This window comes from Vespa mandarinia, chromosome 11 (genome assembly GCF_050613455.1).
Source record: "Vespa mandarinia isolate Hongniang chromosome 11, ASM5061345v1, whole genome shotgun sequence".
Classification (NCBI taxonomy): Eukaryota; Metazoa; Arthropoda; class Insecta; order Hymenoptera; family Vespidae; genus Vespa; species Vespa mandarinia.
Genome location: NC_140820.1, coordinates 2,135,656 through 2,273,754, shown reverse-complemented (window position 1 = coordinate 2,273,754; position 138,099 = coordinate 2,135,656). Strand labels below are relative to the sequence as shown.

The window sequence follows — 138,099 nt, the reverse complement described above, 5'->3', positions numbered from 1 at the left end:
TATTGTCGTGTCAGTTTTCTTTTGCACTCCGAACAGAACACATCGAGAATCTTATTTTCTTAACGCAAAAGTTATAAATTAATATTTTCGGGAATTTGTCAATTATTTAAACATTCTCTAATATACACGGCGTATAATAAACTATTATTTAAACAATAGTACATTCGCTTAATAATTAGAAATAAAGAAACGGGCGCGTGACTAAAAATAATTTTATTATTCAATTCCGTTTCTTTAAAATTTTAATCTCGGGATAGTTGGTCTTGTGCAATATAAACATAAACACGTTCTCTCTTAATTTTGACTATTGTCGTGTCAGTTTTCTTTTGCACTCCGATCAGAACACATCGAGAATCTTACTTTCTTAACGCAAAAGTTATAAATTAATATTTTCGGAAATTTGTCAATTATTTAAACATTCTCTAATATACACGGCGTATAATAAACTATTATTTAAACAATAGTACATTCGCTTAATAATTAGAAATAAAGAAACGGGCGCGTGACTAAAAATAATTTTAATATTCAATTCCGTTTCTTTAAAATTTTAATCTCGGGATAGTTGGCCTTGTGCAATATAAACATAAACGCGTTCTCTCTTAATTTTGACTATTGTCGTGTCAGTTTTCTTTTGCACTCCGAACAGAACACATCGAGACTCTTACATTCTTAACGCAAAAGTTATAAATTAATATTTTCGGAAATTTGTCAATTATTTAAACATTCTCTAATGTACACGGCGTATAATAAACTATTATTTAAACAATAGTACATTCGTTTAATAATTAAAAATAAAATAAGGAGCGCGCAAATCAAAATATTTTTAATATTCAATTTCGTTAAATTAATATTTTTATCTCGGGGTAGTTGGCCTTGTACAATATAAACATAAACGCGTCCTCTCTTAACTTTGACTATTGTCGTGTCAGTTTTCTTTTGCACTCCGAACAGAACACATCGAGAATCTTATTTTCTTAACGCAAAAGTTATAAATTAATATTTTCGGGAATTTGTCAATTATTTAAACATTCTCTAATATACACGGCGTATAATAAACTATTATTTAAACAATAGTACATTCGCTTAATAATTAGAAATAAAGAAACGGGCGCGTGACTAAAAATAATTTTATTATTCAATTCCGTTTCTTTAAAATTTTAATCTCGGGATAGTTGGTCTTGTGCAATATAAACATAAACACGTTCTCTCTTAATTTTGACTATTGTCGTGTCAGTTTTCTTTTGCACTCCGATCAGAACACATCGAGAATCTTACTTTCTTAACGCAAAAGTTATAAATTAATATTTTCGGAAATTTGTCAATTATTTAAACATTCTCTAATATACACGGCGTATAATAAACTATTATTTAAACAATAGTACATTCGCTTAATAATTAGAAATAAAGAAACGGGCGCGTGACTAAAAATAATTTTAATATTCAATTCCGTTTCTTTAAAATTTTAATCTCGGGATAGTTGGCCTTGTGCAATATAAACATAAACGCGTTCTCTCTTAATTTTGACTATTGTCGTGTCAGTTTTCTTTTGCACTCCGAACAGAACACATCGAGACTCTTACATTCTTAACGCAAAAGTTATAAATTAATATTTTCGGAAATTTGTCAATTATTTAAACATTCTCTAATGTACACGGCGTATAATAAACTATTATTTAAACAATAGTACATTCGTTTAATAATTAAAAATAAAATAAGGAGCGCGCAAATCAAAATATTTTTAATATTCAATTTCGTTAAATTAATATTTTTATCTCGGGGTAGTTGGCCTTGTACAATATAAACATAAACGCGTCCTCTCTTAACTTTGACTATTGTCGTGTCAGTTTTCTTTTGCACTCCGAACAGAACACATCGAGAATCTTATTTTCTTAACGCAAAAGTTATAAATTAATATTTTCGGGAATTTGTCAATTATTTAAACATTCTCTAATATACACGGCGTATAATAAACTATTATTTAAACAATAGTACATTCGCTTAATAATTAGAAATAAAGAAACGGGCGCGTGACTAAAAATAATTTTATTATTCAATTCCGTTTCTTTAAAATTTTAATCTCGGGATAGTTGGTCTTGTGCAATATAAACATAAACACGTTCTCTCTTAATTTTGACTATTGTCGTGTCAGTTTTCTTTTGCACTCCGATCAGAACACATCGAGAATCTTACTTTCTTAACGCAAAAGTTATAAATTAATATTTTCGGGAATTTGTCAATTATTTAAACATTCTCTAATATACACGGCGTATAATAAACTATTATTTAAACAATAGTACATTCGCTTAATAATTAGAAATAAAGAAACGGGCGCGTGACTAAAAATAATTTTAATATTCAATTCCGTTTCTTTAAAATTTTAATCTCGGGATAGTTGGCCTTGTGCAATATAAACATAAACGCGTTCTCTCTTAATTTTGACTATTGTCGTGTCAGTTTTCTTTTGCACTCCGATCAGAACACATCGAGAATCTTACTTTCTTAACGCAAAAGTTATAAATTAATATTTTCGGGAATTTGTCAATTATTTAAACATTCTCTAATATACACGGCGTATAATAAACTATTATTTAAACAATAGTACATTCGCTTAATAATTAGAAATAAAGAAACGGGCGCGCGACTAAAAATATTTTTAATATACAATTCCGTTCCTTTAAAATTTTAATCTCGGGATAGTTGGTCTTGTGCAATATAAACATAAACGCGTTCTCTCTTAACTTTGACTATTGTCGTGTCAGTTTTCTTTTGCACTCCGAACAGAACACATCGAGACTCTAACATTTTTAACGCAAAAGTTATAAATTAATATTTTCGGAAATTTGTCAATTATTTAAACATTCTCTAATATACACGGCGTATAATAAACTATTATTTAAACAATAGTACATTCGCTTAATAATTAGAAATAAAGAAACGGGCGCGTGACTAAAAATAATTTTAATATTCAATTCCGTTTCTTTAAAATTTTAATCTCGGGATAGTTGGCCTTGTGCAATATAAACATAAACGCGTTCTCTCTTAATTTTGACTATTGTCGTGTCAGTTTTCTTTTGCACTCCGATCAGAACACATCGAGAATCTTACTTTCTTAACGCAAAAGTTATAAATTAATATTTTCGGGAATTTGTCAATTATTTAAACATTCTCTAATATACACGGCGTATAATAAACTATTATTTAAACAATAGTACATTCGCTTAATAATTAGAAATAAAGAAACGGGCGCGCGACTAAAAATATTTTTAATATACAATTCCGTTCCTTTAAAATTTTAATCTCGGGATAGTTGGTCTTGTGCAATATAAACATAAACGCGTTCTCTCTTAACTTTGACTATTGTCGTGTCAGTTTTCTTTTGCACTCCGAACAGAACACATCGAGACTCTAACATTTTTAACGCAAAAGTTATAAATTAATATTTTCGGAAATTTGTCAATTATTTAAACATTCTCTAATATACACGGCGTATAATAAACTATTATTTAAACAATAGTACATTCGCTTAATAATTAGAAATAAAGAAACGGGCGCGTGACTAAAAATAATTTTAATATTCAATTCCGTTTCTTTAAAATTTTAATCTCGGGATAGTTGGCCTTGTGCAATATAAACATAAACGCGTTCTCTCTTAATTTTGACTATTGTCGTGTCAGTTTTCTTTTGCACTCCGATCAGAACACATCGAGAATCTTACTTTCTTAACGCAAAAGTTATAAATTAATATTTTCGGGAATTTGTCAATTATTTAAACATTCTCTAATATACACGGCGTATAATAAACTATTATTTAAACAATAGTACATTCGCTTAATAATTAGAAATAAAGAAACGGGCGCGCGACTAAAAATATTTTTAATATTCAATTTCGTTAAATTAATATTTTTATCTCGGGGTAGTTGGTCTTGTACAATATAAACATAAACGCGTCCTCTCTTAACTTTGACTATTGTCGTGTCAGTTTTCTTTTGCACTCCGAACAGAACACATCGAGAATCTTACTTTCTTAACGCAAAAGTTATAAATTAATATTTTCGGAAATTTATCAATTATTTAAACAATCTCCAATATACACGGTGTATAATAAACTATTATTTAAACAATAGTACATTCGATTAATAATTAGAAATAAAGAAACGGGCGCGCGACTTAAAATAATTTTAATATTCAATTCCGTTTCTTTAAAATTTTAATCTCGGGATAGTTGGCCTTGTGCAATATAAACATAAACGCGTTCTCTCTTAACTTTGACTATTGTCGTGTCAGTTTTCTTTTGCACTCCGAACAGAACACATCGAGACTCTAACATTCTTAACGCAAAAGTTATAAATTAATATTTTCGGAAATTTGTCAATTATTTAAACATTCTCTAATATACACGGCGTATAATAAACTATTATTTAAATAATAGCACTTCGCTTAATAATTATAAATATATTAACCGCCGTATAACTTAAAATAATTTTAATTTTATAAATCTATACTTAAGAATTTTTATATTTTTTAGTTGGGTACTTGTGTTATCAACAATATCAAACCTCTGATGGACTTTGACTGTTACTGGATCAATCTTCCTTTGGATTTCGACGAGTAATCATTGAAGCTCTCTCAGGATGTCTTTCCTGCAAATAGTTATGAAGACTTAAAGTAAATAAATTTTTATATCATACATTTCTTGAATTATTTATACAGTTTCTTGTTATAATTCTGAAATTAATAATTTTGTTTGTATTTTTCTGTTTCAGAACTTCATTGCAATGAAGTAATCAAGTGTTTGCACCGTTAAAATAAAAATGTCGCGAAATAAATGCAGTGTTTGTTCGTTCGCGTTTCGCGTTTTAAATAACAATTATTTTTGCATCGACTGTGTGCAATGCAGTTGTTAGAGTCAGTGTTTGTTCACAAAGTTTATTGGTTTTTAACAGTCGCACGGACTGTATTTATAAAAGACACTAGAGTTTCGCGAAGTAAATTCAGTGACCGTTCGTTATAAAATAACTATCGGGTATTAGAGTCAGTGCATCATTGAAGAGGTTCTTGATCAACTTCAATGTCGATCTACCTAATTTTCAACCACATACGAATCATCCTCTCTCAATTTCGTTCTGAACGAGTGTTTTGGAGCCATCGCAGAACATCTTAAGTAGTGAGTGAATTTTTAAGTCCCTCCAATCACTCAATCATGTCGAGGACGAAATGTCCGAATCGGCACGGGTGATTGGTTGTAATTAATTAGTAGAAGAGCATTGAGTGACCACGAGTAAATTTCTTCGCAGATTTACTCGTGAATGGTTTCTTATTTTTTCATTTATTTATTAGATCAGGATAGGGTCTACTTGCTCAAACGCGTTTATAATGATTTGAGATTTTTAATATTTTAATACATTTTTAAATATTTTACTCACGCGGAAATAAGTAAAGAATCGATATTCATAAGTTCTAATAAAGAATGAGCAAGAAGACACCCGCGATGGATAGTCTCTGGATTACAAACGAAACTGTGGATGATTTTATTACAATATTTAAAATATTCGTTTGTAAGAAGGAACGTCCAAGGTATTTGCTTTATATTTTCAAATAATTATTAATTAAATATTTAATCAATTTAAATTGATACAAGAAAAGTCTCGATAAAGTCATTGGTTTTGAAAGAGAAAAATCGAGTAGAATAATTGCTAAAAAACAAAGAGACGTAATCCGTAAGCCTAGATGATAAATTAATTAATTTTTAGCTCAGGATTTTCAGCAATTAATATACTATTATCTAATTTCTAATTTTTTTTGTAATTAATACCTAATTTCTCCCACGCAGCGAAATAGTATCTTTCGAAAGAATAATAATAAGTTTTCAGATTCGTTAGGGTTGTATTAGGGTTTTCTTTCATATCTTAGAATTTGGAATCAAATTTTGTCGTTACAGTTTTAGAGTGATAATCGATTAGGTTGATGCACGAAGCAAAGAAGAGGCTATATGCCGAAGACAACATGTGACTAAAGAGGACAACTATTAGGCTATTGAGTTATTTTCGAAAGTTCATTAGGAACTTTCGAGAATGGCTCTTAGTTTTATCATGTTAGTATTTTAATTTTACCATGTTGTCACTCAAAATGCTCTTATGGTGATGGGTGTAGGGGTGTAAATTTAAAAAACTGAGACGAAGTAACTTTCCGTAAATAATATTTCCACATTGCCACGCATACGCGAATAGGATTATTTCATATTTTATGCCTTTTTAATATTAAACTTTTTTTTTAAACTTAATTGAATTTATGATTCTAGTTTAATAAAATCAAATTTTACGTTAAAGTCGATTGATGAATTTTGCACATTTTTTCTTTTCTAAAGTTCAATTCAATTCATAATTTTATTTTAATAAAATCAAGTTCAATATTAAAATCACATATCTATGAAATGTAAAAGTAATATAATATTTCTTTAGATCAGTATTCAGAATTTTTCATTCTTTTTTAATTAATATTTTTTTTTTCTTAGCTTTTAAGTTTAATCAAATTAAATTTAGCATTTTATCCTTCGTATAATTAATATACATATATACTAATTCTTTTTTCTTTCCTTATTTCTTTTCAGCTAGGTCCGGGTCGTGGGATCGCGAACACGTGAAGGAATAATTAATTAATATTTAAACAATAGGATATTCTTAGCAACGTTATAGAGAACATGTACATATATTATCATATATTATCGATTAATAAATATAATATTTCTTTCAGAGAGAATAATATTTATTTATATCTGTATTCAGAATATTTCATATCTTTATAATTAATCTTCTATTTTTCTTAAGTTTAATCAAATTAAATTCAGCATTTTATCGTTCATATAATTACTGTCATTTCTATTTTTTTTTATTTACTGTCATTAATTATCCTCTATATATATCTCAGGTGGAACCCATGGGAGGGACCCATGGGTGTGTGCCTCTGTGTGGGTTGCTGTCTCAGCATCTTATAGAGCTGCTTCTCTTTTCTTCTCTTTCTGGGACTCTCTTTTCTATTTCATATTTTTCGTATTGATTTACTCTTATTAATTATGATTTATTAGTCTCGGGTGGGACCCATGGGATGGGGACATGGGTGTGGGCCTCTGTGCGGGTTGCTGTCTCAACATCATGTAGAGCTGCTTCTATTCACTTATATTTCTGCGGCTCTATTTCTTAAGTCATACTTTTCTTGTTTTTATTTTCTATGTCATTAATATACTCTTATGAATTATGATTGATAGTCTCGGGTGGGACCCATGGGATGGGCCATGGGTGAGGGCCTCTGTGCGGGTTGCTGTCTCATCATCATGTAGAGCTGCTTCTATTTTCTTATCTTTCTGCAGCTATCTTTTCTATCTAATATTTTTCTTCTTTAATTATATTTTTAATTATGTTTTTAATATGTTATTTCTTTTCATTATGTCTTTTCAGATTTTTATTATGTTATTTCTTTTTAATTATGTCTTTTCAGAATATAATCATGATATTTCTTTTTAATTATGTTTTTATGGTTTTAATTATGTTTTTAATATATTCTTATTAATTATGATTTACAGGTTTTAGGTAGGAACTATTAGATGAAGCGGACTATTGTTTCAGCAGCATGCAGAGTTACTTCTATTTTTTATCTTTCAGCAGCTCTCTTTTATTATTCATATATTTCGTCTTTAATTATGTCCTTAATTATGATTTTAATTATGTTATTAATATGTTATTTCTTTTTATTATGTCTTTTCAGGATTTTATTATGTTATTTCCTTTTAATTATGTTTTTTTAATATTTATTTATGTTATTTGTTTTTAATTATGTTTTTATGTTTTTAGGTTTGTTATTAATATATTCTAATTAATTTTAATTTTTAAGCATTAGGTAGGACCCATGAGATGAAGCGGACTGATGTTACAGAAGCGTGCAGAGCTACCTTTATTTTCTTATCTTTCTGTTATTCATCTTCTTTTTTTCTTTTTCAGGGATAATCGGGCAATCATGCAGCAATATTCAATATGTCTTTTCCTTTCTTTTCCTTATTTTTTCCTTAGCTTCTTTATTTTCAGGATAGACCATCAAGGCATAGGTCCACCTCTGGTCGAATGCGTCATCGCCTGGCAGGATTCATCATCGGTTTTTACGCGAGAATACGGGCAGGATAGGAGAACACTGGCGCGTGTGTCGGCGTGCACAAGCGTGGGTGTTCACGGGCGCGATTAAACTTCGTTTGATTGTTCGTATCGAAAACGCGAATTTAGAGTAGAATCACCGTTTTTTAATACTCACGTGAATGAACGCGGGCGCGACTTAAAAGTCCTACCGGGGACTTCGTTTATATTTGCTCGAATATTCGATTAGATTATCTCGCGAACGCGTATTTTTAAAATAGAGTCACCGTTTTCCGAACACTTGCGTGGGTGTCCGGGCGCGATTAAAAGTCCTATCATGGACTTCGTTTAGTGTTGAAATTCGGGGTGCGCGAACGGTTTACCTTGTAGTGCTGTACATAGCTGGCTGATATTATGACAATCCTCATATTTGGTAGCGGGGCGGAAATCCCGACAAATATCATGGAAAGTCTAAATACCGGTTAGCATATGTCACTTTGGATTTCAACTTAGAGTCACCGTTATTCTAACACTCACGTGAGTGTTCGCGTGCGCGATTAAAAGTCCTACCGGGGACTTCGTTTTGTTTGCTCGAATATTCGATTAGTTTATTTAGAGTAGAGTCACCGTTTTTCGAACACTTGCGTGGGTGTCCGGGCGCGATTAAAAGTCCTATCATGGACTTCGTTTTAGTGTTGAAATTCGGGGTTCGCTTCGGATTTCAACTTAGAGTCACCGTTATTCTAACACTTACGTAAGTGTTCGCGTGCGCGATTGAAAGTCCTACCGGGGACTTCGTTTGATTTCTTCGATATATCGATTAAATTACTTCGCGAATTTGGATAGTACAGTAGAATCTACGTAATTATAACACACGTGAGTGTCGCGAACGCGATTAATACGCTTTGATTGTTCGAAATTCGGATGCACGAATTCAGATGTGCTTAATAATTCGTTATGCCTGAGGCGGAGGGTGTTGAACGGTTAAGCTTTCTGTAAGCGGAGTCCCTGTAGCTAAGGCTAGATACTTCCTGTTAGCTTTGTACCATGCCCAAGATGTCCGAAGCGGAAGGCATGAGGGATCGGTTTCGCGTAACGCGGATTTTAGAGTAAAGTAGAGTCACCGTTAGCCCGTGGGTCTCCACATGCAGCAACCTCCACGTGGTGAGACCTGGGTCGTTAATACTTGCAAAGTTCAATTGTAAATTTTTAAATGCAAGTATTACCGAGCGAATGGCTGCATATTGTATTACTTTTCCAATATCTTTTCAAACTAATTCCAACTAATCATTAACATATGTTCATTTTATATAGCTAATAATACTTCAAAAGAAGAAATTTATCAGAAATATATCGTATAATATTTTCTCAGAGAAACGAGAAGAAAATTTCTCTATCTCTCTGTTATGTTAGCTGTCATTTCTATTTATTCTTATTTTCTTTCATTAATTATTCTTTATATATCTCGGGTGGGACCTATGGGAGGGGCCCATGGGTGAGGGCCTCTGTGCGGGTTGCTGTCTCAGCATCATATAGAACTGTTTCTCTTGTCTTATCTTTTTGGGGCTCTCTATTCTTCTCTTTCTGGGGCTCTCTTTTCTTTCTTCGGCTCTCGTTTCTATCTCATATTATTCATTTTTAATTATGTTTTCAATTATTTTATTATTGTGTAATTTCCTCTTAATTATGTATTCTTAATATTTATTTATGTTCTCTCTTTCTAATTATCTATTTAATTATGTGTTTAATTATATGTTTATGTTTATAATTATGTTTTTAATTATATTTATTTCCTGTTTATATTATATATATATTATGTTTTATTTTATATATTTGTTTTCCTTCTCTTATTTTTTCCTTAGTTTCTTCTGTTCCAGGATAGGTCAACGAGGGATAGGTTTATCTGCGACCGGATTGTACATCACATGGAAGGATTCATCATCGATTTCTAAACGCGAATACGGGAAGGATAGGAAGAACACTGGCGCGCGTGTCGGCGGGCACAGGCGTGGGTGTTCTCGGGCGCGATTATATTACGTTTGATTGTTCGAATCGAAAACGCGAATTGTAGAGTAGAATCATCGTTTTTCTAACACTCGCGTGGGTGTTCGGGCGCGATTAAAGGTCCTACCGTGGACTTCGTTTGATTTCTTCAAAATTTCGATGGGGGTACTTCGCGAATTTCGGCTTAACAGTAGAATCTACGTAATTATAACACACACGTGAGTGTCGCGACGCGATTAGTATTTCTAAGGAGTGCGCTTTGATTGTTCGACATTCGGAAAGCACGAATTCAGATGTGCTTAATAATCCGTTATGTCTGAAGCGGACGGTGCAAATGGTGGAGCTATCTGTAAGAGGTATGCAGTAGCCAAAGCTACGCATACCCTGTTAGTTAAGAAGCCAGTGCATTGAAGCGGAAAGGTATCGCGGATCGGTATCGCGGAACGCGGATTTTAGAGTAGAGTCAACGTTAGCCCGTGGGTCTCCACATGCAGCAACCTCCTCGTGGTGAGACCTGGGTCGTTAATACTTGCAAAGTTTAATTGCAAATTTTTAACTGCAACTATTAACGAGCGAATGGCTGCATATTGTATTACTTTTCCAATATCTTTTCAAGCTAATTCCAACTAATCATTAATATTTCTCCATTTTATATCGCTAATAATACTACGAAAGAAGAAATTTAACAGAAATATATTGTACAATAATTTCTTAGACAAACGAAAAGGAAATTTTTCTATCTCTCTATGTCCACTGTCACTTCTTTTTATTCTTATTTATTCTCATTAATTAGTCTTTATATATCTAGGGTGGGACCTATGGGAGGGGCCCATGGGTGAGGGCCTCTGTGCGGGTCGCTCTCTCAGCATCATGTAGAGCTGCTTCTATACTCTTATCTATCTTCGGCTCTCTTTTTTAAGTCATATTTTTCTTGGTTTTAATTTCTATGTCATTAATACACTCTTATTAATGATGATTTATAATCTCGGGTGGGACCCATGGGATGGGCCATGGGGGTGTGCCTCTGTGCGGGTTTCTGTTTCAGCATCGTATAGAACTGCATCTCCTTTTTTCTCTTTTCTATTTCATATTTTCTTTTTTTAATTATGTTTTTAATTATATGTTAAATTATGTGTTAAACCATGTGTTTAATTATGTGTTTAATTATGTGTTTATTTGTGTTTATTTGTGTTTATTTATGTGTTCTATTATGTGTTTAATTATGTGTTTAATCATGTTCCTAATAATATTATTAATATATTCTTATTAATTATGATTTATAAATTTTAGGTAGGACACATGAGAAGGTTGTTGCTGCGGTCTCAGCGTCGTATAGAATGCATTTCATTTTTCTCTTTTCTATCTCATATTTTTCTTTTTTAATTATGTTTTCAGTTATGTTATTAATAAGTTATTTCTTTTCAGTTATGTTTTCTTTATATTTATTTATGTTGTTTATTTTTAATTATGTTTTCTGAATATTTATTTATCTTATTTCTTTCTAATTATGTTTTTAATTATGTTTTCAGTTATGCTATTAATATATTCTTATTAATTATGATTTATATATTTTAGGTAGGATCCATGCGAAGGTGCGGCTTGCTGTTTCGTCATCGTATAGAACTGCATCTCTTTATTTCTCTTTTCTATCTGATATCTTTCTATTTAATTATGTTTTCAGTTATGTTATTAATAAGTTATTTCTTTTCAGTTATGTTTTCTTAATATTTATTTATGTTGTTTATTTCTAATTATGCTTTCTTTATATTAATTTATTTTTTTTCTTTCTAATTATGATTTTAATTATGTGTCAGATATGTTATTAATATATTGCTATTAATTATGATTTCTAAGTTTTAGGTAGAATCCATGAGATAGTGCGGACAGCTATTTCAGCATCGTGCAGAGCTCCATCATTCTCCAGCAATCTTATCTATTTATACGTATTTATTTCCTATGTTATATATTCTTTCTCTTTCTCTAATTCATCTTCTTTTTTTCTTTTTCAGGGATAATCGGGCAATCATGCAGCAATATTCAATATGTCTTTTCCTTTCTTTTCCTTATTTTTTCCTTAGCTTCTTTTTTTTCAGGATAGACCATCAAGGCATAGGTCCACCTCTGGTCGAATGCGTCATCGCCTGGCAGGATTCATCATCGGTTTTTACGCGAGAATACGGGCAGGATAGGAGAACACTGGCGCGTGTGTCGGCGTGCACAAGCGTGGGTGTTCACGGGCGCGATTAAACTTCGTTTGATTGTTCGTATCGAAAACGCGAATTTAGAGTAGAATCACCGTTTTTTAATACTCACGTGAATGAACGCGGGCGCGACTTAAAAGTCCTACCGGGGACTTCGTTTATATTTGCTCGAATATTCGATTAGATTACCTCGCGAACGCGTTTTTTTAAAATAGAGTCACCGTTTTCCGAACACTTGCGTGGGTGTCCGGGCGCGATTAAAAGTCCTATCATGGACTTCGTTTAGTGTTGAAATTCGGGGTGCGCGAACGGTTTACCTTGTAGTGCTGTACATAGCTGGCTGATATTATGACAATCCTCATATTTGGTAGCGGGGCGGAAATCCCGACAAATATCATGGAAAGTCTAAATACCGGTTAGCATATGTCACTTTGGATTTCAACTTAGAGTCACAGTTATTCTAACACTCACGTGAGTGTTCGCGTGCGCGATTAAAAGTCCTACCGGGGACTTCGTTTTGTTTGCTCGAATATTCGATTAGTTTATTTAGAGTAGAGTCACCGTTTTTCGAACACTTGCGTGGGTGTCCGGGCGCGATTAAAAGTCCTATCATGGACTTCGTTTTAGTGTTGAAATTCGGGGTTCGCTTCGGATTTCAACTTAGAGTCACCGTTATTCTAACACTTACGTAAGTGTTCGCGTGCGCGATTGAAAGTCCTACTGGGGACTTCGTTTGATTTCTTCGATATATCGATTAGATTACTTCGCGAATTTGGATAGTACAGTAGAATCTACGTAATTATAACACACGTGAGTGTCGCGAACGCGATTAATACGCTTTGATTGTTCGAAATTCGGATGCACGAATTCAGATGTGCTTAATAATTCGTTATGCCTGAGGCGGAGGGTGTTGAACGGTTAAGCTTTCTGTAAGCGGAGTCCCTGTAGCTAAGGCTAGATACTTCCTGTTAGCTTTGTACCATGCCCAAGATGTCCGAAGCGGAAGGCATGAGGGATCGGTTTCGCGTAACGCGGATTTTAGAGTAAAGTAGAGTCACCGTTAGCCCGTGGGTGTCCACATGCAGCAACCTCCACGTGGTGAGACCTGGGTCGTTAATACTTGCAAAGTTTAATTGTAAATTTTTAAATGCAAGTATTACCGAGCGAATGGCTGCATATTGTATTACTTTTCCAATATCTTTTCTAACTAATTCCAACTAATCATTAACATATGTTCATTTTATATAGCTAATAATACTTCAAAAGAAGAAATTTAACAGAAATATATTGTACAATATTTTCTCAGAGAAACGAAAAGGAAATTTCTCTATCTCTCTTTTATGTTAGCTGTCATTTCTATTTATTCTTATTTTCTTTCATTATTCTTTGTGTATTTCGGGTGGGACCCATGGGAGGGGCCTGTGGGCGAGGGCCTCTGTGCGGGTTGCTGTCTCAGCATCATATAGAACTGTTTCTCTTGTCTTATCTTTTTGGGGCTCTCTATTCTTCTCTTTCTGGGGCTCTCTTTTCTTTCTTCGGCTCTCGTTTCTATCTCATATTATTCATTTTTAATTATGTTTTCAATTATTTTATTATTGTGTAATTTCCTTTTAATTATGTATTCTTAATATTTATTTATGTTGTTTCTTTCTAATTATGTATTTAATTATGTGTTTATGTATTTAATCTATTTTTATTAATTATAATTTATAATCTTTAGTTAGGTTCCATGGGATGATGCATTCTGCTTCTCTTTTCGTTTCTTTTTCTAAGTCTCTTATCTATTTATGCATATTTTCTATTTGTATTTTGTATATGTGTATATATATTATTTTCTGTTTTATATATTTTTTGTTTTTTTATTAACCCTTTAGCTTTTTCTTTTACAGTATAGACCATCGAGGGATAGGATCATCTGCGACCGGATTGTACATCGCATGGCAGGATTCATCATCGATTTCTAAACGCGAATACGGGAAGGATAGGAAGAACACTGGCGCGCGTGTCGGCGGGCACAGGCGTGGGTGTTCTCGGGCGCGATTATATTACGTTTGATTGTTCGAATCGAAAACGCGAATTGTAGAGTAGAATCATCGTTTTTCTAACACTCGCGTGGGTGTTCGGGCGCGATTAAAGGTCCTACCGTGGACTTCGTTTGATTTCTTCAAAATTTCGTTGGGGGTACTTCGCGAATTTCGGCTTAACAGTAGAATCTACGTAATTATAACACACACGTGAGTGTCGCGACGCGATTAGTATTTCTAAGGAGTGCGCTTTGATTGTTCGACATTCGGAAAGCACGAATTCAGATGTGCTTAATAATCCGTTATGTCTGAAGCGGACGGTGCAAATGGTGGAGCTATCTGTAAGAGGTGTGCAGTAGCCAAAGCTACGCATACCCTGTTAGTTAAGAAGCCAGTGCATTGAAGCGGAAAGGTATCGCGGATCGGTATCGCGGAACGCGGAATTTAGAGTAGAGTCAACGTTAGCCCGTGGGTCTCCACATGCAGCAACCTCCTCGTGGTGAGACCTGGGTCGTTAATACTTGCAAAGTTTAATTGCAAATTTTTAACTGCAACTATTAACGAGCGAATGGCTGCATATTGTATTACTTTTCCAATATCTTTTCAAGCTAATTCCAACTAATCATTAACATATTTCCATCTTATATAGCTAATAATGCTTCGAAAGAAGAAATTTAACAGAAATATATTGTACAATAATATCTTAGACAAACGAAAAGGAAATTTTTCTATCTCTCTATGTCCACTGTCACTTCTTTTTATTCTTATTTATTCTCATTAATTAGTCTTTATATATCTCGGGTGGGACCTATGGGAGGGGCCCATGGGTGAGGGCCTCTGTGCGGGTTGCTGTCTCAGCATCGTGTGGAGTTGTTTTTCTTTTCTTCCCTTTCTGGGGCTCTTTTTTCGTTCTCTGGCTCTCTTTACATTCTCCAGCTCACTTTACATTCTCCAGCTCTCTTTACATTCTCCGGCACTCTTTTCATTCTCCGGCTCTCTTTTCTATCTCATTTTTATATTTTTCAATTATGTTTTCAATTATGTTATCAATATGTTCTTTCCTTTTAATTGTATTTTCTTAATATGTATTTATGTTGTTTCTTATTATTTTTAATATGTGTTCAATTATGTTTTTAATATATTCTTATTAATTATGACTTTTAGGTCTTAGGTAGGATCCATGGAATAGTGCTGTCTGCAGTTTCAGCATCGTGCATAGCTGCTCTTTTTTTGTTTCTTTCTCTAGCTTTCTAATTAATTTATATATGTTTACTTTCTATTTTATTTATTTTATATAATGTTTTATTTAATGTTTTTTTTTCTTTCTCTTATTTTCTGCTTACTTTCTTCTTTTTCAGGATAGATCATCGAGGGATAGGTTCATCTGCGACCGGATTGTACATCACATGGCAGGATTCATCATCGATTTCTAAACGCGAATACGGGAAGGATAGGAAGAACACTGGCGCGCGTGTCGGCGGGCACAGGCGTGGGTGTTCTCGGGCGCGATTATATTACGTTTGATTGTTCGAATCGAAAACGCGAATTGTAGAGTAGAATCATCGTTTTTCTAACACTCGCGTGGGTGTTCGGGCGCGATTAAAGGTCCTACCGTGGACTTCGTTTGATTTCTTCAAAATTTCGATGGGGGTACTTCGCGAATTTCGGCTTAACAGTAGAATCTACGTAATTATAACACACACGTGAGTGTCGCGACGCGATTAGTATTTCTAAGGAGTGCGCTTTGATTGTTCGACATTCGGAAAGCACGAATTCAGATGTGCTTAATAATCCGTTATGTCTGAAGCGGACGGTGCAAATGGTGGAGCTATCTGTAAGAGGTATGCAGTAGCCAAAGCTACGCATACCCTGTTAGTTAAGAAGCCAGTGCATTGAAGCGGAAAGGTATCGCGGATCGGTATCGCGGAACGCGGATTTTAGAGTAGAGTCACCGTCAGTCCGTGGGTCTCCAAATGCAGCAACTTCCACGTAGTGAGACCTGGGTCGGTATTACTTGCATACTCTAATTATAAATTCTTTAACGCAAGTACTACTGAGCGAATGGCTGCATATTGTATTACTTTTGCAATATCTTTTTAATCTAATTCCAACTGAACATTAATATTTCTCCATTTTATATCGCTAATAATACTACGAAAGAAGAAATTTAACAGAAATATATTGTACAATAATTTCTTAGACAAACGAAAAGGAAATTTTTCTATCTCTCTATGTCCACTGTCACTTCTTTTTATTCTTATTTATTCTCATTAATTAGTCTTTATATATCTAGGGTGGGACCTATGGGAGGGGCCCATGGGTGAGGGCCTCTGTGCGGGTCGCTCTCTCAGCATCATGTAGAGCTGCTTCTATACTCTTATCTATCTTCGGCTCTCTTTTTTAAGTCATATTTTTCTTGGTTTTAATTTCTATGTCATTAATACACTCTTATTAATGATGATTTATAATCTCGGGTGGGACCCATGGGATGGGCCATGGGGGTGTGCCTCTGTGCGGGTTTCTGTTTCAGCATCGTATAGAACTGCATCTCCTTTTTTCTCTTTTCTATTTCATATTTTCTTTTTTTAATTATGTTTTTAATTATATGTTAAATTATGTGTTAAACCATGTGTTTAATTATGTGTTTAATTATGTGTTTATTTGTGTTTATTTGTGTTTATTTATGTGTTCTATTATGTGTTTAATTATGTGTTTAATCATGTTCCTAATAATATTATTAATATATTCTTATTAATTATGATTTATAAATTTTAGGTAGGACACATGAGAAGGTTGTTGCTGCGGTCTCAGCGTCGTATAGAATGCATTTCATTTTTCTCTTTTCTATCTCATATTTTTCTTTTTTAATTATGTTTTCAGTTATGTTATTAATAAGTTATTTCTTTTCAGTTATGTTTTCTTTATATTTATTTATGTTGTTTATTTTTAATTATGTTTTCTGAATATTTATTTATCTTATTTCTTTCTAATTATGTTTTTAATTATGTTTTCAGTTATGCTATTAATATATTCTTATTAATTATGATTTATATATTTTAGGTAGGATCCATGCGAAGGTGCGGCTTGCTGTTTCGTCATCGTATAGAACTGCATCTCTTTATTTCTCTTTTCTATCTGATATCTTTCTATTTAATTATGTTTTCAGTTATGTTATTAATAAGTTATTTCTTTTCAGTTATGTTTTCTTAATATTTATTTATGTTGTTTATTTCTAATTATGCTTTCTTTATATTAATTTATTTTTTTTCTTTCTAATTATGATTTTAATTATGTGTCAGATATGTTATTAATATAATGCTATTAATTATGATTTCTAAGTTTTAGGTAGAATCCATGAGATAGTGCGGGCAGCTATTTCAGCATCGTGCAGAGCTCCATCATTCTCCAGCAATCTTATCTATTTATACGTATTTATTTCCTATGTTATATATTCTTTCTCTTTCTCTAATTCATCTTCTTTTTTTCTTTTTCAGGGATAATCGGGCAATCATGCAGCAATATTCAATATGTCTTTTCCTTTCTTTTCCATATTTTTTCCTTAGCTTCTTTTCTTTCAGGATAGACCATCAAGGCATAGGTCCACCTCTGGTCGAATGCGTCATCGCCTGGCAGGATTCATCATCGGTTTTTACGCGAGAATACGGGCAGGATAGGAGAACCCTGGCGCGTGTGTCGGCGTGCACAAGCGTGGGTGTTCACGGGCGCGATTAAACTTCGTTTGATTGTTCGTATCGAAAACGCGAATTTAGAGTAGAATCACCGTTTTTTAATACTCACGTGAATGAACGCGGGCGCGACTTAAAAGTCCTACCGGGGACTTCGTTTATATTTGCTCGAATATTCGATTAGATTACCTCGCGAACGCGTTTTTTTAAAATAGAGTCACCGTTTTCCGAACACTTGCGTGGGTGTCCGGGCGCGATTAAAAGTCCTATCATGGACTTCGTTTAGTGTTGAAATTCGGGGTGCGCGAACGGTTTACCTTGTAGTGCTGTACATAGCTGGCTGATATTATGACAATCCTCATATTTGGTAGCGGGGCGGAAATCCCGACAAATATCATGGAAAGTCTAAATACCGGTTAGCATATGTCACTTTGGATTTCAACTTAGAGTCACCGTTATTCTAACACTCACGTGAGTGTTCGCGTGCGCGATTAAAAGTCCTACCGGGGACTTCGTTTTGTTTGCTCGAATATTCGATTAGTTTATTTAGAGTAGAGTCACCGTTTTTCGAACACTTGCGTGGGTGTCCGGGCGCGATTAAAAGTCCTATCATGGACTTCGTTTTAGTGTTGAAATTCGGGGTCCGCTTCGGATTTCAACTTAGAGTCACCGTTATTCTAACACTTACGTAAGTGTTCGCGTGCGCGATTGAAAGTCCTACCGGGGACTTCGTTTGATTTCTTCGATATATCGATTAGATTACTTCGCGAATTTGGATAGAACAGTAGAATCTACGTAATTATAACACACGTGAGTGTCGCGAACGCGATTAATACGCTTTGATTGTTCGAAATTCGGATGCACGAATTCAGATGTGCTTAATAATTCGTTATGCCTGAGGCGGAGGGTGTTGAACGGTTAAGCTTTCTGTAAGCGGAGTCCCTGTAGCTAAGGCTAGATACTTCCTGTTAGCTTTGTACCATGCCCAAGATGTCCGAAGCGGAAGGCATGAGGGATCGGTTTCGCGTAACGCGGATTTTAGAGTAAAGTAGAGTCACCGTTAGCCCGTGGGTCTCCACATGCAGCAACCTCCACGTGGTGAGACCTGGGTCGTTAATACTTGCAAAGTTCAATTGTAAATTTTTAAATGCAAGTATTACCGAGCGAATGGCTGCATATTGTATTACTTTTCCAATATCTTTTCAAACTAATTCCAACTAATCATTAACATATGTTCATTTTATATAGCTAATAATACTTCAAAAGAAGAAATTTATCAGAAATATATCGTACAATATTTTCTCAGAGAAACGAGAAGAAAATTTCTCTATCTCTCTGTTATGTTAGCTGTCATTTCTATTTATTCTTATTTTCTTTCATTAATTATTCTTTATATATCTCGGGTGGGACCTATGGGAGGGGCCCATGGGTGAGGGCCTCTGTGCGGGTTGCTGTCTCAGCATCATATAGAACTGTTTCTCTTGTCTTATCTTTTTGGGGCTCTCTATTCTTCTCTTTCTGGGACTCTCTTTGCTTTCTTCGGCTCTCGTTTCTATCTCATATTATTCATTTTTAATTATGTTTTCAATTATTTTATTATTGTGTAATTTCCTTTTAATTATGTATTCTTAATATTTATTTATGTTCTCTCTTTCTAATTATCTATTTAATTATGTGTTTAATTATATGTTTATGTTTATAATTATATTTTTAATTATATTTATTTCCTGTTTATATTATATATATATTATGTTTTATTTTATATATTTGTTTTCCTTCTCTTATTTTTTCCTTAGTTTCTTCTGTTCCAGGATAGGTCATCGAGGGATAGGTTTATCTGCGACCGGATTGTACATCGCATGGCAGGATTCATCATCGATTTCTAAACGCGAATACGGGAAGGATAGGAAGAACACTGGCGCGCGTGTCGGCGGGCACAGGCGTGGGTGTTCTCGGGCGCGATTATATTACGTTTGATTGCTCGAATCGAAAACGCGAATTGTAGAGTAGAATCATCGTTTTTCTAACACTCGCGTGGGTGTTCGGGCGCGATTAAAGGTCCTACCGTGGACTTCGTTTGATTTCTTCAAAATTTCGATGGGGGTACTTCGCGAATTTCGGCTTAACAGTAGAATCTACGTAATTATAACACACACGTGAGTGTCGCGACGCGATTAGTATTTCTAAGGAGTGCGCTTTGATTGTTCGACATTCGGAAAGCACGAATTCAGATGTGCTTAATAATCCGTTATGTCTGAAGCGGACGGTGCAAATGGTGGAGCTATCTGTAAGAGGTATGCAGTAGCCAAAGCTACGCATACCCTGTTAGTTAAGAAGCCAGTGCATTGAAGCGGAAAGGTATCGCGGATCGGTATCGCGGAACGCGGATTTTAGAGTAGAGTCACCGTCAGTCCGTGGGTCTCCAAATGCAGCAACTTCCACGTAGTGAGACCTGGGTCGGTATTACTTGCATACTCTAATTATAAATTCTTTAACGCAAGTACTACTGAGCGAATGGCTGCATATTGTATTACTTTTGCAATATCTTTTTAATCTAATTCCAACTGAACATTAATATTTCTCCATTTTATATCGCTAATAATACTACGAAAGAAGAAATTTAACAGAAATATATTGTACAATAATTTCTTAGACAAACGAAAAGGAAATTTTTCTATCTCTCTATGTCCACTGTCACTTCTTTTTATTCTTATTTATTCTCATTAATTAGTCTTTATATATCTAGGGTGGGACCTATGGGAGGGGCCCATGGGTGAGGGCCTCTGTGCGGGTCGCTCTCTCAGCATCATGTAGAGCTGCTTCTATACTCTTATCTATCTTCGGCTCTCTTTTTTAAGTCATATTTTTCTTGGTTTTAATTTCTATGTCATTAATACACTCTTATTAATGATGATTTATAATCTCGGGTGGGACCCATGGGATGGGCCATGGGGGTGTGCCTCTGTGCGGGTTTCTGTTTCAGCATCGTATAGAACTGCATCTCCTTTTTTCTCTTTTCTATTTCATATTTTCTTTTTTTAATTATGTTTTTAATTATATGTTAAATTATGTGTTTAATTATGTGTTTAATTATGTGTTTATTTGTGTTTATTTATGTGTTCTATTATGTGTTTAATTATGTGTTTAATCATGTTCCTAATAATATTATTAATATATTCTTATTAATTATGATTTATAAATTTTAGGTAGGACACATGAGAAGATTGTTGCTGCGGTCTCAGCGTCGTATAGAATGCATTTCATTTTTCTCTTTTCTATCTCATATTTTTCTTTTTTAATTATGTTTTCAGTTATGTTATTAATAAGTTATTTCTTTTCAGTTATGTTTTCTTTATATTTATTTATGTTGTTTATTTTTAATTATGTTTTCTGAATATTTATTTATCTTATTTCTTTCTAATTATGTTTTTAATTATGTTTTCAGTTATGATATTAATATATTCTCATTAATTATGATTTATATATTTTAGGTAGGACCCATGCGAAGGTGCGGCTTGCTGTTTCGTCATCGTATAGAACTGCATCTCTTTATTTCTCTTTTCTATCTGATATCTTTCTATTTAATTATGTTTTCAGTTATGTTATTAATAAGTTATTTCTTTTCAGTTATGTTTTCTTAATATTTATTTATGTTGTTTATTTCTAATTATGCTTTCTTTATATTAATTTATTTTTTTTCTTTCTAATTATGATTTTAATTATGTGTCAGATATGTTATTAATATAATGCTATTAATTATGATTTCTAAGTTTTAGGTAGAATCCATGAGATAGTGCGGGCAGCTATTTCAGCATCGTGCAGAGCTCCATCATTCTCCAGCAATCTTATCTATTTATACGTATTTATTTCCTATGTTATATATTCTTTCTCTTTCTCTAATTCATCTTCTTTTTTTCTTTTTCAGGGATAATCGGGCAATCATGCAGCAATATTCAATATGTCTTTTCCTTTCTTTTCCATATTTTTTCCTTAGCTTCTTTTCTTTCAGGATAGACCATCAAGGCATAGGTCCACCTCTGGTCGAATGCGTCATCGCCTGGCAGGATTCATCATCGGTTTTTACGCGAGAATACGGGCAGGATAGGAGAACCCTGGCGCGTGTGTCGGCGTGCACAAGCGTGGGTGTTCACGGGCGCGATTAAACTTCGTTTGATTGTTCGTATCGAAAACGCGAATTTAGAGTAGAATCACCGTTTTTTAATACTCACGTGAATGAACGCGGGCGCGACTTAAAAGTCCTACCGGGGACTTCGTTTATATTTGCTCGAATATTCGATTAGATTACCTCGCGAACGCGTTTTTTTAAAATAGAGTCACCGTTTTCCGAACACTTGCGTGGGTGTCCGGGCGCGATTAAAAGTCCTATCATGGACTTCGTTTAGTGTTGAAATTCGGGGTGCGCGAACGGTTTACCTTGTAGTGCTGTACATAGCTGGCTGATATTATGACAATCCTCATATTTGGTAGCGGGGCGGAAATCCCGACAAATATCATGGAAAGTCTAAATACCGGTTAGCATATGTCACTTTGGATTTCAACTTAGAGTCACCGTTATTCTAACACTCACGTGAGTGTTCGCGTGCGCGATTAAAAGTCCTACCGGGGACTTCGTTTTGTTTGCTCGAATATTCGATTAGTTTATTTAGAGTAGAGTCACCGTTTTTCGAACACTTGCGTGGGTGTCCGGGCGCGATTAAAAGTCCTATCATGGACTTCGTTTTAGTGTTGAAATTCGGGGTTCGCTTCGGATTTCAACTTAGAGTCACCGTTATTCTAACACTTACGTAAGTGTTCGCGTGCGCGATTGAAAGTCCTACCGGGGACTTCGTTTGATTTCTTCGATATATCGATTAAATTACTTCGCGAATTTGGATAGTACAGTAGAATCTACGTAATTATAACACACGTGAGTGTCGCGAACGCGATTAATACGCTTTGATTGTTCGAAATTCGGATGCACGAATTCAGATGTGCTTAATAATTCGTTATGCCTGAGGCGGAGGGTGTTGAACGGTTAAGCTTTCTGTAAGCGGAGTCCCTCTAGCTAAGGCTAGATACTTCCTGTTAGCTTTGTACCATGCCCAAGATGTCCGAAGCGGAAGGCATGAGGGATCGGTTTCGCGTAACGCGGATTTTAGAGTAAAGTAGAGTCACCGTTAGTCCGTGGGTCTCCACATGCAGCAACCTCCACGTGGTGAGACCTGGGTCGTTAATACTTGCAAAGTTTAATTGTAAATTTTTAAATGCAAGTATTACCGAGCGAATGGCTGCATATTGTATTACTTTTCCAATATCTTTTCTAACTAATTCCAACTAATCATTAACATATGTTCATTTTATATAGCTAATAATACTTCAAAAGAAGAAATTTAACAGAAATATATTGTACAATATTTTCTCAGAGAAACGAAAAGGAAATTTCTCTATCTCTCTTTTATGTTAGCTGTCATTTCTATTTATTCTTATTTTCTTTCATTATTCTTTGTGTATTTCGGGTGGGACCCATGGGAGGGGCCTGTGGGCGAGGGCTTCTGTGCGGGTTGCTGTCTCAGCATCATATAGAACTGTTTCTCTTGTCTTATCTTTTTGGGGCTCTCTATTCTTCTCTTTCTGGGACTCTCTTTTCTTTCTTCGGCTCTCGTTTCTATCTCATATTATTCATTTTTAATTATGTTTTCAATTATTTTATTATTGTGTAATTTCCTTTTAATTATGTATTCTTAATATTTATTTATGTTCTCTCTTTCTAATTATCTATTTAATTATGTGTTTAATTATATGTTTATGTTTATAATTATATTTTTAATTATATTTATTTCCTGGTTATATTATATATATATTATGTTTTATTTTATATATTTGCTTTCCTTCTCTTATTTTTTCCTTAGTTTCTTCTGTTCCAGGATAGGTCATCGAGGGATAGGTTTATCTGCGACCGGATTGTACATCGCATGGCAGGATTCATCATCGATTTCTAAACGCGAATACGGGAAGGATAGGAAGAACACTGGCGCGCGTGTCGGCGGGCACAGGCGTGGGTGTTCTCGGGCGCGATTATATTACGTTTGATTGTTCGAATCGAAAACGCGAATTGTAGAGTAGAATCATCGTTTTTCTAACACTCGCGTGGGTGTTCGGGCGCGATTAAAGGTCCTACCGTGGACTTCGTTTGATTTCTTCAAAATTTCGATGGGGGTACTTCGCGAATTTCGGCTTAACAGTAGAATCTACGTAATTATAACACACACGTGAGTGTCGCGACGCGATTAGTATTTCTAAGGAGTGCGCTTTGATTGTTCGACATTCGGAAAGCACGAATTCGAATGTGCTCAATAACCCGTTATGTCTGAAGCGGACGGTGCAAATGGTGGAGCTATCTGTAAGAGGTATGTAGTAGCTAAAGCTACGCATACCCTGTTAGTTAAGAAGCCAGTGCATTGAAGCGGAAAGGTATCGCGGATCGGTATCGCGGAACGCGGATTTTAGAGTAGAGTCTCCGTTAGCCCGAGGGTCTCCACATGCAGCAACCTCCTCGTGGTGAGACCTGGGTCGTTAATACTTGCAAATGATTGAAATCTGATTGTAAATCATGCAATGCAAGTACTACCGGGCGAATGGCTGCATATTATAATGTATTTTCAAAATTATTTTCAATCTAATTCTGATTAAACATTAACATACTAACATTTTTCATTACCAATAATTCTTCTTCAGGAAATTAGATAACACATAGTTAAATTCAAGGATAATTTCTTTAAATTCGTATATTTGTATTCTAATTATCATATATATTAATTATATTTATTATTCTTTATGATTTTATCGTGAAACAAATATCTGTCATGTATCTGTGAGAGACGCATGGTACTATCAAAGGAAAATATACATATAAGGGACTGAAAAATGTGAGTTTGTGAACCCAATTGTTATATTCGTATGAGAGGGGAATAATCAAACGAGCTTATACAACAATGCGATGGACGCATCGTGAGGACAGCGTTCTCCGGTTGTATTCGTAGTTCATATTTTGTCCACACCTGGCTCTGAAGTCGCACACGCTTCGAACAAAAATAGGGAACAGCCTTAACGTAACAAGGAGACACGATCTCTAACAGCACACACGAATTCAAAAGAGCGTTGATTGGTTGCCGCGAAGCAAGCGAGTACTTTGGACACATATGAACGATGCATCACTTCGTATATCACGCGATTGTACATATAAATTAATTTATTAATTTTTAATGTCTAAAAAGCAAAAAGCCATTAAAAATGTAATTAATTTGTAACATGAAATAAAATAAATATTTTCTTAGTTGCTAATTTAAATAGATCTTTCCTATACTTTTTTGTTCCCATACACTTGTTATCATACGTACGTAACTTCTCTTTTTACAACGTAAGTCAAGAATAAAAAATAAATAAAAAATAACTATATAAAAGTAATTTCAAAATGAAATAATAAATAAATAATATTACAATTTTAATATATATAAAAAGTTATTAAATTTATTTAAAAGTTATTAATATTTATCTATTATTTCTGTTAATGTATTTCATAAATAGTTGTCACAAAATATTTTTGTTAAACATTTGTAACAATAAAAAATTGTGGATTTTAAAATTTAATTATTATTTACTAATATGGTAAATTATTCTTTCACTGAATTCTCTGGTATTGAATTCATTCGTCTTATAATTATAATTCTCTGAGAAAGAATGCAAGAAACGTGCCCAGACGATAAAACTTGGAATTAAAAAGAAAATTTTTTCTTGTACCTTACAATATAAATAAACGTTTATAATAAGGAGAAATCTTGGCATCTTTCAAAATTGGTTGAGGAGATAAATATATTTAACATATAAGAATAGAATGAGAAAAAATTAAGACATATTGTTGCAATTAAAAAAAATACAATTATTATAAACTAATCGATGAATATAATTTCAAAATGTATATCAATTTAAGATTAAAACATTAATGCAATGAAATAATTAAATAAATAAAAAATCAAAATAAAAAAATTATACAAAAAGATTATATCGTTTAAGCAACAAAAAAAGAAAAAATTAATTAAAACTGTATTAAAAGAACTTCTTGTCTCTTCTTTCGGATTCAACGTATGCTTGCATATACGTTGTATCTCTGACGCTGTCAACGCACATAAATTAAAAAACTGTGCTGACAATGAGACATCAGGCAATCTATAGGATCGTTAATTTTTTGCAGAATAGACGCGATACGAAGTCAATATGTATTCCGTAAGAGAAATAAAACGTTGATGGCATAGCAAAAATATAACCATGAGAATTCATCGCGTAAACCCTTGCAAAGGAAGAGAATCCCCTTACGTAGTATACATATGTATATCTCTTTATGCTAAATCAGAAAAGCTATGAGAATCAAGCCAACTTCTTTTCTTTCTTTTTTTTCCCTTTTTTTCCTTTTTTTTTTGTCGAGAAGCTCATATAAAGCAACTCGATATTCAATATCCGAATATCCGTATATTGGTTGATAATATGGTCAAGAGGAAAGGGGGAGGACGAAGCTTCGACTGTTTTGACACGAACGCGAAGTAGCGCTACTGTCATAAATCCAAAGAAAAATGTCTAAAAACAAAGATTTACGTTATGAATTCACATGTTTGCAATTTTTTGTCCGATTTCGAGTATCAAAGGATCATTCGAAAAAGATTTTTTTCCAAATGAAATTGACATTTTTTTTTAAATTTGACAAGATAATCTTCTATAAGGAAAAACGTTAGAATACGTTAGAAATACGATAGAAAACGATATTTATCTTTCGAACTGATTCCAAAATTCTTGATCACCAAAATCGGACAAAATTTGCAACTATCAATATTTCTGATGCAAATACTTGCAAACGCATAAGAAGAAATTTTAAAGAAACAACAAACCTGATGGTACTCTTCCACCAAGCCATTTTCAAGTCATTAGCTTTTATCAATGTCTTTTTAATCGTTTGTCTCCATAACCTTAAAATCCCAAGCGCGCTTAATTTGATTGAAACTTCTATAACATGTACTTATAAATTATTATGATGCATCTTCGTTTGCTTTCTTCTTTTCACAAAATTAAATGTCAGAATCTTAGGAAAAATTATTGACAGGCCAATATCATTATATTTTGATTATAGAAACTAAATGTAAAAAGAAGAATAAACTTGGATGATTCTTTGGTGAAACTTGTTTTAAATTTTATTTTTTCTCGATTACTGCTTTTCAATACAATTTGTAAAAATAGCATACTATACCAAAATTGCTATACCGTTACTTTTTATACATTTGTCTATTTATATATTTATATCAATATTCCACTTAGTGGCAGTAAGTATTCTTTATAATCTAGTTTTGAAGGATTCATTGCATTTCTCAAATCCATAAGAAAAAGACATAAATAATTGCAAAAAAGAAAGCACAAATCTAAGTGAATGAATTTCTTACAAACGATGTGCACAACAAAAGTATGATATGAATGGCAATGTATGTGCGTGTTGTGGAAAAATTATATCATTACTGAAAAATAAAGTATTTACACGATATATACTTTATATTGTTTGTTCTGCATCGACGGGCCTTTTATATATTCAAATCAAAATAGTTATTTAATTATTCTCAACTTATAATGAATGATAACAGCAATGCAGAGAGAGAGAGAGAAAGAGAGAGAGAGAGAGAGAGAGAGAGAAAGAGAGAGAGAGAGAGAGATAGAAAGAGACATCAATGAAATAATTAATGTGTATATATGCATGTTAGTGTCAAAGATAATTCAAATTTATGAGATCAAATGTATCTTTTTATATATCATTCTTCATTTTATCTTGTATAAATTGTATATTTTACAGTTTAGTTAGTTTGAAAAATGCCATAACATTTTTTTAACATGTTTTAATTTTTCAATCTCTAAAATGAGAATCAAATGAAATATTCAATTGGAATCAAAGAGATCATTGTAATATAGCTCTATCAAAGTGAAAAATAATATTCCATGATTTTCTCTACATCATAGCATTAATTGTTCACATAAGAATAGAATACTGTATTTATGGCCCGTCGAGACAATAATTTTTCCATTTGAGCCATATGGTATACTACGTAAGGTTGCATTAAAACTTTTTACATTATTTATATAGAATTTTAGAGATGCTTATATGCATCGGTATATCCTATCATTTTTATAAACTTTTTGATCCTGTTTTCTTCAACAAATAGATTTTCAATAAGAAATAAATTGTATATCATATACTTATCAATCGATAAGGACATCACCAAATTATGGCAGTCTTTTTCAATGGGATAACTTATCAATTATATTTTGGGAAAAGAATTCTATTATTTAATGCAGTATCTCCTCGTTCAATGGAAATACGTATGTAACTGTGACTGATGTTATATATATATATATATACATATATGTATATTATATATATATAAAACATATATATAACATACACATAATAATATATATACATAACATCTATATGTAACATATATATAATATATATATATATATAATATATATGTAACATATATATATAATATATATATTATACATGAGTATCATCTGCATATAAGATTGAAGAAAAACTTTGTTATAAACTCATTTTGTAAAAAGAAAAACTATCACCGCAAAAACATATTGCTCTTGACAATTGACTACATATTAGTACGTGTACCCAAAATAATAAACGCACCTAATAAATTCCTTCGCAGAGGATTCATGTATACAACTAATAATTGTACTATAATCGCGCAAAATAAAATTAACTTGGGCATATCTACGAAATGCAAAGCGCCTGTGCAGTGAGCTCTTTCATGAGCACCTTCAGAGAAATGTACACTTTTATTCTTCTTCTTTTTCTTCTTCTTTCTCTTCTTCTTCTTCTTTTTCTTCTTTTTCTTCTTCCTCTTCCTCTTCTTCTTCTTCTGTCAACTGCACTGTGATATTATCTACAATAATATAGGCACCCGTGTACATCCATTGAAATTTGTTTTTTCTCTTTTTGTTTACATACAAATCAGGTACACACTCTGAATTTTTTCAATCGATTATGATGCAAAGCACAATTCTCTCTCTCTCTCTCTCTCTCTCTCTCTCTCTCTCTCTCTCTCTCTCTCTCTCTCTCTCTCTCTCTTTTTCTTTTCTTTTCTTTTTTAAATAGAACCTGCACTAATCCCAAACAGGAAACATAAATAATTAAATTAACATCGATCGAAAGAATATTCATCATTATTCTTACTTTTGTAAATGTTTCTTTAATAAAAAACGTAACAGCTAGTTTTTTTTTTTTTTTTTTTTTTTATAAACACTGAAAATGTAGATTACAACATAATATACTGATAACAATTCCATCTTATTGTGGAGCGTAGCTATATTTTGTTGTACCAACATTGAAATTATCTCTATATGATATTTACGTGTAAGATATTGTACAAATTTTCCATACATTTTGGACAATGTGCTTGTGTCATATTATGTTGTATCATTTGCAAAAATACGATTTACTATTTTAACAAAACCTGCACGCATGTATATCTTACATTAGCGCTACAATGTCCAAAAGTATAGGTCAAGTATTACAATGCAGCAGGTATATATATAGCATGACAATGTACACACATTCATTCGTTCTCATGTGACCACTCGATGATAACATACACACACCATATAACAATATTCATATATGGCTAATCACATTTACTCCATGCCATAAAGGCTATTCAAGACTAACGACGAGAGATGTGCTCATACACATTGCTCTTTCTCATTGATGTGATCTCGTGTTGAAAAATAAAGAACGATCTATTATATTACATTTAAAAAATTTTTTCTCAGTCATTTACAGTAGGGAAGCATGGTAGAAGTAACGTTATTTTGAATGTATGCGATATCACAAGGCTGATCCGCAGCGGATTTCATCGTACGAAAAACTATGAAACGCTGTACGATACAACATACAGTGTAATGTCGCACTGTTCATTCAGGTCCATTGAGACCAGCTCACACAAGACCGTGTAGTTAGGACGCCATATGTCGGGCGGATCATTTGAGTTCCTGCCCTTCATAGAACATCACTTCAAGTAAGACTTGTATAGCGTTGTGCTTCTACACGTTTCTTTCTCTTGTTCAAGAAGAAACAATAAGTCACGAAAGTTTACCCTCTTCAAACGTGGTCTCATTGGCATTTGTCTGTTCAATCCAGTAACCGATGTGTTCAAATTAGAATTACTTCCTGGACTATTAGTAGGTCCTCCTGCATCAAGTTTAGGTTTTTTGCGAGGGCCAATTGCCTGCAGAGCAGTCAAATTGGCTTCCCTTTGCCTTAATTCTTCCATTTCTGCGCGTTGCATCTGAAAAATAATCAACCATCGACCACTGAGACTCGTCAAATTTTTTTCTTATGTTTATGTTGATCTTTTGTTGGTATATAATTTAAAAAAGAAAAAAAAAAAGAAAAAAAAGAGGAAAAGAAAATGAAAGAATGGCATTGCATAGATACCTCTTTGGCTTTTGCCTTAAGTTTAGCTTGTTCTGGATCTTCCGTCTTAGCACGACTTTTAGCAGCACGCAGAAGTAATTCTCTTTCTTGTTCTTCATGTCTTCTGCGTTCGACCCTATCTAAATCTTCCAGAAACTTTAACTGCGCTCTTACGTCTTGCGTCACTTCGTATCTTGGATCCACCTAATCAGTATACATATAACGACACTTTATAAATCAAATATCTATATAATCTTATTAACTACTAATATTAATTATAAATATCAATAACTTGGTTTACCTTTATAAGATCTATCCTGTGTTCAGCAATTACTGCCAATTTTTCAACCAAATTTTTTAACCTTTCTTGTGCAGCATGTGAAATCAATGCAGCAACTTCCTGATTAGGTTCTTCTAAGCCATAATTAGAAACTGAAGGAAAAAAAAATGTATGTTTCCTTTGAAAACATCAGTACAATGGATTATATAAAATAAAAATAATAATATATTAATTATATATATTTTATATAACCATTGAGTTGTACCTATTTGCTTAATTCTTTGTTGTAATGGGGTCATGTGTAAGAATATTTCGTCTTTACATGAACGTATCTGTGTCCCTACAAACTCTGTCGAGCCAAGAATTCTTTGAGATTCTTCTGCAAGATTAACGCCACCCATAGCTGCTACATCATTGATGTCATCATCACCACTATGTAAAATAAAAATACATTCTATATTCGTCTTTTTATCATTTCAAAATATTTATTTCAATGACATATCATTATCATTATAAATATGTATACATATGATACAGTAGAAATACTTACGTATATCCAGCCGAAGAAAAAGTCTTCTTTTCTTTTTCTTTGGCAGTGGGTTTTGGCACCAAAGAAGGCACTATGGTCCTGTTAATAATAGAGGGTGTATTGACTGTTTTAGCTTGTGTAGCAGTTGTTACTGTTTTTACAACAGTTGTCGTAGTTGGTGCCTTTTGAACAACAGGCGCAGTAGGACGTATATTGGTAACAGCTACTGTTGATTTTACAGCATAAGCAGTTGGACTGCGTACAACAGTCGTCACTGGGCGAATCTAAAAACAATTGACATTTATACAAATTACAAGATAAGAGTTGTAAGATACATCAAATAAATACTTACCAGCCTTTGTTGTACGGGTTGGGCAGGTCGCGGCACTGTTGTTGTGGCCGTAGGTATTGGTGTCATTACTCTTACTTGCGTAGTTTGTGTAGATGCAACAGGAATTGTAGGAGCGATGGCGGCTGTTGGTCTAATTTGATTTTGCTGCTAGACATTATAAAACAAAGAGTTAAAATGTTTACAAAAAAAAAAAAAAAATATTTGAACATTAAAAGCTCATATTATGCAAAACAAACTTTACCTGTGTCACCGTTGATGTCACAGATGCAATACAAAAAACAACATTGGCTGGAGGAGGTTTTATTCCTTCAATGATTAATTCATTCATCACAAGAGATTGACGTAGAAGTGGTAGACTTTTCTTGAGAAAGCCAATTAGGCATGGCTGTGGAGACGCATTCAATAATCTTTCAAGTCTATCACAAAATTCTTCAGGTTCAACTTTAGTGTCAATTAATTCTTGTATCAAAGTTCGAACATTTCGTTCCACTGCTTTAGGCTCACGACTAGACAATTCTAATAAATTCGCTAAAAATTTACGGCACTTTTCTTTGGTATTATCTGTAGTTTGACGCTAAAAAAGAAAGAAAAATAATAGATAATTTGAATATAAAAATAGTAAGGAATATAATTTTGATACAGAGAGTGTTCCAAAAAATGTATTCAGAAAAAATATTCTAAGTTATTATAAATACAAAGAAATTTTACACGCTGCCTTTTTCTTGATAACATTTTTACATAGAATAAAATGTAACAAATATTAAAATAAACAGATTTATAAAATTTTTTTTTTTAAAAGATCATTTGTACAATCTGTTTATCACATTTTATTCTATGTAAGAAAAAATTGTAGAAGAAAGATCTATTATATTTTTCTCTATTTTTACAATAACTTATATTCTTTTGATAGATTTCATAGGATAATTTAATGTACAAATAAACTCACCTGTGCCGGCGTCTGAACTGTTTGAACCGTAGTAGCAGTTGGAGTAGCTGTTGTAGTAGCTGCGGTAGTAAGAGTAGGAGGGGTTGCATTTGCTGTAGTAATGGCAGCTGCCACTGTCTGCTTTAATACACAATAAAAACTTTTACATAAATATTATATATACAATTGGCAGTTTAATATTATTTTATAATAAAAATATGTTCTTTAAAAGGTAGTATAAACAGATAAATTTTTTAAATATATTTACTTTTAGCATAGTGCATTTTCTTGTAATCAAATAACTACAACTAATAAAATAATACATGTGTGCCTATATACATGCACGCAAAAAATTGTATACTTAATATAAATCTGAATCAAATATTTCTTTGTATTAAGCAATTAAAAACGTTTATTATAATAAGATTTATATATAATCTTAGACGCACTTGTACCTTGTATAGACTCGGTTCTTGTCGATTTTCTATTTAAATTCATTGTAATGCCTTAGTAAAGATAATGAACAATGTACTATATTTGACAAATGTATTTAAATTTAGCAATTTTATAAATCTTACAGATTGTATATATTTCTAATTTTTAATATTATATTTAATCAATAAAATTAATAACATGAACTACCATAGTAAAAGATAAATATGACGTAGATATAATAATATTGTTATATTGATTGATATGCTATATAAATTAAAAAAAAAAATTGCCATCAAAATAGTTTCAATGATGAAAAAAAGTATTTACAGAATATATTTATATATATTTACTTTCCAAATGGATTGGTAAAAAATTTGAATTTACAATCCTTTACAACTAAACTTCTAACATCCCTATAAAATAAACTCAACAGTATCATATACAATACATAAAAATAATATCAAAATAACCAAACTCACTACTAATAGCAAAAAGATATAAACTACTCTATACAAATAATAGCATTCTAGCAAGTAAATGAAAAACAAAATTCTATCGCATTAACAAATAATGTATCTTATCATATTTATAATAAAACAAAGTTACTATAAAAGCTTTAATAATATTGGAAAATAGCATATTTAAAAATACAAGCATTTCCAAATGATAAAAAGATTTATAATTTTATAATGATCAACGAATATCTATAATAAAAGAAAAGAATATCTATAATACAAAAATAATTTCAAACTTTTACGAAGTGGAATGCAATCAAATCTTGTAATATTGAAATGAAATACATAGTCTACTATAGAACACCATTCCAACAAACTAAAATCACAAACCAATGAGTTTCTACAACTACTACATCGAGTCTTATAGCAGGTATAAAAGTGCGTCACCTGAACAGATTTTCTTAAGGTGGCGAGTGGTGGACCAGTGAACTGAGTGTTCAGCCTACTTACAGCCGGCACAGAGGCTAGGCGATAGGTAGTGCCAGGAGATGGAGCTGCAACCACTGCATTTCCTGTGATACTATTGGGAGTAACAGCAGTACCTGATGGTGTTCCCGCTGTTGGTGCTGGTCCTACTCTTAATAATTGATACTGACCATTTTCAGTTTTTAATAATAAATGGCCTTGAGTTCCAGGTTGAAGACCATGTAGAGCTTGTAATGTGATCTGTAAATAAAAATTACACAATATATATAAATATATATCTATATATAGATACATAAATTAAATTTAATTTCATCAAATTTCTTAGAAATATAATGATAATTACTTATAGATAACATTTATTAAAATTTGTGTATTATATACTATAAAAACAAAACATATATTTTGAAACTTTATACATTGTTTACATATAAATTATATATTATACGACATTTAAGAAAAGAATTAATCATAACAAGATATTATGAAATAATTTTCAACAAAGTAATAGTATTTAAAATATATTCTTCTTACCCCTGGAGCTCCAGGTTTCGTCCCAACCATGTGTTGACCGATAACCACTCTTGGTGCAACTTGCTTTCCTGCTTGCTGAGCTGCCACTGGTGTTCCAGGTCTCATTGCGTTAACATTGAGAATTTGCACATTGCTGGGTACTATAGTCGGTGTTACACCAGCTTTGCCTTGCAATGCCGTACTAACGACACTGCTAGCCACAGAAACAGGAACAGACATAGGGACGGAAACCATGCCACCGGGTGCTACACTAGTCTTTATCACTAAAGCAGTACCTGTTTGCTTATTTACTCCGGCTACTGCCTGATTACCGGTTTGACTGATAGTACCAACGTTTGAGACAGCGTTGGATGTTGTCTGTAGTACTGCTTGTGAGGTTATACCTAATGTACCATTAGCTAGTTGCCCAACAGTTTGTGTAGGAAAAGGAAGCTTGTTATTAGCCGTTGCTACTCCCGTTGTAGCAATAACTTGTCCGATCGTAGGATATATTATCTTAACAGGTTCTTGTCCTGGAGCAACTGCGTTCGAGGTGACCACATTTACTGGGAGTAAAGTACTCGTAGTGATCGATTTTGTAACTTCTTGAGTCAAAAGATTGTTCACAGGGGTGGCACCGCCACCGTTGGAAACCCCATGTTTCTGTGGTTGTACCGCCGCAGTAATGGTGCCCCCGTTGGAAATACCGCTGTTCACCTGGTGATTCTGTTGACTAGCAGTCGCAGAACTCGTTTGATGGCCAGAAACGGTTGGCGTTGATGTTACCAGCTGTGTTTCGAGGGAGCCTACTATCGCGTTCACTGCAGATTCATCAATGTCCGTACTCAGAGCTTCCTCCAGAAACTTAGCAGACGCCATTTTCTTCCAAGCTCCAACTGTAAACTGAACTGCGCATGCGTCTGTCGCAAATTCTTCCCATGGTGCATTGGCCCCCCCACCCTAACGTAGTTGAAAATTTTACACGACGTGTCCCCGTTCGTCGTCGGCTAAAAGCGCACGCTTTGTTCATACACTAATCGTCATTATGAATAACGGTAATTGTGCTCGTACGGTTTTTAGTGTATTACTCGTGCGCGAATTATTTATTAAATATTTTTCCAATCTTTTTTATTAATAATATATCTCTAACTCCGTTTTGTGTCATAATTATCAATGTACGGCGTGAAAATACGTCACCCGCCAAAATGGCCATTTTTTGCTTTCGTACACACACAAACTCCTTTGCTTTGTTTATTCGATAATACTTTCGTATACCTTGATATATTTTTTATTAACGTTAATAATAGTAATTTCTATTCTATCATTATGAGTTTCTCTACTTTGCCGTAGTTGAATTTATTCAAAAATATATATGTATAATTCATTCAGTAATCTATACGCAATTTATACACAATTTGATTTTCTATAATGTATATATATAATATAATGAAATGTAGTGTGTGTATGTATGCCTGTGTGTTTGTGTATAATTCCATATTATTAAAATAAAAAGATTTTATATTATAGAAATAAAGAAAAATAACAGCGATATAGTTTACATGTATAAAAGATGATCATAATAAATGTTATTTTCATAAATGAATTATCATGTAACTGATGCAATATTATTTAATATTACATGGTACACAAATTATGCTCATTTTGTTGAAATGCATATCATATTCAAATATTTTCCTTTCTTCCTTCATCAATAATTATAATAATTTTTTAAATCTCATAAGCATAAAGAAAACATGATGGGGAAAAATTACATACATAAACAGGATTAAATATATAATAATATAAGAGAAAATTACTTCTTTAATAAATCTTTGTGTGTAACTATTATTCATATAATAATTTACATTATAAATCTTGGTATATTATATACAAATAGAATAAGAAAGTATTCTTTAGGTAAAATAAAAAGACATATTCTTTATAAAAAATAACAATATGTAAATTTCAATATCTAAATCATAGACTTTTTAGAATGTTTGAAATTATATTATTATGAGATGAGAAAAAAAACAATTTTTTCATTTCATATAATTTCTACTTGCACATAGATTATATTTCAGCAACAAAATACTCAAATTGATAATAATTATTGTCAGAATATAACCTTTGACATATGGATAATCTGTATTCTAAAATTAATTCTACATATCTTGTACGTAAGTTCATATTACTTGTAATGTATTAATAATCATTATTTTTCTATGCGATTGTTATTTAATTATTATTTTATATAATGTTAATTGACATTAAAATAATTATTATTTAACATTAAAATAGCGTTAACAACTTCAAATGTTTATCTATGATTGCGTATCACAGAAATATTTCAACCAATCATAGCGAAGAGTTTTTTGCATGAAGTAAAGAATGTCCAATCAACGAGCAGTATACTTCTACCAATCACATCTTCAGTTCGTGAAAACAACGTTCTCATTGAGTCATACATTTCTGTGATAATTATCCAATCATCTTTATCATACATAACACGCATTTTGTAATCAAATGAATCTATTTCCTAAAGGGAGAGAACCTTATTTTTAGGCGAATATCATTAGCATCAATTTATTTTAACTTAATTAGGTCATTGTAACTAAATCTTTTAAGCTTCTACTTCCTGCATATACGTACGACAAATAATCTAATCTATCATCGATATATTTGATTTTTACCAATGATAAGTAAAAAAGTATATAAACGTTAAGAATTTTCGCTATACTAAGAAACAAATTTATTAAACCATTGAAAATATCAAGACGAAAAATGAAGCCTACAATTGTTCATATTCATTTATTATTCATTGTCTTTTTGACAATCTTTGTATATTCAACAGGTAAGTTTTCTTTACTATTTTTTTATGGTGCAGTAAAGTACATTTTTTTGAACTATCATATCGATTTAAATTAATGCGCATCGAACTTTATCTTGCGATCACATAAAGACGCGCCCACATACATATATACATATATACGTATGCAAACTTACAGAATCAAATATAGAAACAGTAAATAACCATATATAAAACGATAGAAAATGGAGAAAGAAAATGATTGTGCGCAATAAATATAATTTTTTATCATTAAATGAAAGCAAGCATCGATTGATTTTAAATATATATATATATATATATATATATATATATATATATATATATATACACACATATACATAGATACAATAGATCATCAAAAAATCGTGATGTCACAAAAATTGCCTATTCGTCACTGACGTAATTCATTCCGCCAGATTGGGAACAGAGTACAATCGAAAGAAGAAAAAAAGTAGAAGAAAGAAAAATAAATGTTCTTATTATCATGACGTTGTATTTTCGAACGACAATTTGTAAACAACGAGATCGAAGCTGCAAAGAAAATATAAGAAGACAGAATTTGTCCTAGATGAATTTTGTTTCGAAAAATGATCATCGAAGTCCTTCGTATGGTGTCGCTAGTAGCACATAATGGCGGCCGGTAGATGAAACCATATGGCTTTGTCATTCGAAAATAATCGTAAAATTTTACGAATCTAGTTGCGTATAAGTGGAATACGTAATGTCATGACATCGTGTGACATAGTGTTAATAATATATAACAGAATTTTAATGCAATAGTTTTTTTTTTTCTGAGAAAATACAATCTCATGCGAACGTTCTTCATCTGAAAACTTAAATTAACCCGCGCAATCAAGATTGAAAAAGGAAGAAACATAAAATAGAAAGAGAAAAGAAGAAAAAAGATAAAAATACTAGTGATAAGGAAAGAACAATTTTTCAGAATTCTCTTCATAACAATCTATAACCAATATCTTTCTCTTTCTCTCGTTCTTCTCTTTCTCTTTCTCTTCGTTGTCTTTCGACTCGATTCGACATTCTCAAGTTTGACCTTCGCGAAAAATCGTGGCATCATCAACAAAGACAGACAGTATTGAAAGATCATTCTAATGAAACGAATGTCTCAGTTTTTTTGTGTTAACTCTTTCGAAAGGGAAATCGTTTAGTGAAACTGTTAGTATCGTCGAGATTCTAACAAGTGTTAGTTTCATGCGTCTACGTTTTACGACGCCATCATTGAAAATCGTTGGAAGTGGGGAAAAGAAGAAAAAATCAAGAAGAAAAAGTTATTAACAACGATTAACACAACGCCGTTTATTTTATCTATCAGGAGTGGCCACGCTCGATGTGAATGATGATTTGCACAAGGTAATAATCGATTAAATTTAATCATCCTAATCCGATATTTTTGAAAGATGTTCCGTGACAGATTCTGTTTATTTTTCTTTAAAAAAAAAAAAAAAGAAAAAAGAAAAAAAAAGAGTAATCGAAAATTCGATATTATTCTTGTAATATAGTGAGTATATTGTAATAAAAAAGAGAATGCGGTGTATATATATACATATACATAATATATATATATATATATATATATATATATATATATATATATATGTCGAGAGAGAGAGAGAGAGAGAGATAGAGAGAAAAAGGGAGAGAGAGAGAGAGAAATATCAAGTTTCATGTTAATTCCAAATTGACGTGAATCACTATACAATTAGTTCCTATTAATGAAGCATATTTAATGACTAATTAGATTTATCAGTAAAATACGGAAAACTTTCTCTCTTCTTATTTACTGCAATAACACATCGACGAGATATTACAAATTTCTTTAAAAATTTCTAACAATATAAATCACCTTTGCAAAATTAATATTTACGATAAATATATCGTACTATTATAGAAATTTTCATAATTGAGTATATCCCTTTTTGCAATGGCATTATTCTACATTAAATTTGTGATTAAAAGAGAAGAGAAAGGTGAGATAGAAGGAGAGGGGAAACTATCGAGATCATGCAGTTCCAGATTAAAACTATAGTTACGTATATTATAACACTTGTATACTTTTCTAATACACACATTTGCCTCTTTTTCTCTCTCTTTCTCCCTCTCTCTCTCTCTCTCTCTCACTCACTCTCACTCACTCACTCACTCATTCTCTTTCTTTTTTACAACGAAACATCAGCAATCTTAACAAAAATCTTTGTACAGAAAACGGGTATGGTGACACTGATACAGCACCAACAAACAGGAGACAATAATTTATATCAAAAAGAACAAGATCATCGTATAATCAGTGTATCATCTCAACTCGAATCGTCACGTGAGTCGCCCAATTGTCGCGTTAAATTCGATCAATTAAAATCGACTAAGGAAAATAATAATACTGTGATCACAACAGCGGTAGCCAATTGCAATGGTAATATCGGCGATATCTCTACGCAGTGCAGTGACATAGATTATAAGAATAATGTTGTTATTTGTTGTGAAAATAATGCGGACAATGAAGAAAAAGAAGAGGAGGAGGAGGAGGTGGAGGAGGAAGAGGAGGAGGACGATGATGATACCGATTTAGAAGAAGGTGAAGAAGGATGGGAGACCGATTTACCGGTATCCACTATTGTGCAACATCATCAACAACAGGTGGCAGTACCAAACGGTAACGTAATCTTACCGAATGCTGATCCATCGACTTTTGGTGATATATGCGTGAAAAATTCAACGAACGTTCATCTTGGTAACAAGACCTTTTACAAAGGACCAGTTACAATAAAGCAATTCGTTTACACGAATCCAACTTCGGTGCAGGGCCAAGAAACAACGACCGAATATGATGGGGCACGTTCGTCAGACGCTAATGCTTCCGATTTATCATCGAGCAAAACGGATCTTGGTCTAAACAGGCCGATTTTATCACAAAAGAACGATTACGATAGAGGTGATTGTTTTACGATAATATTTGATAAATATATTAATAATAATCGCGTTTGTTTTCTTATTTATTTTACGTTCATTCATATTACGGGCATGCCAAAATTTGATGTATGGTATTATCGGATGTATATAAATATAATGCGTCTATGTGATTATTCCGCAACAAGATATATGATAATTGAAGACAAAATTGAGAATTTTTCTTATAATACTACTGACGTATTCGACGAGAGAGAAAAGCTGTTCCACTTAATTATTTGTTATCGTCATATTAGCTCTCTTAATCATTTACATATATATGTATATATATATATATAGATATATTAAGTATCGAGAGAATCATGATTATGAGGTAGATATCATCATCTTCAATATAAATTAGGCTTCTATTCGTAACGATTCGGTTTTTCGAAGTTTACGAACTTAAACATTACGCACGTGTGTTTATTCGGAATAAATTGAGTATCAAAAATGAAAGATATGATACCAAGGTGATACGAAGGGTACAGATGTGCATGATTTTTACAGTAAATAGGATAACTGTTATCCTTCTCATCATTTTAATTAAGAATTATTTAATTCATTTATATCGTCAAAATTTTATTTTTTAACGGTATAAAGAGACAGCTTCAATAAGAATATTTATTAAGTGCAATTTAATCTAGGGGTTTTTTTTCAAAGAAAACGTTATCTTTTTGACGCCACGATAAAATATTTCAGTGATAAAGGCCGCGGAAAAAACAATCCGAACAGTTATTTCTAAGCTATTTATATCATTTCTTTAAGTATTAAAAAGAGTTAATGGATTAATTGAAATGGATTAAAGTTAAAATCGTGACACAGATTCAAGCTCCACAGAAAATATAATAATAATAAACATGTGATAATTCCAATACGTACGTAAATGGTAATATACAATCAAATTTGTTATCGATTTTATTTATTGAATGGGTCTTAAGTATTATCTCGATCTAATTTCCGGTAGACAAATACTATGTAACACGGTTCTTTATATAAAAATTTATATGACAGAAGATTTTTTTATAACGTAACTTTAGAACGTGTTCGAAAAGTGAAAACGCTTTATTAAAGAATAACGTATATAAGTGTGTTTTACATTTTTATTCGATTTATTAATAGATTTAATTTTTCTTTTGTCTCCGTCATGTTTGATTTCTTTGAATATTGTTCGTACAAATATTATTGTAAAAAATGTAGTGTGTATTGTTGCCCATGTGATTCTTGTATTTCTATAGAGATCGATCAACCAATCAAATCTATCAGGAATCGTATTACCTCGTCAGAAATCGGTAAATTTTTTAATAACTCCTTTATAATAATTGTTTTAACTTCCCCCCCCCCCCCCCTTCGTAAAATTTAATACGGAGTATTAAGTACGGAGTAAAAGAAAAAAAGTGTCTTGCCAATAAAATATTCTAGATTTCGTTGGGAAAGGATTAATTCAGTGAAAAAGTGCATGAATTTTTTGAAGTGTAATGAAACAGATAAAAATGGAACAGAGAGCTAAGTAAAATGTGTTTTCTATGAATAATTAAAAAGGTTGTGTCTGTTCGATATGATTAAAAATTAAAATTCTATCTTCAATAATTTCATTTCTATCGTAATGAATATATAGAATATTAGAATATTCTATATATAGAATATTCTAGAATATATAGAAATTCCATTAGAATATTTCAATTTATATTACTAATATTGTACTAATTGATTATTTTCAAACATGCACTATAATTACGTAGAATTTCATCGATTAGTTCCTTTTCATAAAACGTGTTTATCTCTCTCGTATGTAAATTATTTCAAATTTTACTGAACTTGTAAAGAAAAGATTGGCATGTCCGGATCATAGGCATAATCATTTTTATTGATAATAATCAACGTTTAATACATAAAAATTTTCTATATCTTTTTCACATTGATTGGTGAAAAAATATCAAATAAAATGATTCTGGTCTATTGTAACATTATTTTCTTTTTTTAATTTATCGCTATTTTATAGTAACAAAATGGCTATGGACGTGGCGATGCGCGGCACTTTTGTGTACAATAGCCTTAATTCTTGTGACCATGATCGTTGTGAGTTCTGTACTTCTCACAAATACTTCTCGTAGATACGATGTCCTACCGACTCCAATTTTCCCGGAAATTCCAGATTCTTCTCTCGAGGGTAATATATCGACGTTCGTAATTAAAAAATTATTTCTCTTATAAGATATATATTATAAGAGATGTTTATATATACGTGTGTTGTATATGATTATCGTTGTCTTTTTGTTTCTACAGTTGTTATATGATCGCTCTTATCAAGACTTTAGTTTTATCGCTATAATGATTACATTAATTACTATTACTATTACTAATATTCTTACCAATATAACTAGCATCAATGAAACTATCTATCTTTATTATTAATATGAAACATTATAGATTAATAAATATAATAGTTCAAAAATTGATTGCTCTGCTGCACCAACGTGATATAAAAAAATATTGACTCACCAAGTAAAAGTATGAAGGAGTATCGTTATCTAAATAAAAACAAATTCATTTTAGGTGTTGTAATAGACAATGTAAGATTTGTCGAAAGAAACGAATGGGGAGCACAGCCACCAACGCAACCTTTGACGAAGATGAAACTACCCGTCCCTTATGTTATCATCAGCCACACAGCCACTGAATTTTGTACGACGCAATCGGAATGTACTTTACATGTGAGATTTGCACAGACCTTTCACATTGAATCAAGAAAGTGGTCGGACATAGCGTATAATTTTCTCGTTGGTGGTGACGGTCTTGCTTACGTTGGACGCAGTTGGGATTATATGGGTGCCCATGCCTTTGGTTACAACAATAGAAGTATAGGAATATCTTTCATCGGTACATTCAACTCTGTAGTACCACCGAAGACTCAATTACACGCTGCTCAGAGGATCATCGAGTTAGGCGTTAAAGCCGGAAAAATTGCTAAGGATTATAAATTACTTGGCCATCGACAAGTATCGAAAACTTTAAGTCCTGGTGATGCACTTTACAGCATCATAAAAACATGGCCTCATTGGGTACCTCGTCCTTAAATACCTTAGTCGCGATTTTAATGACAGAACTCTTTTACTTTTTCAAACATATCGCACAAATAAGTTTATCTATATAGTCTACTTATTATTTTTTTTATTGTCCATTTCTTTTTTTCCTTTTCCTTTTCTATCTCTTTTATGTATATATAACGAAGAATATTCGTTGTTGTCAATGGCTCGTAATCGTTAAACTGATCATTCCAACGATTTTCTGGACGATACATTATATGTGATAAAATATACAATAAATATAATAAAGTCGATTGCATCCGTGATGCATATTCATACATAATAATTATTATAGAGTTATTAGCGCGTCAGCATGTTTCATTTTATAGCGCGCTAAAATTCGTCACTCGTAAGTGCCAATATAACCATCTCAATACCTCGTACTTGAACTTCTTTTTTTTTTTTTTAAGAAACTTCTTTCGCGTGTAGTACATCATAAATATGCGTGTGTGTATGTGTCTGTTTTAAGTTTGGATGAATGCATGTATATAATTTTCACAATTTGGTTTTTTCATGGTATTCTTTTGGAATTTTATATTTTATCTGAGCTTCGGACGAGATATTCTTCATTTTATTTCAATTTAATGCGAATGAAAGCATCCAACGATTTAGTGCAATTGTATGTACTACATTATTTATAATAAACCTCACATCATAAATATTATATAGCGATTATTAAATATAATTAATGTAAAATAAACTTAATTCACTGATGAAGATAATGTTTATTTAAACTTTTGTTTTTTGAATTATTTTTCTAACAAGTAATAACGTGGATATGGCAAATACTACTAATTTTTTATTTCTTTATAAACTTTGTTTTCATAATCAATTTATTAACACGCATAAATGCACACATATGTATATATGTGTGTACATTTAAAAGATACATGAATATTATTTAAGGCAATAAAAGACAACATAATTATATCCATGAACCCAGCATGGACTTTTATTCTAAATATTTTCTAAGCTTTTCTTTCTCTCTCTCTCTCTCTCTCTCTCTCTCTCTCTCTCTCTCTCTCTCTCTCTCGCTCTTTCTCTTTCTCTCTCTCTCTCTTTCTCTTTCTCCCTCTTTCTCTTTCTCTTTCTCTCTGTGTGTATAAGTATACATACATATATTTCTCAAAATCAGTACAAAGTTCAATTCGCCTTTGGTGCGTAATAGAAGCTGTGATTCAATTAAATAATATAAGCTACATCATTAGAAGTAACTTTGATCACTTTGAACTACAAAATATGTATTTGTAGTTCTTCATTAAACGAAAAAAATGACAAGCAGCTGTATAGAAGATATGGAAATATGCGACAATCTAATAGCATTAGATGTAATATATTAGTGAGATAGCTTTTAAACAACACATTTAAATATATTTCTATGCCAATTATTGTCGGTTTCCCAGAGTAATTGAATGGTACCGCTTAGAGATATATTAAATTTATTTTATTTTAAACCTAAAATCCACTCTGCAACTCCGAGGTAGTAAACGGTTTGTGCAATTCCAAATAATGGTGCTATGACAATCATTCTGCATGCACCTCCTTTAAAGAATGCAACTGGTCCTTCGTTAACAAGTGTTTTTCTGTAAGCAAATAATTGGATAATTGAAATTAATGTTATATATATATATAAAAGAAAATAAAAAAAAACCATCACATATTTACTAACCTAATGCAATCTATTACTCCATCATATGTAGGTTCACCGGGTGCTTTTTTAATTGCTTGTAATCTCGTTTTAATTACATCAAAAGGATTAACTAATAATGCAGCTGTAGATCCAGCTGCACAACCAGCAAGAAACGAACACCAAAATACAGCTGAAAAAGAACAAAATAATTAGTCGTATTTTTAGAATTTAAATAATATATTAAATGGCGCCAATGCGCATAGAACGCCCTCGAGTGTTTATCATAGAATCTAATCCCAAATTTGTGTAGATTTTAATCATTGACAACCCATTATGTAGAAAGAAAACTTTGCACATCAAGTAACAAATAGTGATATGTTTATTTAACTATGTTTGATATACTTGACTTCCAGCAGCTATGGCTGCGGTCTCTAGAAGAGCTGAAAGAACGAATGATTTCTCTTGTTTCCGGGGTCTTTGTTGTTTTTTATTTTGTTTGGTTGGTTTCCCGTGTGTGGGTTTGGTGGCACCGAGACGTGTTAGTTATGTGTCTTGCCGGAGGAGGCGTAATAGTCGCGACGAGGTCGCCACATTTGATCACTATATAGCGACATTTTGTCACGTCATTGTTGAATCGATAAGTGTGAGAAGTTTCATCAAGCGTGCGTATATTTCAAGTAGACTGTTATAACTACTAAAGTTAGCTGCAAAGAAGGGTATAGAATAAAGATCTTATTTACATTGTTTCTACGATTCTACACAAAATGAGTCATAGATTGACAAAAAGGGTACACGAAGAAGACGATGGATATGAACGTGCTTATAAAAAACGAAGACGTGTTTCTGAAAATCAAGAAATTGAAGATCGTTTAGAATCTTTAATTTTAAGGGTAGGTGAAAAATCTACGTCTTCCTTGGAAAGCAATTTGGAAGGCCTCGCTTCGGTTTTGGAAGCTGACCTTGGACTATTTCGTAGTAAAATACTGCGCATTTTAACAGATTGTGCCATTAAAATGCCGGAAAAATGTACTATTTATACAACTCTAGTTGGATTACTAAATGCAAAGAATTTCAATTTTGGTGGTGAATTTGTTGATTATATGGTTAAGAATTTTAAAGATGCTTTGAAGGGATGCAAGTGGGATGTGGCAAGATATTCTCTGAGGTTCCTTGCGGATTTAGTAAATTGTCACGTTTTATCGTGTGGTTCGTTAATGCAGTTATTTGATAATATGCTAGATGCTGCAAATGAAGATAGTGTACCACAAGTAAGACGCGATTGGTACGTCTTCGCTGCTTTATCAACATTACCATGGGTCGGAAGAGAACTTTATGAGAAAAAAGAACAAGAATTGGATCATCTAATGGTAACCATAGAAATCTTTTTAAATAAACGTAATAAGAAACATCAGCCAGCGTTAAGAGTTTGGTCTAGTGATACACCTCATCCCCAAGAAGAATACTTGGATTGTTTGTGGGCACAAGTAAGAAAACTTAGACAAGACAATTGGGCAGAGAAACACATTCCTAGGCCATATCTTGCTTTTGATTCTATTTTGTGTGAAGCGTTACAACATAATTTGCCTGCTATAATACCTCCTCCACATCATGAAAATTGTACCTATCCGTTGCCTACTGCTGTCTTTCGTATGTTCGATTATACCGATTGTCCTGCCGAAGGACCTGTATTACCTGGAAGCCATGCCATTGAGAGATTTCTTATAGAGGAACATTTACGCCAAATTATTAATAATTATTTTTTTGAAAGGAAAGATTGTGCTGCACAATTATTAAATTTTCCATACAAAGCCAAAATTCCTTTAGACTATTGTATAGTGGAAGTAATATTTGGAGAATTATTTAGATTACCAACACCAAAACATCTAGAGATTTGTTATGGATCAATTTTGATAGAACTTTGTAAACTACAGCCTTCAACAATGCCACAAGTATTGGCCCAAGCAACAGAAATTTTGTTTCGTCGAATAGATAGTATGGCAGCTACTGCTTTCGATCGTTTTGTTTGGTGGTTTGCATATCATTTAAGTAATTTTCAATTCCGATGGTCTTGGGAAGATTGGGATTCTTGTTTACAACGTGATCCAGAGCATCCTAGACCTAAATTTATTAGAGAAGTATTGCTAAAAGCTTTGAGGTTATCGTATTATCAGAGAATTCGTGACATGATGCCAGAATCTTATGCCGAATTAATACCTGCACTACCAGAACCAGTATATAAATATTCATCAGAAGGAGCAAGCTCTCTACCTGGTACTGCTGCAGCACACGAATTAGTTGTATCTATAAGACGTAAATGTACACCTGAAGAAGTTTTGAATGTTCTAAATACTTTGCCAGGACCTAAGGATCACGAAGAAACAAATAATTTCAATCCATTAAAGATTGATGTTTTTGTTCAAACTTTACTTAATCTTGGTTCCAAGAGTTTTAGTCATAGTTTTGCAGCTATAGGAAAGTTTCATTATGTCTTTAAAGTACTTGCAGAAACTGAAGAAACCGAAATATGTATATTAAGAAATATGTATGCATTATGGAAGAACCATTATCAAATGATGGTAGTATTAACAGATAAATTTTTAAAAACTGGTATCATAGAATGTAGTGCTATTGCAAATTGGATATTTTCCAAAGAAATGGCATCAGAATTTACAAAACTTTATATTTGGGAAATTTTGCACCTAACAATAAGGAAAAAAAATAAACATGTTATTAAATTAACCACAGAATTGACAGAAGCAAGAGAAAAATTAAGAAGGGCTGAAAGTAGATCTGGTTCTTCATCTGAGGATGATGACACTAATAAAGACCGTAATAGAGAGAAACCATCAGAAGATGTCGTAGAAAGAATGGAAGAAAAACTAGAAGCAGCACAAGCAAATCAGAAAAATTTGTTTCTCATCATATTTCAACGATTTATAATGATTCTTTCGGAGCATTTAGTAAGATGTGATACTGATGGTATCGATTATAATACTCATTGGTACAAATGGACCATAGGACGATTACAACAAGTGTTCTTGACCCATCATGAACAAGTACAGAAATATTCATCAACTTTAGAAACTTTGTTATTTACTCCAGATTTGGATCCTCATATTTTAGACGTATTTCATCAGTTTGTATCTTTAAGAGCATAATTTAAAAGTATAATTCTAATAAAGTACATAGTTATAATTATATCAAATAATGATGTAAGTGGCTTAAATCCAAATATCACGACTATTTTGTTTTAAACAAATGTCATGTGGTAAAAGATCCTATTTACCAAATTTATGACTATACTGTGACTACACACAGTAATATAAGAAAAGTCTACTTTGTCATTTCTAATGATAATGATAGTATCAATGACATAGAAAAAATAACAAGGCAAATATGTTGCTTAAATATAGTGCATTTATATACAAGTATTTATAAGTATGGGCACTATTGTTAGCATGAATGAAATGTTCTTTGATTAATATATAACTATGGAGATTCATATAATATTCTGTGAATTTTACTAAAGTTATGAGATATCAAACATATACATGTTTTCTAACTACAACTATAAATTCTATAACTATAACTATTTTATATTTAAGGTATCTTAAATACATGCTTGATTTTGCTGTAATTTTGTAGAAAGATTTATCATTATCATTTATCAAAATAAATCTTAATAAAAAGATATTTTATTGTAACAAGACTGTATTGTTTATGATCTCCAAAGAAATTCATAATGTCTATAAATAGGCAAAAGAAATTAATTATAAAATTAAGGATAAAATTTAAGATCTTCAAAATAATCTATTGATTCTAAAAAAATTTCTTTCAAAATCTTACTGTAATTTATTTGTTAGAAATGTATTTGTTAGAAATATTTGAAAATACATATTTAAAAATATACATGAAAAATATATTTTATATAGAATAAATGGAGCAATAACTTACATGATCCATCTTCTCGCTTTGGTCCAAGATTATTTAGTCTAGCGAACAAAGGAAAGTAAATAACGGAAAACGTAACATCTCTTAGTGCCGTTGCTCCGGTTCCTTGATAAAGTCCTAGTATTCCTCTTTGTCTAAGAAGATCCTTAGTTAAAGATAATGCTGATACTTTTGGTACAGTTTTTCCAGCTATGACAAAGAAGAGATATAGTGTAGAATCTGATAAATAATTATAGTTCAATATATTCCTAATTATTTGTATAAATGGTAATACGTGTATTTTTAAAAGTAACAATTTAAAAAAATATATATATATATAAATATTAAACGATTATATGTACATATATATAATTCACAGGCTTGAAATTACTTACATTCTCTTGCAGCTGCAGCAACTCTACCTGCATCTTGCATCTGGATTTTAAGTAATTCCATTGGAGTAGTAATAACTATTTGACAAGCTCCTGCTAAGCCTCCAGCCAACATTTCACGTTGTAATGGCAGTTGTTGGCTATGAAATTTAATAAAGAAAAAAAAAACAAAAAGACTAACATCTTTGAAAGATTTTTTTAAATTTTCACACTAAATTCAATACAAATGGGGCTAACATAACAGTCATATGTTTTGGAAATGGTAAAATTATTTGAGTGTTCAAAATTGCAATCACATCTACTTGTAGGAAGTTGGACATTTTTTTTTTTTTTTTTTTTTTTTTTTCTTTTTTTTTTTTTTTTTACCTTATTTGTGTTAGCATATCTTCTTTTATGTTATAACATTATAACTTTTATAATTATTTAAGTTATAAAATTTAACGATTGCAATAAAAGTAGTACCCTGCTTGTGCAGCGTGCATAATACTTATTTTAATGAAATCAGTATACACACACATTATAATAAATAACATAAAAATATATTACATGTTAAAAATATTGTTAAAAGTCGGGAACCATTTCTTTTCGTTTTTTTTTTCTGACATAATTAGATAGTGCAGATAGGATAGATTCAGTGTTTTTGACAATTTACTATAACGACATTTTTTAGCGAGAATTTATAGTTAATAACATTAACAATCATGTATATAAATTTTTTTACGAATAAAAATGAAAGAAAAAAAAGGAATATTAAAAATTATATAATTTTATTGCAATCTCTCATTGTTAGTACTGGAACTCGCCAAAGAATGCTCTACGGATCTCAACTCAATCATTTGACACTTTTTACACGTACTTTTTTTGTTAGTGTATGTAGCGTTTGCTCTATAGAGATTCCTCATGACTCTGCTTGTACACGCATCCCTCAGCGATAAAATATTTTTTTTTTTACTGCCGCCATCTGATCTTTTATTTTTGTTGTCAGGCTCATGTATCATCCATACACGATATATGCCTTATTACGGAAGAACATAATCGTATAAATAATAATCTATAAAATTTTGTGTAAAAAAAAGTTCGTGAATTTTTTTTTCTTTTTTTTGCTTTTTTTTATTTTTTTTTTTTTTTTAAGAAATTGTTATCAATGTAAGTGCAGTTAAAAATTTATTTGTATGAGATTTCAATTAAATGATAATATATTAAAAAATTAAAAAAAAAGATTAGAAAGAAAATAAAATAGAAAAGAGTAAATGGTAGTAAACCCGAAGAATAATTATAAACGTTGACTCTCTTGTTAAAATTCGTCGATCTGTGGTGCCTGGTTGGACATCGTATCTGATAAAAATTTAATCGATAGATATTTAAACATCCACATAAACATACCCAGGACCAGTGGAGAGATAATGTCTAAATGTGTCATTGGCAGTGAGTTTAATGGCTTTTTCCGGCGTAATTAATAAAATATTTACGCCAGATCCTTTGTACATTCCAAAATATCCTTCCGCTTTATAAGTCTTCTTAAAACAATCTAACCTATAAAAATAGTTATTATATTATTAACTTTGCTTTTTTTTTTGTTTTTACTGTGCGATCCTCAAATAAAATATTATCGATTAAAGAAGCAGACAAATTGTAGTTTAACTTTATTATCAGGTTAGCGATATTTTTAAAATAACCTTGAAAATTTAAACATAGATACGAATAAATTAAATAGACTTCTCGTTTGTCAAAGTATTTACTTACATCGAGCTATACATTCGTTCGCCATGTGGTCCTATTACTTGATTCTGTAAACGTGTTTTTACCAAATCCAGAGGAAAAACTACGGATACACCGATAATTCCGGCAATTCCTCCATTTATTATCTTTGGTAATAACCTGAAATTATATGAACGTCCTCAAATAACCGAATTAATTTTTTTCCAAACTTTCTGTATAATTCTAGGTTACATAAATCGATAAATGATATTACAGTAGATTTTCACGTAAACGCGATTAATACGTCCCGCTTTGTATGAAATCGTGTTATACGAGAAATTTTTTCTTGTATAACACGGATAATATAAATAAACATGTTTGCGAAAGAAAAAATAAACAAAACAATTACGAAACAGAAAAAAATTGTTATATTTTTAGCGCGCTATAAAAATTCACATTTCAAATATTTCGAATGAAAAATGCGTATAAAACCGCGCGAAAAATGAATGTACAATATAATAGATTATTTAAATATTTTAGTATTTATTATAATGATCGTTGTATACAAAATACTATTTATTATTATATAAAAATAAAATGCAATAATATAATGCATTTTATTTAATAATAAATTGTATTATATTTTTTAATACAATTGGCCTCGTATAACAATTTAAATAAACGATCTCATTTTTAATAGGACTCAATTGGAATCAGCAAGTAGTTATTTCTTAGCTATTATAAGACAATCGTACAATATTCTACTTACTTAAATTGATCGGGAATTGGCTCGGTTGAATCTTTTTGCGCCATTGAAAACAAGTATTTATCTTTTATACCTGTAATTAATATTTGAACGAAAACGTTATTTCCACTTGAACGATTTAGTTTGAACATCATTTTTCACACTCATATGATTCATAAATAGTAATATTTACCAAAAATTAATAAAATTATTATATTTACTTATTGTTATTAATATAAATAAAAAAGAATATAAGAACAACTCGATAAAATGTTTATATTTACGAAGTGTAAAATTAATCATAATTAAAATCATCGAACAGAGAAATAATATTTAATAAATATTTAATTAATACTTTGGATAATTTTTCTAAACAAATGTCAATATTTTTGTTTTACGTTTTGTAATTTATTATTATTTATAAAAATTTCAAATATTATAAATAAACATTAATGATACCACTGCGCATAATCAAATTTAATTTTTTATACATTGATTATATTTTGCTATACCAATTGTTTATAAGATTTTTGTGAAATATGAAATAATGTAAAATTAAAAAGAAACAAAATAAAAAGGCATTAATTATTTAATATTAAAAATGTAATAAGGTATGTAATATTTAATTACTATTTTAATAACTAAATAATTCTTATGCTTTTTGTAATATTTATATGAATAAAATCATTTATATTTCTAGAATATGCAAGAGACAGTTACCTATCGCATATAAGCATGACTTATGTAATGCTCTATTATCTCCAAGTATTAATAAAAAATAAGAAATAGAAGATAAAATGTTTAACTTAGATTATAGAGAAAATTTCATAAGAACTCATTTTAACATTAATAATAATTAATATATTTGTATTTATTGTTAATAAGTACTTATACTTTATTTATAAAATTATATATACTTTTTATAAAAGACAGTGATTTTGACATTAAATTCATGAAATGCTTGTTGTTAAGCATAACTAAAATAGAACATAGACAATATATAATCATGTATAAATATAGCAAGATAATAATAATAATTTTATGATATAAATTTATAACTTCTTTTCTCTTACAGAAGGTAATTAAATTTAAAGTTATTTATTTTTTGGTTGCTTTAAAAATATTTATTACATATCTATATTATTGAAATAAATTATTATTGTTATTACTATAAACATTCAATCATATATTCAATATATTTACCCAAAGATATATAACTCAAAAATTCGTAAATTGTTTATTAAAAATAAGATACGAGAAATTAGTTGATTTTAATTTGAAGATGATAATAGATTTCTGTTCGCAACAGTAATAAAACGACAATATAGATGTATAGAGCAAATTGAGGCTAGATTAAATTGAGAATACAAAATTTGGAAATTATGTCACGTCGATAACAAGTATGTACATACAATCAGAGCTCATTTACACGTGTTGTAAAAGAACGGCCTTTTTTATTATTATTATTATTATTATTATTATTATTATTATTATAAAATTTATAACATAAACTTGAATTGTCATAATGACATTGACATTAAATCATTCACATTTATTTTACAGAACTAGTATATTTAAATTTATACGTTATTATTTATGTGTTATGATCATCTTTCACGATCGTGAATATATTCTTAATAAAAATGTAATACTTTCTTTACATTAAAAAAAAAAAAAAAAAGAAAAGAAAAAATAATCAAGCTATTAAGAAAAGAAAGAATATAACTTGATACGTGATACTTACTTCACACTAATATTAGATGATAACGATATAACTTTTATTTTATCACTCACAATTTAACTTATTATAAGATACGTTCACTGACATTAAAACCCATTCGATCTATCTTTGACAGGAGCCACTAATGTCCTGTCGTCGTCTTAAGGTTGATCTCCAATGAAATATTATTTGATATACAATAACGAGTAATAAACTTTGACTATACTTTAAGTAACACTCACAATTGCGTAACTTTCTGCAGTAACTGAAGTCGACTAATCAATGAAATCTTTCTATCTAATACTGATACGTGATTGGACAATAGTATAAACACTTTATGACGTAACAAATCGTAATATAATTGATTTAAGCGCGCTTTTTAAATATATTACGCGAAAATTTGATTATATTTTTTTTATCTATTAGTACTACTATGATATCATAGATGTATATGCAGGAATGGAGAAAAATAAACAATTATTAACATTTATTGTTGAAAGAATTTATGTTCGCACGATGAGATATATTCCAGATAAATTGAATGTGGAATTTAAATTTGATTGAATTTCAATATTTTCGATGCATACATCAGTTTATAGGAGAGTAATTTTGTTCTAAACATTCTCTAATATAAATACATAATATGAAGTATATAATAATAATAATGCTAAAATAACTAATACGATTTATATACAAATATATAGAAATATTAATTTGCCTGAACAACCATTATGCTTTATCACATTCACACAAGAAAGAAATGTATTATGTTAATATTAAATATAAAATAATATGAAATATTTCATATTAGTAATTAATTTTACAAAAATCTCGACAATTTAATTTTCATGTATATATTTTAAGAATACATATATGTAAAATTTAAGCATGGAATCAAATTTGCAGAATGTATGCACTCTTACTTATAAGAAAATAAAATATTAATTATATGTTTTATCGAAGTGCTTCATCAATCAACAGAATTGCAGTAAAAAACATATCATAATTAAATCGATTCAAACTATATTATATTGTATTTTGATTCATGATGTAATTGTATTTATCTTTTTACAAATAATTATGATGTCATGGCGTATATAAAATATGTTTTTTTTGCTACAAAATTATTAACTTAAATATATTAGAGCATGATGTTACAATCCATTTTTTATGATATGAATGAAATTATTAAGAGATGTATAGTTTAATTTTATAATAATATTATATATACAAGAGGTAATAACTTTAAAATTAATTGTAGGAACACAAACATTTCATTAATTATTAATATAATTTTCCAATGTTCCATAATAGTATGATGTTTGATTAGAGTGGCAACTATTTGTATTTTTTCTTAATCTGAAATATTCTTTTTTACGTGTTTATTAAAATTAAATATAGTCTATAACAGGTGCAATGATTCTATATATGATTGCAAAACAATGATTTTACAAATATTGGAGATACATATGTCAAGAAAATCTCATTTAACATGATCTTTGATCCCTAATATTAAATTTCAATTCATCGCTTAATATTAAGCAAATTTAAATGAATTATTCTATTCAATTTAAATAAAACTTTGGAATTTTAAGTTGATACAACTCAATTGAATATTGAATGAAAAACTGATACATTGATGTTAATCCACATTTACATAAGACTAAATAAGACATTAAAGCATTAAAATTAAAATATTGTAACATTAAAATGTGACCACATACTTCTTAAGAATTATTCTTTTACATTAACTTATATCATATCCAAACACATTTGTCATTTCGTTCATACGATTTTGAATATTAAAGCTAATAGTAAATAAAAATTTGATCACATATTTAAGATAATTTAGTTCAGAGACGTACAAAAGTTAGCTCATTAAGCCAATTGGCTTATATTATATATATTTTTTTTTCTTTTACCATAATTATATTTTCACAGCCATGATTCTACTGTGTTCGTCTAGAAATGATTGATTTTCATATATGTTTCTCATCTAAATTATTAGAAGAAGCATGCTTGAATGGAAACAAATAGTAGTAATGGGAGAGTTGTTTCTTTTCGAATTAAAAATTTGCACGTCTCCGTTTTAGTGTATATAATGTCACAAAACAAACATTTATATTTAGTACAAAACATACTAAAATGTGGAAGCAAATAAATTTGTAAAAACAACAGTCACACATTATTATATGCACCCAAATCAACATTTTACTAATAAAACCAAATAGGTTAATGATTTTCTATCAAATTTCTTTCTGTTTTTGTTTTTTCTTTTTTCCAGTATTTCTCTTAAATGCTGATGCTTCTAAAAAGATACATATATATATATATATTTATATATGTATAAATTAAGAATTAATATTACCAAGATATAAATGTAAAATAATCTTATAACATATTTTTTTTTCTTTTTTCAAGATATAAGAATATTACTTATATCACGGCATAATTAAAAAAAAAAAAAAATATGACATAGTGAAAACATTGTCTATACATTATAGTTAGAATGTACCTACAAATGTTTATACAAACTACCGTTTGTAACGCCCTTTTATTAATTGTAGTGCTTTCGCCATAAGGGGTGCTTTTGTTTTCTTTGTCATAGCCGCTTTAATGAAATATATGAAAATAAAAATAAAAAATTACAAAAACATTATTATCGGATCATCATTAACTATAATATAAAAATATTTTTAAATATAATTTACTTACAAGATGGTTTAACTCGATTCATTGGAGGTGGTGGTACAGATATATTAGTTGCTGCAGTAGGTCCACCGCCGATAATCAATTTTTTTTTCAAATCAGATGTAGACGTAGGAACCGAATTAGCTGTACCATATTTAGCTTGCTTTTTTAGAACATTTCTAGGAGGCTTAACAACATTATCAACATATGCAAGCTTAGTTGATCGTAATGGTACAGTTTTATCTATAGACTGCTTTATATTGGCTGTTAATGTCTTGAGTTTTGCCTCTCTCTCATCCAAACAACGCTAATTAAAAAAATAAAACGATTTAATTTTTATTATTATTATTATTATTATTATTATTATCTTATAAATAATATAATGAATTATTTTGTCTCATTGAAATATATAATAAATTATATAACTGTTCATACCATATACATCTCACGCCATGTTTCCATTTCTTCTCTTTGTTTATTTCTGAATTCCCGATTGCAATGAAATTGCCATAAAGAATCTGTATCATCTATTAGATAAGGATTATAATGTTCTAACATAAATAATTGATCCGGTGTAGCTCGTTCTAAGACCGGCTTTATTATGTCATATGGAACACCGCCAGTAAATTCAAGTGCTATATAAAAAAATTATACATATATAAATAAGTATTACATATATATATATATTAAGTATATATATATATATACTTACCATCAATATTTTCTATCAATACTCTTATGCAAATTTCATATAGAGAAGGTACACTTGTATAACCAGTTTTATTTCCAGAATATACTTTAGTCCTAAAAAAAACATATAAAATAAAACTTTTCTCTCTGTCAAATTTTGTTTACTTCGCATAATCGGATTTATTATTATATTACCTTTGGTTTTTAACATGAATAACATCAGTGAGAACCTTATCTTCTTCTTTACGATGTACAGGATTAATGTATGGCAGTGGTTTATAATTAGGACTTATTTCAGGTAATGTAGATGCCAGATTCACACTTAATGGCTCTAATTTTACATTTGGCGATAAAAGGGGCAATGGCTGCAAATAAAAATTTTTATAAGTATCAAAAACTTGCACATTAATCATGTTCTCTAAATTAATTTTATTGGAAGTTATTTTTATTAAGTGTAATCACTAAATATATTAATAAAATATTATATAATTACATTATATATTTTATTGAATATCAAAATAACTTACATGTAAACTGTCACTACTTGTAGCCTCGGTTTTCACAGAAGATTGCTTTTTGTTGTTTAATGTAGATGATATATTTGTTTCTAACTTAATAACTTTTGCATTATTTAAATTGGGAGAGTTATTATGACGTTTTCTTGATGATGGTGCAACCGTACACATTCCAAGAGCTTCTGCAAAACTTGCACCTGTCAAAAAAATACATAAAAAAATTTTTTAATATAAACATATTTATATATATATATATATATATATATATATATATATATATATTATTTAAAAACTAACCAGAGTTACAGTCAATTCCTTCATCCCCATTGATTTCTTGTTTGATTTCTTGTTTGATTTTAACTTTTTCCTTTGATTCCTTAGAACCAGATTTGGTTTCTTTTGCATCAGAACTATTTTTATTCTGATGCTTATGCTTTTTTTCATCGTTTTCTTTTCTTTTAGTTTTATCTTTATCTTTAGCATGATCTTTATTATTAGAACTATGATGACTTTTGGATGTAGAACTTTTACTAGAATGATGATTGTCCTTTGTTTTCTGTTTTTCTCTATTTTCGTCTAATTTCTTTTTATTTTTGTCATCATGTATTTTTTCTTCTTTACTAGAACTTTGCTTTCCTTTCTCACGGGATTTATTTTTTTCATTTTTAGATTCAATTTTGTTTAAAACATCCTGCTTCGATAGAACATCTGTTTTTTTATTTAACTCAGTTTCAAATTCACCAGTATTTTGTTTTTCTGCATTATAAGAACTAGTTCTATCTTCATCACTTTCATTTTCAGAATGTCTCCTTCGTTTACTTTTCTTTTTCCCACTGTTGGAACTATCTAATTTTCTTTTTTTGTTACATTCTTCATTATCATCTATAGTACTGTCTAATTTACTATTATGCGATAATTTATCAGTAGATTTTTTTAAATGCGTAGAACTGCTACTCTTTACATCATTGGAATTAAGTCGTTTTTCTTGTTTTGACTCATGCTTAGAACTATGACTTTTATCGTGTTTTTCTTTTTGTGAGTCATTTTTTAAACTTTTTGATGATTCCTTAGTTATATTAGATTCATTTTCGGAAGATTTTACTTTTGTTTCTGATTTACTAGAATGTTTCGAATTATGCTCTGATACGTCATTTTTTTCTGATTTTTGTTGATGTCTATGCTTTGAACTATCACTTTTGTGTCTAAAACATTTACATTATGTTACTTTATATATCTTAAATTTATGTTTTTTAATTTTATAATACCTATTCTCAATTTTAGTTTACATAAAAATATTTTAAATTATAAAAAAAATACCTTGATATTTTCACTGTGCTATCAGCTTTTTGTTTTTCCTTTAGTTTTGGAGATTCTGGACTATCATAACTTTCAGGAGCATCAGGAACACAAGCTTCGTCTTCGTCTTCACCATCACTAGTGTCCTCATTTGCAACCATAGCTTTCCACTTTGCTACTAAAGCTTTAGCAGCATCTCCTACACCACCTTCATATTTTCTTAAAGCATTAACAGTACGACCAACTCCTGTATCCTGAAGATGTTGTACTGTTACTGGTAACGTATATAGTCTTTGAATATAATGCAGCATCTATAATAAATGGTTATAGAAAAAAAAAATAGAAAAAGTTTATTGCTTTTTAATTATTTTATGTTTTCATACAAAACATGTGATAATGTTAATTTACATAAATTATTTTAACTAATAATGAACATCAATTTTTATGTTTCCTTGTTAGTTAATAAACAACAGTTTTAAGCTTTATTTGAAGTTGTACATAAATATATATATAATGAATTATTTATGTGCTGTGTCCGTGTCCATATCTGTGTGTGTGTTATAGCAAAAAACTATTGCTGATATAATGCAAGTAAAATGTAAATTATTATTACATTAGAAGTTTATATATAGGACTCACTTGATTTTTTGTTATACTGATCACTTAATTTAAATGTATACTCCTATAAATATGTATAAGAATAAATACACAATTATGGATTAGATATATTTTAACTTTATTAGAAACTCATTTAAAAATAATTTTATATGAATATATTGTTTTCAAAATGTAATGTTATCTTGATAAGAAACTATGACGTATTAAATTTATTCTCCTTTCAAATTTCATAGGTTATTTATTTTACGTTTTTTTTAAATTATTTATTTTTACATTGTAATTTTTTTTTGTCTTATTTATTACTGACAATAATAATAATAACAATAATAATTATTAACGCAAACCTTTTCTTCGTTATCGCAACATTTTTTAATATTTCGCTGACAATGCTGTATTTTCTCCACAACAGACATCGTTGTAACTGCCAGCTGCTAGCTGCTACCGATCGTCTATACAGGGTTACCACAAACATGCACTGATTTTTTACTATATTTCAAGATACAAAAATTACTATTTTATTTATCTTGCATTTATTACTTAAAATTATAATTTCATAAAACGCAACAAAAACGAACCAATTTTGTTGTATAACGAATTAGAATCTTCGAGAAACGTTCTTCATAATTCAACTAGAGTTCTACTTTAATCATAAATGTATATTATAGTAGATACAACGATAGCAGCTCCATCTATTATGGCTGCAAATATATTTCAAATCCTTACTTTGATTTTTGCAAAATCAATTTGAATATTAATGCAAATGTCAGTTTATATAATATTTTTATTATATTAATTAATTTAAATATTAAATATATTAATTATTGAAATAAATTTTAAATTACAACAATGCCTGTATTTCAAGAATCTTGCGCTGAAGTAAATAATAATTATTTTCCATTGAGGTTATCATTTGTATTAAACCTTTTAATTGATATGTATATCTTTTTTTATATTCAGCAAATCCAAGCACAAACTATTATTATAATACATCCTGGTTCTATGTATCTTCGTATGGGTCGTGCTTCTGATTTAAACCCTTGCACATTATTAAATGCTGTCGCTAGAAGACGATTATCAGGTGGAGTTGAATATAAGGATGGTTTTTTACCATTTGTTGTCCCTCGAGTAAGCTGCTTTTTTATTTTTTAATTCACGATTAGACAAGTTAATAAAAATTATCTTCACTTGTTTCTAGTAGACAAAGGAATTAACACAAGCAATGGAAGAATCACGTCTTCAAGTTTCTCATACATTGCAATCTTGTTTACAATCAGATGGTAGGAGAAGATATGCTACACCTCCACAACAAATAGCAGCTTTTAATCGTAGGTCTAATCCAGAAATACAGTCCCCATCCAAAGCAGAATGGATAAAAATGGATAAAGACATCATTGTGGGAGATGATATACTTTCTTTAAATCCAGAAGATAATTTCAATATACATTTTCCATATAAAAGAGGTGAACTCAATATTCATTCTGGTCCTGGTGGAAGTTTAAAAGCAGTTATGGCAGATTTAAAAACAATCTGGGAATACGTACTTACTGAAAAAATGGATATACCTCTGAGAGATTTAAAACATTATCGAGCAGTACTTGTAATACCGGATATTTACAACAGACATTATTTAAGAGAATTAACTACATTAATGCTTTGTGAAATTGGTTTTGGAGGCTGCTTTCTTTTACAAGTTCGTTATATAAAATAAGATGTAATATTTAAATTTGTAAAAAATAAAAATAATAATTATCTTTAAAGTAATTATTATTTTTACTAGGATCATGTAGCAGCTACATTTGGAGCAGGTTTAGGCTATGCATGCGTTGTAGATGTTGGTGATCAAAAAACATCTGTTTCTTGTGTTGAAGATGGAATTTCTCATAGAAACACACGTGTACGTATGGATTATGGTGGTGGAGATATAACTCTGACTTTTCTTTGGCTACTTCAAAAGTGTGCATTTCCATACAAGACTTGTGACCCAACAGATAAATTGGATGCGTTACTTTTAAATCAGTTAAAAAAAGATTTTTGCCATGTTGATTTAAATGTTTGTGGATCTCAAGAAAAAACATTTATTGTTAGGAAACCTAAAAAGCAAACGGAAAAGTATACGTTGCAAGTAATATATTATTTCTACATTGTATGTAACTTATTCATGAGTAATACCGAATAAATATATCAATATATACATATATTTACAGGTTGGAGACGAATGTTTAGTGGCACCTTTAAGTTTATTTCAGCCAGAATTGTTTAAAGTTACAGGCACGCATAATGTACATATTCAAAAACGATCTATGGGTGATCCAGAAGATCCGCATGATGAAAATTATTTGCGAGAAACTAGTGTAAAAATATATTAAAAAAACAAATTGTATATTTAATTATATTGAATATAATTATATTTATATAATTTTTTAGAGAAGGGGTATGAAAGAAAATTTAGAGCAAGCATTAGAGATGCAAGAAGAAGTGGTTGCACCAACTGCAGTAGGTGAAGAAGAAGTTGTTGTAGATGCTGTAGATTCTGCTCCAATTGCTTTATCGAATCGAGATTTAGATGCACCAAGAGATTTTGTGGTAGGCCCGCAACAACTTCTTGGCCTCGACCATGCTATATTACAAAGCATTGATCGTTGTCGTATGTGAAGTTTTTAAAAATTTAATTCGAATTTTAAAATAAATATACAAATTTTTTACACCATTTATAAATAAATATTTTCTTTCCAGCTACGGAAGATTTAAAAAGAAAAATGTATAGCTGCATTCTTGTTGTTGGATCTGGAATGAAATTTCAAGGAATTGGAATGTGGCTTCACAATCGTATATCACTTCAAATTCCTTATATGTACAGAGCTGGTAATATAAACAAATACTTTTTATAAAAGAGAAATATATTTTTTTATTTCATAAAAATATATTACAAATTATAATTACAATTAATAATCATAGAACAATTGGATATTATTACACAACCGAAAGAAATGGATCCAGGTATGACTGCGTGGAAGGGTGCTGCAATTTTAAGTTGTTTGGAGTCTGCACAAGAATTATGGATTGGTAGACAGGAATGGGAACGTATTGGAGTTAGAATATTACGAGAAAGAGCTCCTTTTATGTGGTAGATTAATGTTTGATCTGTAATTGTATTTAGATTTTTTTTTAACATAATATATTTATTCTGTTTTGTATTTATTTAACATTCGATATTTCTCTCGTAATATTAATTGTAAAAAAGAATAGTTCAGATTAAAATGTTATGTCATATTGTATAAAAAGTAATACATAAATGAATTAATTGTTTCATAGTAATTCTACCATTTTAATTTTATTTTTATCATTAGGATGATATGTAGCAATATCTGCTTCCACTAAAAATTTTACAGCATCTAATGTTTCTGGGATTACATCCACATAAATGTCATCACCGCCTTTTGTATATGCAGATACTAATGCCTAAACATAATATAATTTCATATTTTTATATAATAAAAATATTTTGAAAATAATAAATGTTACATTACTTACTGATAAAAAATTTGAAAATTTTTCATTTTCTGGAAATAGCATCTCTACTACGTTATGCTATAAAAAGAAAATAATAACAAATAAATAAATATGATTAATACATACATTTTTTTTAGAACAAATTCAACACAATAATAATTGTACTTACCAAATCTTCCTTTGTATCCCGAAATAATCTTTTAGTCATGCTAAGTTCATCATCATATGTTTTACTTTCTAATGTTTGTTCAGAAACTAAATACATTTCACGCATCTTATTAAAACCGTTCTTTTTATTTTCTAAACTATAACAATATATCATAGAATTATTATTATTATTATTATTATTATTATTATTATTATTATTATATATCTTGTTTTATATTTAATCAAATTTCTTACTAAACAATATCCTTTTCAATACTCTGGAGTTGTTGTTGCGTTTTTTCTAAAAGACTTTGAGCATTCAAAATTTCTTTTTCCAAATCATTTAATGTATCTATACGAATATCAATTGTTTTAGGAATGGGATAATCTTTTGGTGGTATTTTTGGAATGTGTTTCAATATATTATAAGCCATCTTATGTTGTTTCATTTTCACTTCTTCTGACGTGCATGATTCTTTAAAAACAGTAATTTTATTATTTGTTAACACATTTGCTATATCTTCAATTTCTTTTCGCATTTGTACTTGCAAATCTGTTAAATCTTCATGGGTATCTTTTAAAGTATATTCCATTTTTTTTACAATTTAATAAAATAAATTATACATTATTGAGAACAGAAAGAATATAATAAATTTCTAGAATATTTTATAAAATATTATAAAGAACACAGTCGATTCTCTATAATTTAATTCAAATGTCAATAAATATAAATAATAACAACATGAAAGTACGGCGCCACTGTCGCAATATCGTATTAAAATATTAGATAATTACTATATAGTAGTTACTCTCGTATTGAAGTACAGATGTCTCTCCCTCTCTCTTGTATTATAAAAAAAAGAGAAGAAAAATTACAATTCTAAATGTGATACATATATTGAATTTATATAACGAAAACTAATATATAAGAAGAATAAATAATGTTATATTTTATTCTACAATACTTGAATATCGTATAAGAATTTTAATATACCGTCAACGTAATATCAAAATTTTAATACATTTCTTTCATGTATTAGAAAAAAAAAAAAAAAAAATAGTATATATAATAAGTATTAAAGTAAACAACGTGTTCAAAAAATAGTGTAAAATATATGCTATAATAATATTTAACTATGACCGAAGACGTAAATAAATTGGGTGATTATTTCGAACGTTCATTTAAAAACACTACAAAATCGAATGTAAGAAAATTATATAAACGTCTTTCAATTGATTGTTCACCTATAAAATAATGTTTGTTAACAGGTTTTAGAATGTCGTGTTTGTGAAGAGGTTTTTACTGTGGATGGTATAAAGGTACCACGATTGTTACATTGTGGTCACACAGTATGTCATTCGTGTTTATTACGATTAAGGCCTTGCATGTTAAATCAACAATTTCTTCTCTGTCCATTCGATAGACAACCAACTGAAATAAATAAGACTGGTATTTTTAGTCTAAAGAAAAATTTTGCATTGATTGAACTTCTCGAAAAGTTGGAACAATCTAACAATGACAAAGCTTTTATATTGGAAAGAGAAAGGCTTCAATCCAATCAACCATGCGATGAAGACGAAAGTCATGTGGCTGTACTCTATTGTACAGTATGTACTACTCATTTATGCGAAAATTGTGATACCACTACTCATTCATCAAGGACACTTGGTAAACATAGACGTGTACCTTTGTCAGAAAAGCCACGTGAAAAACCTAAATGTCCAGTACATACAACACATGTAGCCAAATTTACCTGTACTCAACAAGGTTGTTACAATTCTTTGATGTGTTATTTGTGCAAAGATTATGGCAGACACAGCACACATAAGGTAAAATCCTTTTACATTATATAGATTTTTCTGTAATAATTTTCTATTTATACTTTTAATTGTAGCCAGCATTGGTAGAAGTGGAAGCTGAAAATATCAGGAAATCAGTAATAGCGGCACTACAGAAGATGACTCAGTTCATGGAAAGTATGAGAGATACAGCACAAAAAATAGGTATCTCATATACTTTTACCCTCTTTATTTAATTTAAACCAATAGAAAATATCTTGTTCCTTAATGCCCTCTTTATTAGAAACTGTCATACAAGAATTAGAAGGTTGGGCAATTGAAGATGCAAGACAAAGGGTACGTCAACATTTTGAAGAACTAAGAGCACTATTGGCAGAACAAGAAAAGGCAGCATTAACGTGTATAGATACAGAGACTCGTAGTAGATTATGTGCATTGAGGCAACAACAAAAAGATTTGACAATAACAAGATCACAGGTGGCTGGTGTTTGTATTCAGTGCGAAAGTATTTTAGATTCTGAAGATTGGAAATTACTGAGTAGCGCAGAAAAAGTTAAAGAAGTCTTAGATACTTTAGAAAAGCAACAGCAACATTATGCTCAGTTAGGACCTGATTTTCTTAAACCTGAATCTTCTATACCTATTATATTTAGCAGGGTTTGTAAAATATATACTTGTAAATGATTACATGATCTTACATTTTTCATACATTTCTATATATTACTTTTAGGATAATATATCATTTATTTTAATTTTCTTAACAGGACAATCGAGTACATATAGGTACGAAAATTGATATGAGGGCAGTAATCTTAGGTTTGGATGGTGCAGGAAAAACTAGTATACTTTCTGCGATGAGAGGCATAACTCTTTCAGGACCTCCAATTTCAACTATTGGATTTAATGTAGAGAGCCTGGAATATGAAAATCTTGTATTTACACTTTGGGATGTAGGTGGACAAAATAAATTCAGACCTTTATGGAAACATTATTATCATAAAACACAAGCTGTTATTTTTGTGGTCGATGCAAGCGATCGATCTCGTTTTGAAGAAGCTCAAAATGAATTATCTAAAATTGTAAACGAAAAAGAACTGAAAGATGCTTTGTTTCTAATATATGCTAACAAACAGGTAGAAAATTTAAACATATTTTTTTATAAATAAAATTTACACCATAATGAATAGTTTTCTTTATCATTTTTATTTGCTAATATTTTATTCTTAGGATTTACCAGAATGTGTAAGCGTAGAAGAATTGACAGATATTTTATGCTTACAAAAACTTTGTTGTGGAAGAGCTTGGCATATTCAAGGATCGTCTGTAATTACAAACATTGGTGGAGCTACACAAGGTCTTGATTGGTTAACACAACAACTTGGAGCACATGAGACATTATATACAATACCTATAACATCATGATCGGTATTTACTGTAATTTAATTGAATGCTATAATTCTGAAATAAGGTATATATACACAATTATTATCCGAAAATATTGTTCCATTTAAACTCTAGTTTAAACGATATTATTTGTAATCTCGAATAATGGTCGATAAAAAATAAAATGAAAACGTGATAATATATAAGTATATTTATTGTAATTTATGACATAAAATTTTCATGATACTATATAACAAACAATTTTTAAGAATAAATAGTCAAATCACATCTAGAAAAGTCTTATTTATTTGTTTTTTTATTACATGGTTATTGGTTGTTGCCTTTGATACATAATCATACCAAATATCATTCAGTCATGTTGCACACACCCAACACTCTTACTTTTTAATCGGAGCGAGTTTTATTATGCGTACACTGTACGTAAATGAAATAATATATATATATATATATATATATATATGTATGTATGTATATATATATATAATATAGCATCGTTAAATTACGTCTCAATTACTTTTAATGTATATAAAAACACTTGACAAACAAAAACGGAACAACTTAGCGTCTTTTATGGAGCTGTGTCGTTGAAGGACACAAGACAGATATACGAATTTCTATTTCACTGTTTTTAAGTACAGTGTACCTTAGGCAACACAGCACTGACTATTTGCACAAGATACGTAATACTTCACGATTTTATAGAGACCAAAGACTTTCTGATTTTAACGTCCACAAAAATCATCATCCTTTGATGTTCTAAGATGTAATGGGAAGTTTCATCTGATTAAGAATGAAGTATAAATTATCGCAGAGCACCCAATTTGTGTTGTATTATGCAAATTTCTTTTTAAGAATAATTTTGTGCCCGTGAGAGTTAGTGCATGTCGCAGCCACACAGCTCCTGGAATACAGTCTATGCTTGTGTCAACCAACACAAATATTTACAATTCATCGTGTTCCTGAAAAAGCAAAAGAAGTAAATTTAATTAATTTAAATAATAGAAACAATGATAATTGATGTAATAAAAATATTTTTTCAGTAACGAGGAATTCCACTATTTTATCTTTCAGGTAATCAGGAAAAAGTTTTTCACATCATATAATATATTCATAAAAAAAAAAAAAAAAAAAAAAAAAAAAAAAATTTATATCACATACCTCTACATCTGGAACGGTATTATCTTCTTCATCAGCATCTTCGTCTTCATCATCATCCTTACTATCGTCAGATTCTTTAGTTTCCTTCTCTCTCTGTTTCCTTTCTTCTTCATCCAGTGCTTCCTTCATTTTCTTTTCACCTTCCTGTAATATACAGATAAACATTTGTTAATTAGAAATACAAGAAATAAAAACTTACTTAATTAATGATGCATAATATAATCAGTAACGAGGAATTCCAATTATTTGTCTTTCATTTAAATCAGATCTATTACAGAGTCATCACAATTTTGTTTTTTTTAAATGAAATAATATAAATAGCATATTACTTACAATAGTAGGTTTCCAAACTTCTTCACCGAATCTACGAGCTGTTTCTGGATCATTTGTGATTAAAACATTATCGAAGATCGTACCAGATTTAACTTGCCAGAGATCAAATCCAATACTACATATTTCTTTTCTTGAGTATAACTCAGGATCAGGAATATATTCTGGATTATCGATTTCGGGATGAACCCAAGGTCCTTTGTAGTTTGGATTGTCAATTTGTTTTGGTTTCCATTCACCCTTATATTCAGGATTATCGATCATAGGAGCTTCCCATTCTCCATCCATTTCATCATCCCAATCTTTTGGCTTAGTAGCTTCCGGATCAGGAATATGTTCAGGTTTGTCCCAATCTTCAGGCTTAGTGTCAGAAGGATCAGGAATAGTGGGTTTATCATCCCAATCTTCAGGTTTACTTTGTGATGGATCCTTGATTTTCTTTGGCGGCAAGAAATCCCAATCGGCTTCTAATTCTCCAGCTTCTACTTCTTCATTATCGATTAAAACCTAATATAAAATATAATACATAAAATATGAATTATTTTATAAAATCCAAAAGATCTGTGTAAAATAATATTTTATATAATTAATAATGAATGTTGACCTTTGCTATTTAAATACAATAAGCAATTAATAACTTATGTATAATAATTAAGCAAGATAATCTTTTCTTTTCGAGATCCTATAGCACCCATCCTTTATTACATCTATCAAGGATTTGTGACTCTAGGCTCGTTATTTCTTTTAGATATAAAAATTACTAATAATTTTGGAATTATAATTACCTTGTAAGTATTATTGGGTTTAACAATTAAAGTGTACAAGTGTGTGTAAACATCATCTTTGCATCGGATATCTTTGTTGATTAACAAATTTTTGCCTTTGTAACTGAAGATAACATGAACTTTCTTGGTACCCGGTCCACAGATATCAGGTCCTATAAAAAAGTGGTTTAGACGATTATAAAGAATAAGAGAATAAATCTATGTATATATAATACTACAGTAAAAGCAAAACTGTATCTTTTTTTGGTAACTGGGATACCATTGTGATATACCAGTGCATAAGTAAGACTATTACTTTCCGAGTTCCTACAGCACTTGCCACTCACATATGATTTGACCAGTGACTCTTAGGCTCGGCTTTCGTGATTATTAATGAATTCTTACCAAACATAATCTCGTACGGTGTTTCTCCATGCATATTTTTTTGATCCAATTTGCAATCAAATACTTTGACGTATCCTCCTCCACAATCAATATTCTGTTCATGTTTAACAGTAAATTGAATAACAAGGTCTTCATCTTTATTACTAAATGGTGTAAATTTCCTGCTCAAAGCATAAAACCTAGCATCTTGCGAAGTTTGGATACCTATAAAAAAAATAATATTTGTATTTATTTATATTTACAATTTTAATAAAAAAAAAAGTATTAAATATGTGATATTAAAAGAATGCAATGAAATAATATTTGTGAAATATACCTTTATCATTTTCTGGATCATTCCAAAATTTGCCATGACTTAAGACAAATTTTCCAAACTCTTTTCCTGGATGTTCAGAATATACCCAATTCTTTTCCCACGAATCTGTCACATGCGAAATTAATAACATGATATAATAAAATATCATTGAAAAAAGTAATTGGAATTCATCAAAAATAGAAATGTACTTTCTAACATTGACATGATTTCTAAATATACTTTCAATTTTTTTTTTTAATTAACAAAATAATAACACACATATAATAGTAAGAATTTCGATAAGAGTTTACAATTAAAACATTATTAGAAATGTATATTGTTATTTAGATTTGACAATATGTTTACACATTTATTTATTTTTTTATTTTTTTTTTTTTTTTTTTTGAATACATTAGAAATTATTTATGTATAAAACAGTAAAAAAAATATCTTTAATTTAAGCCGTTCTAAAATATACGAAATCGATTTAATGATTCCAAATAAATGTGAATATATAATATGTGATTGTCTGCCACGAGGCAATTTTCTACAAAAGTGATATTCATCTTAATGATTTATATAGTCAATACAGACACGTATGCACGGATTATATAGAATATTAAAATACCTTATCAATCGTAGATCAGTCAGATCATTAATTATGTATAAGTACATACGTATGACGAGTTAAATGAACAAATTGTAAAGGGGAAAGTTCGAACGATTCTCTCGCGCCTATTAGGTGAAAGATTTTTTTTTAAATTCTCATCCATATATATATATATATATACATATATATATAGAGAGAGAGAGAGAAAGAAAGTGATAGACTGGAGTAGTCGACATAAGGCCGGTTATTTAAAGCATAAAAATCGTAAGTCAAATAGGAAAAGTTAGAAGGGTGTGGTTCTTATTAAGAAACGATGCAAATGGTGGGTGTTAAGTTTTTCCCAAGGTCCACTTAAGAAAGAAGATCGTTTGTGTGAAATGGAAATGAGTAACGAGAATATAGAGAGATAGGAGGCGTCGTTCTTCTTTTCTTTTTCTTTTTTCATTCTTTCTTTTTTTTCGACAACTGATTGTGTTCGTACGTTAAACTCACCATCGGTGAACTTTTCCTCGAAGTAGATATCCGCTGTGACGAAGGAAATCGTCAGGACGAAAAGAAAAGAGCAAAGGTGTCGCATTTTTAGACGCCGGAACGACGAGAGTCCGTTCGACGAAGACGTTTACTTCACAATGATCTACCCGATAATGTCTCTACGACGGATGTGGTTGGTAAGTTTAGCATCCGTTGGGATAGACAGATGGAGAGTGCTGATTGGCGGGAATGTCTCAACCAATTGGCTCCGACCACGCTCGAGCGATCGTAGTACCCCCACCGTAATCTACCAACAAACGAACTATAGTGCTGCCATTCTTCGTCTTTTATCTTTTGTCGATATAACAGAGTGAATTTCAAATTTCATTTATTTTTAATTATTTTAAATTTATAAATGATCGATTAATCACAAGATCATTTATTTTTTTACGATCGAATAATTAATTAATTAATTAATTAATTTTTTTTCTATTTTTAATTGTACAGAACAAATATAGTATTTAAATATAAACAGGAAGTACGTAGAGGTTCGTATCATAAAGAAAGTGTTGATTGGTTCTTTCGAAGGCAACCATTTTATTTCGAATTTAATTCAAACTTAGATTTTAACATTGAAATTTATATATAGTAAAATATGAATTTTAATTAAACGTTTACTACTAGGCTGTGATTGCTTAAAGATAAAAAAGTGAGATTAATAAATAAAGTAATTAAAATATTATTGCAAGTGTTGGTAAATAAATATCGTCATTTTAAATCATACATTAATTATTAATTGAAAAATAAATCACGATAAAATACACATATGCACTTAAATATTGTTAAACATTTCTTCTTTTCTTTTCTCTTTTTTTTTTTTTTTTTAAATGTATGCGATTAAAATGTTGTCATGTTAGAGCATAACGTTACCATAGTTACGTACTTGCAAAAGCATTATGGCGTCAGTGTTATTTCAATCGAGTAACCCTTCAAATAAAAAATTTTAATTTCTTAATTTCATTCACGCATTAAATCTCTAAGTGAAGTAGAAAAATGTTGCATTCTAAGGCAACTGCAGCGCTGATGCGTTTGAAAGAAATTGATAAAAAATATAAAATGAGAAAAGAGGAAATGTACATAATGAACTCGAGTACGGAAAGTGCATTAACAAGTCCATCGATGGAACATTCTATAAGAGACAAAAAAAAATTGAATAATCTTAAAATTCCTTTAAAATCTAAACTCGACGTGAGAATGCCAAAAGCACAAATAGAAGTGGAAGAGGTAGAAGAAGAATATATTTCACGTTCTACAACAAATGATAAAGTTTCTTCGATTATTGTGATTGACGTAGAAAAAAAATCGGTGAAAAACATAGATGAAGAATTTTCTAATAATACGTCATCTTCATTGATCGAAACCAATGAGAATATCTCAACGAGATCTAATGAAAATGTAGTCTCTAATATTGATAAAAATGAAAGTATTGAAATTGACGAAAATAAAGAAGAAATATCGGAAAAGGAAATTAAAATGGATAACGAAGATAAAGAGATTATCGTCGAAGTTTTACAAGTTGATAGGGAATATAGTACTTCGAAAATTTTATCAGAAATAGAAGAATTTGAGTCGTTGCCTGTTGAGCAAGCATTAAGCTATGTCAATGATACTTTCGAAGAAGCATCGAGTACGATATTATCAACGATGAAAACAAACGATGATCCGTTATCCACGAATGAGTCGTTTAATTCGGAAGATGAGGAAGAGAAAACTATAGATGAGAACATGAGATTTGGCGTGAAGAAAGTTGATATTATATCTAAAAAGGATTTTATACGTGAACAACAGGAAGCAGATAATTCAGGGTACGTGAATGATATAAACTTTTTTTTCCAAATGTTTACAAAATAATATTTTAAATATTCTTTTCAATATTTATTTTTATATTCACAAGTGAAAAACAGATTGTCGAGTTGGTACCACCGAAATTAATAGAAAACACTAGTGAATGTGAAATAGGTCTTAACAAAGAATTATCGAATTATGTTAAAACAATTGAAAGTATCGAAGGAGACGTAAGCGACATTACACCTGTTCAATTATTAAGATCGTCAAAACAGACAGAGATGTCTTCGCGAAGTCATAAAAAAAAATATAAACGTCGTCCATCAACAACGAAGGATAATAACAAAGATTCTTCTAAGAGTGATAAGATAGAATCTTTAGTAACATCGAAGAATAATCGTCGATCGCCAAACTTGACGTTAATGAATGATATTAAAAAAATAAACAATTCTCTAGATGACAAAACGATTCTTTTTGAAAATAACGAGCAACCAAATGCCGACGATAAAGCAAAAAAATTATCCGATAAAGATAAAGATTCTAATATTATAATGATATCTTCTAATAATGATCGTTTTCATCGGACGAATTATAATCTACGATCTGCGGTACGATAAAATTATAAAAATAATTTTCCACTTTGTTACAATATGTCTCCATATTGATTCATTATCGATCATGATGAACATTTAATATGTTATTATTTTTATAAATTATAACAGACTAAACGGAAAAAGAAAAGGACAAAATCACATAGATCCTCAAGAATCGATAAGACAACAGATTTTAACGAAAAGAAATACTCTAGATTCGATATCAAACAAATGTATCGTCTTCAAAAACAAATATCAAAACTTGTCGGTGAACTTCGGTTTTACGATAATTCTTCTTCTAAGAAATTAGATCCAGTTTTATTCAAACCTCTCGATTTTCCAAACATTATCAACTATATACGTCCTGGTAAAATGTTTTTTCAAAAACTATAATCTTTATGTAACATGTTCATGCTTCGTTTTATTTCATTTTTTTTTTTTTAATTTATAGATAGGAATTTTGAATTAACGAAAGAAGATCCTTACATCGGATTTGATGAAAAACTTGCTACGATAAGACAATGGCTCAAAGATCAATACATTTTCTATCAAGTTCGTAGTAATTTAGTACAGATAATTAACGAGAAATACGTTCCCATGAGTCTCGAAGATGCAAAGACGGTGAGATAATCGATCAATTTTCCAATTAATCTCAATATCGCCATGATAAATAATTTTGATATTCTAGGTAATACGTCAATTACAAAAAACAAAAGTCGAAGTGAGATAATGATTATTTACAAAATAATTATTTAGCTCAAGAAAAAGATCGAATGAATTTATAAATACAATTTACGTTTTCTTACCGAGCGAACTAATTTTTTTTATCTCCTTATGGAGTCTATATATATATATATATTTTTTTTTTTTTAATCTATATATTATAATCATTGTGTTTTACTAAACAGATAATAAAATATTATTGAGTATAAAAAAAAAAAAGAAAAAAGAAGAAAATTTTAGTACAAAGTTCGATACCGTAGTATATAGTATATCGTCACGTATAACAACTTTATATGACTAGATGTAAAAATTCATGCTCATTTTGATGAACTTCGATCAATGAGAGAGTCTACCTTTGCTAGAATTCATCGGACCAAGCCGATATGCACGTGCGTATAACGGATGCGCAATGGTCCGATGCGTGGGGGTGATCGCCGGCTTACTTCCATTGATGTGCCATAGTCACGCTCAGTTCTCTCCTTCTCCTGTAGTGTTCTACGAACCTTCTCCGTGTCGAAAGGTTTCAACTAACTTCCTGATATGATACATTGCTACTATTATCTTGATATGCTTCTATATTAGTTTTTTCTCGTCTGAAATATATGCAAAAATTTGTTAATGCATAGTCAATTAATTAATTTATCTTAAATATTAATTATGACGGTGTTATCACATTTTTATTCGTATTAAATATTATCGTAGTAACTTTAAAAATTTTCTAAGGCAACTTATAGAAAAAAAGGAAAAGAATAAACAAAGAGGAAAAGGCGCTCGGGCTTTCAAGATCCATCTCATCAGTTTTTTTTCGGTAAGTTTTCATATTGATTAACTGTTTATATTGCAAATTTTTATCGTCAACTAGAGTCGCGTATGTAGCATTTCTAATGCTAAACGAAATTTTATAGATATATATATATATATATATATATATATATATATATATATATATTTGTTTGAATTTCCACGTGAATTCGAATTGTAACGCGACGCAACAAAAAAGATTAAAATCTTGAGAAAGAAAAAGTAATTTTGTTGAAGATAATTTTGATAAAACATTGGCACATTATATAAATGCATAGCTGCTTAATTGTCTTCCTGTTTTGCTTTTATAAAATGCTTATATGCAATATAAATGATATATGTTAGAAATCGCATGTTGCAATGAAATAGGAGCGATTCCGTTGTTGGATACATTTCAAAATCCTGACACAACATTTTATCCTTCGAAGGAAATGAATCGAGGTTGTACGTGAATGACGTTTCACCTATGCAAGACAATTTTTTTTTAGTTTCTTTGAGGTCTCATCAAAACGAGGAAATAGCTTCGATCTTTGAAATAAGATTTTATAATATCCGCTTCTTTGAAAAATCTTTATAAGATATATTATCCGCAGGTCATCTTCCCTATTATTGTATAAAATGGAAGAGATTTCTTTCTTCTTTTTTTTTTTTCCTTTTTTATATCTATAATTTTGTTTACGAATGAGAGATTATGAGAGAGATATTAGATATTGCGATAGAAATTTTCTACATAATTTTTTTTCTTTTACTAGTAATAATATTGTTATTTGATGCGTTCACACATACTCCGTTTTTTTTTCTTTCTTCCTTTTTTTTTTATATCCTCATTGAACTCTTTTTTCTAAAAATAATATCATAATACAGCCTTTAGAGAAAGGTCAGGGCAGTAGTTAGAGAGGTCAACCGAGTGCAACGCAAGTGTCTATATTGAATCGATCGATCAGTCACACGCATCGTATGTGCCCCTGTAATATTAATTAATTATATCACCTGTAATTTTTATTTACTATATTAACGGGTCATTTAGAGAACCTTTTTGACTTTGGCTTTAATCTTCATAGGATATAGATATCACTTTATACCACTATATAAATATTTTACATTCTAACTTAATTAATACACATGTATCTTGTACTTATATAAACGTACAAAATAAGCTAAGTGTTATTAAAAAAATCTTGGTTGGAACGAGCAATTAGTTGAACTTCGATATTTATGATCCAGGATATTTGTAATAGATCAAATTAAAAAAAATGTTCATTAATAGAATTCCATACGATTGACCTGCCTTCTTCTTCAGATTCATTTATCTTGTGTTTTGCTAATTAAGAAAAAAGTACATTTCTTTATCTAATCGATGACAGATATCTTCTATCTTTTTTATGTTGCAATCGATGAGTTGGACGATACGTATTTCATTTCACGTTTGTTCGTAATTCGCTAAGAAAAACATTTCTATAGAAGTATCCTTGAAATCTTTTTCTTTTTTTTTTTGCTTTTTCTTTTTTTTACATACTCTACTATCCGTAAACAGAAAAAAAAAATATATATACATATTTTTATCATTTATTTCTTCATATTCATTCTTTCTTTTTCTTCGAAGTTATGTTAGATCGAAGATTTCTACAGTATAGATCGTAATCCGTTAATGGATCGCTTAAGTATTAAACTATAAAAATAGTTTACATTAATTCATTATAAGAATTCTTGAATCGTCGGACAAACAATTCAAAATCGATTCAGTCAAAGATCAAATGATATTTATTATTTATGTCTGAATTTTTCTCAGTTCGCAGATTTAGATTCAATCAATTTAAAATTGTTTATCAAAATCAACTTTCTTAACGGGAATTATAATTTCGAGCGAGTCACAAGAAATAATGATTCGAAAGTAGATCTAGTCACATAAAAGTTTGGGAAGACTTGCGTTAGAGTATGTAGTATAATAATCAAAGAAAGATAAAAGAGAGAGAGAGAGAGAGAAAGAGAGAGGAAATAGTGTGGTAGCACTTACATCGATTCTTTATAGATCAATAAATACATTATTAATGAAACATAGAACCCATTTGTTTTTACAAGACGCGCATCTTTTTCTTCATATCTTTTTTTATGGCTTCTCTGAGATCGCTTATAAGTGAATCGAAAATTACTTGGGAACGATCAGTGAGATGAGTCATCTTCTGTCTGTTCGAGGGGTTGCTTCGGATAACCGTTGATTATGTTACTACTACGATTGATGTTCTTTCCACGTTGAAATCTAATCGATATGCTCTGAAATGAAGTGTTAATAAAATTTAAATAAATTCTTTCCAAGAGAATGAGTATTTTATGAAAGAAGAGAAGGCAAGCTATATCATGATATAATATATTTTTGCATATCAAATGAAAGATAAAAGAGAAAGAGAGAGAGAGAAAAAGAGAGAGAGAGAGAGAGAGAGAGAGAGAGAGAGACAGCAACAGGAGGATAGAAATAGTCCATGTTGCTTTCGACCATGCCTCGGGCACTGGTCGTTTCGTTTTTCAAAATAAAGTTGCTTTGCACTCTTTCCTCCTTTTGTATGGCGTCGAAGAACAGACGACTAAAAATACGTTTTACTCGATGAAAGAGAAAAATGGTCTCATGGTTTCAGGATCTCGAAGGTTGAAAGTTCATTGCACGTTATGTACACATTTAACATATAAACATATTATTTCTCAAATCAAACAAAGAATATACCTATCTGTAAATAACAAATGAAAGAGAAACATATTGAGAATCATAAAATAAAATAAAGAATTTTCTCGAACGAGACAGGTTTAAAATAATGTTTGCTAAGTCCATTTACCTAGTCCAATCTGTTTCCAATGTTCACTGAACTCAACGAAGACAATATCATTGTATAGAAAGTACAATGGCTTTTCATTCACAGTATTGACGTACAAAAAAGATTCTACTTTTAATTAACTACAATTCCTTCAGCATTCCAATATTTCTCTGACGATTATATATACCCGTACAAATGATAATATCGTTTCTATTAAATTACATTAATTTTATTTTGCAATCAATTAAAAAAAATAACATTGTTAAATATTATTCTTATTTTGTATATAGAATTATTAAGGAAGTACGGGTAATGTTAATAAATTTTTGTTACTACTCTACATTTATATATACATACATACATACATATATACATACATTTATATATATATATGTGTATGTATATGAATTGTATGTATATATGCTGACCGCTCTATACGCGAGACGGCGAGACGGCTTCATGCGGTGTTATAACGTGGCGGGAGAAATAGGCGGTTAAAACGGCGCTCCCACGAGCCACCAACCAACAACAACGATGCCGACATCTTCTGACGTTGCCGGCGTCATCGACCACCATGATCCCTCTTTAGCTTGTCTCTCTTTCTCCTTCTCTTTCTCTTTCCCTTTCTCTCTTTCGTTTCCCTTCTTCCTTTGTCATATTTACTGTCTGTTTCTTTGTTGCACTCACGTGTACCCATGAATAACATAGAAAAAGAAAGAGAAAAAAAAAACTACGTGTGTGATATGTGGTGTGTGTGTGTGTGTGTGTTGTGTGTTTGTATGTACATGCGTGAAAAGTGAACAGAGCGTGACAGATCACAGAAAGGCACCACACAAATTCTCTCCCTCACCAAGGGATTCACTGAGATTTCAGTAGTCACGATAATAATCTTTAAATCCAATTACTGTTCGTTGTATTATTACTATACACGATTATGACAAGTTTTTATTACTAGATAAGATTAGAATACGGCCATTGTTTATAAGATCATTGACCGAAGCTTTTGATTTTACTGAGAGTCCGAAAAGATAAAGAGTATTTATTATGTCAAAGAAGAAGAAACGACTTCTTAATCAACAATGACAGGAATCAGGGAACATTGTGTGACATAGATAAAATTTCATTTGAGATACAGTGATCGTCGTGACTTTGTTCGTTTGAAATGTTATTATTAGAACTGGTCATCATTACTTTGTTCGACCATTCGTTATTTCCATTCACTAACAATAAGAGAGATATTATTGCTTTTGTATATTTGATGATCGTCGATTCCTGTCATCCCTTTTAACTTTTATTATTCGTTCATTGTCTTCGAAGGTTTCATAAGTATTTCTTATTCTTCTTGTTCTTGTTCTTCTTCTTCTTCTTCTTCTTCTTCTTCAGACTCTGTTGTCTTCCTTCCGTCAATCTTTCCTTTCTTTCTCTGGGAGTCCCTCAGAAAGGCCTCTCGCTTTCGCACTGGATCACCTTGGTCGACGACGACGACGACTCTTCACCTTACTTATTATTACTACCTCGAACGAGCGAGATCGAATCTCTCTCATAAAATCAATGTAAAGAACTCTTCTCCTTTCTTTTCCTGTATGCGAGTACCTGCAAACGTCATCAAAAAATAACGGGAGTCGAACTCTACTTCCAATAGAAAAGGAAAAAAAAACATGTAAGGATAAGCAAAATGAAAATATAAGTGCATCGACTTTTTTCTCTCTCTCTCCCTTTCTCTTTCTCTCTCTCAGACATATTGGTATCTTCAATACTTGCACCTGCAAATGTGGAAGAGATTTAGAGAAGGAGAGAGAAAGAAAAAAATACTTACAAAATCGTTTGAATTAAATTATTGAGAGAAATAGAATGAGAACATAAAGTACGGCAGCTCTTGTTCGAGAGTCAACACGCGAAAGGAATGATTTTCACCATGTAACATTCGATCCTGAATATAACCCGTTTACGTCGCCCACGCAATATTTCTAATCTCTCAACGACTCGATTTCTTAACACATAGGGTGCATTTTAATTACTATTGCAAACTAGTCTTAATATAATTAGATGTAAAACGATAAAAAATAAATAAATATATACAATTTTTTCTTTATCAAACTTTGTTTTCAAAAAAAGAAAAAAGAAAAAGAAATGATTTTGAATATCGAAGATTTAGCTATACGAATCAATACCTTCATATCAAAGGGACACCCTGTATATGTATATATATATATATATGTACACACACATATAAGTGATACACTTCGCATAATCATGGAACCGTATTCGCTATAATGTATTTGTTTGTATGTGTTTATTACGAAATCCAACCGAGTTACCCAAGATCCCGATGTGACCGGCAGTTTCTCTTTGTTCCACTGACTGCCTTCTAAATAATCAAACAAATCTGTATGTATTCCCTCGTTGGTTTCGATGGGTACGTTTCGATGCGTTTCCGTTTGTAGAGAAGTCGGTAATCCGATAAAAATCTTCAACATTTAGCAATAAAGAAATATTATGTACTTCCGGTCGATCTTAAAGATAATTCACTTTCAACGTGATATTTTCAATAGGAAAATAAAAATTAGAAGATTTATTCTATATCATCTTCTTATAGGAAAGATCTAATACATCGTACTTCTTCATCCTGTTGTTCCAAATGTACTTGCTTATACGTAGGACAATATAAGAGGACAGACCAACTGGAATCCAGTCGAGCAAAGACCACCAGTTTACGTACTGCAGGTTGCATAACGGTTTCGCACAACATCCAGTATGTAGTATCCAATGTCTGTGCAAAAGAAAAAAATGTCTATGCATATATAATATATGCATATATATATATATATATATATATATATACACACACACAATATATATATATGTATATATATTCATCGGTCGTATACATTTGATTCGAATCGCACGCGCGCGCACAAGAGAGAAAGAGAACGGAAGAGAAATAAAAAGAAACGAGTTTTAAGTAATTTTACTCTTAAATAATGTCTATCGATCAGATAGATCTACTCTTTTATTTTCTTTCCAACGAGTTCATAGATAATGTTTAATCGTTGTTAAATTCTATTTCGTTATTATAAAAGTGTCATGTTAAATGTGCTTTTCAAACATTATCTACATTGAAATATTCTAGAACAAGGTACGCGGCAAACAGTGAATTTAATATCGACGAGTTTCAAATAATAAATCACACTGGGAACGTCAAATCGTTCAACTGGAACAACTGTGACAGTCGGTTAACGAGAAAATCATAGACTCTCAAGTGCGTTCAAGCAGAAAAATATTTCTTCCTAGATCTATTAATAAACCAAATAGAGTATTGTTATATTAAGTTTAATATATTTATTTTAACGCTTATGGCCAAAATAAGAAAAAGAAGAACAAAAAATAAATCGTGAGACACGAAATGAATCCTCGAAAGAATATTACTCGAAGGTAGTCATCTACGTTGTATCTCGTCATAAAACGAATTGGACTTAGTCACCTATCTTGTTCCTTCGAACGTCCAGAATAATTAATGAGGGAAGTATGCAAATTTAAAAAATAAATAAATGTTTTATGTGTATAAGTGTTTTCGTCTGTAGTCAAGAATATTACCGTTCGGTTGTCGAGCATTAAATTATATATCACAAAGACAACTTCTACTTCTTCTTTTTTTCTTCTTTTTCTTCTTCTTCTTCTTCTTCTTTGGTACAACCGCATCTTCGTTTTCCTAAGGTTATACCTTTGCTTTAAGATTCAAGTCTCTCGACCACAAACGACTCACTCCATTTCATGTGAAAGTACTCGCTCCTAAGATCATCGGATATCTTCGTGTACTTCCTAAAAGAAAAAAAGAAAGAAAAAAGAGAGTGAATCAAAGTATATTATGCTTATTTGATCGCTATAAAATTGATTGTCGGAATATAAAATAAAAAAGAATAGAGCAAAGAACATCACTGTGCTTCAAGTCTTCTACTACCGTATTTTACTTTCACACGTTCGAAGATAGAAACGAGCAATACGTTTATTTTGAAGGATTTGATTTTATCTTAAGAAAGAAAATTAATAGGCACGAAAGTCGCACACACAATTGGGATTAGAGAGAGAGAGAGAGAGAGACAGAGAGAAAGAGAGAGAGAGAGAGAGAGAGAGAAAGAGATAGTGTCATCATAAACCACTTTTGAGAATGAATCTCAACTTTAATAGATTGAAAAAGAAACGAGATCAAGAAAGGAGAATCTCTTCCAATGTGAAAGAGCTCTGTATTTGCAATTAATTGGGAATCAAATTTATATCATGTTACTGAGGAAGAAATTTTTTAAAGAAAAGATGAGAGCAGACGAAATACCATCCGCGCGCACACGCGCACGTGCAATTAAAATATGCATTATTTATAAGAGAAAAATGTAAATTTATCGTCGAAGTTGAAAGTATTAAGATATATAAATGCGAGACGATGTTTTTCTTCTTCTTCTTCTTCTTCTTCTAATAATAATAATAATAATAATAATAATAATAATAGTAATAATAATAATAATATATATACATATATATTCTCACATAAGTCTCGTACTATTAAACATGAAACTTTGTTACAAGAAAAGAAAAAAAACCCTTTCTCAAAAAAGGAAAAAAAGAAAATAATCAATTAAGCAAAAGAAAATGACAATATTTTCTTATAAAGTCTCTCTACCGCAATTCAATTTGTAATAACTTTCTAAATCTTATTCTCTATTTAAGTTTAACGACCTATAATATTATCGTAATATGATTAAACCCTTATAATATTCAACTTCTTAGTAGATATTTCAACGTGTTGCTTTTGTGAAAGTGTTCGACCCGCGTTAAATTCGTCTGGACGCCCACGATACGAGGATCCGCGATAGCGAACACGTTCCCCAGGTAGAAGAAGAGTAAGAAAAAGAAGAGAAGAAGAGAAAAAGAAGGAGGAGGTGAGGGTGGAGGTAGAGTTGATGGAGGAGGAGGAGGAGGAGGAAGGCCGGTTACACTTTTCTCTTATGTAATGCAGCTTGAGGTTTCTGCTCGGTCTAGCGTATACAAGAGCCGCCTTACAAACTGAAAACAAAACGAAGAGGGCATTGTTTCCATACGTACGGCAATGTTGTTTCTTCGTCGTTCATGAAGAATAAAGAAAGATTTTAATGGAGAAAGCGATTCGATAAGAAAGAAAAACCAGTGTCGTTTCATCGATTTTCTATTAATTCGTTACACTCTATTTGAATAATGCTATTTCCTTGGTTATACTGTCCAATTTCCTGAAAAAAAAAATTAATATTATTACAAATTATAATTTTATCGTGTAAAGGGTTAACTGGAATATACACACACACACACATATGTGTGTACAGATATATATATATAATTATACGTACTCGCAATTATTCTCACGTAAAATGTACGAGCTCTTAAGGTTACGACCTCACCCGATGAACAACGCCATCAGGAGTGTAGAATGCTATGAAGGTTTCATCGAAGAAAACCGGTATTAAGAGTCAATGAGAACTGGTTCGTGAAGAGAATATGATGTCACTTTCATCACGTATATACACATATACCTGAAAAAAAAAGAAAAGGTAAGGTAAATGAGTGTCATACGTTGATCGAATAGTAAGAGATAGATTAAGAGAAGAGTTAGATTTTGATTTTCTACGTCTCAGGGACACATTGTGAAGTCCTTTATTATTCTATGAACTTACATCAGAGAGTATCATTTATTAAGGCTCAAGAATAAATTTATTGATCATGATTCTTCAAAAAGGTTCATGACTGTTCAATAATATTTAATACATTTTGATTGTTTCTTTCAAAAAAAAAACAAAAAAAAAACAAAAAAAAAAAACAAAAAAAAAACAAAAAGAAAGGAAAATAAAAAAGTAGAAGAAGAAAGGAAAACAAAAAAAAATTGACTTCTGCTTGATACACGAAACAGGAAGGAAAAAGAGACGATCTTTTCTTCATCGGTTCACTTCATGAATTCACGACTACTTTCGACAAGATAGAAGGGAGTCGAGGGTTCACCTTTCACCCTCGAGTAACTGTATAACGATGGAAAGTCAGATTATGCCAGGAGAGGTAGACGCCTGGTTAAAACCTGCTTCGATTACGCGTCGATTACTGGACTATCACGATGAACACGAAGGAGAGAGGCTTCTCTTTCTTCTTTGTTTCACTTCTCCTCGATCTGCATTAGAACATTTCTATATATGTATATAGATAGTATGTATATACATATATATGTATATATATATATATATATATATATGTACAAAGATTTCTTAATATATTAACTTGAATTTAGTATTAGAAAATGATGAAGAAAGAAAAAAAAAGGAAAAAGTTTACGTAAGGATTCACGAACCGCTTCCGTTTCATTTCGTTTAACTTTCAAATGTTTCTTATCTTGATTTAACTCGTGAAAAGAATAAGACGGATGTTTCTTCAAAGCAACAATCTTCTTGATTCAATTCATCCATAATTAATCATATCAAGTTAATAAAAACTAAAAGAAAAAACAAAACAAAAAAAATAAATAAAAAAAAAAACATAGAAAAGAGAAAATTTCATTTCTCAACATTTTTTCGGATAAATATGTTGAATACATTTGATTGGCATCAAAACTTTTTAATTATAAATTGTGTATTTTGAATTGTGTTAGATAGATCGTGGATAAGATAGATGGATTATTGAATCCACTTGAAAGCTAACTCGTTAATATCCTATTAGTTGATAAAATTGTGAGGAGGAAAAAAAAAGATTTCATCCTTCATTAAATTCCCGGATAGAACTATTGAATCTATCTGAATAATTTGAACGTTAACTTCTAATTAACGTTTATTAACATTTCTTAATTTTAAAATAAAACTCGGAAGAGCAAGCAAGTAATTCGAGTAACTTCTCAACAGCAGCAAACTCGGTGAAGGATTTACTCGTGCAATGAGAGAACTCGATCGTGATTCAGTCTACGGAGAGCGTGGGCGTCGATAACCAAATTGTGGTAAGGTGAAAGAGAAGTTTGAGAGAGAAGGAGGGAAGGTTTATACGCTTCTCGACGACGACGTCGACGACGCCGACGACGACGACGACGTCGACGCTGACGATAACAACGACGACGACGTTCTCCTCATAGTACCTTCAAGTGAAAGTCGCGAATGGTTGTTCAGTCGTGCGACGACGTTCAAAGTGTTCGGATCTCGTTCGTTCGTTCGTTCGTTCCCCTACATCTGCGTCCTTTTTCTTTCCATTACTTCCTTCTTTTCCTTCTTTTTTTTCGCTTGGTTTCCGTCAATTCGCTGACCTTGAACGGTAAAAGACGAAGCGTATCTTCTGAACGAGGACGATCACGTACGAAACTCGTGCAAACTATAAATGGAAATGCAAGAATTTATTTACAAGTTTCTCATGTGTTATTAGAACAGAAAAATACACAACACATATATATATATATATATATATATATATATATATATATATAAACAAATGAATAAATAAAAGAAGAACAAAGAAATGTTTCTTCATTCACGGTGCATTCGGTGATAAATGAAATTCCGTTTCCCGTGGGATTATACGTACATAAAAAAAAAAAAGGAAAAAAAAAATAAGAAGTCCGAAGTTTTACTCGAAACACGCGTTCTTCTTTTTTACGAGAGAAGCTATAATTCATCGTAAGTATTTACTGATCGTGACTTTTTGTTTGTCACGCACATCCTTAAAATTTTAATAATTATACTCATCGATAGTTTTCTTGTTTGGAAGATGATGTCAATATGATAATAGATCAATAAAATTATTATCCGACATGTTGGTACACTAAGCCAGTAAGTATTTTCTTTTGTAATTCTTTACAAGAGAATACAGATTTAATCAGTTTTTTATCAATTTATTTTTTTTATATCGTTGAACACACATATTTATACACATGTATATATTACTATACATATTCTTATTCTTTAATCCAAGCAAATATATATATATATATATATAGTTAAATTATTTATTGATAAATGATTTTCATTAAATAAAAATTTGTTTTATTTATTTAGTTAAGAGAAAATTCATTAATATTAAACTTTCATCCATATTGGACTACTTTCTTCAATATAACATTTTTAATAGCCACTTGCGATGTTATCAGAATTACGTATATTCGTATAGGTACAGAGTAATACTCGTTCGATGGAACCAGTCATACCGGATAACGTTTTTTTTCTTCTTTTTCATAAGGAAAAAAATATGGATAAATTCTGAGAGAACGTGCATGTTACAAGTTACATGATGTATATACATATAATATATATACATATATATATATTCTGGCTTTGTGTAACCAAGTCGAGAGTCACTCTTCAACAATTGTGAAAGGTTTAACCTCGGAGGTAGTAAAGCACCTTCGCAAATAACGATAATATCAACCCATCGAATTTGTTTCCAACCTTTCACGAATAATAGAAATGATAAAAAAACGAAGGCCTACATAGTAGACCAAAAAAGAAAAAAAAAGAAGAAAAAAAGAATAAGGAAAAAAGAAAAAAAAATAGATTCAATTCGTTTCTTTTAGTAAAGTAAATCCATCAAGAATTATTTTTTAATCGACGATTCTGCAAATATGACGAAGTTCAACAAGTTTTTCTTATATATTAACAAAAAGAGAAGAAGACATTATATAATATACTTGTAGTATGTTCACATAATTAACAAGACAAAATGATCATTGAAAATAAAGCTAGATAGCCTTTTCGTAAATGCATGAAACGTGATAAAAAGCGGTTCATCATCCCATATGTCGCTTGACCGTACCGGTTTCAAAGTTGAAAGACAGAAAACAACAACTTCTTTAACTTTACGCTAGAAATCGTCATTGTTTTCTCATTATCATCATCATCATCATTATCATCATCATCATCATCATCATCATCATCATCATCATCATCATCATCATCATCATCATCATCATCATTATCATCATCATCATCATCATCATCGTCGTCGTCGTCGTCGTCGTCGTCGTCGTCGTCGTTGTCATCGTCGAATGTCTTGATTATACCATAACGAACTTGGTACTTGGAGGATGAAACTAGAAAAGAAAAAAAGTAGGAAGGGGGAGATAGGATATGTTGAGACACTCTCTTGTCGTTGGTCTCTACCTGGATAAACCTGGAAAGAACTCGAGAGCCCGTTCAGCGCTGCCTGGCAACGAGTTCGCCTCCGTACGGCGAAACGACGGCAAGCGGATAAACGAACGGTGCTTCCAGGAGATCAGCCGAGCAGGAGTCCTTTCACGTAGCCCCTTCTTTTTGCGGTTATCTAACGATACGTGCGCGTTTGTTCGGTCAGCTGGTTTGCGGAATTGTTAGTGTATAGGATATAGGAGGTAGTGGTGAGAACGTAGTAGACAGGCATGGATATTTCTTGGATGGTGGCTTTGGTCGTTATATGTAGGTAAATACCTGAAAAATATTTTCCATATTCCTTTATATGCGTACTTTTCTATAATGATTTTATTATTATTGAAATATAAAGAATACTTTGATTTCAATATACAATCTTTTTTTAAACATAATAAAAGACTTACTTATGATATAATGGATATGTAATCATTTGTGTTTTCAAATCGTGTCTACTTCGGAATCATGTTTGACAGAGACAGAAAGATATCGATGGTATTAGGCAGGTTCGCGGATTCGATTAAATGATCGATGAAATTTGGTTCATGGGTAATGACATGACTGGAAAATATTTACCTATAATTAATATATATGTTTGTCTTTTAATAACTCCTTTTTAGCAGCTTGTTAAAATATTTATTTATATAAATTTTACTTATCATTCAGGATATATAACGGGCTTTTTGTAAATATTATTTTTATCTCATTTCAGAACGTATCTAATCTGATAAATAAGAATGGCAAGGCAGCAGACAGCCGATCGAAATATACCTCATTTACGTGACATTTTCGGTTTTGGTAACAAATGGGAAAATGCACGTATGCAAGCCGAAGAAAAAGCTGCTGGACATGACAGCGCGGTTTCCATAGGTTCAACTTCTGGCGAAGAAGAAAGTCCGAAGAATAGTAAGAAGAAGAAGACAAGAAGACGGGACAACAGTAAGACCCTTACCGAGAGCGATGTCAAACATTTGGAAAGACATCTTTCAATGAAGAAGACGATACGCAAGAAGATAATGCGTGACCTTCAACAAGCATTCGTTGAAGATCCTAATGAGTTCCGCGTTGATGACATACCACCGGAACAACTCAAAGCTGAAATCAATATTCAGAGTCTCAGTTTCGGTACGCCATCTCAAAAACAGGGACGCACGCGTGGCAATGCCGAGAGCACGTTTCTTGATATGCTTAGAGCAGGTGGCGGTAAGACATCATCCCTATTTTTATCCAACTGTAATTATAAATCAAAAGTCATTAAAATAATATTGAACATTTAAAGTTTGATATAGATTTACAAAAATGATTTATTGTATATATATATATACATATATATATATATTTATCTAATTGTTTTTCTTTCAGGTTTAGAAAAAAATGGTACAGACGGTGATAGGGATTCTGGACACGGTGGCTCACCAACAAGAGAAACACCTAGTGCCCAAGATACCGATGATGAATGTAGCTATAGCTATGACACTCCAACAGCGATGCCTCCGAAAAAGAGCGGCAACTTTTGGAGACGTTTTACTATGAAAAATCGTAATAAACGATAAGGATGAATCGTGTGATGATTTCATTCGAGAGTTTCGTTGACCAAACGCGAGGACACAAACTCTATATCGATATTTATTAATTTCCACCCTTTATATTACCATCGTACCAATGTAGTTCAAGCAGAGATTTGCAACTGTGATATGCATTAAAATCCAGTCCTACCCCTTTCGGAGAAAGATTCCTCATCCTCATTCTTCTCTTCTCTTCTTTTTTCTTCTCTCTTTTCTCTTCTCTCTCTCTCTCTCTCTCTCTTCCTCCCTCCCTCTCTCTTCCTCCCTCCCTCTCTCTTCCTCCCTCCCTCTCTCCCTTCCTCCCTCCCTTCTTTCCTCCCTCCCTCTCTCTACCTCTCTCTCTCTTTCTCTCTCTCTCTCCCTTTTCTTAGTTTTCATTGTAAGATTTTAAGAAGTTTCCAAAGAAGCTTTATCATAAAAAGCATCGAGTTAGAGACCAAGTCTACTTTAAGAGATTAAAGTACCCATGAGTACACGCACAAAATAATATGAATAGTATAATTTGAATAGTATAAGCATATCAAGGAACATTGTAAGACATTCGTTATTCGATATCTCTCAGATTCTCATGTCAATGACAATCACATATTATTATGCATAATTGAAGAATAATATAACAATAAATCATATCTAGTAATAAAATGTAACATACAAAAGTTTCAAACATTTTCTATTTGTATACAATATACATACATCAAATCTATTCTTTAGAAGACAAAACTTGAAGGACCATTCTACACACTTTGTATTTTATATATTGTATAATATGGAAACTTCTTAATGATCTGTATACATGCATAATCAATTGTATTTGTAATAATAATAAGCACATGCATTTTCCGATGTTTACTTCTATTAACAAATAAGAGGAGAATGACGAATGTGAAATATAGTTTTAGTTTCTAAGAATAGATAGTTTTCTTAATGTGTCTAAATTAAATTGAAAATGTGAATTTTGAAAAATATATGTATAAATATATTTGACATAAGCACGACATTGATATACGTGCATATTATTAGTATTAGCTAGTCAACATCGCTCTTGAATAATAAACTTATGCAGAATATCGTGATAATCTTTTGATTAAATATGAAAGCTATGATCATGGGAATGAAAGCTTTTTGCAATTATAAGATGTTTTAAATATCGCTTTAAAGAAAAAGGTTTATATTACATTTGTAACCAACTCAATCAATTTCTTAAATACCTTTCTTAATCAGAACACACTTTTTATTATAAAATAAATCTGTTCCCTCAACTTTATAATTAAACGAAATATATAAAATATTATTGTTAAAATAATTAAAAGATAAGTTTTACTTAAAAGATGTTTAATATTTACTTAAATATCTTCTGGCCCTTTAGTGATTATAATCGCCATTTTTTTTATATCCTTCAATATATTAAATAATTTATTATCAAGTAAAAAAGAATTTACTTGTCGTTAGAATCATTCATTTTTATTTGGCGATATAAGATGTAATATATTTTGCCACTGTGATCTAATTTCGAATAATTTAGATCCATTGATTAGTACCAAATTGAAACAAAATAACATTAATAATAAAAGTTAACATTTAAATTATATAAGTATATACAATTTTTACAAATAATTATACGTTGGAACGAGAAATTTAAATTTTTGTTACTTGCTATTTATTATTACGAATTTATTCCGCAGAGTGGTGCCACCTATGCATTAAAGATATCATTCGTAGCGGCATCCATCTTTAAAATATATAGGCAATATATGCATTTAGTGTGTAGTGCGTTTAAAGTTTATATTAACGAGAAATTCGAAGATAGAACAAACGTGAGTGAAATTAAATACGATCGTGACAATAAATAATCACGATAATTTAAATAACAATTGTTTATACGTAATTGAGAGTTAAATACAATGGGAAAGTCACGAAATGGAAAGACGGCAGTTATCTTAACGTTAATTGCTTTTATATTTGTGGTTATTGCATTCACCACACCCAATTGGCTTGAAACGGATGGTAAATTGGAAAATCCAACATTTAGAAAAATTGGTAAATAATCTTTATCATTTAATTGTTCCAAATGTATTTTTATATTTTCGTTAATTAATATTCTTAATTAAATATTTTTATTTGAATTTAAAAGAATATGTCATCCATAATGAGTCAGAGACTCTAATGATTACGATGGTAAATATTAAATGATTATTTTCTTTCTCTTAGGCTTATGGCAGGTTTGCTTCCAAGGTTTTGAAGATCCACATCATCTGTATGATACTAGATTCTATGGTTGCTGGTGGGTTTTTGAAGAAGAATATTATATCATTCACGATATTCTTTTACCCGACTTCTTCGTCGCAACACAATTTTTCTTTACTCTGTGTATGACATTATTATTAATCGCTGGATTTTTAACTATAACGTATACTTGCTGTTCTCGACATCATGAAAAATTTCAATTGCTGTTATGGGCAACCGGAGGATCTTTAAATTTAGCTGGATTATGCGGCATTATTTCTGTTATAATATTTGGTGCCAGGGGTGATGGACGTGATTGGTTGCCCAATTGGGAACACAATGATGTCAGTTGGTCATTCGCTTTAGCAGTTGTTGGTAGCTTCACAGCAATTGCCTCTGGTATACTCTTTTTAATTGAAGGGCGTAGATATAAAAAGAAAGTAGAACGAATATTGAATGAAGAACAAAAAACGCACACTACTATTTAATGCATTCTTATATGATTTATGCTATTTTATTTATAGCAGAGATTAAATTAAATATTTTTAGCATTAGGGCATGTGTTCAGAAAGCATGCATTGCATAAATACAAATAAAAATCCGTCCAGGCACAAGTGCATTCGCTATATCTAATATAGTAAATTGCAATATGCCTAAATATATATATATATATATATATATATATCATCTGAGAAATATTAGAAAGACTAATAATTGTATACATGTTAATATTACGCTTTTTTATGATTTTATATACAATGTTATATATCCAAATTTATATGTATAATGTGTTTTAAACACTTTCATAGTTATACATTTGAATCTTAAGAGATCATAAGAGACTATATTTATAAATCATGAATTCTAGAAAGTATTTAGATAAAGTTTGTTGCATTTCTTAGACTGTACATCATGTATCATTAATTCCGTCCATAATAATATTAATTTTTATAAAAAAAAAAAAAAAAGGAAAACCAGTAGTATCTGTAAATATCAACTATTGTATATAAAGTTTCTATATAGTCTTAAAAAAAAAGAAAAAAAAGATATGCTATATTTTTTACATCATATAACATGTATTAAAGATTAATTATTTAATAAAATCACTCTTTAAGATACTAATTACCAATTAGTATCTTAAGATTAAACGCACACTACAAAATTTTATATACATAATATATAAATCACTATGTTAATTTTCCCTATTGATTACTGAACAGTATATATGTTTTCAGCTATTCATACCGATGTATCTTAGTTTCTGAGATATTGTTAAATTATAGAAAAATGTGTGATTGCCTTTATATTTTAAACACTAGAAATACAAATATCTTTTAAGAAACTTTTTATAGAATAACGAACGCCTAAATATGTAATTTAGGAATCGTGAATCCGAGATCAAGAGTTTAATGAATTCTGTTCATTTTTTTTTTTTTTATTTTATCAATGTTAATTTATTCTTTTTGCATATATATATTATATATTATTTTTACAAAAATAAAAACATGAATATTATTATTATTATTACTACTACTACTACTACTACTACTACTACTACTACTATCACCACTGTAATAATAATATACAATATCACAATGTAATAAGAAAAAGAATTATATATGATGATAGTAATTTTATAATACTAAAAAAAGAAAAAATATATTTAAATGAATAAGGTACAATATTATAAACGACATTTAGTCGCTAGTGTTACATACTGATCTCTTGTTCTATACTTGGGTTTGTATTTTATTGCGCGAATTTTCAAAAAATTGTGTCTATCGATCATTTGGACACGTGACCATATATCGATAGTTATATTTTACGATGAAAAATTTATTTTTGTTATTATTCCGTTTATTCTTATATCATTATTTTGGTTCTTATTGATTCTATTATTGATTTTACAAAATTGTTGATTTTTATGAAGTTCTATTATGAAATCGATATGAAAGAAAAGAGGATTCGGTCATCATTCAAATAGGCTTGTATAACATTTTTAATTATTTTATAATTAATATTTAAATTGACATTTAAATTAATAAGCATTACATAGATTATAACACATTAAATATAAAATAATTTTCATGTAATATTTCGAAGTACATAAATCGCAAATTTGGCTTAAATAATATAAAACTTTCGATTGTTTTAAATCCATCTAAATAAACTACGAAAAACACGGAATATAATAAACTAATATTTAAACAATAATCTATTTATTTAAACATGCTCATTATTTTATATAAATTATTTTATTTTTCTCTTTTCTTTTTCTATTTCAATTTTTCTTTACTGTGTGTAAAAATATTTTTATACACGTACTGACGATGTACTCTCTATCCATAACCTTATTAACTAGATTAATGTTGAATTGTCTTTTTTTTTTTGTTTTGTTTTTCTTATAAATTCTTATTTATTCTTATATATGTTCAAGAATACATTGTGTCAGAAATATATACGCATTTTCTCTATTAGAATCGTACGCATATATAACATTGCGAACAAGTTGTATAGAATAGAGCACTAAGCTTTTTTGCGTGTATGAAGGATATAGTGTATCACAGAGTATTATTTTACACCATACGTTAAACTAGTAATTACACAGTTGAGACAATAATACGAGTATATTTTAAGCCAGTTAGATGCGTTAGATGCTTTCATAACTGGTTCGATGGATATGAGGTTATGTTAAATGAAATTGTATTTTATTGTATGACAATTGGTAATTGATATTTTTAAATAGAAAAAAAAATTTATATTTAGCCGATGAAGATTTTTTTCAATCTCAATATAATTCTGACGGATTTCATTTAAATATTATTATTTTTTTTTTCCTAAATAGGAGTATATTGAATTTTGCTTAATGGGGAAAATAAGAAGTTTATCTGGTGATGTAGGTGTTGGTATTCTTTTATTGGCCTTATTTTGTATTAGCATAGCATTTGGTACATCGGCATGGTTGATCAGTGATCCTAGAATGATAGGTGCTCAATTTGCTAAACTGGGTCTTTGGACGCATTGCTTTAGATCTTTACCAAGCCCATATGAATCTGATGCACCTACACAATTTTTTGTAGGTTGTAGATGGGTTTATGATCCATTTACTAAGGGATACGATAATATACGAGGCTTTTTAATGCCACGTAAGTAAATCTTTCAGTTCTAGGTTAAAAATTTGTTCTCTTAGATGATATAAATCGTAATAACATTCTTTTTTTTTTTTTTTTTTACATTAAAAGTTTCAAATATCAATTTGTATCTCCAAACTAATAAACTATACATAGTCTTCTTATTAACAACATTTTGTTACAGCTTTTATGATAGCTACTCAATTTTTTTTCACAATATGTTTTCTACTTGTTCTAATATCATTTGGATTAATGCTGCTGTTGGTATTATGCTGTGGTCCAGAGGAAAAAAGATATATCCTACTTATTAAAATTATTAGTTATTTATTATTGACAAGTGGCCTGCATGGTTCTATAGCTGTCATCATATTTGCATGTTGTGGAAATAAGGATGGTTGGATGCCAGGTCATGAAAATAATTATTTCGGATGGTCTTTTGCAATGGCTGTAGTTGGCACTACCTTAGCTATTATAGGAGGTATACTGTTCCTTATCGAAGCAAATATACAGAACAAAAAGCGTAAATATCTAAAAGAATCTCAAACGCGATTTCAATTAGAATCAAATACATAGAGTTTGCATTTATGCTGGAACATTGCACAATATTCCTTTGGAAGAGCTTTATTATTTTAGTGAAAAGAGTCAATATATTTAGTTATATACAAAATAATTAATACCGTCCTTTCTTAAATAGAAAACAAAACTTTAAAAGAAAAATTAGTTTTTTATAGTTATTTTTAAGATATACGAAATATATAATTATATATATATATATCAAAACTACGCTTTTTATATCGACTATATATTTGTCTTTGTGATTATCCTAATATTTCATATGTATCTTTTCATCAGAGTATATGTATATAATTGAAATAAATGTAATTTACGAAGTTGCTTCACTTCTGTTAATTTAGCTGCACTTGTAAAAGTAGTATATTTATATTATTTTTTTAAATCCGAACGTTTTGACTTAAATAGAATTAAAGACTAAAATAGGAATAGATGGTTGGTTGTATATAAATATATGTATTATATATATAATAATTAAATCATTCATAAATGATTATTACAAAAAAAATTAAGAATATATTTTTATCAAAATATATATATAGTATCAAAATATATATATATATATATAGTTCCAAAATTTCTGAAAGTATATTGTTTGAATATATATTTTTATGTATTTACTGATTAGTAAATTTGGGTTGACGCTTTTCGATGAAAGCAGTCATTCCTTCTTTTCTATCAGTCTGAAAAAAAATTAAAATATATTTATAACTTCTTTAATAGCAATACTGAACATTATCTGTAATAAAAATATTTCTTACCGTGGCAAATGTTCCATGAAACATTCTCTTTTCAAAATGTAATCCTTCTTGCAATGTAGTTTCATAAGCTAGTACAATTAGAAATTGATCAATAATATATTTAATGAAATTTAATTACAATTATATATAATAAAATTATAAAAACACTTGTAATTACCCATATTAACAGATTCTTTTGCCATAGATATAACTAATTGCGAATGCGAAGCTATTTTTTCTCCAAGCTTAATTGCTTCTTGTACAACTTTATCAGATGGGAATACTTTACTGACCAAACCTAAAAAAATAGCAACTTAATCTCCAATCTCTTTGTACAAAAATTAATTAATTACGTACCATTTTTTTCAGCTTCCTCCGCTGTTATTTGATTTCCAGTAAGTACCATTTCCATTGCTTTACTTTTTCCAATAGCTTTGGTTAATCTTTGAGTACCACCGGAACCAGGTATTGTACCAATAGCTATTTCTGGTTGACCAAATCTTGCTTTATCTCCAGCATAAATAATATCGCACATCATAGCTAATTCACATCCACCCCCTAACTAAAAATAATAAATTCTATCTATTGAAAATATAAACTTTATAATAACATAATAAAAAGACTTACAGCATATCCGTTTACAGCCGCAATGACAGGCTTAATAACTTTGGAAACTGCATTCCAAAATGAAAGAAAATTACCTTTCATATTCTGAGAATATGTATTATTAATCATTTCCTTGATATCAGCACCTTGAGAAATTATTTATCATGTATAAGTAGTATATAAACAGAATATAATTAAATATATATATATATATTATATAATATTTATATTTACCAGCTGCAAATGCTTTCTCATTTCCTGTAATAACAATTGCTCCAATATTATCATCTTTATCTAATTTTTGTATAGCTTCATTTAGTTCAATCATTAATTGATTGCATAAAGCATTTAATGCTTTTGGCCGATTCAAAGTAATTAACCCAACATTTTTATTTTCTCCAGTAGTCTCTACTTTTATCAATTCATAATTATTGATTTGAGCTGTAAATAATCATCAAGTTATTTACAAATTCGAATTATATAGTAAAATAATAAAAAGTTTTTTTTTATAATTGTTTTTTAAAAAACATGAATAACAAAAAATTTTCGTTTACTTATTGTTTTTAAAAAACATTCTTATTTTAAAATTTTATCTTGTTATCAATATAAATCGATTGTTCGAACATCGTAAAGTTGTTTATAATTGAAATAGCCGGCATATCGATTTAAAGATAATCAAATTGATATAAATATATGATACAAGTGTTTTTATATAAATCAAATTTCGTAATAATTAAAATGTATTAATATACAAAAAACAAATATGTTATTTAACAAAAGCGTGAGAAAATAATAGAAAATTTATTTTGTTGATATCTTTATAATAATTGAATATCGAAAAGAACATAAACAATCGAATGCACATATAAATTTACTTACAAGAATAAAACTTGATGGAAGATGCAAATTGTTGTGGTTTTCTAACGATATAAGAAACGCGAGGAAATAACATTTGACCTAAGCGAATAGTTGCCATGATTTTCGTTTCTTTCCGTTCAAGTATGGAAATGAGGAAATAGAATGACTTATTTTACTGCATTATAGATACGTGGCAACCATTATATTACGACCTTGAACTGTAGTCTTATTTATCTTGACTAAAGGTCAAATTAAACTAGTTGATTTATTCTTCGAAAAAAAAATTTTCTTTCTCGATAATATTTTTAATATCGACGAGCTTTATTAATCAACTATCGTTAAGTAAGTAATCTATTTTATCACTCGATCGGTAAATATAAAGATTTATAAAATAAAATAAAAATGATAAATATTTTAATAATTTAATTGTTTACTATAAAATAAGTACTATATTATTTATGAAATTATTAATACATTTGTTAATTGAGGTAAAAACAATATGAGTTTTTTTTATAACTTGTTCTTCTCTCTTATTGGCACGTTTTAAACTTTACCAACTTATAACGAATCACATAAGAGTTCTGTTGAGTCGAATTATGTTGCTCATACTGTAAAAGAAAAGAGATTTAGTCAGAATAAGCGGCAGCTTTAGGAAAACGGCAAAGTCATTTCGTGTTTTCTGTCATTTCTTATTAATATAAGAACGCTTGAATCATGACAGCTAGGTACGATAGGGCGATAACAGTATTTTCACCTGATGGGCATTTACTTCAAGTAGAATACGCTCAAGAAGCTGTAAAAAAAGGATCAACAGCGGTATGTCCAATATCAATGATTAACCTAACTTCTATTTAATATTACCATTCGAAAATGCTATGCAACCCTTTCTAAGAATATATTTATTTTTAACACATATATATGATCTTACTATAATATAAAAATATTTTGTATCATGATTAATCAATTTTTGAAGTTATGTTAATTTTTTAGGTTGGAGTACGGGGAAATGATGTTGTTGTTTTGGGCGTAGAAAAGAAATCTGTTGCTAAATTACAAGAAGAACGTACTGTTCGTAAAATATGTCTTTTGGATGATCATGTTGTCATGGCATTTGCAGGTAATTTAAAATCGTTTAATATATGACGAAAAGAATAAAAATTTTGTCACCATGACTAATCAATAATATAAAACCTTTTAAAGGATTAACTGCGGATGCCAGAGTATTAATAAATCGTGCACAAATAGAATGCCAAAGTCATAAATTAACTGTTGAAGATCCTGTTACTTTGGAATATATTACTAGGTATATTGCAGGTAGGCATTAGATAAGGTAACTTTGTAAGGTAACTTAGAACTATCATTTAGGAATATTAATTATCCATTTTGTTTTCAATTATTCTTAGGTTTAAAACAGAAATATACACAAAGTAATGGTAGAAGACCTTTTGGTATATCATGCCTTTTAGCTGGTTTTGATTATGATGGTGTACCGCATTTATATCAAACAGAACCATCTGGTATATATTATGAGTGGAAGGTATTCTTATAATATTTGATTTATCTTTATAATATGTTAAACATTTTCTATTAGTTTTGTGCATTTTCTGGATATCTTGTCTTGTAGGCAAATGCAACGGGCAGAAGTGCAAAAACAGTACATGAATTTCTAGAAAAATATTATACACCTGAAGAAGTAGCAACAGAAAAAGGATCTATCAAATTAGCTATTAGAGCTTTATTGGAAGTAGTACAATCTGGCCAAAAGAATTTAGAAATAGCAGTTATGCGACGTGGGCAACCTATGCAGGTCCTCTTTTAATTTAATTAATTAAACTTTTAGATATGATATAATATATATTTTATATCTTATAATGTTGCAAATTAATATTATTTTATTAATATAGATGTTAGACAGTGACACTATAGGAGAATATGTGACAGAGATTGAGAAAGAAAAAGAGGCAGAAGCTGAAAAGAAGAAACAAAAAAAGTGATGTACTTGTGTCCAAATCCAGTACTATTATATTATTACGAATGTTTCTCATAAAATAAATATTTTGCAAATAGGCGAAAAACAGACGTAATTTAACTTTCTTTTCGTACTATTTACTGCCATATGCATCATAAAGCATATACACAAATATCTTGCTATTCAATATGTTTGTAAAAACATTTCATAAATTAAATTATGCAATATTATAGAAATTGATACAACTTCATTTCATATGTCACTTGTACAATTAACAATAAAGAACACATTTTGATTAAATTTCATATGTTCATATACATGAGTGTTTGTATAAAAACTGCATTACTTAAAAATTACAATTTCCATTATGTGTGTTTATTATACCATAAAAATATTAAATATTTTTATTTTTTAAATTCATTATTTTATTTAAATATTTATAACATTTAATGAATCTGCGTAAAAATGAACTATTTTTGTGATTAACATTGTCTTTTTGTTTTTAATTTGGTTTAAGATTTAATAAATATACAAAGAGCTATTATTCTTCAATTAAATTATATCACATTCTAGAAAAAAATAAAATCATATATTCTATAATACTTAAATATAATCGGGAGATAGTGATTTGCCACGGTGATTAAATATTTGAAATGATGGAAGATTTCTTAATGTTTCCCAAGATTTGTTTTCCAAATCAACAACTGCTCGTATTTCTTTAAAATCACCAGCTATGTACATCACACCGTACATAACTATGAATAAACTTATTATACCTTGAATTAATATCTGTAATCAACAATTTTATTAATATATCAATATATCGTTTTATATATATATATATGAATTATATAGAATAATATAGCTACTTACATCAATTGGTAAAGTAGTAAATTCTTGTTCAGTTATTCGCAAATATGATCTATCTGTAAATATATATTCAATTATAACAAACACTTTGTGACCTTGCATATATTAATTTGATCATGACATAAAAAAATACTTTATAAATGTGCATGAACAACAATTGATAATAAAAATCTTTAAAAAAAATCACATAGATAACTTAATCTAAAATACGAATAAATTAATTAATAAATCAAGTGTATTGAAAATTTACAAGTAATACTCACGTTGTGCAGCTGAATAAGCAGCATGTAACATGGAAATCACTCCAAGAAATGTTACGAATTTATGCATTGTTGTGGCCGGCATTTATATTATTTGTGATAAAAAATAAATTATAAATATTATTATGACCAATTTATAAATAGTAGTATATCTTAACCTCTTTCTTCAATTTTTGACAAAAAAGTAAATAACTCCTTTCGATTTTTAGTTCATTTTACACGAACATTAATAGATGGCGCTTACAGTAATGTTTCATTTCATCAAGATGGAAGTTACCTATCTTCTTTGAAGTTAGATCTATGAAATATTGAAACCGTTGTGTAGTATTTATAATTTGTTTATGGCCTACTTGTAGTAATCCTTGCAGTGCGCTATGGACATGTAATAGGAGAAAGAAGAGTGTTTTACGTGTACACGTTATAGAAAAATATTATAATATACATAAATAATTGCTAGAACAATAAGAATATATAGATTTTCGTTTAATAAGACTTAATTAGAGAAGATTTTTAAAAAGAAGAAAAAAATATGGCAACCGACGAAAATTCTTGGCGAACTCAAAGCTTTCGACAAAGTGTAGTAGCAAAACTGTATGTTATTTTAAAAATATTTTCAATCATTATAGATATATTTTAAACATATATTTTAAGTTCTGCAATTCTTAGTTAAATTTTTACTATTTTTCTAATTTACTATTTTACTATTTTCTATTTTACTATTTTACTAATTTATTATATTAAAAATTTCTATTCTATTTTATGCATAGTGATGAGGCTGTACAAATGTCAGGCATGCCTACAGCAAAGAATAGCATTGAGATGGAAAGCCATGTTTTTCAAAAGGCGAAAAGCAAGGTATATATACATTGATTCGTATCAACATAGTAGTCAATCCATAAATCAATAAAATATCATTCGTCACATTTTAAATAAATAATAATTTTTATTTTATAGGAGGAATATTTAAGCTTTATCGCAAGACTTATCTTCCATGTTAGAGAAATGAGTAATTGATTAAATATTATTAATTATATACGGCAATACATTCCATAATATCAAAAAATATCTTATAATTTTATTTATTTTTATTATAGATTCTAAAAAAGGAACTGGAAATATAGCACCTGGTAATACTGGAAGTGGAGGTCAAGGTATGCCAGATCCGATTGGTGCATTGCAAACTTTAGCAAGACAGGGAACAGGCAATAATCAAATGATTGGAATGGGTGGACCTGGGCCTAATCCACAAGGCATTGTACCACAAAATTCTACAAATACAGCCACTAATCGTAAATATTAATTTAAAAGATTTAACTTGCTATTATCAATTATTGCCGATATACCTTGTGATTAATAAATTTTTATTTGAATCTATTCACACTTGTATAGATTTTTATAAGACATCGATTTATCAGCCCTTTTAATTAAATTAAAACAAAATATTGAATTTCAAGATAGTCCTTAAAAAGTATAATTTTTTACAGGAAACGAATTTATTAACTATCGGTAAATAAATTTAGTACAATAATCTGGATATTTCTTTTCGAAACTTCGTCGATAAAATAGAACAGTCACCTTATATCTGCATATATAGCTGATCTTCATACAAAAATATTTTTTATATTTGAATATATAGATGTATGTATTATTATTAACTTAACCTATATATTAATTATAATCGAAAAAAATCAATTTTGTGTTAAAGATTTATGATGTTTTGATTTAATGCAAAATAGAATACAATACTGTATATAATTAATTTCAAGAAGATATAAAAATGTCAAATTTGAATAATTATTACTATGCTCAATATGCATCAATATCTGAAAGTGAGCCTAATTATGATTCTGATAATCCAGAGGTTTTGGAAGCTCTCAAAAACTCTCCAAGTCATACTCAATTTATTAATATCATTGAAAAAAGAAAAAAAAAAGAATTATTATACAAATATTGGAAAAATACAATTCATCATGATTCAATCATAGAATTAAAAAGTCAAATCGAAAAAGAATGCGGTATGAGAGTTCGATTAAGAGGAAGAGTTGTAACTTATGTCTATAAGACTGAATTAGATAATGATGGAAAATATTTTCGATTTAAATTTGTTTATCGTTATAGTAAAATATTACATAAGTGGTATTTTTCCTTGGGTTGTAGTTTTTTACCTGATATATTAGAAATCAAAAATATATTAAAACGCAATGTATACAATCCGATTAGTCCTAAAATAATTAAGATCATGAAAAAAATCAGAGAAGTTATAGATGACTTTATAGAATCATATTTGTATATTTTTCAAATTATTGATTATGCAGAAAAGAAATATCCAGATATTGCATTTCAAGTAAATCGAAATCACACAAATTTAAAAATGTTGCTAATGGAGAAGACATGGCCAAAGAGCATAAAGAAGATAAATGCAACGGATATAATTATTGTCACTTTTAAATTTGATAAAAATCTTGAGATTAACATTATTGATTTTGAATATCTATTCAATGAGAATAAATTAGTGTCCGAAGATATAAAAAAAATGTATTTAAATTTATTGTGGAATAAATTAGAAGTTTTTATAAAATTACCTTTCTATGAAGCATTTACACATTTCATGGATGAATAAATCCATAATTATGAAGAAAATATTTTCTTATTCTTCTATTAATTTTGTTTTTTTACTTGAATGCATAAACATATATTTGCAATTAAGATAAATAAGAGTGGATTTGTTATCCATTTAGTTTATCCATTTCGTTAAGTTTACAATTTAATTTTGTATTATTTTTGGTATTTGGTGTTCTGCAATTAATTGTTATATATTACTTAAGATTTTTTAAGATAAACATATTCATTATATATAACAAACATATATTTCATTCTAATCGTAATACTTAATTGTTAATGAGTATCCAAGATTATTAAATAAGCTATATTAAATCTTACAACTGACTTCATTTTATTTTTGTTTCATAAGTTTTGCAAAGTTTAAATCAACGTCCTGGACAACCAATGACTATGCCTGGTTTGCCAAATAAAATGTCTGGAATGGGTATGATGCAATCTGTTGGTACTATGAGTCATATGAATGCAATCCAAGGTATGCAAAGTGGTGCAATTTTAACTCAAATTAATCAGATGAATCAAGGAAATATGCCACAGCAAATGAATCAAATGATTCCAACTCAAATGAATCAAATAAATACTGGACAAATGCAGCAGAATATGCAAGTAAATATCTCTTACATAGTATTGATTATTATTAAGATTATGAATCAATAATTTTTTTTTTTTTTTTTTTTTTTTTATATATATATTAAATTAATATCAATCTTTTCTCAGAATCAAATGCAAAATCAGTTATCGGGGCAAATGTCCAATCAGATTGGCGGATCTATAAACGGTATGCAAACTAATATACCCCAACAAATGAATCAAATTTCTTCTGGCCAGATGGGTCCTGCTCAAGTGACACAACAGCTAAATCACATGCAAAGAAAAGTATGAAATATACATTTACAAAGATATTTATTAATACTTTCCATGATATTTTAATGATATGATATTTGTTATTTCACTTTTAGCCTGGAGAAATAATAAATACTGTATTTCCTGGTCCACGTAATGTTACTCCAAATCAATTCTTAAGACAAAGTCCATCTCCTTCTGCCCCTAGTCCAGCAGCTTTAGCAGCACCAGCAAGGTAATATATTACTGATCTATATATATATATATATATATATTATTATTATTATTATTATTATTATTATTATTATTATTATTATATTTAAGTTCTTTTAAAAAATGAGAAAATTTTCAATGATATTTTTTTATAGTAATCAAATGGTAGCATCTCCTGCTTTGGTACCATCTCCAAGCCCACAACATCCTATCATAGCAGGACCACAAAGATCTGTAGGTTGGTATATCCAAATATAGAATAATCAAGTTTTCTAATAAGATTCTAAAGTAATATCAACAAAAAATAATTTCTTAGGTATGGCACCATCTCCTAGTAGCTCATTAAATACTCCAGTAGCCGTGGGAGCAACACCTAGCCCACAACAAGAAGATCAAGCATATAGAGATAAAGTTCGACAACTTAGTAAATATATAGAACCATTAAAAAGAATGATATCCAGAATGGGAAATGATGGAAGTAAGAAACCATAAGATGTATTTCGTTGGTATGAATTTCATGATTTCATAAAAAAAATATGTACATATATATATATATTTTTTCATTTATGATTATCCAGATGTCGATAAGTTAAGTAAAATGAAAAGATTATTGGAGATTTTATCAACACCGAGTAAACGTATGCCAATGGAAACACTCTTAAAATGTGAAGTTGTATTAGAAAAAGTCGACTTCAAAAGAGGCGACGGCAGTGTTGGACCACCTGTAACAACTTTAAAAGAACATCATTTCTTTAGTCCACTTTTGGAAGCAGTAAGCACTCATTTACAAAGTCCGGTAGTAAATCATACTTTACAACGTACTTTTGGTCCATGTTTAGAGGCATTGTTTGGACCAGAGATCAAGTAAGAAAATATATTTTATATCATTGTATTTAGTAAGAAAATCAGAACGAAGAGAAATATTTATTAAAAAAATCTTATAAATTTGATAACAGAACTTTACCACCATTGAAGAAACATAAAATAGAAGAGCCACCTAGTGAAATACCGGATGTATTACAAGGAGAAATTGCACGTCTTGATCAGCGATTCAAAGTAATTATATTATTTATAGAGTATATAGAAAAAAAAAAATTGTAAATAATCTAATATACTAATTTTTCATCCTGACACATATAACGTGTTATAGGTAAGCTTGGATCCAGCACAACAAAATGGTTCTAAATGCATACAATTGATATGCTGGTTGGATGATCGTCATTTACCATGTGTACCACCTGTCTCGGTCATTGTACCTGCTGATTATCCATTAACACCACCGCGTTGTGTTATGACGCCTCACGAATATACTACAACATTCCTTTGTGCCGTTCAAAAGGCATTGAACGCTCGTATTGCAAAACTTCCACGTCATTTCTCTGTATCACAATTACTCGATACTTGGGAAATGAGCGTAAGACAAGCGAGTGCACCAACACAAACTCCTGTTACTGCTAGTACGGTTTTAATGAGTCTATAACACAATTTTCTAAACGATTGATTTATCTTTGTTCTAATGTAATAATATTATTATTGTATCAAACTCCTTTATTTTAGTATATACAAAATGTTTACCAAAAAATTTGAATGGAGATTGTGTGTTTGTGTGTGTGTATGTATGTGTGTGTACATGCGTGCGTGAGTGTGTGCATGCGTGTGAGTTTTCAAGATCTTATAATCTTCCAAAATAAATGATATTATATTCCTTGAAATAATAATGAAAAGCCAATACAATTATTCGTTCTTCGCACTTATCTTCAAATTCTTAGATCTTTTTATATCTTTATAGGAATTTATTTTTAGAGTCACTTAAATCAATGGTTATATTAGATATCTTTAAGATTATAAAACACAATCCCGTGATCTATGAAACTCGTACGTTCACTGAGAAGTACATAATAGAAATGATATTATTAGGATCAACTGTGGACATCAGTGCGCATGTCATCCTCCAACGATAAAATGAAAAATCGAAGGGGAAATAAGATGAAACGATGAACATTTAAAATAATTATACTTAAACGTTTGCAGTGTAAGATGGCCAGTTAATAATAAAAAAATAAAAAACCGAAAAGAGTAAGTAAAACCCCAATAAGAATATTAATTGTCCATAAATATAGACCAGTCAAAATTCAAATGGACACATCCTATGTCACGATTTTAAATATTGGAAAATAATAAAAATAAAAAAAAACGAAAAAATAAAATAATAATATATATATATATAATGATAATAAAAAATTTTCTTATAATTTTCTAATATTCTTTTCACTGTAAATATAAATTTCAGTAATGTTCCATATAATTGGTTATGGATTAATATTTATTTCATTAAAATCCATATATTTGGACATCGTTTCGCCTTTGAACGAAACTCGACCACGCCGGGCAATCATTCCCGTTGATTTTTTTTTCATCGATAAAGACGAATATTACTATTCGACATTCTTTATTATTTTTATAACTAGCTTTGTAAGTGGATTTGCCACAATAATTTCCTTTTTAATTACTATATATATATATATTTTTTTTTATATATTCGTATAATAGAAATATATTTTCAAATTTATAACGTACGAATACTTAAGTCCTTCACAATAGTAATTAAGTAGTAATAGTAGTAGTGTTACTATATTAATAGTTTTGCCAGTACTATATTAGTATTATTACTTGTATACGCAGCGGGGGACATATTCGTACAGTATAATATATATTTTTATATTCCTGCTATATAAATACTTAACTTCCCTCTATATATAAATAGCATTACATAGTAATATTATTGTAGTAATTATTATTTTGATTTTATTTGATTGAAAAAAAAAAAAAAAAAAGAAAAAAAAAATTCGCAAATAAAAATAATCTAAAATTTTAATTTCTTTTTGAAGATATATAGATGTTATTAATTCGATATTCGGATACTTTTTCTTCATAGCAATATTATTCGAAGTTCTAATCATTATAGCAATATAATCATAAGAGCATACGAGATACAAATTGATAATGTTATCGTAGTTTATGTTCATATTTTTATAAACAGTTATATATTTATGAAAGCTTTCTGTGGTCACAAATTTATTGAAGAATATTTCTTTAAAAAAAAAAAAAGAAAAAAAAATGACTACATATTAAAAATTAAATAATATAATCGTCTTTTATAGATGTACAATACCATGGTATCTACTGTCGGCAAAACTGTAAAAGGAAGGCACATTAATAATGATTAGAAACATGAAACCATCTTATATAAAATTCGGAAATATGTTCGTCTCGTCTCATGAATTTTTTTGCTTCGATAAGATAAATCATATGAAATGTTATATTTATATATCAAAAGTTATTTCCCTTAAAAATCTTTATTCATTCTTTTTTTGTTTATATTTTAAGCTTGTACGAACAGCTATATTTTACGTAACTATGATCCATTCACTAAAATAATCGATTAATTTCGGATCGATTGACTTACGCATACGTAGAAAAAGGAATAATAATTGCATATTGAAGAATTGCATTTAAAAAAAAAATTTTTTTTTTAAATTTATATATAAGAAGATATATACATATAACATTTCTTAAAAAAACATTTATTTAATATTTTATTTCTAAGATAAATTCCAATTTATTTTTTCAATAATCATTTTTTTTTTTTCCTTAATTCGTGATCACATGTAAAATGTCTGCCATGTTTGTTTACAATTAATAAAATTATAAAAAAAGATATTACACTTTACTACACGTTTAAAAAAGAAATAATATTTTATAATTCATGTTTTGCTTTTTAATCATAATCACATGTTTTTCAGTAATATATAACCATGATTGCATAATAATATATCTAAACTTTTACGATCTAAAATCTTCTCCCCCACCTACAAATTTAGGAACTACGCAGTAACTAAATAACTCAATGCTACTTAAACTGTAGTTAAACTGTAGTTGAATTACAATTTAACGGCAATGAACATTAAACAAATCTCGTAGATTAATGAATTATCTTAGATAATTGTTAGAAAAGATATGCAGAAATCTCTGCGATCATAGGTGCATGTACATACACACATACACACACACACATACATACACATACAGAGCTAAAAGTGCATACGTGCATTTCAGAAATCTCTTGCATTACCATTGACTTTTCGAAATAAAGATACGATACTCGAATGCACATAGAAAACGTATATTTCACGCGCACGTACTTACACAAACAAATGATGCATGAATGCGAAAATGCATTTCCTTTTGGTGATATTCCATTTATAATGAATTCTTTTTTAAGTCATTCTTTTGATATCATGGCTAACAAAAGTATGAAAATTTTGATATAAAATATAAGAAATTATTGAATGCGATGAAATATAACGAAATGTTTCAATTAGAAATATTTATGAATTTATTGAAGAATTTTATACATAGAAATGCGCCAAAAGGGAGAATATATTTCTTGTACTCGTGTGCTTCTCTAATGTTTGACATTGGAATTTACCAACGCGAAGGGAGGTGCAGTACCGGTTGCACGCGTGTGGCGTACATCGAATGCTATGACAGTTTCTTTCGAATATTTCGTCGAGAAAGTTACGTAAAAGTTTATCGTTTCATCATTGAATCAGTGGTACGATGTTATAGAAAGAAAAAGAAGTTAAGAAAATCATTGATATTAATTTATTGCCGATAAACTGATTCGACTTGACTCGACTCGACTCGACTCGACTCGACTCGACTCTTGTCCAACTTTCGTAAAGGATAAAAAGTATAAAAACGTTCTTGCGCGTCTCTCCGACATCGAAGGAATCAGACGACATTATATGGCGTCGTTGTACATGAAGAACCCGACATTTCTTTTATTACGTTATAAAGTATCTTTAAATCACTTGAATTAGTTCGTCGCGTCGTTAGGGAGAGTTTCGCGCGTAACCTTCGTTACGAACGCATTTGTAAAGAGAGCGAGAGTGAGTGAGAGAGAGAGGAGAGATAAGAAGAGAGAGAGATAGTGAGAGAAAATACATATACATATCCATATGTAGCGTAAGAAAAAGAGGCAAAAAGAGTGGGACCAGCTTGAGTTTATTCGATTAAAAGAGAGAGAGAGTGAGAGAGAGAAAGAAAGAAAGAAAAAGAGAAGGAAGATCCAAAGGTACGGACTTCTTATCAATTTGATCTTCAAAAATAAATTAAAAAACGTATCTAACAAAGATTAGACGCGCGGCTAAAAAATTAGAAAAAAAAGAGTGGGAGAGAGAGAGAGAGAAAGAAGACGAGAAAGAAAGAAAGAAAGAAAAAAATAAAAGGAGGAAAAAATAAAATAAAATAAAATAAAGGGCGTGGATTTGTATCTGTAGGACGATTAATTAGGAATACAGACATATACGATATAAAAACGTTTGCCATAAGCCATGGGTAAGACGCCAAAGAAGGCGGCCCCTGGGGGCGATGAGAGGAATTTGTACGTTCGGAGAATCAAGGCAACGACCGCGCCGTCAAAAAGTTTTGAATCTATCTTACCTGAGAGACAGCGCGAGTCGGAGAATTCGAACAGGTTTGTAAAATAAATAAGATGGAACAAAGCGATTACTTCATTGCATTTTATTCCATCCTCTCCGTACAATTCATAATTGTAATCGTCTATATACTTTTGAAGATTCTTTTATATTTCATATAATAATCTTTTCAATGATTTTTACATTCTCAAATAAAGTTTTACATTAATTGTATTCCACTTATAAATTATATGTTTATATTGGGAACACATTAATGCTTGGCTTTATCAATACGAGATTTATTTATATATCAAACGTACATCCGTATATAATTGTAATAATATTTGTACAGAGTACGAGCTTGATGCAAAGATAAATCTAACTTTAAGATATCGTAATGGAGTGGTTGGTACAAACTATGGAAATTGAATTAAATGAAATTGCATATTGAAATAAGTTCCAATTATATTTTTCAATTGTTTTAAATGATATCTGTTGCTTTTGATCGCTCCTCATTGGATAATAATTATGAAAATAACGCAATTTAATTTAATTTCTATATGGATTTGTAAAATTTTTACCTCTCATCACCTCCAGCATTTCTTTGAATATTTATGGTATAAAGATATTAACCACTTGTGCAGGCAATTAATTCATAGATCTCAGTGTCAGAACGTTATATTATAATTACCTAGAACGTATCACTTGAAATTCGTGAATATTGCCATATTCTGCTTTTATTTTCAGTATCTCATGTCTACTTTTTTCCTCAGATATGATTTCATTCTATTTTCGTCATCGGATATGATTCTGCACTGCTTTCAACGTGGAAAAACAATTTATTTTAATTGATCGTTTTCTTTTTTTTATATTTATCGAAATAATATCACTGTGTTCACTGTTGTTCTTTATTTTGTGATATTGGTTGAAATTACTAAAATAAAATAAATGTATTATTTGATTTGACTGTACAACACGTCTTTGGCAATTTTTAAACAAAAACATCTCGACCTGCATAAAAATGATACAAATGAAAAAAAACATTGTTTCAGCGCAAGTGGTTAAGTATATAAGTATATTTGTTGGTATTAATTTTAAGAGTTAATTTATTTTGTTACAGACCAAAGCTGAGTAATATACAGAAAAAAGTACTTCCTGGTTCTGCAAAAAAAGTAAGTTGAAAATTAAGCTTTTGAAAATTCAAATAAATTTTATTTGATATATAAAATTGTTTATTTTTGTTGAACAAGTTATTAATAGTTTTTGCAATTCATATTAGTAATGATTAAACAGTTTTATAAGTAAAGTTTTTATCAATAAGTAAATTTATCTTAACTATACTTTAAATGGTAAAGGACCTTAATTGTTATCTCTAACCACATCCCTTGATAACACACTATAATAAAAAATCTAAAATCTGTGTTTAGAAAAAGAAAACAAATTCTATTTGTATATTTAAATTAATTCTATTATTTGCCATTTAGAAAAATATCAAAACAATAATAATATATTTTGTTTCAGAATAAACTTCATAGTGCAGCATATAATTTGAATCAATCAACAAAGAGTTTAACTAAGGAAATTAGTAAAGAAGGTAAAGTGCAAAGTACCCTTCAACATTTACGAATAGCAAAACAAAAGATGCAGCCTAAACTGGAAGAAGCAGAAACAGCAAGTAGTATATCTACAGAAAAGGATGAAAAGGAGGAGATTATAAGTGACGTAGGTAACAAAAAAGAAGAAGCTCCAACCAAAGACAGTAATACTAATCATATAACGGATGAACAAGATTCTACATTGAATACGAATACTGAGAAAAAGACTGCAGAGAGTATAGAAGAAGATACAACATCGATACAAAATGAAATAAAATTACAGGATAAAGAGAATGATAAAAAAGAAAATTTGGAAGAGAATAAAAAAGAAACCAGAGAAGAAGAGCAAGATGAAGTACAATTAACTTTGCGAGTGGAGGATAGTCCTGCGAAACCACAAGAGAGTGTATCTATTGTTAGTATAACAAATGATGAAAATGAATCGGAGGAATTACCTCAAATACAAGAAGTAAATGATAATACGAAAGAAAAGAAAAGTTCACAAACAGAATCTGAAGCAGGAACAGAAAGTTGTTCCATAGATATAGTAGAATCTGTAACGTCTGAATTATCTGAGGTATCTGAATCTCCAAGTCAGCAGGATACTCAGAAAGAAAGGGAAAACTTTGACCAAAACATAAAGAATGAAATTTCAGGTGTAAATTATGACGCATCAGTAACATTAAAAGATGTACAAATTAAATTAAATGATTGTCTTAAAGAAAAATATAAGCATGTTGAAGTATGCGATACTGATAATAATATATCCAACTTATCTTCAAGCGATACTTTTGGTAAAACTTTGCGGAATATTTCTGGAAGATCTGCTATCAATAGATTTCGACATACATCGTCGTTCGATTATAGGTTTTCTCCAAATGATACACAGTTAACAAACGTATCAATGTTATCCTCACCACGAAGAGAAATGACAAATGTAAAAATTTTACGTTACAGTACAGGATTATCAGATATAATGTCCAGTAATGGTAATCCTGTTGAAAGAAAACGTAAACTTGAATCTCCTGATTCATTTACCATAAAGAAACAAAAAACAGAGCAAAATAGTTTGTTGAATACATCAATGGATCTTTTGAGAGGGTTACGTAAACCAATACAAATTTCGACACCAAATGTAAGTTACAAGGTACAATCTGATAAATTAAATATTAGAGAAATAAATGATGGTAATGATAAGTTTTTACCAACGCATACTGATGATGGTACAAAAAAATGGTGTGTCATTATGTAAAGTAATGAAAAAACTGAATTATTATCTATAAGTATTTTTCTATACTTCATAATTATAGGAGAAGTAATAATCCTAATCTGTACGTTAGTAATAATGTTAAAAAAAATTGTTATCCTTTTTTTTACTTGCTTAGTATAAAGTTTATACATATAGAAAGCATATGTACATGTTTTCATTTGTATATCTTGATAAAGACTGCACAGTAGAATTTACTTCTCCTATAAATCTTATATGCATATATATATATATATATATATATATATATATATATATTATGTATGTATATATTTAAGAGTCTATATGCCTTCTTGCATAAAAGTATAAAAAAAAAAAATAAAAAAAAATCACCCAGAAACTTTGAATAGAAGAGTTCGTATTGATGTGTCTGATTCATGATCAAACATTTATATGATAAAAAAGATATTTTAGATTATATTGAATAGTTGAGAAAGAGACGACGTTATTGTAGAGATAGACAAGAGTTTAGAAACTTTTTTTTAGAATAATCCAAGAACTTTATACCAACCATGTGTGTTGCTTGTTATTTGAATCTGTTCGCAAGTAAAATAATTCATATTACCATTCGTTCATTACAAATATTTCTAGACGATCTATATTTAGTTTGAAAAATATATTTATGTTACTGTATGGGGGACTTTACGAACCATATTGCAAATCTAAGCATCATACTTGCACAATTTTTTTGCATAACTGCACAAACTATAATTCTCAAGTGCGATAACTTGTAAACATTGCTATATTCCAAAAATAAACAATAATTGTATGCTTCAAGAAATATTCGAATTACTTCAGAAAATTATTTTCAAAAGTTTTTGATTATATGTTCTGTAATAGTATGGATCAAATTCAATTTATTAAAAATATATTTTGAAATAGTCTGTGTTTTAACTAATTATAATAATGAATCGACTGGACGGGCAGATCTCATAGCTTGAAAATATATTATAAACTTAAAAAAATACATAGAGATTTATAAGTAATTAATGAATCATTATGATATACTATTTTACATTAAAATCCTGATTAAGTTGATATAATAATTTGTTCGAGAGTAGCCAAAAGCTTTAATATTAGTCATACGTTTATGATATACATATACATATACATACATACATATACATATATGTATATACACACACATATATATATATATATATATATGTGAGTGTATATATTATACTCTCAAATAATTTTTTATAGACGTAAAAAATAAAAGAAAAGAAAATCCATCCTTCAAAATACATGACATAGAACCTGTAATAAATTTCTCATAGAAATTAACATAAAATATATATAAAGAGAGAGAGAAAGAGAGAGAGAAAAAGAGAGAAGGCTTAATTAATTATTTGCATTTTTAGATCTATCCTTAGATCATTCAGTAAAATGTAAATTTAATGTATTTTCATAATAGATACTTGTGCAAAGCCTCAGCATTTATAAATAATTGTACAAAAAACTTTGGACATTTTTTAATAACAAGTAGAGAGAACGTATCAATTAAGTTGCCTTATCTCGATTTGGTGACATATGAAACATTTTTTTAAATAAAAAATAGTGCACATATATGAAGATACGCCGTTCATAATAGAATCGTATCTTTAAATAAATAAAATAGATTTTTATTTTAATGTAGAAATTGACATATAGTTTTATTATCGTGCAAATTATAAAAGGTACAAATATTGTACATTGTAGTAAGAATCATGAAGTGTAAAAGACAAAAGCGAAAATAGCTCTCTGCGTCAAAAAAAAAAAAAGAAAAAAAGAAAAAAAAAGAAAAAAAAAGAAAGAAGAAGAAAAAGAAAAGACAAAGAAGTCATAAAATTTTAATCCACTTTTTAATTGTTGTTCATTAACCTTTATTATCATTTTTCTTATAACTGCAAAAAGTTCGTAAAAACAAAAAAAATATTCTTTAACTTTTACATCTATGACTATTATTGAGCGTAATAATTAAATAATTTTCTTTTTATTTATTTTTTTTTCTTTTTTACTGCAAATTATTTCGTTCGTCCAAATGTGTGAAAAATGGATTGTTCAATTGTAATGATTTTTCTTTTTTACCTCAGCGTGTCGACATTGCGTATCATAAATTCTCTTACAATAAATAAATAAATAACGAAACAAAAAAGGAAAAGAAACAATTGCGTCGATATTTGAAAAAAAATGAATAAATAAAGAAAAAATTCAAATATCGATAATAAAACCTAATCGAAATATTGAAACAGAACGATGTAATTTTATATTTGTTAATTGAATATTATCGTCAAAAAGATTAATAATGTATATAGAAAAATGAGTTTTAATAAATTTCTTAAACTGTAAACATCAATTTGTATGAAAGATTATAAATAAAATAGTATAAAGATGATAATAATAATAATATTGTAATAATAATAATAATAATAATAATAATAATAATAATAATAATAATAATAATAATAATAATAATAATAATAATAATAATAAAATAATGCGGAAGATGAAACGGAACGTAACAGGCGTATATATGCGTCCTAGAAAAATTGACGTTCAGGTGAACGAAGAGCGCATATCAAAGGTCGTGAACGTTCCGTAAATTAGCGTCGAGTTGTCACAGATGTGTTCCGTCTATGGAAAACACATTATTTTATTTTACAAGAGCGGTGAAGCGAAAGGGTTAATGAACGGTGTATCACGTGACTCATGGACGGAAGTAGGCAGATCCGTATCTTGCATTAATTGTTATTATTATTATTATTACAATGTATTTTTTTTTTTTTTTTTTTTTTTTAACTCAAGTACCTCTTTAATTATTCTTCGTTTTAATAATGCAAAAAAAAACAAAAAAAAAAACAGCGGAAAACTCTACTTTTACAGGTTCAAAACCTGGTTATCCATTTCTCAGAACTCTCTCAAAGAAGGGAGACATCATAGAGACCACTAACTCGAGAAATTGACAGGTTAATACACAGGAAGAGATATTCCCCATAGTTATTAACGTATACCAAAAGAAAGTTTCCGGATTTCTTTGGTTGTACGTATACATTTATAATATATACATATACATATGCATATATATATATATATAAATATATGGTACTATACTCTTCATCGACTTGTCTCATATCGGTATGCAGGTTAGTAGGTCACCATCACATCTCTCAGCAATGATTCGAAGTATCCAGAAACAGAAATCACACGATGACATCTAAAATTCACTAAATGTAATCTATACTATATATATACAGATACACACACATATACTTTTAGTTAGATTCATTTTTGATATTCAAATCAGTTTGACAAAAGAGAAATTATCTATCATTTTATTCCCTTTCGAATATCTTGAATTTTGATATTTTCTTTTGCCCGCTAAACCAATCACTTCGCTTCTCTCCGCCAATCAGATTCATTGTTTTTATTTTTCAATTATACTTCGACGAAATATATTAAAGAAAATTATCCATCGAATTAATATGTGAGATATAAAAAAAAGAACGAATGAAATATAAATTAGTTTATATAGATTATATAAAGAAGTATTATGAAATAATTTCTTTTTCAAAATTGATCCTAACGATAACGAAATTTTTAGGTTAAATACATCGATTTTAAACAGAAGATAATATTTATATATGCATATATGTATCTATATATACATACACACTTTATATATATATATATATATATATATATATATATATATATATATAAGTAAAAATTGAAAATTTTTGGAAAGTGTTACATCATTTTTTTTATCGATTTATAAAAAGTCCTGACAAGTATCTGTCGTATTGAAAAAATGCAGAATGTTTGAAAACTTTAATCCCTTTCCATCTCGTCATTTTCCCTCTCTTTCTCTCTCTCTCTCTCTCTCTCTCTCTCTCTCTCTCTCTCTCTCTCTCCCTCTCTCATACACAACACACACATATTTTTTTCCTACTCTTTCTTGCTATCTTTCTTTCACTCGCTCTTTCTTGCTATCTTACTCTTTTCCCCGCTCTTTCTTGCTATCTTTCTCTTTCACTTATTTTTTTTCTTGTACTCGTTCGTTCACGATCTTCTTCCCACCACACGATATCATTTCACATCCGCCGGTCCAAACGAGGTTTCGTGCACTTTCGAAGACACAGAGATGAGAATTTTGTTACTCGATTCTTCGTTCGTAAACCGTATGTCCGTCTGGCCCGATCATTCGAGAATTTGCGATTGGCAAATACGAAACGAACAAATTAAAAAGGTTAAATCATCGATATATGTATATTTATATTTCTACGTTCATTATTGTTCAAGCAAGTTTGCTTTGAATTATTTATTTTAAATGTACGAATAAATATTTAATAAACTGTGATGAATCGCGTTTAATCGCAATCGATGTGTGTGCATGTGCGTGCGCGTACGTTTATGGAAATTTTATACGGAAGTGAAAATTTTATAACAAGAAATCAATTATTTATTTATTTATTTATTTATTTATTTATTCATTTATTTATTTACTTATTTATTTATTTATTAAAGAGTTATATTCGATGTTCGTCGATTCGAGAAATTGATATTTCAAATAGTGCTTTTGTTTCGCGCGAAATTTTACATCGTAATCTGATTCAAATTTGCCACCAAAAAAACGCCATTTAATTTTTTGTCTTTTTTTTGATAATAGAAAATTGTGTACGTCTCTGATATATCATAAATATCGAATTTTTAAATTTATTATAAACGATCGAACTGTCGACAAAAGGAAAAAGAGAGAGAGAGAGAGAGGAAACAGCCCGGAGAGAGAATTTTCATCTTAAAAATTGTGGACCGCTGATTGGTCTGTTCTTAAAAAGTGGATCGTTTGCCCTACAGCTATAGGTCATCTTACGTATTATGATGATTGGTTCGTGAAAAAAGAAAATGACGATCGTTTAATTTAAAAAAGGAAAGGAAAGAAAGAAAAATTATTATTATTTATATGGAAGAATACGATTTTCAAAAATGATTTATGTTAATTACATACGTTATATATACTACTTGGTTACTTTCGCTTTATATAAAGATACTCCATGTGTATGAACGATGAGGTAAATGATATAAAATATAAAAGAGTGAAAAATGAATAGACGAACGAGCCTACCAGGTGGATTAAATTCCTGTGAAAGGATAAGACCGGAAAGACCAAGAAATCCGATTCAAAAGTTAATATGGAGTCCAAATTCTCAATTTCAAATAAATTATGTAGGAATATTGGAGAACGAAGGATCGAATCCACGTATGGCCTTGAGAAGGTAATAAACTAATACAATTCAAAATAAGTATTTACGTAAATATTGCATTCATTTGTTAATGGTAATATAGATATCTCTTTTACCGACGTAAAAGTTAAATATTCTTAAGCATATGAAAATTTATAAAGAAAATCTTCTTTTTTCTTTTTTTTTTCTTTTTTTTTTCTTTTTTTTTTTCTTATTAGATTACTTCGACTTTACGAAGGTAGACAATTTCGTGAAGCGGCAGCTTTTCTGATGAAGTTACCGCAGTATACTTTGAAAACAGCTTTACCAGACATTCCAGTGGATTTGTTGATCGAAACTTTACCGCACAGTTTAACTTTGCTAGAAGCTCTTTATTGTAGACTCGTAGAATTAAATGTTACCGATACGAAGATCTTAAGAGTAGAACAAGTTCTTTGGAAGGTTGTACAATTGTTGTCGAACAATCAGGATCATGCACGTCCAAGGATTTGGTGTAAATTGTTGACGTATTTGAACAGATTGTCACCTAATACAAAGAATATATTGGCCTCGAGGAAAAAAGCTATAGAAAGAGCAGTCGAAGGACTTGGGAAGCATGGTTTAGTACCTTCGAGTTTGGAAGGTTCAACTAACACGACGAATTCGAATTTGGTACCACTTCCTGTTGTTCTTAAAGAACAACTCGAGGCACGTATCGATGCGTACAAACTCGCAGTTCACAAATTAGAAAGTTTTGGAAAAAATACAGGAGTTCATAAAGGTATCGAATAAATAAATCAAATTAAGCATCTTGTCGATATAAATTAAGAAGCGAGAGTTGTACGTCCGGTTTCGAATGTAAACATCAAATACATATATATATATACACATATATATATGTATACGTATATGTATATGTATGATTAACGTTTTATCTTTCAGTAGATCAAGGCGTCCAGGCTGCTTCCCATCAGCGTCAACTTTCGCTAAAGTACAGCGAAGTTCAACAGAGATTAATAGACAACCAAAGCCTATTGAATACATTGGAGAAAGCTGGTAATCCGTACAATCTGGAAAGTTTGTTGGTAGAATTGAAACGTCGAATTGAACACGATAAGGAAGCTCTCAGACAATGGACAGCATTGAGAAAATCTATTGATTTAGCTGGGACTAAAAATCCAACGTTGGCCGCTAACTTGTTACAATTTTCAAAGGGTTGTTCTTTAACTTTGCAACTTATATGTGATGGGGGTTCATCGATGGAAAAGGTTGGTCGTAAATTCGGAGGAGAAAAAAAAATTGTAAAATAAGATCTATTAAAATAATTGTTTTTTTTTTTCTTTTTCTTTTTTTTTAGATATATTCTTCGCCGATACATTTCGAGAACGATTACGAAGAAGAATCATGTAGTACCGGATATCATACCGACGAAAGTCGAACACCGGAACCGGTAGTAGTAGTTGCAAACAAAAGACATGAAGTTTTCAATAGGGAAAAAAGTTCTCAAGTGTTGATTTCCGGCGATTTACCGGTCGAACGTTTATCCAAACGATATAGCATGTTGTATGCACAGGCACATTTGCATACTCTTGATGCACTTGACACCTTGCGTCCTCTTAATGATGCACCCGAATTAAAAGCTAAAATACTTTATTCCGTAGTCGTGGTAAGTTATTAATCTTAACTCGTATTAATATTAGCATTATTTAAAATTAACATTTTATTTTATGAAACATATCTACACAGAAAACGACAGACATTCTTTGACGTTACAATTATGATTATTATTAATCATTAATTTTATAGTTATCATGGCGTTTAGCTGGAATGGTTCAAACGTATAGACGTCTAGAAGCATTAAATATTTTAAATGGTACAACCACCAGTGTACCATCGGTTGCTAATATCGAGGAATGTATAATAAGACAATTAGCTACCAGTGGTGCTCAAAGTGGTGTAGAGGAAGTAGCCGAGCAAGTGATCAATCAGCTGGAAAGAACGTTGTACGATTTACCGTGTTTAAAAGAATGCACGGAAATAAAAAGATACGCTTCCATGTGCGCTGGTTTGGCATGGGTTTGTTTGGCTCGTAATACGCCTCTGGTATTGGACGTGGCACAAGATATAGAATTTCGAAAGGAAGTTCATTTGAGGCATCACAGTTCCTCAAATCCAAATGGAACGAGAATAAAATCTGTATTATGGCCAGGTTTACGAGAAGGTTATCAAGGTTTTTGTCTTCACAAAGCTGTTGTTATAACCGTATAATAATATACGGTGAATTAACAACAAAATGATGGATTTTTTTTTTTGAGCGGGAAAACTTTTGTTATTAACGTTATATATATAACGATGTAATACATATACAGAATGCAACGTGGATATTATCAGATATTGAAAAATCATATCAAATCTTTTGTACCTTAATATAATTAATATCCAGAGATCATAATAACTGTTATAATCTTAATTTTGAAAAATTACGAAATAAGAATTAATATCTTTCTTTAAATGATATTGATTATGAAAGATTAAAATTTTTTTTATTATAATTAATCATTATCGATGACGAATATTGCTTTTGGTAACAAGAAAATTGTACATTATATTCATATTTTATATATATAAAAAAAAAAAAAAAAAAAAAAAAGAAAAAACCTGACGAATAAGTTTCCATCAAAGGAAAACTCAAATATATTATCCAATTTAACGATACTTGAACAAATTTTTTAACTCGTGTTCTTCGTTCAAAATGAAATGAATTCTCGCGCCAATTAATACCAAGCATCGATTAATCGATACTTACAAACTCATCCCTTATTGGCCGCGCCATTTTGTCCAAGTTTCGTCGCCACCAAGACACCATCTACGTACCGATAATCCGAACTAACAGTGGTTCGATGCGACAAATCAAATCCCGTCGGGTCTGAAATGTGCGTGGAATAAAAGAAAAAAAAAAAAAAACGGATAAAAAAAGAAACACATTCTCTCGGCGTCTCCGCCTCCTCCTAACGAACTCGATAATTTTTCATCTAAATTATCTGGCAACGTTGGATCGTACTCGTCTATCTCTGTCTGATCATCATCATCATCGTCGTCTTCGTCGTTGTCTTCGTCGTCGTCGTCGTCGTAGGCGTCATCATGATGTATGAATCCAAGTGTCGACGAAGTTTGTTTTGAATCGATTGAATGTGGATATTTGACTTTTTCGTTATTATGGTAATTCCCTTGAAAAGGAGTGGCGTTGAGTTTATTTATCGTTATGGCGTTAATCGCTTATATCCGTCAATATTCAATTGAGAAATAATAAAAAAAATTAAAAAAAAAAAAAAAAGAGAAAAAAAAAGAGAAAAAAGAAAAAGGAAAAAAGTGTTGAAAATTGATACGATAAAAGTATAATGTCGGAGATTGAAAAGATTTTTCTCATTCAATGTCGGCTACGATCGAAAGGAAACGATTTGATCATCGTGAAATTATTCGTCCTATGGATTCTTTTACCGTTGAATTTGATGATGGCCGATCGGCCAATTATATCAAATTCAGAGAAAAGTAATAAGTGTCCTGTCGAATGTGGTTGCATAGGGAACGTTGTGATATGTAATAATTTACAATTGATCGAAGCACCTAGCGGCTTACCACCATGGACCGAAAATTTGTGAGTAAACAATCGAATCGTTCTTATGTTGATTTTATTTTATTTTTGCTGGCTTTCTTTCTTTCTTGTCTTTTTTTCTTTTCTTTTTCTGTCTCTTTCTTTTTTTTTTTTTTTTTTTTTTTAATTTTTCATTAATTTCTAACTACAATTATCGTGTGTGCGTTATATATATATATATATATATATATATATATATATATATATATATATATATTATATATCGAGTTTCTTCTGATATCGATAACATTATCACGGTATTTATCGCTACTACATTAAGATTTGTGATTGTTTCGTTACACAAGTGTATTCGAAGAAAGGAAAAGAGTTCTTTATTTTTTTTTTTATTCTTTTTTTTTTTGTGACAGTTTGTTTATATAACAATACGTTTACCGTATACTTATTATTAATTATTCAAATTCTAACTTTGCTATCGAAATTTGTTATATCGAACTTTATAATTAGAGATTTAAAAAGAGTAATTATGTAACATTATAAACTAAATAGTTAATTGTATATTATTGGGTTAAGGCAAATACATTTGTATCATTTGTATTCTTTGCTAAGTTGCTACTTGGATTTTACTGTTACCATATAAAGTCTTATGCTTGAAGGTTAACCAGTTTTAACTTCTAATAGTAAGGATCATTTAAGGATATCATTCTTCTTAGAAAAGAAAGACATGACATAGATAGAAACGTACTAGTACTAGTTCTTCAAGTTATTTTTATTTAATAGCAATGTACTTTAAAACGTATCGGTTTTTTTTCTTTTCAGAAGTCTAAAAGATAATAATATAAGCAACTTGAAGTTTGATTCGTTACTACATTTAACAGAACTCAAAGAACTGTAAGTTTTATTTATAAATTAATAGAATACCGATATTATTATACTACTACTATGTATATGTATGTGTGTATGTGTGCGTGCGCGTGTGTGTATTTTTTTTTATATGTAATGAGTGATTTTATATATGATAACTAATCAATAACATAATAATTTTACAGGGATATGAGCGCTAATAAATTAGGAGATAACTTTACTATTGGTTTATCGGATGCGGCACAACTGAAAGGGCTCAAAGTGAATAAAAATCAATTGACTCAAATACCTGATCTTTCTTTCGTTAAAAATTTAACACATCTCAGTTTGTACGTATTATAATTTTCTATGCAATGTGCCAATTGATTTAATTAACACTTTTTTTTTTGTTTTGTCTATGCTTTTGTAAAAACTCATTTAATATTTCATTACAGATCGCACAATGAAATTTCTACAATTAATGGAACTGCTTTAGCTGTCTTATCGGAGCTTCAAACTTTGGACTTGAGTTTAAATAAAATAACTGTTCTACGACGTGGCTCATTTCTTGCACCTAATAGAATCGTGCATTTGTACGTGCCTTCCCATTTATTATCAAATTTTATATAATATAAAGTTATATCAATATTTTGCAAATAAAGATATAAATTATTTTTTTTCTCTTTTCTTTTTCAGAAATTTAAATATGAATCGAATATATGTAATTGAAAATGGTAGCTTAGATAATTTGACTTCATTGGAAGAACTTCGTTTAAATAAAAATCATTTTGTACAATTAATGGATATATCGTCAGTGCAAAGTCTCTCTACGGCACTTTTCAGTAATCTTGGAAAATTGAGGATATTGTAAGTTCATACCTATTGCAAATTCCTTTATATCATTATAATATATCTGTCAATGTTGCATAAATAAACATAAAATTTATATGACAGAGAATTGAATAGAAATGAGCTGCAACAAATGCAAGTATTAAGTCTAACTGGTTTAACAAATTTGGAAGAATTACGTTTGAAAAGGAACAAAATAAGTACCTTAAATGATGGAGCATTTTGGCCTCTTAAAAATCTCATTCTTCTTCAACTTGATTTCAATATGTTAACAACTGTGAAGAAAGGTGGTTTGTTTGGATTAGAACATTTGAAAAAATTGACTTTATCCCATAATCATATAAAAACGATTGAATCGCAAGCTTGGGATAATTGTGGAGAAATCACTGAATTGTTAGTAAAGAGATACATATATATATATATATATATATATATATATATATATATATATGTCTATTTTTATTATTTTTATAAATTATAATGGCATTTATTAAAAGGAAATTAATGAATCCTATGCTTTATTTCAGGGACTTATCATATAATATGTTAATTTCTATAGAACGAGATACGTTTGATCATTTAGATAAACTAGAAAGATTAAAAATGGATCACAATCAAATTACGTATATATCGGATGGAGCTTTCAACTCTACCCCAAAATTACAAGTTTTGTATGTTTATCTAATTGTTCTAAAAACGCCTAATAATGTTTTTTTTTTTATTAAATATTTCTAATTTGTTACTATTTGATCAAAGATAAATTAAATTACAGAGATCTTAATTCCAACAAAATATCCTACATGGTAGAGGATATTAATGGAGCTTTTGGTCCGCTCAGTAATTTATGGAAATTAGGACTGGCACATAATAAAATTAAATCTGTTAATAGAAATGCTTTTATCGGTTTAAGTCGTGTTACCGAACTCGACTTGAGTGGGAACAATATAACTAGTATTCAAGAAAATGCATTTAATACGATGCCAGATTTAAAGAAATTGAAATTAAATTCAAGTGAGAAAAGTCTCGAATTAATTTGAACTATATATTTCTATAGTCAAAACTGAAAACATAATTTTTTTAATCGATCTTACAGGATCATTGGTCTGTGATTGTGGATTACAATGGTTTAGCACATGGATAGGATCACATAGATTCGAAGATACAGAAGCTCATTGTGGTTATCCTCATTGGTTACAAGATAAACCATTAGCTCAATTACATCATACAAATTTCACATGTGGTTAGTGATAGTATAATAATGTAGTTAAAAACTACATCTATCCTTTTTTTATTTTTTTATTTCTTTTACAATAATATTTATCCACAGATGAATATCCAAAGCCAAGAATAATAGAAGAGCCTACAGATCAAAAACGTGTGAAAGGTGACAACGTGACTCTTATATGCCGTGCAACAAGTACGGCTGACGCACCATTAAAGTTTACTTGGAAACGGGATAACGTGGAATTAGATAATCCTAATTTACAAACAGACATTAGTACGTTGGAAGGTGGTGTAACAAATGCATCCTCTGTTTTGCAACTTATTAACGTGACTCATGCTAATGCTGGAAAGTATCAATGTATGGTCACTAATTCCTACGGAACTACATATTCTGCTAAGGCCAAACTAAGTGTCCTAAGTACGTTAAAGCACATCGATCGTTAATTATCAAATTGACAAAGATTAATAAACAACAATGTTCCCCCAATGATATATCACATTTACAGTATATCCATCATTTTCAAAAATACCTCGTGATATACGAGTAACTGCTGGAAGTACGGCACGTCTTGAATGTTCAGCCGAAGGACAACCGACTCCTCAGATAGCTTGGCAAAAAGATGGAGGAAATGATTTTCCAGCGGCAAGAGAAAGAAGAATGCATATGATGCCTACGGATGATGTACTTTTTATTGTAGATGTAAAAATGGCTGATAGTGGTGTTTATTCTTGCACTGCTCAAAACCTAGCCGGACTTATCGTAGCGAATGCGACTCTTACTATATTGGGTGAGTTAGTTGTTCCATCATTAATCCATTCTCAATTGGAATAAAGACCACGAATCTCATTTCTAATTTTTATTTAATGATTTTATTTATAGAGGTACCATCATTTGTAAAACCAATGGAGAATAAAGAAATAATGATAGGTGGTTCGATTGTATTGGAATGCATGGCAAGTGGTTCACCACGTCCAAAATTAATGTGGCGTAAAAATGGTAGTCCATTGCAAGTAACGGAACGTCATTTCTTTACGGCAGAAAATCAATTATTAATAATAGTTAATACCATGAGTAACGATGCAGGAAGTTACGAATGTGAAATGAGTAATTCATTGGGCAGTGTTGTTGGTGCGTCTCATCTTACAGTAAATCCTGGTAAGTTTCCGGGAGGAAAAAAGAAAAAGAAAAATAATTAGAATAAGACCAATTTGATTCATTGAACAAGTCAATGAATAATATTAATTCGTTAATTTCTTTTCTTTCTTTATTAGCTCCAACGTCTATCGTAAACGAAGATAATATATTGGGATTAATAATAATCACAGTGGTATGTTGTGCCGTTGGTACATCGGTAGTTTGGGTGGTAATTATTTATCAAACAAGAAGACGTTTAAATAACACGCGCCATTCTAATACGCAACAATTACCTACAACGGTAATATCAACGGCGCCAGAAAATCAAACTCACATGTATTTGGATACTAGTTCGCAACACAGTAAAGATAGTGGCACCGGTGATAGTACTAATCCCAGTAACGATCAATTACAATTTTGTTTACCAGGTTAGTGAAATTTACATTGATTTTTAATTACAATTAAAACAATAGTTAAAATTTTACGATCAATTAAACAATTATTATATTACAATATTTCAGAAGAAATGGTAACTTGTTCGGTCAATAACGAAGAAGAAACTGTAGCAGTTAACGTTGTTGATCCACTTATACGTTATACGAATCATGAACGATATGTTCATTCAGAAAAGGGCTGTGCTGTATAAGCAAGAATTAAGTTTCTTTGTTTACGAACAATTTATAGCAAAAGCCTTTAATAATTATAAAAAGCCTTTTACACAGACACCATACATACATCCATCATCGTTTGATGATATTGGGGTTTAGGATATACAAATAATAATCATGAAAAATGATACCGAAGAAAATCTGTGAAAGGCAATTGAAAATGAAACCTGTCAATATGCAACAGAAAAAGTATTTTTAATACTTGCAACTACTGTATAATGCTATTGGTATGTGTCATCTTATATATAGAATATCAGTGTAATAATAATAATATAATAATAATAATATGATGATGATGATGATAATATGATGATGATAATCATGATGATGATGATGATGATGATGGTGATGGTGATGATGATGATGATGATGATGATGATGATGATGATGATGATGATGATGATGATGATGATGATGATGATGAAGATGATGAAGATGAAGATGACTTTATGAAAGGATAGTACTGACTTGTACACGTACGTGTAATACATTATTATACGTATAATTATCAAAGTAAACTGGTCGTTATCAGTGTGGTTATAAGGATGCAAGTAAATTAGCAGTTATGAAAAGAGACACGTATTGTAAATATTTAAGTTTTAAACAAATTCATATTCTGCTATTACTTGCATGAGATTATGGTTACACACACACACACACACACACACATTGTATGATGACTTCGTCGTAAGAAAGAATCATAAACTCTTTGAAAGTCACCTATACTAGGTCAATCTTTGTGATAGATATTTATTATAGATTTATACGAATTAGGAAGATACAATATTTATGATATTTGAAGGTGTAATTTTATCATGAGGATATAGATGAGAAGTCGAGTATGTATCATCTGTGCACCAATGTACTGATATATATACATATATACATATACATATATATATATATATATATACATATATATATATATATAAAAAAATATATATATATATATATCTTTGTGGATTGTCTTCCCTCTTCATTTTTACACTGTGGTCGTCGTAATGATTAATAAGTAACATACAAGTTTATTTCTATTCGTAATTAATAAACGCGTTGCTTATTGAACGTTATTCGTATATAAGTATGTATGTATGTATGTATGTATGTATGTATGTATGTATGTATGTATGTATGTATGTATGTATGATGTATGTATGTATGTATAGTATATGTATGTACGTCCAACGTATATTCTTTTAACGTCATACTTATTTAATCGAAGAAGGAAAAGTATTACTATGACTCGATATATATATGCGAAATTATTCGTTTTGAAAGTGACACTGTGTATATATGTACATATATAGATATGTATATATACACACAGTTACTTGACTTGTATTATTTTATTGAATTTAACATAAATTTGATAATGATATGTTTTCTCAAAGTATTATTCAAAAAAAAGGAAAGGAAAAGAAAAGAAAAGAAATTTTAACGAAGAGTAAACTGACAATGGATCAACCAAAAATTTTGTTGTAATTATTCAATTGCTCTGCATTATTATTGCAATTAAAAAAATTAAGGAACTTAAAAATCATTGTTTTAAAAGCTGATCTATTTGCGATTTGACAATTTTTTTATTTGAATGAAATCGAAAATAGAAAAGATTAGACGTAAAGAATATTTGTGACAATGAGTGTTAATAACACAATACAAATTATTATTCCTATTATTTTATTTTATTTATTTTCTTTTTTCTTTTGAATCATTAATCACTCACACATTCTTCTTTACTTCTAATCCAATGTATTATTATATTTCCAAGCTAATAACGCACACATGAAAAATAAAATAATCACCGAGATAATCCATATTTAAATGACAAAAAGGAGAGCACAAATATTATTAACGACTGTTTAATCTAAATGCTTCGTATATTACAATGAGAATATTGTAAAATCTGCTAGAAAAACTTGAATTTATATTTTTCTAATGCATTTCATCTCACAAAAAGTAATATCAAATATTATATGCGCCATATGAAAATTTTAAACGATATATAAATTCGCCCCAAATTTTTAATGCGCTTTAAAAAAATATGAAATTTATTTCTTGGCTATATGGTGTGTATGTATATGTATATATGTACACACACATATATATATCATGTATTTGCAAAAAGCAAAATTGAAAGTTCGATCAATCGAATTCAAAACAATATATAAAATAATATCTTTGTTTTCTCTTTTTAACAATGATAAGTATTATACAATTGTATTGTCACAAATGGATGCTCTAATCTCAACGTGAATTCTAATCTACGCGTTCGAATAATCATACACCAAATATGGAGATGCATCTGTTTGATTCAGTATTTCTCTCTTTCCCTCTTTCTCTATCTTTCTCCATCTCCATCTCCATCTCTCTCTCTCTCTCTCTGTTTCTCCTTTCTATTTATCTCTATCATCTATCTCTTTTTCCCCTTGTTGTTACGTAGTACTGTGAATAAATATAAATAATTCTTAAGGAACAATAAGACTCCATTTTTTATTTTCTTTATCCAATAATTTTAGGAATTTACTACTTACCTTCTATATTTTTTCTCTTTCTCTCTCTCTCTCTCTCTCTCTCTCTATCTATCTATCTATCTCTCTTTATTATTTTTTCCAATGTGTAAGAAAATTTTAAGTATATTTTAAAGAAAAAAAAAAAATTGAACAAATTTTCATCCAATCGATAATATTTTATTTACATAAAGGCAGCACCATGGCCGATTTTTTGTTTCATTCGAGGAACATAGATTTTCGAAAATAGAAGCCAAATTTTCGATCACAATAGATAATAAAATTTATTAATAATAATAATAATAATAATAATAAAATAATAATAATAATAATAATAATAATAATAATAATAATAATAATAATAATAAAAAAGAAGAAAAACGAAGCTTCGTCAATTCTTAATTTATTGTTTTTATTTTGAACTTTTTAATAGTTCGACGAACATCCTTGAGTTTCTTTTATTTTTTTACATCTTCCCTTCCTATCCCCTCGATTTCTATTGGCTCTCTCGTCGAATAGAAAAGAAAAAAACTCTTCACAGTCAACAAAATTATTATTATCCTTTTTTCTTTTTTTTTTTTTCAAAATATCTGGATGTTGGGTGAAAACACGCACGCTTATAAAAATATTCGTAAAAATACAACATTCTCGTGAATAATTTATCTAAGAGCATTTTACGTACACATACATAAACTATTTTTAAAAAGACAAAAAATCCTGCGAAAAATCGGCATCGTAATGGCGATTATCTAACTCGTACACATTAATCTTCTTTCCTTTTATATATATATATATATATATTCGCCAGCTACAATATGATTTCATTCATTTCATTACATGAATTATGGTTATTTATTTATATATTCTGTTTTTGCTTTTGAAAATATTTGACTGAATCATTCGTCCTTTTCTAAAAACAAATTTATGCTAATTACATTTATTCATTACTCTGGTCAAAATCTTACGATTTTGTTTCTTTTTGTTTTTTTCTGATCGATTATTGTTTATTCCTTTATATATAAAAAAAAAAAAAAAAAAAAAAAAGAAAGAAAAAATCATTCGCATTATTTCATCGCAGGATTTACACAATGATCATAATTCCAAGAATCAATCGATCGATTCTCACGTTGTGATGGAAATAGCGTAAATAATTATGATAGATAATTATTAAATAAATCGATCGGTTATTAATATAATTATATACATACGTGCACATATACGTATATACATACATATACATATATATATACATACAAAATAAATCTAATTTCGAAAGCGTCTGAAAGATCTAATCTCTATTTTCTTTTTTTTTTTTTTGCTTTTCAATTAAAGCTAGAAAGAGCGCAGAATAAAATGGCGCGAGAATTTGATTATTCATTTTTATGTTTTTTTATGTTTTTTTTTTATTTCTTTATTTATTTTTTTATTTTTTTATTTATTTTATTACAGTACGAATTATCGAAGCTAAAGACTTCTTCTTTAAGTTATTAATTCTATCAATCAAACTGTTTTTTTTCCCATTGAAATAAAATAAAATAAAATGAAATAAAATAAAATAAAATAAAATAAAATAAAATAAAATAAAATAAAATAACATGTAAAATAAAGAAAGAAGGATAAATATTTTCGTGTATTTACATACTAGTAGAAAACTTAATAAAATTGTGGAAATACTATTTCCATCACTTTCTATGAATTATTATCACTGAGATACACGATTTTTATGTAGAAATCAAAACGAAAAGCTAACAAAGAATCTCTTAAACACGACATTTTTCTTTCGATTAAAAACATATAATATGTATATTTTTATCTATCCTGCGCTCGTATATATCGCATGTCTTAAAAAAAAAACAAAAAAATTAAGAACAAATCCTACTACCCCCATAATTGGACGTATGTGATTGTTATATGTGTTTTGTACGACATTTTGACACGACGATATGTGCTAAATAATGTAATAATAACATAATAGTAATAATTATATAATAATAATAATAATAATAATAATAATAATAATAATAATAATGCTAGTACTAATAATAATATTAAAACCAGAGTGTTCCTTGGGATAGACGAGTTTATGTGAAATGACGTCAATAAAAGTACAAACGCACTCACCTATTTATCTTTTTTATGTATACACGTAAGTGCGGGCGCGCGCGCGCACACACACACACACACATACACGCAGACACTCACACTCACGCATACTACTAAACACTGAAGATTTTTTCGTTTTTATTCGAATCTTTTTTAACCATCCCCTAATTATGATCGAGCATCGTCATTCATCGTTCGTTAAAATCAATGAGAAAAATAAAAAAAAAGAAATAAAAAGAAAAGAAAAGAAAGAAAAAGAAAAAATACAAAAAATAAAAAAAATAATTCTCAAACAACAATAATTACGAAAGAAAAGTGGAAGTAGAATTAATAATAATATTAATTAGAGTAAATGAGAAAACACATGACGACGCGTTCGTGTGAAAAATAAATAGATATCAATTCGTAGAATACCGTTTGTACACGTGTGTGAGTGCGTGCAAAAGTTTTTAATGAAATAAAACAAAAAAAAAAAAAATGAAATAAAAAAAAACCACAGAGAAAATTGAGAAGAAATATTCGCAGCTTGAAAATCTTTTAATTCTGGCCTAAAAAAAATCATTTTTCATGTAAACCTCGGCGAACTTGTCGATTTTGATTTAATGTTCTCTCTCTCTCTCTCTCTCTCTCTCTCTCATACACACACACATACATACATAACAGAAAACTATATATGCCATTATATATGTCGTACACACACAATTACGAAAATCGTCTTTTGCCATTGCTGTTTGTGAATTTCTTTCATCTTGTAAAAGATGCAAACAACGATATCTCAAACGAAAACATTCTACTTAGGAACAAGATAATCCACGAATTTTATTTCGCACACTTTTCTCTCTTATATAACTCACAGATATTATCCACCCAGCCATCCACACATACACACGCGCGCGCACAAACACACGCACACACACGTAGGGATACCTATCCGCATCTTTCTTATTTTTCATTTTTTGTTGTCTATTTCAACTCGTCTCATTCATCCAATATTTTCACTCGACACATACTCCATCTTGATTCTCCATCCTGATTCTCCATCCTGATTCTCCATCTTGATTCTCCATCCTGATTCTCCATCTTGATTTTCCATCGTAGGCGTCCCGTCAAAATGGCGGATGATGAATAGGATAAGAACCAAAGGATTTTAACGATCGACGATGACGACGACGAATGAAAGACCTCGAAACCTTTTTAGACGTGTCTTCAAAGGCCGCCAGCGGCCATTTTAAAACTGAATTTTCAATTATTATTAGTCAATGTAGGAAGACACGTTGGACGGTATCGAAGATCCATCACATCTGAACTTTTTTTTTAGATATATTTTACGTCATCTAATCTGATCCATTTTTTTGTTCTGTTGTTAAACCAAGTTTAACTCGCAATCCTTAAACCTTTTTTTTCTCTCTTTCTCTCTCTCTCTCTCTCTCTCTCTCTCTCTCTCTCTCTCTCTCTCTTTGTCTAACACATTCGAAAGTTTTGCTTGAATCACGTCCCTGAGGCCACTATTTTTTTCATCTTTTTCTTCTTCACATTTTCTCTCTTTCTCTCATTACATTCTTTATACTTATATAAGAGCATTTTCTTTTAATTCCTCTTAAACGACGTACTATGTATGACGTATATCTATATCTTTTTTTTCTTCTAATAACTCTTTTCTAACGACAATATAGCCAGCCGAGTTCTAAACAATCAGGTTCGTCAATCATTATTCATATCTTTCAATTCCGTATAAGCGATTTTTTTCCGATAGACGTTATTATCGGGAGGCCCATATTTTTTTTTGCTACCCAATGTTGACGGTCCTGGCACGCTGTACTGTCTGCGCTTGTACATCACCATACTGGAAAAAAAAACAATACTATACAAAAATTTAGATTATAAAGATTAACGTAAATCATTATTGCCTAATTTTTATAAAAGGGAGAGAAACTTTTTCGACGATTATCGAAAATACTTAAGCAGAGATCGTGAAATATTTCTGGGAAAAATTTCTTTTTCACTTTTTTCTTATTTTTCTAGCAATTAAAATAATAACAAGATAGTACATGATCGTAACGATACGTTTTTCTTATGAGATTATTTTACTTAATAACAGAAAATAAAACACAAAGTTATTGTGTTGGTAAATACTTTCTAGAAAAAAAGTTGTTTGTTTGTTTGTTTGTTCTTTTTTTTTTTTTTTTTTTTTTATTGTTAAACAGTAACATTTTGTATATCAGAAGAAGTTGCTTTTTAAACTTTCGCGGGACTTACGAGGCGGCAAAATTATTGAGTCAATGAACAAACTGTTCTGTTATAGATACTAGAGACATGATAACATTCATGATACATTTATTACAGTATTACGAAATACGAATTAACATCCTAGAAACGAAGAGAAATTAAAACATTCAAGGATTTGATATGGTAGTTCCCTCTATTGGAAAATTAATGCAATCAGAATTTTACTACGTTTCCAAGGATATTAATTAGTATGTGGGAACATTTGTACTTTTTTTTTTTTTATATTTAATGCGCCAACGCGTACAGTTGTTACGAATAACCTTGACTAGTATTTTTTTTTTATATATATTATACACAAAAAAAAGGAAAGCACGTACGTACGTGTGGACGAGTATTAAGAGAATATATAGTCAAGAATAATAATTTTATTTATCTAACCCATTATACGATTTTTTTGATTAAATGAATAATAAAATGGCGGATCTCGTTTGACTCTAGTAGTACCAACATGGAGTTTGTATTTGAACATAGGCATTGATATTATTACTATTATTCATATTATTATTATTATAAAAAAAATAAAACGATCAAAGAAATAACATTTTGTTATTTAAATAAATTAATGTAGTTACACATAGACTTACCAGTTTCCGAAAGTAATCAATGCCAACAATAATCGAAACCCAATTTTAACATTACTTACAAATCAATTTAATATTAATTTTCTCTCGCGTCCAAACGATTAATTCATGTAAGATTTATTAACAGATTATTCATGCACTTGTATAGGATAGGAAATATTATAAAAAAGATTTTATAAATGGTTACATATATTTTTTTCTTAGTTTATTTATTTATTTATTTTTATTATTATTAGTAATATTGTTATCATTATTATTTTTGTTTTCGAATTTATTAAGTGTCATAGGACAAAAAATTTGGATATAACGGTTTGTTTATGGTGGGTATAAAAATTTGAAAGAGATGCATGCTTTAATTTTTAATTTAAAATGGTCTAATTTAACAGGAAAAACAAACAAACAAACAAACAAAAATAGGAAAAAAATGTTACATATATATTTATATATATATATATATGTGAAACAATATTTAATTTTCTCGTAACATGCATTTTTAATTCTTTTAACTTTTATTCCTTTTTCGATATTATATAATAATATAGAATTGATATTGCCAAAACTTATTTATAATTCATGCAATAAAATATATATTTCCCATAAATGTGATTTCATCATCATGTTTATATTAATAATGGGCGGTGAAGGGGAAGGGGTTATGGAAATTTTTAATATTTTAGTAGAATTAAGATCAAAATTATTGCGATGTTACGAGAAAATAAACAAAAAAAAAAAAAAAAAAAAAAAAAAAAATAAAACAAAATATATGTACATGCGTATATATATATAATCAATCTTAATTGAAAATTATCTTTCTCAAGCATTACTTTATCTTCTTTTTTTATCATTCGTAATTCCTTTTACCTCCGATAATATACGACAAATCATTGCCCAATTACTTATAATTTTAGCCATTTACACGAAAAACAAATTATCTTAAGGCACGCTCTTCTGATTAGATAAGCTTATCCTTTGCGTACTTTTTTCTTTCTTTTTTAATATTTTCATAACAATAACATTTATATATATATATATATATATATATATATATATATTTATATGCTGTATATATATGTATATATGTATATATATGCCATATACAGCATATTCGTCCACATACATTTTATTACCCTATAACTTTAAAATTTTCAAATTTCTATTTATTTTTTTTAATTTCTTTTTTTATTATTATTATTATTATTATTATTATTATTATTATTATTAACAAAATAATTCACGATGATCTCTGCTTTAACTTTCGATGTGTATGTTTCTCTCTCTCTTCCTACAAATTATACTTCTTGCAAGACATTTGCAAATGTCTCTATTGTTTTATCATCCTACTTTTTTTTTTCATTTCATTTTATTTCATTTTATACAGAAAATATTACTGATAAAGTTACCAAATTGAATATAATACCAAAGTGAATCACAAGAGAAATATTAAATACTGTCTGAGACTGTCAATCGACGTGCAAAAAATTCGATAGAATTCTTGCAAGGAAAAAAGAGAAAAAGAAAAGAAAAAATCGTTTCTCCTTTTTTTTTCGTTATTGTTTAAAGAAGCATAGAAGATGATAGTAATATATTTATAGATCATGCAAGGAAGGAATCATTTTCTTGGAACTTGATTTATCGACCAGCGAAAAGTTCCTCGTAATCACAGAGTACCTAAACTATATATTAGAAATATGCAATGATTAAGTATATTGATGTATATAAAAAAAATACTATTGTGCGTATGCGTGTGCGTGTATATGCGTATTAATTTCATATCATTCTATTAATTATGATTTTAATACGGCGAAACAAAGAGAGAAAATATTTGTATTATTCATTGATTAATATTTATATACTCTCTTTTTTCGTGAAAAAAAAAAAAAAACAAGCGCATTGATTAAATGCAAAGCAATTATTATTTTTTATGGAGAAATAACGACTTATATAAGAAAAAAAAAAAAACGATGAAGGAATAAGAACAAAAATTACGAAGAAGTTCGTCATCCTTGTCCCAATCATCCGCCATTTTGTACATACGTATCGACAAAAAATCCGGTCGCCATTTTCGATCTCCAAATCGAAATTATCCCTATATACACATCGATACACACACACACAACACACATGTATATATACCTACTGACATTTCCCTATTATAATATAATTTTCATACTAATCATAAATATTTCGTGTCTATTATTTTTTTCTTTTCTTTTTTTTTTTTTTATGCTTTTTTCTGTCCATAAATACTCTCCTAGTTGATTAAAACCACATTGATATCTGAAACATAAATAAGAAAAAAGAAATTTTTTTTTAATAATATCGTTACAAGAGAAAGAGAAAAAAGGAATATTGGTAAAGAGGCAGTTTGAAAAAGAATTGTTATTATTATTTTTTTTTATGTGTGTATATATATACATACACATAATCAAAATACATTTCGACTGACGTCGTTCACTCACCTCACCCTATAAATCCTGCCGCGAGCGAGATGATGAGGGCAAGAATACCTGTCATCACTTGACCAGCAGTCGATACAACAACTTGCTGTGGTGCACTACTGTACTCAACTTTATCAGACGTGAATTTGTTTACCGCGGTTAGGGTACTACCATATTTGTCGAGTAGGATCATGACGAGACCATTGGACCAGCCAAAACCAAGTTGGACCTCGTATTCTCCACCACCACCATAACCACCAAAAACTGTAGCGTCGTACTGTCGAAAGGAAAATTTAAAGATAATGCAATCTTATAGGAAAAGAAGAAAATGGCGGATAGCAAGAGGAATCCAACTTATGCATGCATGTATGTATGTATGTATGATGTATGTATGTATGTATGTATGTATGTATGTATACATGTATATATCTATCTATCTGCAATGAGAATAAAATTTGCCTTTCACCTTTTCAAACATGCTGTGCGTTTCGTTGAAAGCTTTATAATTACTGCGAACCCATCTTTCACTTATCTCATAGGCTAACCTTTGGGCCCATGGATCTTGAGTATTGTTCAAGGACATTATAACGAAATATTGGAGAGGGGGCCAGGCATTAGGATAATCCCATTGTTCACCGGAGTGTTCCAATGTCGTTGGTATTCCACCGACATTCAACATTATTTGATTCTTTTCAAGATACTTTAATGCCTTCGATACATATTCTTCCTTTTTACTGAGGTCATAACAAAATGTCCAAAGTGGCAAGATGTTGGTAGGATAAAAGTAATCCCTCTTTAATTCATTTATTATATCGTAATCCAACCAAGCACCAACTTCGTCGTGCCATAACACAGCGGTCACAGCTTTTTTCCATTCCTCGGCAATGTTCGCATAATATGCCGCTTTGGAAAAATTACCTAATCTTTGACTATACTTAGCTAACAGTACTGCATTCCGATATAATATCGAATTTAAATCAACTGGTATTATGGATCTCGTCTTCAGATTGGTTAAGTTACCTAAAAAACGTCAGGATAACTCACTACTGTGACCACTTAGAAAGGATTTTCATAACGGAAGGATCATTGAATTGTCGAAATCATATGAATTATGAAGGGTAGTAAAAAAAAAAAAAAAAAAAAACAGCAAGGCGAAGATACATATGATTGTGGGGCAGGAGTATCCTCTTTCTTTTTCTCTGTTGTGTAATTACCTTTATTGGTTCCATCGAGTATGAACCAACGACTAGAGAAATCCCAGCCAGTTTCAGCAGCTGTTTTCAATTCCGTGTAATAATTCTCCTTTTCCTCGGTTGTACGAAAACTTTGACTGGTTTGAATATCCTCCCTATATTGAGATAAATATAAGAAAGGCATTTCTCACGCGGGCGAGATATCATTTTCTACGTAAGTATTTGTTAGAGGTCGTTGAAAAAAAAAAATAAAATGAATAAAAAAAAAAAAAAAAGGGTTGAAAACGACCGATGAAAGAGAAGATAAAGAGACAATCACCTGTAGGATTCCGGTCTTGGTCCAGATGATTCCTCATGGTATCTAGCAAGGGTATACTTGACGCCATCTTTTTCAATGTCAACGGTACGATTGGTTAGCCAAAAATTAAATTCCTTTTCGAGCAACCAAAAATATTTATCAAGCCATTGATAATCCTTCGTTACATGAAGATACTCATCGACCATTGGTATAAGTAAGGGTGGATGAGATCTCATTGTGTAATATATTCTACCGCCATTAGGAATGAAACCAATCTTATCAACTATCATAACAAAATTGGTCAACATACCCTTTGCCGTTTCATACATATCCGATAATAATAATCCTTTTATAATCCAATATGAATCCCAATAATAAAATTCGCGGAACCTGCCGCCTGGTACGATAACCGGATTAGGTACATATATGATCGAATAACGATCTTCATTCATTTTAACGTCGTCCTTCATTTTTCTACCCAACATCTTCCAGATTTGATTGAGATCATAACCGAATTTCCTTAATTCCGGATCGTTTATCTTTTGTAAATATCTCGGATTAGCCGTCCAATCGGTTGGATTCCAATCTTCAAACTCCGATCCAGCAGGATCGAATGTATCGTTAACGAAATTTTCTATTTCGTGTTTAGTTGGTGTTTCATCGGTACGATTCATAAATTCATGGAACAACGCCAGCGTTTTTTCCGGTGAATGCTTCATCTTCATGTCGACGAATGTCTTCGAATCCGAGTATATAGACGACATTTGTACTCTGTGCAACAGCTCGCCATGGCAGTAAATATTGCTGCAAAGGCACACATATTTTGTTTTTTGTTTTTCTAATTTTTTATTCTTTGGGGGCTCTTTTTTTTATATATATATATTTTTGTTATTATTTCTTTTTTTTGTACGTGGGTCTATATTTTATTCATGACACGTTTTATATCGAAGAGCTATTCAATTTATCATTTATGTATAACTGATTATACATTCAGTTAAAATGAATAATGATAATAAACAAGAAAAAATAAAGAAAGAAAGTAAGAAAGAAAGAAATAAAAAAAAAAAAAGTAAAATCTCACAATTTGATAAAAATTTCGAAAACGGTTTCAAATTTTTAAGTAAACTTTGTAGTTTGATATAGTACACGTTTCTTCATACGATAACCTTGATTTTGTATATAATAGTAGTAATAGATATTATCTTTTTTTTTAGATTTATATTTATAATTATTTCCTTTTGTTATCTTTCCGAATCAGTATACTAGTTTTAAAATAAAAAAATAAATAATTCGTTTATCTATATATATGAATATATATATTTCTAAATTGATATTCATTAAGAATTATTTTCGTTTTAATAATTTAAATCAGTGCGAATTTAAAAATAGAACATAATTAATTTACAAACACACACGCGTTCGCATGCGCGCAAACACACATACACGAAATATATAACCTTGATTCTATACTAAGGTAACAAATACGAATAAAAATGATTTTTAAATTGACCTGGCTATTAAGAATATTTCTTTCCTCTTTTCGTAATCATTTAGATCAGAGCGCAACATGACAAAATTATAAAATTGTTCAACACGACATATTCGACGGCGCGATTAAAATGCAATCGTCGAAGGGAGGAGAAGAACAAGTGTACAAGTAACGAGTAGTCACATTGCTGCATTTCACGGTCCGTTGCGATCGTTAAGTTAAAAGTCGCTTACGCAAGTAAGTACGTTCATGATGTTTGCGCACGAGCTACGTGTTACGAGTTACGAGAGAGAAAAAGTGTGAGGGAGAGAGAAAGAGAGAGAAAGAGAGATTGATTCCAATGACTCGTTGACTCTCAGTCAGGAATCTCGCGAACTCATCGATAAAAGCACGTGTTGATTCGTTTTCGCGTTCTTTCGAGAACCCTATATGGATTTCTTGTTAAGAAATTAACCTTTTGAACCTTGTGACGACATCAAGTATATTTTATATATACATACACACACATATCACACAATATAATATGAATAAAAACTATATATATATATATATATATATATATAAAATAATCTATAATATAAATACTATTTAAATCGATATAAAAATTTTCGAGAAAAAGTAATTGATAAAAAAAAAATCTACCTAGGAACTTGATTGAACTTATCAACTTTTTTTCTAATCCACATTATATATACGTACTTATATA

At 29.8% G+C, this 138,099-nt stretch overlaps 22 protein-coding genes and 2 long non-coding RNA genes across 60 annotated transcripts in view; 13 read left to right on the top strand and 11 right to left on the bottom strand.

Moving 5' to 3' along the window:
* Window positions 1–28,635: 28,635 nt before the first annotated feature.
* On the bottom strand, window positions 28,636–35,440 carry LOC118441254 (transcription initiation factor TFIID subunit 4). 4 transcript variants are annotated; one of them, XM_035865398.2, is made up of 10 exons: window positions 34,543–35,440; window positions 33,973–34,251; window positions 32,657–32,773; window positions 31,952–32,284; window positions 31,711–31,857; window positions 31,380–31,642; window positions 31,095–31,261; window positions 30,851–30,981; window positions 30,571–30,753; window positions 28,636–30,421 (listed from the first exon to the last, which is right to left on the bottom strand). In XM_035865398.2, the coding sequence occupies exons 1-10, from the start codon at window positions 35,398–35,400 to the stop codon at window positions 30,143–30,145; spliced, it is 2,757 nt and encodes a 918-aa protein (XP_035721291.1). In that variant the 5' UTR covers window positions 35,401–35,440; the 3' UTR covers window positions 28,636–30,142. The 4 variants fall into 4 exon arrangements, with proteins under 4 accessions (XP_035721291.1, XP_035721292.1, XP_035721293.1 ...); XM_035865399.2 differs by having other exon boundaries at window positions 31,711–31,854; XM_035865400.2 differs by having other exon boundaries at window positions 32,657–32,776; window positions 34,036–34,251.
* Window positions 35,441–37,997: 2,557 nt separating this feature from the next.
* LOC118441146 (peptidoglycan-recognition protein LE) lies at window positions 37,998–43,818 on the top strand. Of its 3 annotated transcripts, XM_035865164.2 has the most exons (5): window positions 38,003–38,737; window positions 39,587–39,794; window positions 39,885–40,313; window positions 42,330–42,497; window positions 42,884–43,818. In XM_035865164.2, exons 2-5 carry the CDS (start codon window positions 39,596–39,598, stop codon window positions 43,402–43,404), a joined length of 1,317 nt encoding a protein of 438 aa, XP_035721057.1. In that variant the 5' UTR covers window positions 38,003–38,737; window positions 39,587–39,595; the 3' UTR covers window positions 43,405–43,818. The 3 variants fall into 3 exon arrangements, with proteins under 3 accessions (XP_035721058.1, XP_035721057.1, XP_035721056.1); XM_035865163.2 differs by having other exon boundaries at window positions 39,587–40,313; XM_035865165.2 differs by lacking the exon at window positions 42,330–42,497 and having other exon boundaries at window positions 37,998–38,737; window positions 39,587–40,313.
* A 457-nt stretch (window positions 43,819–44,275) lies between these two features.
* LOC118441147 (mitochondrial glutamate carrier 1) lies at window positions 44,276–53,709 on the bottom strand. 2 transcript variants are annotated; one of them, XM_035865166.2, is made up of 8 exons: window positions 53,553–53,709; window positions 51,833–51,902; window positions 51,109–51,243; window positions 50,749–50,898; window positions 49,369–49,505; window positions 48,998–49,183; window positions 45,083–45,233; window positions 44,276–44,996 (listed from the first exon to the last, which is right to left on the bottom strand). In XM_035865166.2, the coding sequence occupies exons 2-8, from the start codon at window positions 51,874–51,876 to the stop codon at window positions 44,858–44,860; spliced, it is 942 nt and encodes a 313-aa protein (XP_035721059.2). In that variant the 5' UTR covers window positions 51,877–51,902; window positions 53,553–53,709; the 3' UTR covers window positions 44,276–44,857. The 2 variants fall into 2 exon arrangements, with proteins under 2 accessions (XP_035721059.2, XP_035721062.1); XM_035865169.2 differs by lacking the exons at window positions 51,833–51,902; window positions 53,553–53,709 and adding an exon at window positions 51,338–51,475.
* Cbp80 (nuclear cap-binding protein subunit 1) lies at window positions 45,442–48,719 on the top strand. The gene has a single exon (XM_035865162.2). It carries the CDS (start codon window positions 45,808–45,810, stop codon window positions 48,199–48,201), a length of 2,394 nt encoding a protein of 797 aa, XP_035721055.1. The 5' UTR covers window positions 45,442–45,807; the 3' UTR covers window positions 48,202–48,719.
* Window positions 53,710–54,548: 839 nt separating the features above from the next.
* EloA (transcription elongation factor elongin A) lies at window positions 54,549–60,022 on the bottom strand. 5 transcript variants are annotated; one of them, XM_035865382.2, is made up of 11 exons: window positions 59,914–60,022; window positions 59,683–59,824; window positions 58,742–59,031; window positions 57,722–58,626; window positions 57,437–57,621; window positions 57,105–57,274; window positions 56,932–57,023; window positions 56,655–56,854; window positions 56,244–56,526; window positions 56,044–56,139; window positions 54,549–55,836 (listed from the first exon to the last, which is right to left on the bottom strand). In XM_035865382.2, exons 2-10 carry the CDS (start codon window positions 59,749–59,751, stop codon window positions 56,063–56,065), a joined length of 2,271 nt encoding a protein of 756 aa, XP_035721275.1. In that variant the 5' UTR covers window positions 59,752–59,824; window positions 59,914–60,022; the 3' UTR covers window positions 54,549–55,836; window positions 56,044–56,062. The 5 variants fall into 5 exon arrangements, with proteins under 5 accessions (XP_035721275.1, XP_035721274.1, XP_085516295.1 ...); XM_035865381.2 differs by having other exon boundaries at window positions 54,595–55,836; window positions 56,048–56,139; XM_085660169.1 differs by lacking the exon at window positions 54,549–55,836 and having other exon boundaries at window positions 55,927–56,139.
* Arp8 (Actin-related protein 8) lies at window positions 59,856–62,598 on the top strand. 3 transcript variants are annotated; one of them, XM_035865384.2, is made up of 8 exons: window positions 59,856–60,214; window positions 60,296–60,463; window positions 60,537–61,028; window positions 61,116–61,460; window positions 61,543–61,689; window positions 61,763–61,982; window positions 62,072–62,200; window positions 62,294–62,598. In XM_035865384.2, exons 1-8 carry the CDS (start codon window positions 60,185–60,187, stop codon window positions 62,464–62,466), a joined length of 1,704 nt encoding a protein of 567 aa, XP_035721277.1. In that variant the 5' UTR covers window positions 59,856–60,184; the 3' UTR covers window positions 62,467–62,598. The 3 variants fall into 3 exon arrangements, with proteins under 3 accessions (XP_035721277.1, XP_035721278.1, XP_035721280.1); XM_035865385.2 differs by having other exon boundaries at window positions 59,857–60,100; XM_035865387.2 differs by lacking the exon at window positions 59,856–60,214 and having other exon boundaries at window positions 60,323–60,463; window positions 60,534–61,028.
* A 46-nt stretch (window positions 62,599–62,644) lies between these two features.
* Window positions 62,645–63,744, bottom strand: LOC118441250 (uncharacterized). The gene is made up of 4 exons (XM_035865388.2): window positions 63,251–63,744; window positions 63,018–63,153; window positions 62,870–62,926; window positions 62,645–62,797 (listed from the first exon to the last, which is right to left on the bottom strand). Exons 1-4 carry the CDS (start codon window positions 63,586–63,588, stop codon window positions 62,645–62,647), a joined length of 684 nt encoding a protein of 227 aa, XP_035721281.1. The 5' UTR covers window positions 63,589–63,744.
* Window positions 63,745–63,913: 169 nt separating this feature from the next.
* Window positions 63,914–66,378, top strand: LOC118441173 (E3 ubiquitin-protein ligase TRIM23). Of its 2 annotated transcripts, none has more exons than XM_035865217.2 (6): window positions 63,914–64,200; window positions 64,265–64,825; window positions 64,891–64,999; window positions 65,079–65,452; window positions 65,560–65,928; window positions 66,023–66,378. In XM_035865217.2, exons 1-6 carry the CDS (start codon window positions 64,132–64,134, stop codon window positions 66,215–66,217), a joined length of 1,677 nt encoding a protein of 558 aa, XP_035721110.1. In that variant the 5' UTR covers window positions 63,914–64,131; the 3' UTR covers window positions 66,218–66,378. The 2 variants fall into 2 exon arrangements, with proteins under 2 accessions (XP_035721110.1, XP_035721112.1); XM_035865219.2 differs by having other exon boundaries at window positions 63,917–64,156.
* Calr (calreticulin) lies at window positions 66,372–70,428 on the bottom strand. The gene is made up of 7 exons (XM_035865220.2): window positions 70,254–70,428; window positions 69,173–69,277; window positions 68,857–69,060; window positions 68,473–68,624; window positions 67,691–68,194; window positions 67,358–67,501; window positions 66,372–67,158 (listed from the first exon to the last, which is right to left on the bottom strand). The coding sequence occupies exons 1-7, from the start codon at window positions 70,336–70,338 to the stop codon at window positions 67,141–67,143; spliced, it is 1,212 nt and encodes a 403-aa protein (XP_035721113.1). The 5' UTR covers window positions 70,339–70,428; the 3' UTR covers window positions 66,372–67,140.
* A 706-nt stretch (window positions 70,429–71,134) lies between these two features.
* Window positions 71,135–73,492, top strand: LOC118441172 (uncharacterized). Its single transcript, XM_085660166.1, has 5 exons — window positions 71,135–72,097; window positions 72,187–72,685; window positions 72,800–73,037; window positions 73,122–73,291; window positions 73,359–73,492. Exons 1-5 carry the CDS (start codon window positions 71,286–71,288, stop codon window positions 73,398–73,400), a joined length of 1,761 nt encoding a protein of 586 aa, XP_085516292.1. The 5' UTR covers window positions 71,135–71,285; the 3' UTR covers window positions 73,401–73,492.
* Window positions 73,493–73,857: 365 nt separating this feature from the next.
* LOC146872662 (uncharacterized) lies at window positions 73,858–88,991 on the top strand. 5 transcript variants are annotated; one of them, XM_085660245.1, is made up of 3 exons: window positions 73,858–74,201; window positions 86,872–87,362; window positions 87,522–88,991. In XM_085660245.1, exons 2-3 carry the CDS (start codon window positions 86,897–86,899, stop codon window positions 87,710–87,712), a joined length of 657 nt encoding a protein of 218 aa, XP_085516371.1. In that variant the 5' UTR covers window positions 73,858–74,201; window positions 86,872–86,896; the 3' UTR covers window positions 87,713–88,991. The 5 variants fall into 5 exon arrangements, with proteins under 5 accessions (XP_085516371.1, XP_085516375.1, XP_085516373.1 ...); XM_085660249.1 differs by lacking the exon at window positions 73,858–74,201 and adding an exon at window positions 83,894–83,992; XM_085660247.1 differs by lacking the exon at window positions 73,858–74,201 and adding an exon at window positions 84,486–84,659.
* LOC146872663 (uncharacterized) lies at window positions 76,179–80,457 on the bottom strand. The gene is made up of 4 exons (XM_085660356.1): window positions 80,425–80,457; window positions 79,616–79,768; window positions 79,317–79,466; window positions 76,179–76,465 (listed from the first exon to the last, which is right to left on the bottom strand). Exons 1-4 carry the CDS (start codon window positions 80,455–80,457, stop codon window positions 76,355–76,357), a joined length of 447 nt encoding a protein of 148 aa, XP_085516482.1. The 3' UTR covers window positions 76,179–76,354.
* LOC118441176 (uncharacterized) lies at window positions 80,497–84,365 on the bottom strand. The gene is made up of 5 exons (XR_004838019.2): window positions 84,128–84,365; window positions 83,017–83,179; window positions 82,371–82,553; window positions 82,093–82,253; window positions 80,497–80,817 (listed from the first exon to the last, which is right to left on the bottom strand). It is a non-coding gene; the product is annotated as an uncharacterized LOC118441176 (long non-coding RNA).
* On the bottom strand, window positions 85,708–86,804 carry LOC118441175 (uncharacterized). Its single transcript, XR_004838018.2, has 3 exons — window positions 86,567–86,804; window positions 86,139–86,441; window positions 85,708–86,068 (listed from the first exon to the last, which is right to left on the bottom strand). It is a non-coding gene; the product is annotated as an uncharacterized LOC118441175 (long non-coding RNA).
* A 468-nt stretch (window positions 88,992–89,459) lies between the features above and the next one.
* Window positions 89,460–90,897, top strand: kune (claudin). Its single transcript, XM_035865613.2, has 2 exons — window positions 89,460–89,761; window positions 89,933–90,897. Exons 1-2 carry the CDS (start codon window positions 89,626–89,628, stop codon window positions 90,433–90,435), a joined length of 639 nt encoding a protein of 212 aa, XP_035721506.2. The 5' UTR covers window positions 89,460–89,625; the 3' UTR covers window positions 90,436–90,897.
* Window positions 90,898–91,556: 659 nt separating this feature from the next.
* Window positions 91,557–93,993, top strand: LOC118441399 (uncharacterized). 3 transcript variants are annotated; one of them, XM_035865728.2, is made up of 3 exons: window positions 91,557–91,931; window positions 92,793–93,093; window positions 93,263–93,993. In XM_035865728.2, exons 2-3 carry the CDS (start codon window positions 92,814–92,816, stop codon window positions 93,649–93,651), a joined length of 669 nt encoding a protein of 222 aa, XP_035721621.2. In that variant the 5' UTR covers window positions 91,557–91,931; window positions 92,793–92,813; the 3' UTR covers window positions 93,652–93,993. The 3 variants fall into 3 exon arrangements, with proteins under 3 accessions (XP_035721621.2, XP_085516167.1, XP_035721620.2); XM_035865727.2 differs by lacking the exon at window positions 91,557–91,931 and adding an exon at window positions 92,272–92,672 and having other exon boundaries at window positions 93,263–93,989; XM_085660041.1 differs by lacking the exon at window positions 91,557–91,931 and having other exon boundaries at window positions 92,264–93,093; window positions 93,263–93,992.
* Window positions 93,994–94,175: 182 nt separating this feature from the next.
* On the bottom strand, window positions 94,176–96,128 carry Echs1 (Enoyl-CoA hydratase, short chain 1). The gene is made up of 7 exons (XM_035865724.2): window positions 95,874–96,128; window positions 95,229–95,435; window positions 95,016–95,140; window positions 94,746–94,950; window positions 94,567–94,686; window positions 94,410–94,477; window positions 94,176–94,331 (listed from the first exon to the last, which is right to left on the bottom strand). The coding sequence occupies exons 1-7, from the start codon at window positions 95,968–95,970 to the stop codon at window positions 94,266–94,268; spliced, it is 888 nt and encodes a 295-aa protein (XP_035721617.1). The 5' UTR covers window positions 95,971–96,128; the 3' UTR covers window positions 94,176–94,265.
* Window positions 96,129–96,460: 332 nt separating this feature from the next.
* Prosalpha4 (proteasome alpha4 subunit) lies at window positions 96,461–98,123 on the top strand. Its single transcript, XM_035865726.2, has 6 exons — window positions 96,461–96,668; window positions 96,843–96,969; window positions 97,053–97,166; window positions 97,256–97,389; window positions 97,477–97,659; window positions 97,757–98,123. The coding sequence occupies exons 1-6, from the start codon at window positions 96,567–96,569 to the stop codon at window positions 97,844–97,846; spliced, it is 750 nt and encodes a 249-aa protein (XP_035721619.1). The 5' UTR covers window positions 96,461–96,566; the 3' UTR covers window positions 97,847–98,123.
* Window positions 98,124–98,264: 141 nt separating this feature from the next.
* Window positions 98,265–99,181, bottom strand: EMC5 (ER membrane protein complex subunit 5). Its single transcript, XM_035865729.2, has 3 exons — window positions 98,955–99,181; window positions 98,695–98,747; window positions 98,265–98,610 (listed from the first exon to the last, which is right to left on the bottom strand). Exons 1-3 carry the CDS (start codon window positions 99,034–99,036, stop codon window positions 98,425–98,427), a joined length of 321 nt encoding a protein of 106 aa, XP_035721622.1. The 5' UTR covers window positions 99,037–99,181; the 3' UTR covers window positions 98,265–98,424.
* Window positions 99,182–99,301: 120 nt separating this feature from the next.
* Window positions 99,302–104,784, top strand: MED15 (mediator complex subunit 15). Of its 2 annotated transcripts, XM_035865718.2 has the most exons (12): window positions 99,302–99,542; window positions 99,719–99,806; window positions 99,906–99,957; window positions 100,046–100,240; window positions 101,923–102,176; window positions 102,288–102,446; window positions 102,530–102,648; window positions 102,782–102,864; window positions 102,943–103,104; window positions 103,205–103,490; window positions 103,583–103,682; window positions 103,777–104,775. In XM_035865718.2, exons 1-12 carry the CDS (start codon window positions 99,481–99,483, stop codon window positions 104,104–104,106), a joined length of 1,890 nt encoding a protein of 629 aa, XP_035721611.1. In that variant the 5' UTR covers window positions 99,302–99,480; the 3' UTR covers window positions 104,107–104,775. The 2 variants fall into 2 exon arrangements, with proteins under 2 accessions (XP_035721611.1, XP_035721612.1); XM_035865719.2 differs by lacking the exons at window positions 99,302–99,542; window positions 99,719–99,806; window positions 99,906–99,957; window positions 100,046–100,240 and adding an exon at window positions 100,626–100,780 and having other exon boundaries at window positions 103,777–104,784.
* Window positions 104,785–107,109: 2,325 nt separating this feature from the next.
* Window positions 107,110–111,156, top strand: LOC118441396 (uncharacterized). Its single transcript, XM_035865723.2, has 3 exons — window positions 107,110–108,165; window positions 109,227–109,278; window positions 109,628–111,156. The coding sequence occupies exons 1-3, from the start codon at window positions 108,023–108,025 to the stop codon at window positions 110,951–110,953; spliced, it is 1,521 nt and encodes a 506-aa protein (XP_035721616.2). The 5' UTR covers window positions 107,110–108,022; the 3' UTR covers window positions 110,954–111,156.
* A 3,853-nt stretch (window positions 111,157–115,009) lies between these two features.
* On the top strand, window positions 115,010–118,606 carry LOC118441395 (uncharacterized). Of its 2 annotated transcripts, none has more exons than XM_085660040.1 (6): window positions 115,010–115,196; window positions 115,617–116,223; window positions 116,409–116,950; window positions 117,115–117,437; window positions 117,527–117,835; window positions 117,976–118,606. In XM_085660040.1, exons 2-6 carry the CDS (start codon window positions 116,051–116,053, stop codon window positions 118,435–118,437), a joined length of 1,809 nt encoding a protein of 602 aa, XP_085516166.1. In that variant the 5' UTR covers window positions 115,010–115,196; window positions 115,617–116,050; the 3' UTR covers window positions 118,438–118,606. The 2 variants fall into 2 exon arrangements, with proteins under 2 accessions (XP_085516166.1, XP_085516164.1); XM_085660038.1 differs by having other exon boundaries at window positions 117,112–117,437.
* Window positions 118,607–119,050: 444 nt separating this feature from the next.
* LOC118441391 (leucine-rich repeats and immunoglobulin-like domains protein 3) lies at window positions 119,051–125,926 on the top strand. Of its 3 annotated transcripts, none has more exons than XM_035865698.2 (14): window positions 119,051–119,824; window positions 120,599–120,670; window positions 120,829–120,972; window positions 121,078–121,215; window positions 121,319–121,489; window positions 121,577–121,864; window positions 121,999–122,142; window positions 122,244–122,482; window positions 122,565–122,711; window positions 122,799–123,113; window positions 123,202–123,483; window positions 123,576–123,851; window positions 123,968–124,258; window positions 124,355–125,926. In XM_035865698.2, exons 1-14 carry the CDS (start codon window positions 119,568–119,570, stop codon window positions 124,474–124,476), a joined length of 2,886 nt encoding a protein of 961 aa, XP_035721591.1. In that variant the 5' UTR covers window positions 119,051–119,567; the 3' UTR covers window positions 124,477–125,926. The 3 variants fall into 3 exon arrangements, with proteins under 3 accessions (XP_035721591.1, XP_035721590.1, XP_035721593.1); XM_035865697.2 differs by having other exon boundaries at window positions 119,053–119,824; window positions 124,352–125,926; XM_035865700.2 differs by lacking the exon at window positions 119,051–119,824 and adding an exon at window positions 120,317–120,459 and having other exon boundaries at window positions 124,352–125,926.
* Window positions 125,927–127,062: 1,136 nt separating this feature from the next.
* Window positions 127,063–138,099, bottom strand: part of LOC118441392 (trehalase) — a 43,019-nt gene continuing 31,982 nt past the window's right edge. For 11 of the 14 annotated variants that reach the window (XM_035865703.2, XM_035865701.2, XM_035865705.2 and 8 more), the window contains 5 exons: window positions 135,926–136,708; window positions 135,628–135,761; window positions 134,880–135,433; window positions 134,440–134,690; window positions 127,063–130,969 (listed from right to left, as the gene is read on the bottom strand). In XM_035865703.2, coding sequence (XP_035721596.1) covers window positions 130,810–130,969; window positions 134,440–134,690; window positions 134,880–135,433; window positions 135,628–135,761; window positions 135,926–136,708 — 1,882 coding nt within the window. In that variant the 3' untranslated portion in view covers window positions 127,063–130,809. Of the gene's footprint in view, window positions 130,970–133,077; window positions 134,253–134,434; window positions 134,691–134,879; window positions 135,434–135,627; window positions 135,762–135,925; window positions 136,709–138,099 lie in introns of those variants that run through there. The other 3 variants (XM_035865704.2, XM_085660392.1, XM_035865714.2) reach the window with 2 other exon arrangements.

What these genes read in the sequence shown, in the direction of transcription:
- LOC118441146 (XM_035865163.2), top strand. Translation starts at nt 39,596, where the DNA reads ATGGTGACACTGATACAGCACCAACAAACAGGAGACAATAATTTATAT. An exon ending in AAAGAACGATTACGATAGAG is followed by an intron (nt 40,314 to 42,329) that starts GTGATTGTTTTA and finishes GCTATTTTATAG; the next exon opens with TAACAAAATGGCTATGGACG. An exon ending in TCCAGATTCTTCTCTCGAGG is followed by an intron (nt 42,498 to 42,883) that starts GTAATATATCGA and finishes AATTCATTTTAG; the next exon opens with GTGTTGTAATAGACAATGTA.
- kune (XM_035865613.2), top strand. Translation starts at nt 89,626, where the DNA reads ATGGGAAAGTCACGAAATGGAAAGACGGCAGTTATCTTAACGTTAATT. An exon ending in TCCAACATTTAGAAAAATTG is followed by an intron (nt 89,762 to 89,932) that starts GTAAATAATCTT and finishes TCTTTCTCTTAG; the next exon opens with GCTTATGGCAGGTTTGCTTC.
- LOC118441147 (XM_035865166.2), bottom strand. Translation starts at nt 51,876, where the DNA reads ATGGCGCAAAAAGATTCAACCGAGCCAATTCCCGATCAATTTAA. An exon ending in TATCTCTCCACTGGTCCTGG is followed by an intron (nt 49,506 to 50,748) that starts GTATGTTTATGT and finishes TAAATTTCATAG; the next exon opens with CCAACAACTGCCATTACAAC. An exon ending in TGCTGCAGCTGCAAGAGAAT is followed by an intron (nt 49,184 to 49,368) that starts GTAAGTAATTTC and finishes TCTTTGTCATAG; the next exon opens with CTGGAAAAACTGTACCAAAA.
- Calr (XM_035865220.2), bottom strand. Translation starts at nt 70,338, where the DNA reads ATGCGACACCTTTGCTCTTTTCTTTTCGTCCTGACGATTTCCTTCGTC. An exon ending in CGAGGAAAAGTTCACCGATG is followed by an intron (nt 69,278 to 70,253) that starts GTGAGTTTAACG and finishes CGCATGTGACAG; the next exon opens with ATTCGTGGGAAAAGAATTGG. An exon ending in TGATCCAGAAAATGATAAAG is followed by an intron (nt 69,061 to 69,172) that starts GTATATTTCACA and finishes TTTTTTTTATAG; the next exon opens with GTATCCAAACTTCGCAAGAT.
- EMC5 (XM_035865729.2), bottom strand. Translation starts at nt 99,036, where the DNA reads ATGCCGGCCACAACAATGCATAAATTCGTAACATTTCTTGGAGTGATT. An exon ending in TGCTTATTCAGCTGCACAAC is followed by an intron (nt 98,748 to 98,954) that starts GTGAGTATTACT and finishes ATATATTTACAG; the next exon opens with ATAGATCATATTTGCGAATA. An exon ending in TTACTACTTTACCAATTGAT is followed by an intron (nt 98,611 to 98,694) that starts GTAAGTAGCTAT and finishes TGTTGATTACAG; the next exon opens with ATATTAATTCAAGGTATAAT.
- LOC118441172 (XM_085660166.1), top strand. Translation starts at nt 71,286, where the DNA reads ATGTTGCATTCTAAGGCAACTGCAGCGCTGATGCGTTTGAAAGAAATT. An exon ending in TATCAACTATATACGTCCTG is followed by an intron (nt 73,038 to 73,121) that starts GTAAAATGTTTT and finishes TTTAATTTATAG; the next exon opens with ATAGGAATTTTGAATTAACG. An exon ending in GTCTCGAAGATGCAAAGACG is followed by an intron (nt 73,292 to 73,358) that starts GTGAGATAATCG and finishes TTGATATTCTAG; the next exon opens with GTAATACGTCAATTACAAAA.
- Echs1 (XM_035865724.2), bottom strand. Translation starts at nt 95,970, where the DNA reads ATGGCAACTATTCGCTTAGGTCAAATGTTATTTCCTCGCGTTTCTTAT. An exon ending in TTCCATCAAGTTTTATTCTT is followed by an intron (nt 95,436 to 95,873) that starts GTAAGTAAATTT and finishes GATTATTTACAG; the next exon opens with CTCAAATCAATAATTATGAA. An exon ending in AAAAGAATCTGTTAATATGG is followed by an intron (nt 94,478 to 94,566) that starts GTAATTACAAGT and finishes TAATTGTACTAG; the next exon opens with CTTATGAAACTACATTGCAA.
- Arp8 (XM_035865384.2), top strand. Translation starts at nt 60,185, where the DNA reads ATGCCTGTATTTCAAGAATCTTGCGCTGAA. An exon ending in TTCAAGAATCTTGCGCTGAA is followed by an intron (nt 60,215 to 60,295) that starts GTAAATAATAAT and finishes TTTTATATTCAG; the next exon opens with CAAATCCAAGCACAAACTAT. An exon ending in TCCTTATATGTACAGAGCTG is followed by an intron (nt 62,201 to 62,293) that starts GTAATATAAACA and finishes TAATAATCATAG; the next exon opens with AACAATTGGATATTATTACA.
- LOC118441395 (XM_085660038.1), top strand. Translation starts at nt 116,051, where the DNA reads ATGAATAGACGAACGAGCCTACCAGGTGGATTAAATTCCTGTGAAAGG. An exon ending in CCACGTATGGCCTTGAGAAG is followed by an intron (nt 116,224 to 116,408) that starts GTAATAAACTAA and finishes TTTTCTTATTAG; the next exon opens with ATTACTTCGACTTTACGAAG. An exon ending in AAATACAGGAGTTCATAAAG is followed by an intron (nt 116,951 to 117,111) that starts GTATCGAATAAA and finishes TTTATCTTTCAG; the next exon opens with TAGATCAAGGCGTCCAGGCT.
- LOC118441173 (XM_035865217.2), top strand. Translation starts at nt 64,132, where the DNA reads ATGACCGAAGACGTAAATAAATTGGGTGATTATTTCGAACGTTCATTT. An exon ending in TACCTATTATATTTAGCAGG is followed by an intron (nt 65,453 to 65,559) that starts GTTTGTAAAATA and finishes TTTTCTTAACAG; the next exon opens with GACAATCGAGTACATATAGG. An exon ending in TAATATATGCTAACAAACAG is followed by an intron (nt 65,929 to 66,022) that starts GTAGAAAATTTA and finishes TTTTATTCTTAG; the next exon opens with GATTTACCAGAATGTGTAAG.
- LOC118441254 (XM_035865398.2), bottom strand. Translation starts at nt 35,400, where the DNA reads ATGGCGTCTGCTAAGTTTCTGGAGGAAGCTCTGAGTACGGACATTGAT. An exon ending in CAGTTCAGACGCCGGCACAG is followed by an intron (nt 32,285 to 32,656) that starts GTGAGTTTATTT and finishes TTTCTTTTTTAG; the next exon opens with CGTCAAACTACAGATAATAC. An exon ending in TTAAGGCAAAAGCCAAAGAG is followed by an intron (nt 30,422 to 30,570) that starts GTATCTATGCAA and finishes ATTATTTTTCAG; the next exon opens with ATGCAACGCGCAGAAATGGA.
- LOC146872662 (XM_085660245.1), top strand. Translation starts at nt 86,897, where the DNA reads ATGGCAAGGCAGCAGACAGCCGATCGAAATATACCTCATTTACGTGAC. An exon ending in TATGCTTAGAGCAGGTGGCG is followed by an intron (nt 87,363 to 87,521) that starts GTAAGACATCAT and finishes TTTTTCTTTCAG; the next exon opens with GTTTAGAAAAAAATGGTACA.
- LOC118441250 (XM_035865388.2), bottom strand. Translation starts at nt 63,588, where the DNA reads ATGGAATATACTTTAAAAGATACCCATGAAGATTTAACAGATTTGCAA. An exon ending in ATTGAAAAGGATATTGTTTA is followed by an intron (nt 63,154 to 63,250) that starts GTAAGAAATTTG and finishes ATATTGTTATAG; the next exon opens with TTTAGAAAATAAAAAGAACG. An exon ending in AATTTTCAAATTTTTTATCA is followed by an intron (nt 62,798 to 62,869) that starts GTAAGTAATGTA and finishes TATTATGTTTAG; the next exon opens with GCATTAGTATCTGCATATAC.
- Cbp80 (XM_035865162.2), top strand. Translation starts at nt 45,808, where the DNA reads ATGAGTCATAGATTGACAAAAAGGGTACACGAAGAAGACGATGGATAT.
- MED15 (XM_035865718.2), top strand. Translation starts at nt 99,481, where the DNA reads ATGGCAACCGACGAAAATTCTTGGCGAACTCAAAGCTTTCGACAAAGT. An exon ending in GCTTTAGCAGCACCAGCAAG is followed by an intron (nt 102,649 to 102,781) that starts GTAATATATTAC and finishes ATTTTTTTATAG; the next exon opens with TAATCAAATGGTAGCATCTC. An exon ending in AGGACCACAAAGATCTGTAG is followed by an intron (nt 102,865 to 102,942) that starts GTTGGTATATCC and finishes ATAATTTCTTAG; the next exon opens with GTATGGCACCATCTCCTAGT.
- LOC146872663 (XM_085660356.1), bottom strand. Translation starts at nt 80,457, where the DNA reads ATGACGAGATACAACGTAGATGACTACCTTCGA. An exon ending in ACGTAGATGACTACCTTCGA is followed by an intron (nt 79,769 to 80,424) that starts GTAATATTCTTT and finishes TCTTTTGCACAG; the next exon opens with ACATTGGATACTACATACTG. An exon ending in CGGTCACATCGGGATCTTGG is followed by an intron (nt 76,466 to 79,316) that starts GTAACTCGGTTG and finishes ACTTCATTTCAG; the next exon opens with AGCATATCGATTAGATTTCA.
- LOC118441399 (XM_035865728.2), top strand. Translation starts at nt 92,814, where the DNA reads ATGGGGAAAATAAGAAGTTTATCTGGTGATGTAGGTGTTGGTATTCTT. An exon ending in ACGAGGCTTTTTAATGCCAC is followed by an intron (nt 93,094 to 93,262) that starts GTAAGTAAATCT and finishes ATTTTGTTACAG; the next exon opens with CTTTTATGATAGCTACTCAA.
- LOC118441396 (XM_035865723.2), top strand. Translation starts at nt 108,023, where the DNA reads ATGGGTAAGACGCCAAAGAAGGCGGCCCCTGGGGGCGATGAGAGGAAT. An exon ending in GAGTCGGAGAATTCGAACAG is followed by an intron (nt 108,166 to 109,226) that starts GTTTGTAAAATA and finishes ATTTTGTTACAG; the next exon opens with ACCAAAGCTGAGTAATATAC. An exon ending in TTCCTGGTTCTGCAAAAAAA is followed by an intron (nt 109,279 to 109,627) that starts GTAAGTTGAAAA and finishes ATTTTGTTTCAG; the next exon opens with AATAAACTTCATAGTGCAGC.
- LOC118441391 (XM_035865697.2), top strand. Translation starts at nt 119,568, where the DNA reads ATGTCGGAGATTGAAAAGATTTTTCTCATTCAATGTCGGCTACGATCG. An exon ending in TGTGGAGAAATCACTGAATT is followed by an intron (nt 121,865 to 121,998) that starts GTTAGTAAAGAG and finishes GCTTTATTTCAG; the next exon opens with GGACTTATCATATAATATGT. An exon ending in ACCCCAAAATTACAAGTTTT is followed by an intron (nt 122,143 to 122,243) that starts GTATGTTTATCT and finishes ATTAAATTACAG; the next exon opens with AGATCTTAATTCCAACAAAA.
- Prosalpha4 (XM_035865726.2), top strand. Translation starts at nt 96,567, where the DNA reads ATGACAGCTAGGTACGATAGGGCGATAACAGTATTTTCACCTGATGGG. An exon ending in TATTACTAGGTATATTGCAG is followed by an intron (nt 97,167 to 97,255) that starts GTAGGCATTAGA and finishes AATTATTCTTAG; the next exon opens with GTTTAAAACAGAAATATACA. An exon ending in GTATATATTATGAGTGGAAG is followed by an intron (nt 97,390 to 97,476) that starts GTATTCTTATAA and finishes CTTGTCTTGTAG; the next exon opens with GCAAATGCAACGGGCAGAAG.
- EloA (XM_035865382.2), bottom strand. Translation starts at nt 59,751, where the DNA reads ATGTCTGTTGTGGAGAAAATACAGCATTGTCAGCGAAATATTAAAAAA. An exon ending in AGGAATTGACTGTAACTCTG is followed by an intron (nt 57,622 to 57,721) that starts GTTAGTTTTTAA and finishes TTTTTTTGACAG; the next exon opens with GTGCAAGTTTTGCAGAAGCT. An exon ending in CATGGCGTGAGATGTATATG is followed by an intron (nt 56,527 to 56,654) that starts GTATGAACAGTT and finishes TTTTTTAATTAG; the next exon opens with CGTTGTTTGGATGAGAGAGA.